Raw genomic sequence first — 130,935 nt, forward strand, 5'->3', positions numbered from 1 at the left:
CCGCGCGCAGTAGCGACATTCTGCCTCTAAACAGGGGCGGCGTGACAGTGCGTCCGCGTTGCTATGCAACCGTCCTGCGCGGTGTTGAATGGTAAATTGAAACTCTTGGAGCGCAGTAATCCAACGAGCTACCTGTCCCTCTGGCTCCTTAAACTGCATCAGCCAGGTTAATGAAGCGTGGTCGGTTCGCAGCACGAAAGGGGTGCCATAAAGATAGTGTCTAAAGTGTTTCAGACCCGACACTACGGCAAGCAGCTCTCGGCGGGTTTATCCAAAGCGTCGTCGATGCGAGGTAGTGGGTACGAATCCGCTTTGGTGGCTGCGTTGAGGCGGCGATAGTCGACACAGAACCGCCAGCTGCCGTCTTTCTTTTTTTACTAGCACCACAGGGGCTGCCCATGGGCTGTTAGATGGTTCGATGACTCCGCTCTCAGCCATTTCCTTCAGCTTTTGTTCGGCTGCTTGCTGCTTAGCGATGGGGAGGCGGTGCGCACGGAGCCGAATGGGTGAAGTGGAGCCAGTGTTGATCTGGTGCTGCACGAGACTTGTCCGGGTGCAATCCTCCTCCCGGGCTGCAAACGCATCCATGTTCGCCTCCAGCAGGGCCCACAGCCGCCGACTTTGCTCTTCCGTGAGACCCTCGCTGCTGCGTCGCCAAAGCTCCCTCACCGCCTCTGGTGTGCTCTTGGCAGGGATCTTTTCGGGAAGCGGAGTTACGCTCTCCCTCTCCGGATGTGTTAGTTCTGGCTCGGACAGCCCCTCGTCTCCGTCTTGGCCGCTGGAAGTTGCTGCTACACGGCCTTGATCAGCAGTAGGACGCGCCACCAGCGGAACGCGCATCCTCCCCAGCATTAGTGACGCAGCGGGGATGTCCAGGACTGCACCCAGGGCCTTGAGCAGGTCCAGCCCGAGTATGCACACATCACGGATGGGAGCGATGCAGAACTCATGCTGCAGAGTTCTCTTGGCTAGCCTCACGCACAGTCTTTTCTTCCCTTCCATTTTAATTCTTTCCCCGGTTACTGACCTCAGCACAGTGTTGGTGGGGTCCCATTCCTCAGAGGTCTTGTCTTGGAGCTGGCGCAGAGTGCCGGGCCGGATGATTGACACGGTGGAGCCGGTGTCCACAAGGGCTGTGACTGGAACGCCCTGTATGGTGCACTTGAGCCAGAGTCCGTGTCTTGTGCCCAGCCTTCCTACCACCAGTTCTTGCTCGAGGGTGCTGGATGTCGGGGGCCCCCCACCCCTCACTGGGGAGCCCTGGTCTCGTTTCCCGCCGGCTCTGGGGCGCGACACTGGCTGGCCTTGTGTCCGCGTTTTTTACAGCGCCAGCATCGGATGGGGCTTCCAGCGGCTCTTGCTATAACTTCCGCTGGGCGAACTTGACATGCCGTGGGCTCATCTTCTTCCTCCATCTCGACTTGGTAGCAGGCGGCAGGTCTTGCGTCCTTCAGGATGAGCTCCGCTCTCTCCGCTTCCTCCACCGCTTGGCTGAGGGAGCTGACTTTGCTCAGCCTGACGTGACGCTGCAGGCTACCAGGCGCTAGCGCATTGAAAAATGCGTCTAACGCGAGCTCGTCCCACACGCTGGCCGAGAAGTCTGGGTAGGCTTGTCTCACCAGTGTGCGTAGTTCGACGGCGAGAACACCCAGTCTTTCTCCCTTCCCGCGTCTCCTTTCTCTCAGCTGCTGCCGCAGGACCTGAACTGCAGGGATATTGCCGAAGCGTTGACGAAGAGTCGCTTTGAGGGCCTCCAGGTTCCCGTGCTCCTCCACAGGTAGGTCCACCAGGGCTTGCAGCGCTTTGCCTTCCAGTGCTAAGCATAACCTTGTAGCGATCGTCACTGGGGACCATCCGTAGTGTCTAGCCACCACTCCCAGCTGCGCTTCATACGGCTCCCATGCGGCTTCTCCGTTATAACGAGGCAGGGTGATGCTTGCCGCCGTCGACGCGAGGGGGGCGTGGGTCTGGCAGTGACGGCCGCCGTCATCCAGCCTCGGCTCATCGCCGCCGCTGCTCCGGCACCGGCCGCCATAGTTCCGCTGCCGGCCGCCATCTTCCGGGCCTCGCTCGCCGCCGTCCATTCTCCGACGGCGCCGCTCTTCGCTAGCCAGCCAGGCTCGTGGCTGGCTAGCCCCGTCGGGAAAGGTAGGGCAGGCGTAACGCTCGGCACCCTCCTCCCGAGGAGCACTACTTCCTCGCTGGATCTCTTCGCCACCCAGCTCCGCGATCCTCTTCTCCAGTCTGTCTAACTCGGCCGCCAGATCCCACTTCTGACACCAATGTGACGACCGCCCAGGAGACACAGAGGCAGGAAGCATTTTCTTCAGAAAATGTGCTCTTTATTAGGCTTACTGCTCCCTATTGCATTTAAACTGCAAGGAGAGTGAAACCACAAAAACTGCCCTGGCTGGAAAAACCCTAGCCAGGTGATAAAACTCACTACACTACAACAAGACGGTGAACACAGTGAACAGCCATATCTGCATAGCCCCTCCTACTACAGCAGAGGGGCCCCCCCCCCCGACATAACACTCCCCATGAACCCCGTGCTCGCCACATAACCCCCCCCTAAAGGGTCAGCCGACCCGGCGACCCCACATCAATACAACAACACAGAACCCCCTTTTTTTTTTTTATTATTATTTTTTTTTAAACATTTAGTCCCTAACAAAGTCTCTGAGGTGCGGGGGGGTGCGCCGAGCTCGTGTAGAAGCTCTCCCCTGCGCCCCTCCCTTGTTTTCCCCACCGAAAGTCCCTGGTGGTTCCTCGGCCACAACAGTTCCCTTAGGCCGGTAAGGGGCCAGACGGTCCCGGTGCACGACCACCGTTCGGCGGCCCGTTTGGACCCGGTACACCACCTCCGACAGTCTGTGCAAGACACGACATGGCCCCTCCCAGTCGGACTGGAGCTTAGGGCAGCGTCCCTTCTTACGCCTTGGGTTGAAGAACCAAACGTCAGTCCCAGGTACCAGTGGGGCTCCTTGACAGCGCGTGTCGTACGCCCCTTTTCTGGCGCACACTAGCCCCCCCTTGGTTCTCTCGTGCGGTCTTGTGCACCGCCACCAGGCGCTCTCTGAGGTCGCGGGCGTAAAGTGTCTCGCTCACGGGCTCATCCAGCCCTGCAGGCAGCCCGAAGACCAAGTCTGTGGGCGTGCGCAGCTCCCTTCCCAACATCAGCTGTGCTGGGGTGAAACCCGTGGACTCCTGCACAGCCGCTCGGCACGACCACAGGACCAGAGGCAGATGACGGTCCCAGTTGCGCTGATGTTTGTCCGTAAGGATGGCCAGCTGCGTAGCGAGTGTCTTGTTAAATCGCTCGACCAGCCCATCGCTCTGAGGATGCAGTGGCGTAGTACGGGTCTTCCGAACCCCAAGGCGTTGGCAGACCTCGGCCATGACCTGCGACTCGAAGTTGTGCCCCTGGTCACTGTGGAGCTCTTCCGGCAAGCCAAAACGGCAAAAGAACTCCTCAACAAGCCGTTCCGCTGTGGTGACTGCGCTCTGGTCGGGGACCGCATAAGCCTCTGGCCATTTTGTGAAGAAGTCCATGGCCACTAGCACGTAGCGATTGCCGGCCTCAGTGCGTGGAAATGGTCCCAGCACATCCACCGCGACCCTCTCCATGGGGGTGCCCGACTGCAGTGGTTGAAGGGGGGCACGTGACTTACCCGTGGGCCCCTTCTTGGCTGTGCATGCGTCGCAGCAGTGCACAAACAGCTCCACGTCCGTACGACAGCCCGGCCAGTAGAACCTCTGGCGGAGCTGTCTCAGCGTCTTATTAACCCCAAAGTGTCCCACCCCAGCGGGTCCGTGCACTGCCTGGAGCACGCGCTGTCTCAAGCTGCGCGGGACAAGTAACTGCCACACGATTTTGTCGGGCACAGTGTCCTCCCAGCGTCGATACAACAGTCCCTCGCGCTCGCTTAGACTGTCCCAGGAGGACCGATATGCTTTTAAGTCTGGCCCGTGTGGCGTTACGTCTTTCCACTCTGGCTGGTTGCCCCCCCGTTTCCACTGCAACACCTTACGGAGTACCGGGTCCTCCCCCTGGGCTTTCTGAAACTCCTCGCGCCCGCAGGACTCTATCGGTTCGTTCTCCGACACCTCCACAGCCACTACCCGTTCTTCTGCCTCCTCCTCCCTCTGCTCTAGCCGCGCGCAGTAGCGACATTCTGCCTCTAAACAGGGGCGGCGTGACAGTGCGTCCGCGTTGCTATGCAACCGTCCTGCGCGGTGTTGAATGGTAAATTGAAACTCTTGGAGCGCAGTAATCCAACGAGCTACCTGTCCCTCTGGCTCCTTAAACTGCATCAGCCAGGTTAATGAAGCGTGGTCGGTTCGCAGCACGAAAGGGGTGCCATAAAGATAGTGTCTAAAGTGTTTCAGACCCGACACTACGGCAAGCAGCTCTCGGCGGGTTACGCAGTAATTACGCTCCTGTTTACTGAGAGCACGGCTATAGTAAGCTATAACTCGCTCTTGACCCCCCCTGAACTTGAGATAGCACTGCCCCGATTCCCCAACCACTAGCATCAGTGTCCACAACAAACTGTCCACCCACCTGAGGGAGCGCTAACACGGGAGCTGCACACAACGCTTCGCGGAGATGCCGGAATGCCTTGTCTGCCCCGTCTGTCCACTGAAATGCTGCACCTTTCTCCGTCAGCTGGTGGAGGGGAGCTGCGATGTCTGCGAACCCTTGCACGAATCTCCGGTAGTAGGAGGCTAGCCCCAGGAAGCTCCGAAGCTCACTCGTGTCGCGCGGTGTGGGCCAATGCCGGACGGACTGCACTTTTCCCGGATCGGTGGCCACTCCGTCTCCACTGACCACATGGCCCAGAAACTGAACTTTGCGCTGGAGGAGGAGGCATTTCTTGGGATGCAGCCGGAGGTTAGCAGCTTTGATAGCGCCGATCACTTGCTCCAGGCAGGCTAGGGCCTCGTCGAAGGTCGGTGCGTGTGCCAGCAGATCGTCCAGGTACAGGATGCACCGTTCCTTGGGAATGCCCGCCAGGACTCGCTCCATCAGGCGCTCAAAGGTGGCTGGGGCGTTGCGAAGCCCGAATGCCATCACCCGAAACTGCCATAGCCCCGCCCCCAGGGTGAATGCTGTCTTCTCCCTTGCCTCTGGTGCCAGCTCCACTTGCCAGTACCCACTCCGCAGGTCCAGTGAGCTGAACCATGACGACCCCGCCACTTTATCCAAAGCGTCGTCGATGCGAGGTAGTGGGTACGAATCCGCTTTGGTGGCTGCGTTGAGGCGGCGATAGTCGACACAGAACCGCCAGCTGCCGTCTTTCTTTTTTTACTAGCACCACAGGGGCTGCCCATGGGCTGTTAGATGGTTCGATGACTCCGCTCTCAGCCATTTCCTTCAGCTTTTGTTCGGCTGCTTGCTGCTTAGCGATGGGGAGGCGGTGCGCACGGAGCCGAATGGGTGAAGTGGAGCCAGTGTTGATCTGGTGCTGCACGAGACTTGTCCGGGTGCAATCCTCCTCCCGGGCTGCAAACGCATCCATGTTCGCCTCCAGCAGGGCCCACAGCCGCCGACTTTGCTCTTCCGTGAGACCCTCGCTGCTGCGTCGCCAAAGCTCCCTCACCGCCTCTGGTGTGCTCTTGGCAGGGATCTTTTCGGGAAGCGGAGTTACGCTCTCCCTCTCCGGATGTGTTAGTTCTGGCTCGGACAGCCCCTCGTCTCCGTCTTGGCCGCTGGAAGTTGCTGCTACACGGCCTTGATCAGCAGTAGGACGCGCCACCAGCGGAACGCGCATCCTCCCCAGCATTAGTGACGCAGCGGGGATGTCCAGGACTGCACCCAGGGCCTTGAGCAGGTCCAGCCCGAGTATGCACACATCACGGATGGGAGCGATGCAGAACTCATGCTGCAGAGTTCTCTTGGCTAGCCTCACGCACAGTCTTTTCTTCCCTTCCATTTTAATTCTTTCCCCGGTTACTGACCTCAGCACAGTGTTGGTGGGGTCCCATTCCTCAGAGGTCTTGTCTTGGAGCTGGCGCAGAGTGCCGGGCCGGATGATTGACACGGTGGAGCCGGTGTCCACAAGGGCTGTGACTGGAACGCCCTGTATGGTGCACTTGAGCCAGAGTCCGTGTCTTGTGCCCAGCCTTCCTACCACCAGTTCTTGCTCGAGGGTGCTGGATGTCGGGGGCCCCCCACCCCTCACTGGGGAGCCCTGGTCTCGTTTCCCGCCGGCTCTGGGGCGCGACACTGGCTGGCCTTGTGTCCGCGTTTTTTACAGCGCCAGCATCGGATGGGGCTTCCAGCGGCTCTTGCTATAACTTCCGCTGGGCGAACTTGACATGCCGTGGGCTCATCTTCTTCCTCCATCTCGACTTGGTAGCAGGCGGCAGGTCTTGCGTCCTTCAGGATGAGCTCCGCTCTCTCCGCTTCCTCCACCGCTTGGCTGAGGGAGCTGACTTTGCTCAGCCTGACGTGACGCTGCAGGCTACCAGGCGCTAGCGCATTGAAAAATGCGTCTAACGCGAGCTCGTCCCACACGCTGGCCGAGAAGTCTGGGTAGGCTTGTCTCACCAGTGTGCGTAGTTCGACGGCGAGAACACCCAGTCTTTCTCCCTTCCCGCGTCTCCTTTCTCTCAGCTGCTGCCGCAGGACCTGAACTGCAGGGATATTGCCGAAGCGTTGACGAAGAGTCGCTTTGAGGGCCTCCAGGTTCCCGTGCTCCTCCACAGGTAGGTCCACCAGGGCTTGCAGCGCTTTGCCTTCCAGTGCTAAGCATAACCTTGTAGCGATCGTCACTGGGGACCATCCGTAGTGTCTAGCCACCACTCCCAGCTGCGCTTCATACGGCTCCCATGCGGCTTCTCCGTTATAACGAGGCAGGGTGATGCTTGCCGCCGTCGACGCGAGGGGGGCGTGGCTCTGGCAGTGACGGCCGCCGTCATCCAGCCTCGGCTCATCGCCGCCGCTGCTCCGGCACCGGCCGCCATAGTTCCGCTGCCGGCCGCCATCTTCCGGGCCTCGCTCGCCGCCGTCCATTCTCCGACGGCGCCGCTCTTCGCTAGCCAGCCAGGCTCGTGGCTGGCTAGCCCCGTCGGGAAAGGTAGGGCAGGCGTAACGCTCGGCACCCTCCTCCCGAGGAGCACTACTTCCTCGCTGGATCTCTTCGCCACCCAGCTCCGCGATCCTCTTCTCCAGTCTGTCTAACTCGGCCGCCAGATCCCACTTCTGACACCAATGTGACGACCGCCCAGGAGACACAGAGGCAGGAAGCATTTTCTTCAGAAAATGTGCTCTTTATTAGGCTTACTGCTCCCTATTGCATTTAAACTGCAAGGAGAGTGAAACCACAAAAACTGCCCTGGCTGGAAAAACCCTAGCCAGGTGATAAAACTCACTACACTACAACAAGACGGTGAACACAGTGAACAGCCATATCTGCATAGCCCCTCCTACTACAGCAGAGGGGCCCCCCCCCCGACATAACACTCCCCATGAACCCCGTGCTCGCCACAATATCTTACGTATTCTCTCTCTCTCTCTCTCTCTCTCTCTCTCTCTCTCTCGCTCACTCACTCGCTCACTCACTCGCTCTCTCTATTTTAGTATATCTTACTTATTCTCTCTCTCTCTCTCTCTCTCTCTCTCTCTCTCGCTCACTCACTCGCTCTCTCTATTTTAGTATATCTTACTTATTCTCTCTCTCTCTCTCTCTCTCTCACTCACTCGCTCTCTCTATTTTAGTATATCTTACTTATTCTCTCTCTCTCTCTCTCTCTCTCTCGCTCACTCACTCGCTCTCTCTATTTTAGTATATCTTACTTATTCTCTCTCTCTCTCTCTCTCTCTCTCGCTCACTCACTCGCTCTCTCTATTTTAGTATATCTTACTTATTCTCTCTCTCTCTCTCTCTCTCTCTCGCTCACTCACTCGCTCTCTCTATTTTAGTATATCTTACTTATTCTCTCTCTCTCGCTCACTCACTCACTCTATTTTAGTGTATCTTACTTATTCTCTCTCTCTCTCTCTCTCTCTCTCTCTCTCTCACTCACTCGCTCTCTCTATTTTAGTATATCTTACTTATTCTCTCTCTCTCTCTCTCTCTCTCTCTCTCTCTCTCTCACTCACTCGCTCTCTATTTTAGTATATCTTACTTATTCTCTCTCTCTCTCTCTCTCTCTCGCTCACTCACTCGCTCTCTCTATTTTAGTATATCTTACTTATTCTCTCTGTCTCTCTCTCTCTCTCTCTCTCTCACTCACTCGCTCTCTATTTTAGTATATCTTACTTATTCTCTCTCTCTCTCTCTCTCTCTCTCTCTCTCTTTCACTCACTCGCTCTCTATTTTAGTATATCTTACTTATTCTCTCTCTCTCTCTCTCTCTCTCTCTCTCTCTCTCTCTCTCTCTCTCTCTCTCTCGCTCACTCACTCGCTCTCTCTATTTTAGTATATCTTACTTATTCTCTCTGTCTCTCTCTCTCTCTCTCTCTCTCTCACTCACTCGCTCTCTATTTTAGTATATCTTACTTATTCTCTCTCTCTCTCTCTCTCTCTCTCTCTCTCTCTGGTTTCTGGGTTTAGTGTGACAGTATTAGGTGTCAGTTTTATCTGCAGTGTGAAAATAATGTAGAATTAACTCTAGAATTGTAATTGTAGAATTTATTATTCAGATGTTCTTTCAGTAAAGTGCTGAATCAGTGTAACTTCTCCACACAATCAGTAGAAGTGAATGAACTGGAGCTGTAACAGATTTACTGCATTATCACCTCATTTCACTCACCTTTATAGCAGACAAATGGATTAGGCCAATGGCAGCCTGCATCATTCCATCTGTATCCATATTTACTATTTAACTGCACACAGTTATCACTCCCATTGTTGTTTGGCTCTCCAGTCCTCCAGTCACTGTATGAGAAGTTACTCCCATCTGACCAGATCCAGCTCTAGAGACACATTAACACCTGATCAGTGAACAGTTTAAATCACTGCACTCAGTTCTTATCATCAGTTTCCTTCTAATTTCTAAATGTTCAAAACTGCTTACTCTGGTGGTCTCTCCAGGTTTCTGTCTCAGTCCTATCCAGTAAAGTCCTGTTGTCCCATTGAGAGTAGCATTTACAGCATCCATTTCCTCCTGGTTCTCAATGGTGACCAGATCAGTGAAATTCTCTCTGCAGTATTTCTGAGCTTCAGTCCAGTTCTTTTCTTCTTTCACCACATGAAACTGACGAGTCCCACACAAGGAGAGAGTCCACAGAGCTGTAGGGGTTAAAGCTCTCATCAGCATGGCAGTACAGTAATGAACCAGCAGAGAGTTTTACAGATGATCATGAACTCCACTGACCTGAGAAAAGCAGGAGACCATGCAGTGCTGAACTCATGACTGTGGAGAACTACAGGGAGAGAGAAAGAGAGAGAGAGATCAGACATTCAGCAGCATTAGACCATCAAATTTTAATATCGTCTTCTTATGATACTGTTGTAGAGGTGAGGAAAAGTCATTAGTGTTTATATATAAATATAAATATGTACACCATAAACATATATGTACAATATTATACACCATATCAAAATGTAAAAAGTGATTACACTGCAGAATATTAAAGAAACTGGTAGTCAGATCTTGAGGGGAGTACCAAGGGGGATACCAATGGCTCCCCCTGCTGACCACAACAGAAACTGCACAGAGGTAGACACAGGGGCGCTGCCAGGGATTTTGGGCCCCATAAGAAGCTTCTTCAAAATTCTTCCAAAATACTCAATTAAGACATTTCTAGATCTCCTGTCCACCCCGACTCCAAATAGCACCCTAAGGTAGACCATGTGCTTTGTCTGAGCTCCACCCTTCACCTGGGGCTCAGCTGAGACTCATCCTATTAAACTGCTGAATAAATGCTGGAATTAATCATTTCTCTTACACTGATGTTTCTCAACAAGTCTAGTAACTGAGTCAGCTGTGCTGTGGTGTGGTCCCAACCTTTCCATTGGCTGCTGGAATCACCTATTTACATACTGGGTGTCTGTGTGGGAGTGACATCAGTGTGAAGTGACTCTCCCCAGACTGCCTTGCAATCGGCATGGTGTTGAATCTGCCTGGCCTCGGTGCTGCTGAGTGTGGCTGCATGTTGGCTGAATGCTGCAGTGGCCACTGATGGACTAGTGCAGAATGATGCTGTCAGTGTTTATAAGGATAGTAATTGTTAATATTTCATGCCGTTTACAGTGAGAACAAAATCCAGGACTGAAAACTGGATTGAGTGTAAATGTATTTAATGTATATTTCAGTGCATTTTTGATACATTCAGAGTATAATAGTAATACAGTTGTAATGCATATTAAATTAGTTTTAACTTCACTTTAGTTTGATGTAAAATATGTGTTTAAATACACAGTCAAATGTTTAAAGTCTGCTTAAGTATATCTAATAGTTCCAGTCTAGTACAGTTAAGACAACACTTAACAAAAACGTCCCTTACAAAAACGTATACTTAAAGTTAAATTATTTTTCCCAAATCTGCTTTATGTAGTAAGTATAGTAATATCAATGTACTAGTAGTATATTCATAAGTGTTCCATTACAGTACTTCTTGGGACTGGGACAAAGTTTAAGTTTTTACTATATGAATATATATACTGTTATATACTGTATACTGTGAACTTATAGGTGCTGGTTATACACCTCTAGCCCACTTTTCATTTATTAAAGTATAAATTTCAGTATACTTTACACAAGTGTAGTAAACATACAACTAGTTTATATCTAAGTTTTATTTTGTGATGAAACTGTACTAAAATGTATAGGTGATTTATAGGTGTGATGTTAGCTCAATAGTTATATAATTCTGTCCCAGTTTTTAGTTTGTAAAAGTACACTTTGAACTACGAGTGTCATAGTTTTCATACGATTACTGCTACGATTGATTTCAATTTGAAGTAAACTTCATTTGTACTGGTCAGATATACTTAGACTTGTCAGTAGACTTATAAGCCATATATATATATGCCAATATAAGCCAAGTACACTTACGTAAACTTTCACACAACATGCTTATTTATCTGAGGTTTCAACAATTATTTTTTATTAGTACTCCATTATGTATTTTTTTCTGTATTATATATTTTTTCTTACTTGTCTTCTGTCTTTGTTCTGAGTGATAACCGAGGACTGAACTCTTTTACTGGTTTTGTGCTTCTGCTTTTCCCACTCTTAGAGCCTGCAGCAGCCGCAGACACCAGATATTTTACCTCTGGAAAGTGGAACAACTGGGTATTTTTACTATGTAAATCAGTGGTCACTGTCCATGCTCCTACCCTCCCCAAGTGTGACAGATTTGCATTGCAAATAAACTCTGCAGGACAGTGAATCTCCAGCAGGTGAATGATGACCACTGAGAAAAGACTAAAACCTCGTTCAGACAGGGTTAGTGTAATGTGGTGCTCACTTACAGCGGGGTTTGAACCCAGGCCGCCGTGTTGGAGAGCCGATGCGCTACTGAGTGAGCTACCACGATCACGTGACCAACGGGCCCAAGTGTAGATTCTTTCAATCTTAGAGGAGGTAAAACGGAAATGAAAAATAAAGCCTCTCGGGACTCGAACCCAGGCCGCCGCGTTGCGAGACTTTAATACACAAACGAAGGACGCCAGGGGAGAGCTGGCTACCTCTTTAACTCTAGAGGGAAATACAACTAAGGGCAAAAAGGATCTCCCAAAAGAAACCAGAAAACTGAGAAGTTACAGGGAAGACAGACACTCCTGCCTTCCTCTGGTACACGAGTGTATGAGTGCTACACGCGCACACACACACACACACACACACACACACACACACACACCAGGGAAGACAGACACTCCTGCCTTCCTCTGGTACACGAGTGTATGAGTGCTACGCGCACACACACACAGACACACACACTGCACAGACACCGGGAGACAGACTCGGGAGAGACACACGAAGGGGAGTGACACACACTCAGCCTTCCACTCGAGAACCACAGACTGACACACAGACACAGACCACCAGAGTCAAAAGATCCAGCACTGGAGCAACTGGATCTGTGTGCCTATATAGCCTACTGCCCAGGTGTGGGGAATTGGGCTCGATTACTGGCTGGGGTGACTCGGGGCCTCCCCCTGGTGGCAGGAGGAGGCCTTGCCCTAGAGCTACCCCTTACAGTTAGTGTTACATGGGGAGGTGGGATACCACAATTATTACTAGTTTCTCAATAATTGAATCCTGTCCGAATGCAATCATTGGGGTTAAATATTCTATCATACCCTGTGGAAAAGGAGTTTATGTAGTTGTTCCTCAAGTATGAGACACTAAGTTTTGTTGTGCCTGGCAGCAAACCTCCATGTGCAACTAAACACTGTCTGAAACTTAAGTTAAGTAAATTGAGTATGATTAAAAGATGTACACCATCGGTTTAATTTCAGGAAAAATATGAAGCTGTAGTAATACAGTAGCCCTGCTCATCATGGGTAATCTCATCACCAGAAAATGCCTAAAGTGCACACGTGTTTACATCTGGCCCTACCCAGTCACACCAAGTATGTGAAATAGGGCAGGTAAGTGATCTACACGATTTAAACCATTCATTCTGCCGTTTCTTGTATCGTAATTGTAACATATACATGATAATTAATTTAGCAAAGAAATTGTTTTTGATGACCAATAAGAAAATAATGAATTTAAACAGAACATTTAGAAAAATATTCTTCTTCAATTCTTTCTCTGGTGTTTTGGTTATTTCTCAATTTGAATGAAGTCACAGGAAATAAAAACAAAAACAAAACCTTACAATACCATAACAAAAAGTTATCGTGTTTACAGATCTTAAAGAGGTGCTTCTTACCTGTAACTGCTTGTACAGGTGCTCTGCTAGTCTGTGTGTATTCTGCAGCGTGTGGTACGTGCAACTAAAGAGGGAAGTAAAGCTGGTAAAGGTTTTGTTTATAAATTTTGTTGATTTATGCGAAGACATACGGAACATATGCAAATGAATGCACACACACTCACATACAAATTTACATATTATTATAATGATCCTTATTAATTCAACACATAAAGAAGATCAAAACATTGGACTGATAGAATACCATGGTCTAAATGAAATAGTCACAATTGAAAACAATTTCAGAAAAAAAGACCCCATACCGTGTCCCCCCTACATAAAAACAACAAACACAGAACCCCCTGATCAGATAAAGGCAGAGTAACATTTGCTTCCTGTAGTTTGATCATTGGTGTGGTGTTGTCTGTCTATACGATATAGTAAATAGCAAACACAACATGCTCTTGATGACTTATTTAACAAAGAAAAAATCCAATGATGACCCAGTAATTTACTCTCTCAAGACCCTTTACAATTACTTTACAATAACAGAAACTGATACATTATATTGACTTCTAGATTCCCAAAGTGAATCTTAGGCTTTGAGCATAAATTTTGATAGCTAAATTATGAGTCTTCCAGCATCTTGTCAAGCCAAGAGATTATTGGTCCTTCCTGCAAACTGAAACAGTCTGGTCATTTTATTGAAATGCAGTGCTGGACCTCTTGAGTTAGGGATTCCTTTGCTTCACTGCAAATGTACACTATATGTCCTAACATTTGTGAACACCCTTTGTAATAAAGGCATTTCACTATTTATTATTTGCTCATTAAGAGAAGTATTACCAACAAAATAGAACTTTCTAGGCAACATATTGGGCTAGAGGGGTATAAGTCATCCATCATTGAGCAATGGAGCAGTGGAACCATGTTCTCTGGAATGATGGTGCTCCATCCAATCCTTTAGAATGAGTTGGGGATGCTCTTGATGTCATATCTACATAAAGAGCAATAAATCCAAACACAAGTAAAACAGGAATGACCCAGGTGAGGCAGTCTGCTGTTTATAAGCTCTGTGTCCACATTAAGATGTTCAGAAATGTTGTAACCATGTATAGTTTGAAATGGATGAATAGCTTAGCTGATTACAATGTTTAGTGCATACAGTCTGGTTGGGATCAAAGAAGTTATGAATAGGGAAAAAAACTAGGGGCGCTACAAGTACCTGGTCATGCCATTCGGTTTATGTAATGTTCCCTCTGTTTGGACAGTGATGTACAGGGTGGACCATTTATATGGATACACCTAAATAAAATGGGAATGGTTGGTGATATTAACTTCCTGTTTGTGGAACATTAGTATATGGGAGGGAGAAAACTTTTCAAGATTGGTGGTGACCATAGCGGGCATTTTGAAGTCGGACATTTTAGATCCAACTTTAGTTTTTTCAATGGGAAGAGGGTCATGTGACACATCAAACTTATTGAGAATTTCACAAGAAAAACAATGGTGTGCTTTAACGTAACGTAACATTTTCACAAGTTTCTGACCACTTATAAAATGTGTTCAAAGTGCTGCCCATTGTGTTGGATTGTCAATGCAACCATCTTCTCCCACTCTTCACACACTGATAGCAACACCGCAGAAGAAATGCTAGCACAGGCTTCCAGTATCGGTAGTTTCAGGTGCTGTACATCTCATATCTTCACAGCATAGACAATTGCCTTCAGATGACCCCAAAGATAAAAGTCTAAGGGGGTCTGATCGGGAGACCTTGATGACCATTCAACTGGCCCACGATGACCAATCCACTTTCCAGGAAACTGTTCATCTAGGAATGATCAGACCTGACGCCCATAATGTGGTGGTGCACCATCTTGCTGGAAAAACTCAGGGAACGTGCCAGCTTCAGTGGATAAAGAGGGAAACACATCATCATGTAGCAATTTCAAATATCCAGTGGCCTTGAGGTTTCCATTGATGAAGAATGGCCCCACTATCTTTGTACCCCATATACCACACCATACCATCAATTTTTGTGTTCCAACAGTCTTGGAGGGATCTATCCAATGTGGGTTAGTGTCAGACCAATAGCGGTGGTTTTGTTTGTTAACTTCACCATTCACATAAAAGTTTGCCTCATCACTGAACAAAATGTTCTGTGTAAACTGAGGGTCCTGTTCCAATTTTTGTTTTGCCCATTCTGCAAATTCAGTGCGCCGATCTGGGTCATCCTTGTTGAGATGCTGCAGGGATGTTCGACTGATGCCACTCTCCAGTGACATGCGGCGAGTGCTACGCTGTGGGCTCTTGCTGAATGAAGCTAGGACAGCTTCTTTTTTAGTGGCAGTTTTCATACGTCCACATTTTGGCAAATCCAACATTTAACCAGTTTCACGAAACTTGCCAAGCAGTTTGCTAACTGCAGCATGGGAGATGGGTGGTCTCGTAGGGTGTCTTGCATTGAAATCTGCTGCACTGACCCGGGTACTGCCTTCACCAGACATGAACACAATTTCTATCCGCTCCTCACGTGTTAACCTCTGCGACATGTCAATGGCTGTAAACAAAGAGAAGCTTGTAAAAACCAAGCACACCATTGTTTTCCTTGTGAAATTCTCAATAAGTTTGATGTGTCACATGATCCAAAATGGCCGACTTCAAAATGGCTGCCATGGTCACCACCCATCTTGAAAAGTTTTCCCCCTCCCATATACTAATGTGCCACAAACAGGAAGTTAATATCACCAACCATTCCCATTTTATTTAGGTGTATCCATATAAATGGCGCACCCTGTATTATGAGGTATGTTGGGCCATGTTTGTTATTGCCTATATTGTTAATATTCTGATATTCTCATCTACCAGGCAAATTCTATGCTCACGTTAAACTCTAGGCACCAGTAGTTTGCACATAAAGTTGACTACCCTACTTTGCAGCAGGTTCTGGAGCTATGAAGAGGGTCCCATAGGCCAGCTCTAGGTGGGAGGTCCGGTCAAGTGTGAAGTGACCGGACGCCCATGCCTCACTCACTTTTGCCGCAGCTTGTGGCCAGTCGAATGTGGACTCTGTGGAATGGTGTTGCACTTCTGAGCAGACACTCACTGCTTCAGCCCAGTAGGGAGGCGTTTCTGCGTGGTAGAGCAAGACTCAAAGGCTTTGTTTAGGTGGAGCAACACAGCTCCTATGGATGCTTGAGTCTTCCTTAGGCAGAATGTCAAAATATCATGTACTTGCTTAAAGGATTAATTTTCCGGTCAAAATGTGACAAAATCTCTACAGCACTAATGTGCTAACTAAACAAGACGAGCAAAAGAAAACTAGACGAACTAAAATAAAACAGTACACTTATTGCCCAAGTAAAGTTTCTGTGGCTTAAGGTTATAAATAACTGGTTTCTTTTCTTAGATGAGGCTTCTTCTCCTCTGGAGCTCCAATCTTTAACAAGAAGTAATGTAATGTTTAACAAGATGTAATGAATGTTTATGGGGTAATACAGAGTTTTCTCACTTTTTACTTTGGGGATCTTAGTTGTAACAGTGTTTGGAAGCTGTACTTTACCCTGGCGAGCTCTCACTGTGAAATTTTAATATTCTTCAAAAGTGTTCAATTACAATGGCAGAACTGGTGTTGTTTTCTATAAAATTATTTCCTGGAAGAACTGATTGTAATGATGATGTAACTGCTGTAATGGCTTTTACCAACTTAGTTTGGTAGCTACTGCTAAGCTTACAGCTTCCCTCTTTCTAAATAAAAGTGAATAATAGAGAGTAGTAGAGAATAATAGAGAAGCAGATGGGTTCCTCGGACTGAGTTTGGACTTGGTTTCTCCCAAGGTTTCTTCCTCTTTGAATGAAATTGATTATAGATAAGCCTCTTTATTTTGACTGCTTATATATTGGGGAACATAATGTTTTCCCCACTCCCAGAGCCTGGAGCAGCCACAGACATCAGATAGTTTAATCAAATGTCAAATAATAACCTTTAATAAGTTCCTCAAAGCTTATAATACTACAATAGTCTACAAACAGGACAGTGGAACAACTGTGTATTTTTACTATGTAAATCTGTGGTCACTGTCCGTGCTCCTGCCCTCCCCAAGTGTGACAGATTTGCATTGCAAATAAACTCTGTAGGACAGTAAATCCCCAGCAGTGACCACTGAGAAAAGACTAAAGCCCTGTTCAGACAGGGTTAGTGTTACATGGGGAGGTGGGTACAGTAATTATTACCAGTTTCCCAATCATTTTAGATTCTGGGGCTTCTTACCTTCTGTAAATCAAGCTATAAGAATCACCTCAGGTAATATTAATGCTGTGCAAATCGACAAGTGGGTAAATCAGTCAAATTCAATATTCCATAAAAATTTCAACTGTCCGGTTTTGGTGAGCCACTTCGCACTGCAGCCTCAGCCTTCAGTTCTTGGTGGAACCTGAGGTGGTCTTCTGCTGTTGTAAGAACCAAACTGTGATGGCTAGACTACTGAGTATGCAGTGGTCAGTACCTACCTTAAGTGCTCCAAAAAAGGACAACCGGTGAACCGGTGAAAAGGTCATGGGCACCTAAGGCCCATTGATGCAGCCAACAGAGGTTCCACCTCACAACTTTAAGGCCTTAAAGGATCTGCTGCTAACATCTTGTTGCCATGAGGATACCACAGGATGCTTGAGGTCTTGAGGAGTCCATGTGGAAGGGTCAGCTCTGTTGTGGCAGTGACAGGTAGAACTATCCCTTTAACATATAAAACCACATACCCTGTGAGGTCATTTCAACAAAACTAATATATTTCTTTGGCTGTAGAAAAAATCATAGTGTTAAACAAATGGGCTATTCAGAGCTTACCAAGAACTGACATCATTGTCCTGTAGTCTCGCAGGTTTGCAGAAAACCGGATATTTTTTTATAAAAAAAGAGTGGCTAAAGTGAGTGAGTGCTGAATACCTGACCTTTCTGTGTTCGACACGTGTCTAAAAGCGTGCTCACGGCCTAAGGGGCAAAACAGATCCTCACCACAACACCATCTTTAAGACTAGTCAGAATTCTTTGGCAGAAGCACACGTCCCCTGTCCACTCTGTACACTGTGAAACTGTCAGTTTCTGAAGCGAATCTGGCTTTTTGATCACCTTCTTTTTACTGGGTGTTTGTGTGCTGCATGTGCTCTAAAGTGATATTATCAGTAAATACATCTAAAGATACATCAAACCTACACACTTAAACACATTAAATGTAGACTCATCTGAAATAGACTAAAAAACTAAAAGCATGGCTAAAAAAGCTAGCAGCCTTCTGGAAGAATACATTGGTCAATTCCTATAACAGAACTGGAGAACACTCAAGACCTTCTCGGTTTTCAGAGAAGGCTTACTGATTTCCAGATATGAGAAAATACGTGAAAATGGTTCTTCTATGTCATTGCGTATATAATTATTTGAAGGAAACTATTTTTAATGAGTTACCCAATCTAGAACCGCCATAATATGTGAATTGCTGTTTGTTTAGTAAAAACTACTACAATCTCAAATAGGGGATAACAGAAATGGTCACAGTTATCAACAGTTTTTTGATCAGGTATTGACACTTATTACCCAAACTGAAGGCCTAGCTCTAATAATCACGGTTTCCTCAGTACCATACAGTGTCCGAAGCAAGTCTACTGACGACAACTTATGAGATACGCGTGTGATTTAGAAAGTGGAGACTAAAAACCAGTACTACTGAAACAGTTTGCTTTGGAAAGATGAATTTCGAGTCTGATTCTGATGGTAGATGCTGTAGTTGGACATCAATCATGTAGTAAGATCTACCTGTAAGTCTTGTGATGACATTTTAGGATTGTAGGATTTTAGGACTTCTTTTAGGACTTCTTTACCCATCTCGTGGTCTGCTCTTGGGCTAAACTTGCTCAGGAGGCCTAAACTGGCCATGTTGGTCAGTTGTTTCACTAGTAAATGATTTTTGCAGACAAGTTTGATACAATGTAAAAAATCCATAATTTCTCAAAAAGTGAAAAACAACAAAAATGGAGATTTTTTAATAGTATTGAGTAGTTGACCACAGCAGACCTGACCATCTGAAGCATGGACTTCATAAGATCTCTGAAGTTGTCCTGTGTTATCTGGCACCATGGCATTAGCAGTAGTTTCTTTAATTCCTGTAAGTTGTAAGGTGGGGCCTTCATGGATTGCATCATTGAGTCCTACATGCCCATGACCCTATCACTGGTTCATCCATTCTTTTGGCAGGCACTGACCACTGCATACCAGAAAAAAACCACATGACCTGCCTGATGTTTTGGAGATGTTCTGGCCCAGTAGTCTGGCCATCACAGTTTGGTTCATTTTTCCTGCTTTTAACACCAACATCACCTTCAAGAACTGACTGTTGATCTTGTTTGATGAAGCCCTGTGTATGTATGTGTATGTACAGATATCATAATTGAAATAGACAGTATTCTGTATATTGTGGGACAGTTTAATGATGAATGAATCAATAGAAATTATGATTTTTTTTTTCATTATTTTGTTAATTTGTTCTGGCAGTGACAGTATTCAGGAAACTGGACTTTCTTTAAGAACAATGTGGTGGCTCAGAGGTTAGAGCTTCCACTGAGCAAGGCCCAACAGTATAAAATAGAAAAAATAAATGCTTTGAGTCTGACCAGGTCTTTACATTTTAAAGGGGTTTCTTATTTCTTCAATTGTACATATATATAATTTAAAAGGTAAATAATTAAAAAATAATAACAATTACTGTCCAATTATGTGTCCTGTCAGCTTTGTTCAGATTGGTAACAGAAGAGACTGAACTCAGTACAACTCTACACTTGTTTTGTGCTTCTGTTTTGATGCTGATTTGCATGAAGTTCCAGGATACAATGCAAATGAATGCCTAAACAGGTTTATAATGATATATATATATATTCTTCCATCTTTCTTGCAGCCTGATCTGACCATGTTGGCAGTTGTTTCACTTATATGTTATAAGTGGAGTTAAGAAATTATCTTAATTTTGGAGGAGCACCACAGCCTTAATATCCTTCTCTAGGTTATCTCATTTACATATTTAAATGTATGGCATTTAGCTGACGCTCTTCTCCAGAGCGAGTTACAAGGTTACTCGTATTACAACGTTGGGCCAGTATAATGTTATGAGTCTTGCCCAAGAAGATTATATTCCCACACCTCACACCCCTAACTTAATTTTGGGAGGAGGAGGAGGAGGAGGAGGAGGAGGACCACAGCCTTAACTCGTCCTTCTCAAGGTTATCTACCCCTTTATATTCCCACACCTCACACTTCACACCACACCGTTTAAACTAATTTCTCACCCATCTCCTCCCTTATATTCAGAATGCCAGGCAAGATGTATGATACCTATTATTTGAAATAATGTAAATCTGGCAGTTGTTCTTTACATTTTGTCATTGTGTCAATTTTATAATGAATGGACCAATAGAAATGCTGCCAAATGTGTTCACTATCATTGTGTGTGTGTTTGATCACTAGTGTGTATGTGTGTGTGTTCACTGCATGGATAGGTTAAAGGCAGAGGCCCAATTCTATCTGTATTTATTTACTAATGGTGAATATATCTTGTCTTTTAATATGTGACACATGTCTGCTGAAATGTCTTGGTGCCAGATACCACAGGACACCTCAGAGGTCTTTTAGGGTGAGCTATTTCCGCTGGCACGCGCATGATCAACATCATATTAAGTGGGTGGTCTTAATGTTTTGGGTAAAAGGCGAAGACCTTCTAATATGGCATAACATATGCTGGATATTATGAAATCTGATAATCTGAAATCTGTATATTGCCATTTATCAGATTGTTGTTTGGGTGGGGGTAGAGGTTCGGCCTGCTGTGAAACAGCATGCTTTTTGTGGATTGCATAAGCAGTTGTTTTGGTTAGTGTCTCCTATGAGCTCAGACCTTCACCATTTTTGTAAGAGCTTTGTCTCGTCTGCTTTCTTGTTTACCCTCAATGATTATAGCATATGCACGGCACGTTGCGTGCATTCACCCCACGTGTTGGTGTGTTACAGGTCTCTGGAGGAAACATGTGTGTGATGTTGTGAAGTGTTTAAAACACTGCAAAGTTCCTAGAGGGCTTTTGGGCCCTTTTATGCTGCCCTGGAAGGGCATGAAGACAGTGCCCTTAAACTTAGTGCCCTAAAAAGACCACAGAGGACTGCTGTCCAGCACAGGCTACTGTTTCCACCTGAGTCATCTGCACAATTATCTAATGAGCTTAGTCAGGGGATGAGTCAGGTGTGCTGGAATAGAGAAAACATTATAACGCACAGTGGTGCAGGGTTGAGATTAGCGATCTAGGTTCATTTGTGTCTCACATGTCCAAAGGAATATGATTGTTTTACCAAAGGTGGCTGATCCTGGATCACACAGCTCATTATGAGAAACCTGAGAGGTTCTGGTACAGCTCTTGGGTTCTTGAACCACCTCCATAGCTGGGCTAGCATATCCCACAGGTAAATGGCGATGCGTATCCAGCCAGTGCCATAAAGGAAACCTTCTTCCATTGCTAAAAGGTCCAGTCCAGATGCTTGTGTGCCTTTTGCAGGCACTTTTAATGGTGGACAGGGGTTAGCATGGGCACACAGCAATGAGCCTTGAGCACTCAACAGCCTTGTTACCGTTTCTTGATTTGTCCCCCCTCAGATCACTGACGAGGACTTTTATTTTGCAGATGCTCTGAGGCAGACTATGTCATGTGCTTTTGTTGCAGGATAACCAACATTATTTGCTTCATCTTAATGTTTTGGCTAATCTGTGCACACAGCATGGTCAGCTAGGTCAGTTCTCAGAAGCAGGACTGGGAAATGCTGTCTTGGAGACGCCTGGAGATCCACTACTGTGTGTTTGTGCAGAAAGACGCCTGCGTTTTTCATCAGGTCGTCCAGCTCCAGGTTTCTGAAGAAGCTTATCCTGCTCCCTGTATCCAGCACAGTATGACAAAACAACATCCCTCACCCACCCTGGTCTTACATAACGGGCACCTCTCCCCCCACCCAACACACTTGAGTTCCTGTTAACAGCAGACATGCTCTCATGACAAAAACATGTTTCTCTCCTCACATCTCCACCTTCCAGTCTCACAGCCACAGCTTGAAGCACTTTACAGGACCCTGTCTGTGTACAGTAGAGTACACAGTTAGTTTGATGGGCCTGTGTTTACAGGACAGCGTTCCTAAAGCCCTAATAGTCTATCATTACAAGCTTTAACTGGAATTCCACAACTTTTATGTAGCACTCAACAACCTTCACAGAGGAATGAAGAAGGACAAAAGAAGGACAAAAGACGAACAAAGAAGACAAGATACATATAAAGAGACAAAGTGAGTAAGATAAAGTTTATATACAGATAAATAGACAGATAGACAGGTAGACAGATAGGTAGGTAGGTACACAAGTAGGTAGATAGATAGATATACAGATAGATAGATAGATAGATAGATAGATAGATATACAGATAGATAGATAGATAGATAGGTAGATAGATAGACAGACAGACAGACAGACAGATAGATAGATAGATATACAGATAGATAGATAGATAGATAGATAGATAGGTAGATACACAAGTAGATAGATACACAAGTAGATAGATATGTAGGTAGATAGATAGACACACACAGACAGATAGATAGATAGATAGATAGATAGATAGATAGATAGATAGACAGATAGGTAGGTAGATACACAAGTAGATAGATATGTAGGTAGATAGATAGACACACACATAGATAGATAGATAGATAGATAGATAGATAGATAGATAGATAGATAGATAGACAGATAGGTAGGTAGATACACAAGTAGATAGATATGTAGGTAGATAGATAGACACATAGATAGATAGATAGATAGATAGATAGATAGATAGACAGACAGATAGACAAGTAAGTAGGTAGGTAGGTAGATAGACATAAATAGATAGACAGGTAGACAGATAGGTAGGTAGATACACAGGTACATAGGTAGATAGGTAGGTAGGTAGATACACAAGTAGATAGATACACAAGTAGATAGATATGTAGGTAGATAGATAGACACACACATAGATAGACAGATAGATAGATAGATAGATAGATAGATAGATAGATAGATAGACAGATAGGTAGGTAGATACACAAGTAGATAGATATGTAGGTAGATAGATAGACACACACATAGATAGATAGATAGATAGATAGATAGATAGATAGATAGATAGATAGACAGATAGGTAGGTAGATACACAAGTAGATAGATATGTAGGTAGATAGATAGACACACACATAGATAGACAGATAGATAGATAGATAGATAGATAGATAGATAGATAGACAGATAGGTAGGTAGATACACAAGTAGATAGATATGTAGGTAGATAGATAGACACACACATAGATAGATAGATAGATAGATAGATAGATAGATAGATAGATAGATAGACAGACAGATAGACAAGTAAGTAGGTAGGTAGGTAGATAGACATAAATAGATAGACAGGTAGACAGATAGGTAGGTAGATACACAGGTACATAGGTAGATAGGTAGACAGACAGACAGACAGGTAGATAGAAAGATAGAAAAACAGGTAGCTAGAAAGGAAAATAGACACACACATAGACAGTTTTATATTATTTATATATATATATATATATATATATATATATATTTACTCCAACAAAAGCAGGATCAACTCTTTTTAATACCCTTGATTTCAAAAGAAAGAATGGTTGGGTGTCCGTATACTTTTGTCAGTAGTGTTTCACTATTGGTTAACTAATTCGTCAAGACCTCCATTAGTCAGCAGTGATTGACAGCAATCATGTTTTATAAATCAAACTTCATGTTTCAATCTTTCATAACCATCATCCAACAAATCAACCCTGTCACTTTTTGACATAGTTGTTCTTTACATGGTGTCAGAATTTCATGGTGAACTGACCAACAGAAATGCTCCAAAATTACCTGGAAAACAATCTTTTACACTGACATCCATTAAAGTACAGAAGGTTTTTTCCTTCTCCTCTAAAGTTTCCATTTTCTGCTACTAACTACCTCTAGCAACCTTAAAGTCTCTTTAGTTTTGCCCCTTGAATGGCTCGATTCTCTTTCTGAGCTCCTGTATGGAGCTGTTAGGGAAACTCTCAATCGCTCACAGACGTCTGCTTTTCGGTTCAAAGAGCGACCCATCTGTTTTGATCCTGTGGAAAGTTCCTGAATATCCCACCGTGCAGGAGCTCGGCCCACAGACAAACACAGCACAATAAATCTTCACTGATGGAGTATCAGTTTCAGTGGCCCAGCGCTGGGTGTGTGAAAGTGCTTAGCTCCTCTCTGAGACGACTGCAGGGAGGTCATGAGCGAACCAACTTTATTCCTATCATTTATTTCCCCAAATCATTGAGCCTGAGCCGGAGCCTGAGCCATATGCCATGGTTACGTCCCCATGCTCTCCTGTTATTAACATAGACATAGGCCTCACAGGTAGTGGTGATCCTCATGAGGTTTCCAGACTGAGGGAGAGTCTCTTCTGGATTAATGTCTTTGAAGTACCTGACAAATGAAGTCGTAGTTTCAAGGACATACACTATTTATACTGTATGTCCTTAAAACATACAAGTTTGTGGACACCCCTTCTAATGATTGTATTCATCTGCTTTACATTGCACCAATTGCTGATACAGATGTGCAAATGCACATACACCCACAGCCTTGTCTAGTCCATGCCCTATTGCTAATAGAATAGGACTCTCTGGAGCAGATAAACAGATAGATAGATAGATAGATAGATAGATAGATAGATAGATAGACAGACAGACAGACAGACAGATAGATATACAGACAGACAGACAGACAGACAGATAGATAGATAGATAGATAGATAGATAGATAGATAGATAGATAGATAGATAGACAGACAAGTAAGTAGGTAGGTAGGTAGATAGACATAAATAGATAGACAGGTAGACAGATAGGTAGGTAGATACTCAAGTAGGTAGATATGTATGTAGATAGATAGATAGATAGATAGATAGACATAAATATACAGACAGGTAGACAGATAGGTAGGTAGATACGCAAGTATGTAGGTAGACAGACAGGTAGATAGAAAGATAGATAGATTGATAGATAGATAGATAGATAGATAGATAGACAGATAGATAGATAGATAGATAGATAGATAGATAGATAGATAGATAGATAGATGGATAGATAGATAGATAGATAGATAGATAGATAGACAGACAGACAGATAGTCTAAGATCTTCCCTGGACAGTAGAGACAGTTACTGAGAATGAGCAGGTGTCCCAATACTTTTGTCTTTATAGTGTATGTACAAAACATTGTGCAATAGAAATGCTTCCTTATGTTTTTAAAGGACTTTCCATTTGTCTTGCTAAGGCTCATTGCTGCTCATGGATGCCCCACCTCACGGCTTACAGGATCTAAAGGATCTGCTGCTAACGTCCGGGTCTTGAGAAGTCCATGCCTGTTTTGGTGCGTGAGGCGGACCTACGTAATAGTAAGCAGGTGGTTTTAATGTTATGGCTTATTGGTACGAGGAAGAAAACAATGAGCGAGGTTGTATATGGAGGTCCTAGGAGGGTTAACAGAGGTAAGATCATTATCTTTACCTGAGGACAGAACATTACACTTTAGTCTCCTAGTGTTTTTCTGCCCCCCCCACCCCTCCCCCCTCTCTGTCTCTCTGAGGACCACCTAGACACTCTTTCTCCTCCCACCATTCAGGAGCTTATAAATCTCCACCTCAGAGCCTTGCAGAGCAGAGGAATCAGCAGAGAGAGGCAGGGATCAGTCCAGATTTGAGACCAGTTCTTTAGTCAGTAAGTCAGTACGTTAGCAGAACCTGCCATTCAGAACCTAAAGCAACCATTGCTTCTTGAACATGTGGGTCCGGTTGGCTTTGTTGTTGTGCTGGCTTGTGCTGGGCAGTCAGGGGCAGGACCGAGCCTCTTTCCGCAAGTCTAATGACCGCAGCGGCCGCTGCCAGTATTCCTTCACCGTGGACAGTCCGGTTGAGTCTAGCTGTCCGAGCTTGACCGGTGGCCCAGAGGCTGAAAACCTAAGTGCCCGCCTCACACTGCTGGAGGCTGTGGTCAGTCGGGTCCTAGGGGTCGAAGTGGTCACTGATGTGGCCAAAGAGGCCACAGACGTCCAGGAGACCAGGCGGCTCATCCAGGATAAGGAGCGGCTGAACAAGCAGGTGCAGGAGTTGCGCAGACTGGTGGAGGAACTGACCATGGAGACGGAGAAGTTGCGGGACAGGCCCTGTCCACTGGTGCAGGGTGACCCGATTGATGGCTTTGGGGTCATTAGGGGAAGCGGTGAGTATTAAAAGAACTGTTTGGTGACGTACTTTGCTTTTCAGGACCTAGAAGCTTTTAAACCATCAGCCACTCGCCTCCAGCTGTGTGGAGGTGTTCAGCACTCTCTAACGGACCTGCTGCACAAACTACAGGAACAAGTCTGTTAGAGGTTGCACCTTGACAGCATATAGCTGAGTGTGCGATGGTTTCGATGGTGGGACACAAGCTAGCACATGCAACAGAGAGTGAGAGAGAGAAGAGGGGAGAGAGAGAGACACGAGAACAAGAAAGAGAGAAGTGCATGGAGAGAGACAGGGAGAGAAGTGGTGAGATAGGGAGGTAGAGAAAGAGAAAGGAAGAACAAGAGAGAAAAGAGAGAGGTAAAAAAGAGAGAGAGAGGTAAAAGAGCGAGCAAGAAAGAGAACGAAGGGAGAAAAGTAGGATGGAGGGATGGTAGAGAGAGAGAGAGGGAGAGAGAGAGAGAAAGAGAGAGAGAGAGAGAGAGAGAGAGAGAGAGAGAGAGAGAGAGAGAATAAGGAGAGAGATAAGGGAGGAGAGAGATGGTAGAGAGAGAGAGAGAAAGAGAGAGAACAAGGAGGGAGAAAAGGAAGGAAAGAGATGCTAGAGAGACAGAGAGAGAGAGAATAAGGAGAGAGAGAGAGAGAGAGAGAGAGAATAAGGAGGGAGATAAGGGAGGAGAGAGATGGTAGAGAGAGAGAGAAAGAGATAGAGAGAGAGATAACAAGACAGAGACAAGGGAGAGAAAGAGGGAGAGAGGACAAAAGAGATCAAGAGAGAGAAAGAGACCCCTAAAAAGTGTCTGGTGGTCTAATGTGCTGCCACTATAGCCCAGGGGTCACAGCCGGATTCAGAGAGAGGCCGTGCTTTCTCCTGGTGGGTAGATGGTGCTTTCTCCCTTTATTACTCTTAAGCGATGTTGGCACCCTAATGCTAAAGCAGGAGTGTTTAATATAGCCCCAAACCACACACACACACACTCACAGAGGGCTTGAGAAGTTCTAGTATCAGGTGAGTCCAAACAGGATGAACACTAACCGGTGCGGGGCCACCAGTATAGACCACCGTAATCCTGACCTGAACCACTTACATAACGACTGTTCCTCCTTCAGGGTCCGTCAGTACTGCCACATTCCAGGAGCTGAAGGCTGAGCTGTCTGAGCTTCCGGCACCAGCCAAAGTTCAGGAGAACATCCAGAACAGCACAGGTTTGGAGATCACACATGATTAATCCTATTTATTGTTTCTCATTGCTTTGTTAAATCCATTCTGTGTCACTGACTGCAACACAAGCCTGAACCTTGATAGATCCACCTCTGTGTTTAACAGTTGGAGACGTGTTCTTCTCAGGAAATTCTGCACCTGTTTTTCTACAAATATAAATTTGCTCATTCATCAGTCCACAGGAGGGATTTACAAAATGCATAGATAATGCTTGTTTAGAAAGACCCTCATTGTGGTGAGGATAATATTACTGCAGGTGTTGCTGTAAGGACTGGCTCCAGGCAAGTTCCACCTACTGCCACCAGAGGGCAACAGCAGGTGGCTGCCAGAGCCAATCAAGCACAACAGCCTACACCTGGGAGGAGGAGTATTTAAGAGCTCAGATAGAAGCTCGTCTTGCTGGAGCTTTGTCTCCACAGGAGCATAGAAAGACAGTCAGTCTTGGTTGAGGGTTGAGGGCTGAGGGCTTCTCCTCACCTTTGTTTGTTGATTATTGGAGTGTTTCGAGCTCAAAGTTTTGCTATAAGTAAAAGTAAGACGGTAATGCCTAATTTAGTCTCTTTTTAGACCTAGTCTTGTTTTAGGGAAGCCACATGGGGTAGCCAGCCTTCTCCTGGCATCCTTTGTTCTGTTTCCCACCCTTTTGTGTTTTATTACTTTTGAGTTTTACCTGCTTGGGGTCTAACAACCACAGGCCAGTGGTAGCTCACCCAGTTGAGCGGGAGCTTAGCGAATCCCCGACCTGAGTTCGAATCCCTCACTGGGTGACACGTTACAGTTGCAGCACAGTAGAACAGCGCACCACCACTCCACAGTCCGCTAAATCTTCCAAACGGGTTGTTGGTTTGCCTTCGCCTCTAGCAATCCTCTGAGCAGTTCTCTCAGAATGTGCTTGGTCTTCCAGACCTCAACTTGATTAGCTTGCTCTTTACTCATTACTGTCATGCCAGTAAAGCGTGACGCATGAGTGAAGTGTGTATGTATGTATGTATGTATGTATGTATTTGTGTGTAGAGAGAGAGAGAGAGAGAGAGAGAGATCAAGGATTCTGGTGGTCTAATGCGCTACCACAATTGGCCATTTTCATTCCATCAGTCCACATGAAAAGTTTCCAAAATGCATCATCAGGCTTGTTTAGACACTGAATTTTGTGGTGAGGCTGCAGGTAAGGTTTTCTTCTGATCAAGGTCTTATTAGAGGCAGCTGTTTAGAGGGACACATGTCTGCTGTTGGGACACTTTCCTTCCAAAATTGTGTAAAAAATACAGTAATCCTCATTTTCAATGTTATGCCTACTAGAGATTCCTTCATCGTCCACTTCTTAAATATTCACAGTTAGACACTTTGACCAGGGGTGCCCAAAGTTTTGAATGCCATTCTTAGGTTGCCTTGCTTCTGATTTCTTAAGAAACTGAATAATCAAATACACAAACAAATGTTCCTCCAGCCTTCAAGATACAAGATATCATCAGAAACGGCCTTTTCTGGTCTTTAACCTGGAAACTCCTGCTCTAGAGACAATACATACATTTACAATAAATGTAGCAATGGTGAAAACTTTCATTTTAGCCAGTGCCTCTTGTGCCTACGCCACTCTCTACTGTAGTGTAGCTGAAATAATCAATCTCTGAGTTATGAGTCTCTCATTAGGTTGAAAGGAATTTTGCCAGCATTCTGTCAGTTTGCCCAATCTAGCAACAGTCACAGGGCTTGTGAACAGAGTATGGTTGGGTATTTCCAGGCAATATATTATGCCATGGGCATCCTTGAAGAGGTAACAGCTACTCTCTCCCTCCCTAGGCTGTGGCGAGCTAATTTCCATAGGAGAACCTAAGACCATTCAGAAGGCAGATGGCATCACTGGAAAATATGGGCTATGGTTCCAGGACCCAGAAGCTACGGGACAGCCCTACGGCCCGGATGCAGTGTGGCGCATCAATGCTGTAGGCGTAGACGTCAAACAGCTGTATGCCTATGAGAACCTGGAGCAGCTGCGCCGCGGCTTACCCATGAAGGTGCTGGTTCTGCCGGAGTCGGTGGAGAGCACGGGGGCTACAGTGTACCGTGGTTCGCTCTATTACCAGCGCAGCCGGAGCCCCACACTGCTGCGCTTTGACCTGGGCTCTGAGAAGATTGTGGCCCGGCGGACTTTGCCCCAGGCAGGTTTCCATGGCAAGCACCCCTACTCCTGGGGGGGTTACACCGATATTGACCTGGCTGTGGACGAGCAGGGCTTGTGGGCCATCTACAGCACAGACAAGGCCAGAGGGGCCATAGTTCTATCCCAGCTAGATCCCAAGACCCTGGAGGTGATCAGGAGCTGGGAGACCAACGTACGGAAGAACAAGGTGGCCAATGCTTTTGTAATCTGCGGCCGGTTGTACACCGTGGCCAGCTACAGCGCCAACACCACTACGGTCAACTACACCTTTGATACTGCCAGTGGGAAGAGCAAGATGCTAGACGTGCCCTTCCGCAACCGCTATCGCTACAACAGCATGATTGACTACAATCATGCCAAAAAGAAGCTGTACGCCTGGGACAACTTCCACATGGTCACCTACGATGTCATGCTTGGGGGCCTTTAAGAGATGATTCAGAGTGATGCTTATCCTGAAAGCCAGTGGTTCCCAACTTTGGTCCTGGAGGCCCAGAACATCTTCAGTATACCTCGGCTCAGACTGGACAGATGGAGCATTGTATATTCCCTCAGTTAAAGGTTTCTTGATGGGGGAGGCGATATCTATCTGTCAAACACATCAGTCCAAAATCTCCTATAGGTGTTCAACTGGCCAGACCCAACAGACCCTTAAGCAGTCAGGCCTGGACCATTCTCTTGGTCTCTCTCGCCCACTTCTAGAGAAAATACAGATCCCTCATTTCTACATTTCATTAGAGCAGTGTCTGTGTTTTTTACACTACTCAGGTCCTGGATGGTCATTTGTCTTTGTAATGCAGGGCTTTTGTTTTGCACAGTTGTGAATGACCACAGTTCCCAGCCCTGTTTATTGATGTCATTGCCATAGAGCTAACTGTAGGGGTCACTCCTGCCATTTGGGCCTCAAAAATAAGCCCTTTTTCTTTCAAGGTCAGAGCTGTTCCTCTTTCCTTCTTGATCCAAAATCAGGTCGGTCAAATGTCAAATTGTGCAAACTCAAAAATGCCCATTCTTATGAAGACCACACCATCCTTTAGTAGAAAAAGGGGAATTCCACCAGAATGTCTGCTGAATCCAGTGGTTGAGATGTAAGCTCAGTCATTCAGAGTTGGGTTTGGTGTGAAATGGTTCACTCTGGAGAAACATACTGATTTCTTTCAGTGGTGGTGATGGAAACCAGGGGTCGCCATGATATATAAAATACAAAAATAATTATCCAAACCCACCAGTGAAGTTTTTTATGAAATGTTGACAATAAAAAAAAAATACCTTTGCCTAAATAAATGGTTAAAAAACTATTTACTATTTACTATTTATATTTGCCGAACCACTAAAACAGTCTCTTGGTCACTAGGCAGTGTATAGGTCACCATTTCATGTAAGAACCTTCTGTAAGTGAGCTTTTAGACTCTCTTTAGGCACTAAACTCTTCAAACCGCCGCTTTTATTCACCACCAGTGTGAAGTCACAATTCTGACTTGATGAGTTTATCCAGGACAGCTCTTAAATACTAAATGATGACATTTGGAAATGTCCCTTTGAATAAGCTGAAACCATATCAGCACCAGTGTTGGGAACCACTACTGTATATACACATTCAGCTCTGTGGGTTTAAACCCTTTTCCCATGATTTTGAACTCTTCTAATTAAACCAGAGAGAGCTTAAGACAATATACCACATTCCCAGTAAATCAGCAGCAACATAACACTGAAGCCACAGTTCTAAATACTAAACGCTTTCAGGTCACAGAGAGACGAGGGAAAGGGCTTCCCGGATTCATCCTAATTCCAGATCGTAAGGTTTGAGAGAGTACTCTACAGACAGAAGGTGTTTCATGTTACAATTAAAGCATTTATTTGATGTATACAGTTTCACAAAATGTATATCCTCTAAATATGAACTTCTTTGTAAATATTTTTTTTCAAAATCTGTATATTGTAAAAAAATATTTTTGTAATATTTTATATAATTCTGTTATTTTGTTTCCTTGAAATAATAATAATAAGAATAATAATGCAGAAATAAATACTTAGTCTTTCAATAAGTGTTATTGTTTTTCTTTTCTCTCACAGTAGAAATAATGGTGGGATAATACGGAACACAATTTTAAGCCCACAGAAGAAATCTACTGCACAGAATTTTAAACTGTTCACTCCCATACCAGCATAATATTAAACATTTATAAAATGTGGAAATTAGAGATACAGAGCAATTTCACTCCTTAAATACTTTGTACAATGTGTCACCTAAACACCCTGCTCTTCTGTAGTTCAATACATTTACACCATGTGTCCAAATATTTATGGACACCCCTTCTAATGAATGCATTCAGTCACTTTAAGCTGCACCCATTGCTGACACAGATGTGCAAATACACACAAACACACACAGCTTGTCTAGTCTCTGTAAAGAAGTACTGCCAATAGAATAGGACTCTCTGGGGCAGACAAACATCATGAACCTATTGGCTCCATGTGCCTAATGCCAGGCGTGGACTAGAGGGGGGTATAAAGCCTCTCAGCATTGAGCTGTGGAGCAGTGGAAGAACTGTGTTCTCTGGAAAGATGGCGCTCCAACAAATACTTTTGGGATGAGTTGGGGATGAGGTGAGGTGGGGTGGTGATCATCCAACATTCTGACCTCACTAACGCTCTTGTTGCTGAATGCCATCAAATCCTCACAGCAATGCTCCTCTAAAAACTAGTAGAATGCCTTCTTTCCTGGACAGTCCAGACTGTTACTCCCAAAAACAAATTTCCTTGATTTCAGAAGAAACAATGAAAAGAGCAGGTGTCCCAATACTTTTGTCCATGTACTATATTAAATACAGCTGTGAAAAGGTGTTTGCCCCCAGACAAGCTGCATATGTGCATTTGCACATCTGTGTCAGCAACGGTTACAACTTAAAGTAGCTGAGTGCATTCAGTAGAAAGTGTGTCCACAAGTATTTGGACATACCGTGTAGCTTGCACATCAAAGAAATGAAAGAAGTGACAATTATATATTATATCAATTATCAAGCCAGGCTCTAAATAATCAATATATCTAATCAAATTAAATAAAATCTAATCAAACTACTATTACAATCAATTATAAAATCAGAATCTGATACAAAAATGTAGTACATGTTCAGAAACCCAGGCGGGGACAAACACTTTTTCACAGCACTGTAAGTTTAGTGCTTTCCAAGATGAGTCCCAGTGTGGTTTCTCATATGACCCAACATCTCAGTCTCTCAGCCCTCCTAAGTGACCTGACTGTTCCCCAGCAGGGTCAGCACAATGTCCTGGAGCCAGTCGATGGGCAGCCAGCAGCTCTCCACCAGGCTATACTGGCAGTAGCCCAGGGCCAGTGCCAGAGCCACCCCGCTGACGTTGTGCTGGCCGAGCAGGACCTGAGAAAGGCCCATCAGAGCCGCCCAGACCAGCAGCAGCGCCCGCACAGGAGCGTCCAGCAGCAGGCGAGCGTGCAGGAAGCGGGCGCACATGGCGGCGCGTGTAGCGTGGGCTGAAGGGAAGGAGTAACGAGGATGAGGAGGGAAGGCGGGAAACATCTCGGAACTGCGATAACGGATGAAAGCCTTTACGACCCCAACGATGATGTGGTCCAGCAATAAAGCTGCATGGAGAGAGAGAGAGAGAGAGGGAGAGAGAGAGAGAGACTCTTATCATGGACACAAGAATATATCATGTTCAGATATACAGAGAGCAGCTACCATTTCCCTAAGGACCCCATGCTTTATTTAATGCTGATGCAGACGTTTCATTTATTTTGTCAAATTTTTCACCCTTTTTCTCTTCATTTGGAACTGCCACTTCGTTCGTAGCTCCCCCTAGCACTAGCAACGCTCCTGACACTAGAAGGGCAAGGGCTTAACACATGTCTCCTTCAACACTTGCAAATCTGGCCACAACCTCTTTTCTAACTGCCACCAATGCGGCATTGCCGGGCAGCCAACATGCTCTGAGGAAAGCCCCAGTCCACAGACCTGGTTAACAGACGCCTGTGCTAGCTAACATCGCTTAGGAGTGACGAGTGGTAGGAGGCCATCTACCCACCTGGAGAGAGCATGGCCAATTGTGCTCTCTCTGACCTTGACTGCTGATGGCAAAGCAGCACTGCTCGGGACTCGAACTTGAGACCCTGGGTCATAGTGGTACTGCATTAGATCGAAGAGCCACTAGGAGTCCCAAGCAGCCCTCAGCAGCCGATATGCTTCTTATAATGGTTTCTGAATAATTTGTTTAATAATTAGGTCAAAACCATGTTATACATCATGAATAAGCAGTTATAATTCATATATAAAAAGGCCAACAGTGACCTGGCCCTCGCCAAACAGCTGAGCCCATATTCAGCTCTACTGTTCAAGCTCAGATGTTGTTGGTTCCTGATCTTCCTTTGTTGTATTATGCGATGGACAAGCATACGAATCTGAGACACTTTGACAAGGGCCGACACAATTGTGACGGCCAGACAAGGACCTATCAAAAGTGCTCCAAAAATGATCAACTAGTGAACTGACAACAGTAACATGGGCATCTAAGGCTCTTTGATGTGATCCATGAAGGTCTTGGTGTCAGATACCAAGAGACACTTTCAGAGGCCTTGTGGAGTCCATGCCTCAACAGGTCCGAGCTGCTTGGTGGAGCCCGCTAGGGGACCTTGCGCCCTCAACGTCAGACACATTCCTGGCTCTTGTTATAGTGTCTCAGACACATCACTGTTCACTCACTGCCTAATATGTAGATCCCACCCTTTGACAGGTGCCATTGGAACCAGATAATCAATGGTATTCAGTGCATCTGTCTGCGGTTTTAATGTTATGGCTGATTGGTGTATATAAATAGGATGGAAAACAGCAGCAAACACCAGACTTCTCAGGGTTAACGCTGGTGACAAAGCTACAGTATCACATTCTAAAAGGTGCCATAATTAAATCTGACAACATTTTTAGGAGCCTGACACTCGACTCCCAGACTAGCTGCTCTTCAGTTCCCAAAGGTGATGCTGTATTTGGAGGATCGGTCAGCAGAGGAGACATTTTTTCCATTGCCGTGTCCTCTGTTCTCCCTGCAGCTGCCTGGACACTGTACATGGATAAAAATGGACCCTGGTCGCAGAGTCCACAGCTGAGGCCATCTGAATATGAAAACATCTTAACAAAGGCACTGTGGGACATCTGGTTCTAGACTAGAAAGAGTTCTGGCTTTGGATTTGGCTTCAGCTTTTTATTTCCATCACATTGTTTTTTAAATTGGAAATCGGCAAAGGAATACTTGTGATTTGGTGTAAAGAGGTGATGTTTAATTATGTAATAGTTCATTGTTATAAGTTATAAGAGTTAATAGTTCATTATTATAGTTAATAAAGTCTTTTTTCCGGGGTTTTTCTGGTATGCAGTTGTCCGTACCTATTAAAAGTGCTCCAAGAATGGACAACCAATGAACCAGCAACAGGCTCATTGACGTGATCCATGGAAGCCCCACCTCACAACTTACAGGACTTAAAGGATCTGCTGCTAACATCTTAGTGCCAGATATCACAGGACACCTTCAACAGCTCAGAGCCATTGTGGTGGCACTAGAGGACCTACTTACTGTAGGACATGTTGTTGTCTCTTGTCAAAGTGTCTCCTTGGTCATTGGTCAAATCTTTGTAAAGTTATTAACCCTTACTTTCATACTTAAAATTTTGGAATTTCCATTGTTTTGCTAAAGCATCATTCCGCAGCAATTTTACCGTAAATTAGCAGCTTCAGAGTCATGCTGATAGTTCAATGACCTTAACTGGGAGAATGGCAAATCAGCCGTCGCCACTCCAGGCCGAAACGCTGCTGCTTGAATGATTCATTTTGCTTATAATATGACTGACAGTCACGTTTTATCTGGTCTATCTCGGCTGTCTATGGAATAAATTCGCCAGCTAAAACCAGCCCAGCTCACTTCGTGACTTTTGAAAAGCTGAACGGGTCATTATATCAGAAAAATTATAATAATATAATATAATGAGAGTATTGTACATCAACGCGATGTCGGTGTGAGATGTTTGGAAGATGTTCAATTTTGGTAGCCTGGCACCAAAATCTGGAACCGTTGACGTTGGCGGCGGACGTTCAGCAGATCGTCAGGCGTCACAACCTACGTTGAACCTTCTTCTATGTTCTGAACCCTTGGAGATTCTGGAGGTACTTTATATGGGTTTGGCTTCCAGTGTTTAGCTGAGTCGGCTACATAGTAACAAATCTTCCAGTCCACCTTAAATGGCACAGTAGTTCATGTAACTGCTGAATTATTTAAGGTGGAATGGGAAAAAAAAAATCCAGCAGTAATGAACCTCAACTCAAAGGCAGTGAAGGTACAGTGAAGGTCCAGTCTTACCATCCCTACTACAATTATATTATTATTATTATTATTATTATATTATGATATTATGGTTATTTCTAGACACCTGACTAACTTACTCAGAACTAACTCTGTCTCTTTACCCTCTCTGAGTAAATGGCCACCCAGTACGACCTGCTGGAAGATTGCCTGCTGAGGTCCCCTCTACCTGCGTCAGACCAGCTGCCACCTACCAGTACAACCACCACCCATACCAGACCAGCTGCACACCCTCCTACCACTGCTACCTGTTTAATGACCATGTTAAAACCTGAATGGACTCTTAACCATCTGCCACTATTAATATCACCACTATTAACTATCCACACCATGATTATTATATTATGAATATGATCAGAGCAGTTCAACAGTTTAGATGGTTTGGTGGTAACTTTTATCAATAATTAATAAATAGTTCTGACCAGAGGAGGATGGGTCGGGTCCCCCTTGTGAGGTTCTCCTTGCCACTGTCGCTGTTGGGGCTCACTGGGGTCTTTGATCCTTTATGTCTTCTTACGTTATTTCTTTTTTTCTGTCTTTTACTAATTACTAATTATGTAAAGCTGCTTTGTGACGACAACAGTTGTAAAAAGCTATACAAATAAATTTGACTTGACAGTAGTATGAGGTGGTTCTGTGACTTTTATTAATAATTTATAAATAGTTCTAAACAGAGGAGGACGGGTCGGGACCCCCTTACAAGTCTAGGTTGTGAATCGGGTAGAAGTCAAAAACCAACGCTGGGTTCACGTTAAGCTCCAGTGTTAGACAGCTCTTGATTTTCTCACGTTGAGTGAACGCTACGACTACGACATCGACCAGATGCTGAGTGTTGGCCACCATACCTCATGACTCAAAGTGAGACATTTGGAAGAACTGAATTTTGGTGACAGGACACCAACTGACCCCAACAAAACATCAACGACTAAAACCAACGTTAGGTTGACATTACGCTCCAGTGTTCGACCGCTGTTGATTTTGTCACATCGAGCGGACGTTAAGATTATGATGCTGACCAGATGTTGGATTCTGGTCACCAAACTTAGAAACATCTAAATGAGAGTATTGTACATCAACACGATGTTGGTGTGAGACGTTTGGAAGATGTTCAACTTTGGTAGCCTGACACCAAAATCTGAAACCGTTGACGTTGGTGATGGACGTTCGCCAGATCGTCAGGCGTCACAACTTACGTTGAACCAGGCCAACTGGGAAAACTCACCCTAACCTTCTTCTATGTTCTGAACCGTTGGAGATTCTGGAGGTACTTGGTACTATGGGTTTGGCTTCCAGTGTTTAGCTGAGTCAGCTACATAGTAACAAATCTTCCAGTCCACCTTAAATGGCACAGTAGTTCATGTAACTGCTAAATTATTTAAGGTGGAATGGGGGAAAAAAAAATCCAGCAGTAATGAACCTCAACTGAAAAGGCAGTGAAGGTCCAGTGAAGGTCCAGTCTTACCCATCAGCAGGTTGATGGTGAGCTCCTGCTCCTCAGCTGACCGGCTGGTTAGTAGCAGGTACACAGCACTGCTGACCCACGGTGTCCGGTGAGCGGAGAGCTCCAACAGCTTCACCAGCGGCCGGATGCCCCCCAGCAGCGAGTCCTCCGCGGCGCAGACCCCCAGGCGGCGCGAAAGCCACAGGTCCACGGCCAGCAAGGAGCGCAGCGCCACGGCCGCGAAGGGCTGACTGAGGCGCCTGGAGCTCAGAGCTCCTCCGGCCGGGCACGAGCAGCTGGATGAGCGCCTGCGGGAGCCGGAGCCTGACTCCGGCCTGCTGCCGTTAACCCAGCTGCTGCGTCTGGCTCCGGGAGACGGCATGAGGGCGCGGTGGAAACACGGCCAGACTGGAGCGAGTAGTTCGGATGGTAGGAGGTAATTCAGGAGCGCTGGAGTGACTTTCTGACTTGTGCCATCTTCTCCACCCCGGCCAGTGCCAGCAGCGCTGCAGGGATCAGGAGAATGAAGGTGATCTGGTTTCGGTCACGTGACCGGGGGGCTTAACTTGCGCACACGAGCTCTCGCAGCCCTGCGCCAGGTGCCCCCTTCTAACACACCTGTCGCAGCCCATCGGCTCTTTAAGACACCTCATGAGAGGAGTTAGAATGGGGTTACATGTCCAGAAGTATTCGGACAGCCCTTCTGATGAATGAATTCTTCTGAATCAGCACTGTAAGCTCCTCAGCAGCTGCACATGAGCCGACTGTCACCATGACCAGCACCTCGCTGTGGAGCAGTGGAGTACTGGGGGGATCATCTGGAGTACTGCTGGATCATCTGGAGAGGCAGAACTGATCATCCCACATCAGAACTTGCCCTCGCTGATGCTCTCATGTGGCAGTGCTCCAGCAGCGAGTGTGAGCTCTTTCAGAAGGGTAGAGGATGTTACTGCAGCACATGAGGATCTATTAATACCACTGATTTCAGAAGAAATGTTGGATGTCATGGTTGACATGGTGATCCTAAGCTCATGTAGAACCTTCACATAATCTTCTATACCAGATATACCTATCTGTCTGTCTGTCTGTCTATCTATCTGTCTGTCTGTCTGTCTGTCTGCCTATCTATCTATCTGTCTGTCTATCTGTCTGTCTGTCTGTCTGCCTATCTATCTATCTGTCTGCCTATCTATCTATCTATCTGCCTATCTATCTATCTATCTATCTATCTATCTATCTATCTGTCTGTCTGTCTGTCTATTTGTCCATCCGTCTATTTACTTGTCTGCCTTTTTACCTGTCTGTATATGTATCTGTCTATCTGTCTGTCTGCCTATCTATCTATCTGTCTGTCTGTCTGTCTATATATCTGTCTATCTATCTATCTGTCTGTCTATCTATCTGTCTGTCTATCTGTCCATCCGTCTATTTACTTGTCTGCCTTTTTACCTGTCTGTATATGTATCTGTCTATCTATCTATCTGTCTATCTATCTGTCTATCTGTCTGTCTGTCTGTCTGTCTATCTATCTATCTATCTATCTATCTATCTATCTATCTATCTATCTGTCTATCTATCTATCTATCTGTCTATCTGTCTGTCTGTCTGTCTATCTATCTAACTGTCTATCTATTTATCTATTTGAATTTAATTCAGGTTGGCTTTATTGGCATGACTTTCTCAACAACATACAAAACACAAAACATACAACTGAACAACATCAAGAATAAAATTAACAATGAAAACAATAATAAACAGCTAAAAACAAACAACTATTAATATTAATAACTAAAATAAACTTTCATTTTTCATTAAAACTGTAAAATAATAGTAGCTAACAATATCTGTCTGTCTGTCTGTCTGTCTGTCTCTCTGTCTATTTGATTGTCTATCTATCGATCCATCTGTCTATACTGTCTGTATAGGACCCCGCCCCCTCCACGTCACTCGCGTGACGCATCAATGAAGAGCAGCAGCGCGCGGCTGTGGCGCGTGCATAAGCTGCAGAATGCCGGGGTTGCTGCTGGGGGACGTGGTGCCGAACTTCGAGGCCGAGACCACCATCGGCAGCATCAGACTGCACGAGTTCCTGGGCGACTCGTGAGTAGTTCGGTGTGTGTGTGTGTGTGTGTGTGTGTGTGTGTGTGTGTGTGTGTGTGTGAGAGAGAGAGAGAGAGAGAGAGAGAGAGAGAGAGCAGCCTGTTTGAGGGGGGTGGTCTGCGGTGGTCTCGCTTGGGTAGACTTATCATTTTCTGAAACATTTAAAAATGATTATATACGTGTGCACGTGGCGCTGTAAGTGCACTGATTGGCAGGTTACAGATCAGGTCATGGGGCATCATTAGCTCAGCTGGATTCAGATGGTCTAAGCTGGTCTTTGATGGTCAGTGGTTGAAGCTCTTAGTTCCTGACCAGGTTTTCATTTCAGTTTGATGGACTACCTAAGTCACCATGACCATCTGGTCCAAGCTCATGGACCAGTTTGGTCAAGCAAGGTGGTTGACCATGTTGGTCAAGCCACCTTGGTCATGGTTGTAGAGCAGCTATTCCATCAATCTCAATGGAGACTGACTCGTTAAAGACCAAGCTGGTCAACCCTTATTACCAGCTTGAGCATCTTGAGCTGACCAGGCAGACAGATGGTGATTATAAGGCTTTATAAACCTTTCTTCTGCTTTCATCAGCTTTCACACACTCTACTGACGTTCTCTGTGGTGCTTTGAAGCTGTTTCTGCTGCGTTGTGATTTCTAACAATCTGGGTCATGGGGTCAGGGAGGAAATCCAAACAGTGCTGTTTTTTTTTCTGGGCTACAAAACCTGCTGACCAGGGAGAATTATGATGAGGAGTGGATTTCAGGTTGGGTTTGATGTAAGCCTGGTTAGAGCTTCTCACAATGACTGGTCCTGTAGGCAGAGATGTGTGATAAGGAAGTAGAAGTACTTCACTGCTGTACTTCAGTGCTAAAATACCGTATCTGTATCTACTGCAGTATAATTCCTTTCTCCTACTTCCACTTTTACTTCACTGCATATTCTGGATGAGTTTACTACTTTTACTCCGGTACATTGTTTGTTTACATGCTGCATCGTTACTCGTTGCAATTATAAAAAATCATACAAATCATTTCAAACCCAGATTATCACCTCCAGAGCACTAGATGGCGCCATCACCGGGTTCGATGAAGCCGCCTCAGCATTGAGCAGATCGATTGATTGAGCTAAAGTGAGGACACTAACGCTAGAGCTCTGTTAGTTTATCTCCAGATGGAAGAAGAAGAACCACCAGAAGAACCTCCTCCATCTTCACCTCCTGCAAATACTCGTATGTGTGGGAACAGCCTGAGATCTTTCAGCTGTAGTTGAGTTTACAGAAAGTGAAGCTCAGGGGTTTGAGCTGCTCCTCACTGGTTTTACAGATGAAACTCTTGTATGTGGCGGGTCGAGTCAGGTCTGCTCAGCTCTCTCTCTCTCTCTTTTGGGCGAGTTAGTTTAGAGAGTGAACTGAAGACTGGTGAAGGTTCATGAACTCTGTCTTCTACAGTCCCGTCCTTCTACTACAGCCAGAGGAACTGAGACAGGCCTTAAATCTGAGCATCTAAACTAATAGAAACACTGATACCCAAACTTTTGACTGCTTTCTGTAAGAACTACAGAACACAGTACTGTACTTTTACTTGCAGTACTTAAGTAGTACATCTTAGATCACTTAACTACTTGCAATACTTAAGTACAAAAATGTAGAATACTTAAGTACTTCCACTTAAGTACGGAGCTTAAAAACACTTCTACTTCTACTCAGGTCACTTTTCTGATAGAGCACCTGTACTTTTACTCAAGTCTGGTTCTCTAGTACTTTATACATGAGGTGGGCAATATGTTATTTATTATCATTGTGAATCAGTATCATGAATCATGAATCAGTAGCTTGTAGAACCTTTTATGTGTGACTTTGAGTCTCTCACATTGTTCTGGAGGAATTTGGGTATTTGTTTATGCATAGATCGCTATGCAAGGTCCCACCACCATTGGGTTGAGGTATGGACTTTGACCCGGCCATTGCATCACCTTGATTCTTCTCTTTTCCACCATTCTCTTGTAGATTTGCTGGTGTGCTTGGGATCATTGTCCTGTTGCATGACCCAATTTTGGCCAAGCTCACATTTGACTCTAGACTCTAGGAGTTCATGGTTGACTCGATGACCGTATCGGAGTATACATAGAAATCATCAGCGCTGAGAGTAGAAGATGCCCTGTTTTAAGGACATCCAGGGAGGCCAGGAGTTAATTAGTCATCTGTACTGTTATGCTGTGATTGGTTAAGTGTTCTTATTGTCATTATACTCATACCCTTGTACAGAACAGTACAGTTCTCTTCAGTTATTTCAGCTTAGAAAGTCAGGGCCTTACTCAAATGCCCAACAGTAGAAGTTAAGTGAACCTGGGATCCTTTTTCTTGTTATCTCAAGATAACAGAAGTTGTACTACATCAAAAGAAGCAGATGTTTGTAGAGTAGTCTAAACCAGTGGCCCCCAGTACACCTGACCCAACCAATCAACTCATGAACAAGTGCTTACTCAGTAGCTGCTTTCCAAAGCCTAGGATGCGGCCTCGGTAGGGTGGGATCTCGGTAGGACTGTCCTACTAAACCTTCTTTTTAGTAGCCTATTAGTCACACCAGTGGAAAGGTCTAACCAGGCAGTGTGGTGACCTCACCGGAAAGGTCCCGCCTCTCGTAACCATGGTGTTGAACTTGTGTAATGATAAAACAAACACTTTAAACGTTCCCCCATGTTGTAGGTGTGCAGAGAACTGGGTTGCCGTTGCGTCCTCCAGATCGCTCCAAATGTAGGCTGCCTTACTGGGCTGTAAGTGAAGGGTCCTTCACTTTGGAATTGGATTGCAGCTGGTGTGTCAGTGTGTCCAATCAGGAGAAACACAGATATGTGCAGTGCAATGGTGCCATAAATGGAAATGTGAAATAGGGAACAGGCTTTATGAGATGAGATAAAGATGGCAGACTGGGCAGATAATCATATCTGTATCTGGATACGTATTTAAATTAGAATATTCAAAAGTGTGCTGAACAGAGAGTCTGTTTATCAGGCTGATTTCTGACATTTTACTAATTCAAGGCCTTAAAAGTATCACATTGTGTGAGATAATGATTATTCTGGAGAGTGTTAAGATGTTAAACATGCCTATAAACTATAAATGTGATCTTTAAACCCAAAGACTCCTCCAGTTAACCCCAGTTAAAAGCTAACAATCTCATTTACTAGCTTTATTAATAGATACACGAAATGGACAAAAGTTTTGGGACATCTGTTCATTCATTGTTTCTTCTGAAATCAAGGGTATTAAATAAGTTTCTCCTGCTTTTGTTGGAGTAACTGCCTCTACTGTCCAGGGAAGAAGGCTTTCTATTACATTTTGGAGGAGCATTGCTGTGAGGATTTGATTGTATTTAGCGACAAAAGTGTTAGTGAGGTCAGGATGTTGGATGATGATGATCACCACCCCACCTTACTTCTAACTCATCTCAGAAGTATAGGATGGAGCACCACCATTATTCCAGAGAACACAGCAGTTCTTTCACTGCTCCACAGCTCAATGCTGGGGAGCCTTATACCCCTCTAGACCATGCCTGGAAATTAGGCTGCATAGTGCTAATAGGTTTACATGTTTATTATCTGCTCCAGAGAGTCCTATTCTATTGGCAGTACAAGCTGAATGTGTCGGCAATGGGTGCAACTTAAAGTAGCTGAATGCATTCATTAGAAGGGGTGTCCACAAACATTTGGACATATAGTGCAGCAGTCAATATAAGACCATTGCTTGAAGGGGAACGTGTGTAGTGGAGGGTACTGTAGTGAGAGTGTTTTTTTTAAATGCAAGAGCTTCTCATTCTGAAGAAAGAAAGTAGTGAGATCTTGTCGGTGAGCTAGTCTGAAGAACAAAGCTCGGTTCCTCCAGGTTTCTCCTGGACGCCCCCCAGTCCAGCCAGCACAGCGTGGAGGATGTGTTCAACTCCATCAGCAGCAGCAGCAGCAGCAGCAGCAGCAGCAGCTCACCTGATTTACCATCATTAAGCCCTGATTTACCACCAAACCAGGTGTTGATCTGAGGAGAACTCTGAATAATACTAGACTCCATGAGGAGAACTTTGGAGATGTTCTAATGATGACACAGTGATGGAGAACCTCCACCACCTTCTGTAGTTTATTCTAATATCAGTGTTTTACTGAGCAGATAAGACCTGATCTTCACTGTAAGCTGAAAGCAAAACAGAATAATCAAAGTTTGACTTTACAGAATATCTTCTGTCCTGATGAAACCGAAAGCCTTCTCAATCTTTCTTCCTTGTAGATGGGGCATCCTGTTCTCACACCCCCGCGACTACACCCCGGTCTGCACCACAGAGCTCGGCAGAGCCGCCACATTAAGCCCGGAGTTCGCTAAGCGTAATGTGAAGATGATCGGCCTGTCCATCGATAGTGTCGAGGAGCACCACGGTTGGAGCAAGGTTAGCCACATATCCCAGTACTGCTGCTCTAATTCACACTGAAAGCAGACTCACATTGGTATTGGCAGATACACTATTTGTCCAAATGTTTACGGACACCCATCCGAAAACACCCATTCAAAACTGAATAAGTTGCACTCATTGCATTACACAGCTTGTTTAGCCCCTGTAGAGAAGCATAGCCAGTAGAACAGAAACCTATTGAAACATGAACCTACTGGCACCATGCCTAATGCCAGGCATGGGCTAGAGGGGGTTGAAGGAGTATAAAGCCTCCCAGCATTGAGCTGTAGACTCTGGAATGATCCAATAGTTTAGAGTTGTCCACAAACATTTGGACATGAAGTGTACGGACAAGACAAGCACATTCACCAATTGTGTTGGACACTGATAGAATTGACCCATGGCCCATTTACCCATCCATGCAGTGAACACACACACACTAATGAGCAAACACACTGTGTGATACAGTGAGCGGTGGGCAGCCATCACTACAGCACCCATTGGGCAGAGAAGGTTATGGGCCTCGCTCAAGAGCCCAACAGTGGCCGCTTGCTGAGCCTGGGTATTGAACAAGCTTGGAGCTCGAATTGCTGAACCACCACTGTCTCCTCCATAGCATGTTGGTGCATCCCTGCTCTGAGACCAGGAGTCAGGTAATCTGAGATCCCTCCTCAAAAGGCCGGTCCTCTAACCTGCTGAGCCACCACTGTCCACTCCATAGCTTATTGGTGCATCCCTACCTACCAGGAGTCAGGTAATCAAGGTCTAAACCTGCTAGGTTCCTGGCTTACAGGAAATAGGGAGCCAGTAGTGGTCACGCACAGGGTCACAGCTGTAGTCCGATTGATTGGGAGGTTGTTTTGGAGAAGAATGAGGGGTTGATAAAGAGAGCGCACTTGCAATTGCGTACAACACTGCCATCTAGCTGTTTAAACACAACTCAAAATGAACCAATGTCTGCCATCAAACTACTAATTAACCATCTATAAATTTTTTTGTATCAACACAGTATTGCAAACCATTAAACTGCAGCATTGTGGCATAACAAAATATTTGTACAAAAGTTTGTGGACACCTCCATCAATCCAATGTTCCTTCCAAAATCAAAAGTATTAAGAACCATCACAACTCATCGTCCAAACTCGTCTGGTAAGGCTTTCCACTACATTTTGGAACCTTGCTGTGAGAATTTGATTGCATTCAGCCACAAGAACTTCAGTAATATTAGATGTTGTTTTCGTTCTGGCACTCAATTCATCTCAAAAGTTATTGGATGGAGCTCCATAATTCTAGGAAACACTCAGCTGTTCTACAGCCCTACAATGCTGGGAGCTGTACACCATACACTGTAGCTGACGCCTCAGTGCCTCTACTGCCTTAGTAGTAACTCTACAGCCAATGCTTTTCTTTGGAGATTACTCCAGCCGTGCATGCATTGGAACGCCTACGTCTGCAATGGGTGCAGCTGAATTCATTGATAAGAAGGACTGTCCACAAACCTTTGGACATAGCGTACGTTGAAGATGCAAGCTTCTCAGTGGTATCCGAGCTAGTGAATCAATCAGGATGTGCAATGAGCTAATTACAGTCGATCACAATCACTAATCAGTCCCATGATTAACACCAGCCCAGGCACTGGTTTAAAGTTCAAACCTGTACCATTGAAACTTTTACAATCGCTGTGACAATCGCTAGCAAGGAGGCTAACTGCTCATGTTTTCAGGACATCCTGGCCTACAATAATGACGAGACTGTCACGCAGTTCCCGTTTCCCATCATAGCAGATGATAAGCGTGAGCTGGCTGTGGAGCTGGGTATGCTGGACCCTGTTGAGAAAGATCAGAGTGGTATGCCTCTCACTGCCCGATGTGTGAGTACTACAACTGATTCCTCTGCTTCCACTAAACTAGCGTAATTACTGATCTTCTAGATTCCTGGGGGTTAACATTCCTCTCCTGTTGTGTATTCAGGTGTTCATAATTGGTCCAGACAAGAAGTTAAAGCTCTCGCTCCTCTACCCTGCCACCACGGGCCGTAACTTCGACGAGATTCTACGAGTGATTGATTCCTTGCAGTTAACGGCACAGAATCGGGTCGCGACGCCTGTAGACTGGAAGGTGAGAGTCAAAACCCTGGTCTTTCAGGGTGGTGTGGTTAACAGGGGCATATCTTTGCTACTATCAGCAGTTACATGATAATGTGGCCAACCACAAATGAAGGCTGGTGGTCAGGGTCACCAACCACATCTGACAACAGTTCGAAGAGCTAGCTGTTGGGGACTTTACTGCCACTGCATCGACGTTTCCAGACACTTGCATGAACCTTTTGTATCTGTCTCAAAACTGCTAACAGGAAATACTACCTAGAGGCTCACCGGTCAGATTAACCCACTGCACCTATTCAGCGTTCAGTAGTGCTGTTAATCTGGGCTGTACTAGCTACAATATATCTATACGTCCAAATATTTGTGGACACTCTTTCTAATGAATGCATTCAGCTACTTAAGCTGCACCTATTGAACACACAGATTGTGTAGTCTGCCAGTAGAATAGGAGCAGGTCTCTGGAGCAGGTCAGCAGGACATTGTTGCCCCCCCCAGCATTGAGCTGTGGGGCAGTGGAAGAACTGTGTTCTCTGGAATGATGGATGGTGGAGCTCCATCCATTACTTATGGGATGAGTTGGGGATGATGAGGTCCCCAACATCCTGACCTCACTAACACTCTTGTCACTGCATGCAATCAAATCCTCACAGCATTGCTCCAAAATCAGTTCAGTACTATACTGATAACTGATAATTGGCCTGTATTGGTAGCCCTCAGCATTGATGTTTGCCCCACATATGGATGGGCCCCATTTCGGTTGTACAACCCATATGGGACTCATGTGAGATTAGGGTGGGCCCTAACAATAGATCCCATTGGGAAGCCCAACTGAGTCCCAGTAGCACCACATGTACAAACCTACTCAGAACCCACAACCAACTGGGATCCACCTAGCCCACGTTCCACCCATGTGAACCCTACATGAGCATGCTAGCTGTTTTTCATGAATTCTTTCTTTACTCAAACAAACCCTCTGTGTTCTCCTAAAGCCTGGGGACCGTGTTATGGTCCCACCTAGTATCCCTGAGGAAGAAGCGAAGTGCCTGTTCCCAGCTGGAGTGTACACTAAAGATCTTCCATCAGGGAGGAAGTACCTGCGCTACACACCTCAGCCATGAACACGAGAAGAACATGTGCTCACCAAAAGCCCTTAGAGAACCAAAGACCTGGAGAAGATGGAGATATCAAAGGAGAACTGTGATAAAACCTGGTGAAGCCCTGAATGAGCCCAGTTTTAAAAACTTTAGCTAGCCCACAGTAGTTTTGGGATTGACCCAGGCCTCAGTAAACTGAAGCAGCTGATTTGCTTGCTAACCTATGAATTGTGACTATCAGGCCATGCAAAGCACCAGTGACCTATAAAAGATCTTCCTGTTGATAGAAACCATGATGTTGTTAGCATCCAGTGGCTTGGGCTGTGTGCCAGTCTCACCAAAACAGGAAATAAACACATATGCCCTGTTATTGTTGCCTCTTTCTGTTGTAACTGTGAAACCACATGATTTTTACTCTTTACTCTGTCCCACACTATGTGTCCAAATGTTTGTGGACGCCTCTTTTAATGAATACACTCAGCTACTGTAAGTTGCACCATTTGCTTAAACAAATGTGTCTAGTCCCTGTGGAGAAGTATTGCTAATAGAACAGGACTCTCTGGAGCAGATAATAAACATGTAAACCTATTAGCACCATGCTGCCTAATGCCAGGTGTGGGCTAGATGGGTATAAAGCCCCCCAGCATCCAGTACATCATGTCAAACGTATTGATTGATCGGAACGTTGGATCAATGGACTCAGATAACAGATAACTGCTTATTGAAAAGGAGTCTTTTTGATTGACTTCAGACAAGGTTGGAAAGTTGGAGACTGTATAGTTGGTAGGACTTCTTGGTGTAAACGAAAAAAGACTCACATCCAGAAGTTCTGATGTGTCCTTGGGTGTTCTCTGGCTTAGTCCATAGTCTTACCCTGATCTACTGTCAGAAAGAGACCAATCACCATTGATTTTCATGGAGATGAGCAAGTAGGAAACCCTTGCTTGCCTCAATGAAAATCAACCGTTAGGTCTCTTTCTGCTGGTAGATGATGAACAACTGTGGCCAGAGCATTCTGTAGATCCAGTGATGACCTTTTAGGATTGTTGGAGTCTTCTTCTCTCATCTTGAGGTTCTGCTCTGCTCTTGGGCTGAACTTGCTTGGACGTCCTTACCCTGGTCATGTTGGTCAGCTGTTCCACTTGTGACTGATTTAGTGGTCAGTGGAACAGTGGCTGATGTCTAACTGTTCTGAGATCTTTTTAAAATCCCTTCCCAGACTCCTCTGCATCTCCACCCTTCTTCCTGAACTCTTTGGATCTGGCCATGGTGATCTTCACCTCACTTCACTTCAACCATCAATCAGGAGCAGACCAGACTAAACGTCTGAGGTTTAAATAAGACTCCAGACTCCTCCAGAATAATCCTCTCCAACCATGTTCTGATCATCTGCTGCAGACATAACAGACCAGTCCAGCACAGACAGCAAAACGACCATCTGTGATTCCACTTTCCAATGTTTAGCCTCACTGCCGGTCATCCAGGGGTAGGAGCGAGGTGCATGCTGGTATGCTGTCGTGTCATTGCTCACTGATTCCACCACTCCGCTCTGGTGCCTGTTTTAACACCATTAGGCAGTGCTAAGAGGCTCCTGTTTGAAGCAGGTTGCTTGTTCAGCTGTTGGGGATTTGGACTGGCTGATCACTAAAACGGAAGAGATTTAGGGACTACTGGAGGCCTGTGATCCTGCCGGTGCACGCAGAAACACACCTGCTTCTTGATTTTTCTATGGCTGCACAATCTAACATCGGCAGAGTTTGGAACATTTACAGAACCACAGAAGAATTAACCCCAAACCCCAAACCAACTACTACTACCAAAGAATAGCCCCATCAGTTCAGTGCAGAGTAATACACCCATGTGTGTAAGAAGCCTTGCTGTGTTAAGGGGTTAAACTAGATGCTAATAATATCTTAAGGAACATTAATTAATTAGAGGCTTATTAAGGTCTTGTGTTTTGTTTAATAAAGCCTGGATTTGATATTTCCACATGATTTATTCACTGTGCATTAAGCTTTATTCATCATTGCCTTTATTAGCACATAGCTGGAGTTTAGTTGGAGCTAATAAATGCACATCAGTTGTAATAATGCACAATAAACACTTTGTTACCCCCCTTTCATGCAAACTATTCAGTGCTGTTTAGTCTCGAATTACTGAGGAGTAGAACCTACAGCAGCTGAAATGTCCAGCACACAACATACAAGCTAGCTTTAGCTTAGCTTAGCCCCTTTTACAGAACCAAACCCTGATCCACTGAACTCCTGTATGAAACTCGTACTAACAGAATTGCCAGAACTGTCAGCTAGAATTATGACTGATGAATGAATGAATGATTATTAAATTATTATTAACCCAATAAACATTATAATAATAATAATATTTTTTTAATTAAATTAATTAAATTAGATCAATGCTAAATAATGGGCATAACAGGGTGGTACCAAAGTGTTTATTGTGCATTATTACAACTAACAATGCAATTATTGATACTTCTCACATAGCAGAGCTCCAATGACCTGCTAATAAAGGTCATGATGGATAAAGCCTAATGCACAACGAATTAATTATTTAGAATTATTAAAATTTAAGTTTTACTAAACAGAGACTAAGACCTTAATAAGCCCCTAATTTGTGCACCCTAATATATATATATATATATATATATATATATATATATATATATTGCATCTGACTGTGCAGCTCTAGCATTTCCATAATAATGAAAATTATAGGTGAATTCTCAGGTTTTTGACGATAATTAATTCAATGTGAGTATGAGTTCGGTATGAAATGGTTCATTGTAAAGAAACTTGCATTTCACAGTTTAGACGAGGACGAGGAATGTGATGTGAAGTGGTGGTGATAGAAACAGGGGTTATGATATCTATAACCCACATATAGCCATTTTATTTATTATTATCCAAAACCACCAGTAAACCTACACACGTGTTTGGAAACGAGTGTCTTTTCTATTAGAAAGCCCCAACCCTCCGAATATTTTGGTAAAATATTACATTTAGATTTATTTAGATGGTTTTTTAGATGGTGTCACAAAGCAGCTTTGCAGAGATCCAGGGCCGAGTCTCTTCTGAAGAAGCCAAAGGTGACAGTGGCAAGGAAAAACTCCCTCACCCTGAGAGGAAGAACCCCAGAGTGGTGTTGAGGATGGTGTAACAGTGGCTCATCTGAGAAAATAATAAAAAGTTTCTGGGGACTATTTCTACTATTGCTACTGTTTTAACTCCTAGCATGTGTTCAAAAGAGGCTAAAACCTTTAGAGTACTATGCTGAAGTCATGTTTTGTCAGTGTATTCATAACCATTTCACTTAACATAACATCCGATAACATCCTGTGAGGGATCTTCATCAAACTATTCACCAGACGTCTAGTTCAGTTCACCACCAGTCTGACCACTTCAGACCAAGCAGATTTCTCTAGAACAGACTGTTTAATTCTGCAGAAATTGAGATACTGGTGTTGATTCACCTTCAGGGTAGCAGCCAGGTTGATCATCTCCAAGACAAGAGGTCAGTCACAGCTTTAAGAAGTTGGTCAATTTTATATGGTTTTCATTCACATTCACATCACTGCAGCTAACAGTTAAGAGCTGTTCTGCTGAACGTTGTCATTACCACCACCACCTCCACCACCAGCACCTCCACCACCAGCAGCAGCAGCAACAGGAAACCATGTCCATCTAAGGCAACACCTTCTCCGAGCTGGTGGCCACAGAGAAAAGGCGCTTTACAGAACCCGCCAGGCCAAACTGAACCCTTTCGCTCTCGAAGTGCCAGCTGTCAATCACACATAAGGGCCGTGTACTCTCTCTGATGGGCGTACAGCCGGAGAAACACTGCGTACTTCTTCCTGTAGAAACTGAGGACAGGAGTGGGATCAGTTCCATGGATTTAGAAGTTAAATCTGACTAAACATTTTATAAAGAACAGCAAAAAAACTGCAGTATTAGTTTCTGTATTTTTCAGCATTTAGCTGATGCTTTTATCCAGAGCGACTTACAAGGTTACTCATATTACAGAGGAGGGTCAGTGTAGTGTTAGGAGTCTTGCCCAAGGACTCTTATTGGTGTAGTGCAGACCAAGAATCGAACCCTGGTCTCCCACATGGTGTGGAAGCTCACTGGCAGGTAGTGGTGTTATCTGTTGCACACCAACCACCACCAACCAATTTCTTTTTTCTATTAGAAAGCCCCAACCCTCTGAATACTTTGGTAAAATATTACATGTAGATTTATTTAGATGTTTTTTTAGATGGTGTCACAAAGCAGCTTTGCAGAGATCCAGGGCCGAGTCTCTTCTGAAGAAGCCAAGGGTGACAGTGGCAAGGGAAAACTCCCTCACCCTGAGAGGAAGAACCCCAGAGTGGTGTTGAGGATGGTGTAAAGGTGGCTCATCTGAGAAAAAAAAAAAAAAGCTTCTGGGGACTATTTCTACTATTTCTACTGTTTTAACTCCTAGCATGTGTTCAAAAGAGGCTAAAACCTTTAGAGTACTACGCTGAAGTCATGTCTCATCAGTGTATTCATAACCATTTGACCTAATAACATCCTGTGAGGGATCTTCATCAAACCATTCAAGTTTCGGGAATCGAACCCTGGTCTCCCACATGGTGTGGAAGCTTACTGACAGGTAGTAGTGTTACCCGCTGCGACACATCAATCATCACTAACCAATTCAGGTCAACTTTTATTTAAAAAAAATTTTTAAATAGTGCTATGATGGCGTGTTGATATGCCAGCACCATTACCATCACCTTAGATTACTTCTCAGCTTATTGGTTCCTTCTGGCACTGCTCCCAGCGGACCACATATGCACACACTTAGCTACACACACATGTTCAGGGAATAGAGATCCCTCAATGTAAAAATACAATGTGCAATACCCACATCCCCCCCACCCCCACCCCCACTCCCCGCCCAGATGACATCCAGCCTTTTTAAAATCATCTCCAATATGGTAATCAGTTTGCAACAAACAAGCTAAAGATGGTACTGTTTCTCAGCCAAGCTTCCTGCTACTTACTTAACCAGTCGGTCACATTACAGACCACAGGGCATCCTGTCTGCAGCACGTTAACAGCCTAAAAACCATGCATTTGCAGTGAGTGATGAATTCATCAGGGGATTATCCCTTTGTCTTTTTCAGAATGCTTGGAATGGGGCTATACTGTAGAAAAACACTGCATTCAGGCTTTCCATTCAGTCTCCTTGCCACAGGTGTATAAAATCAAACCCCTAGCCCTGCAGTCTGCCTCTGTTACACACATCAGTGAAAGTATGGGAGGTTCTGAAGAGCTCATTGAACTCCAGCGTGGTTCTGTAGTAATTGGAGACACCGCTGCACCAACAACAACAAGTCAGCTGGTGAAATTTTATAATTTCCTTCCTCCTAGATCTTCCTCCATCAGCTGTGAGTGGTATTATTAGTGAACAGTGGAAGCGTTTAGGAGGAACAGCTCACAGAGAGCAGCTCAGCCATGTAAAAAAATTACAGAGCGGTGTCAGGGCTGAGTGCTGAGCTCAGAGCAGAGTGCAGGAAAGTCTCAGTAACTGCAGAGCTCCAGACCTGCTGCTGTTAGAGCTTAGAGCAAAGGGGGACCAGCTCCATATTAATAATGCCTATGGGTTTAGAATTTGATGTCCCAATACTTTTGTCCAAATAGTGTAATTCTTTATGGCATCGCTCAATAAACCATTTGAAGCACTTTTATGTTTAAGAGTGTGGGTTACTGCTTCAGCATGCCGCTACTGGCACTGTAGCAATGTGGTGAGATGACCTGCAGGGTTTAATGATCTGGTTAATGATCTTACCTCTCCAGCTCAAGGTTGGGGTGAACGACTTTTCCAATTTTGCCCATTTTCTCCATGGCTTCCTGAAAGCAGCAGGACAAGTGTGATTCAGTGACAATGTGGTTCAAAGCTGAGAAGACCTCATATCAAGAAGGATCCTGCATTTGTGCTGCTGCTTTGTTCCATCAGCAACTTTACTTGACCTGCAGGGTGATTCAGGACCCTGACGGAGTGTGTGGGGCTTTTTGAAGTGGGTTGGAGTGATGTGGTGTCTCAAGCAAGACTCTTTTGCACTTCTCTGCAAAAGAACAACCCCAGACCTACATGTGGCTGCTGAACACACTGCTGTGATGCTCTTGTAGAGGAAACCCTCAGTCTTTGCATATGGTTTGGCACTGAGAATTCAGTCAGTGTGGAGTTTCCCACGCTGAGCATAGCCCAGGTTTAGCATGTACCTCTTACTGACTACAGTGTACACTACACAGGAGTATAAAGAGATGGTTTGGCAAAATAATGATTTACACAATTTTCCCTAACACCAAATGTGGCTGATTATTTAATATATATATTTGGTGTTAAATACTTTGGCTTATGTGGTTTCTGACACTGTATTGCCTAAATAATAATAAATAAAAATAAAAATAAATTAAAAAATAGAAAGAAATGATACTGAATAGCTCAGAAACAGGTGCTGATGAGAAGCATTAGGCACCGAAAATGTGCCAAAGATTGTTTCCCAAGCTTAAAGCTATTAATTGTACCCTTTATTGTTAATATGATACATGAGCAAACACTGTTTCTATACTATTTCATCATTTTTCACCAACACACAGCAAATTTCACATGTCCATATTGACCAACATCACACTTGCATCTAAAATTTCTCCCAATAAATGCAATAAATTATTTTTTTAACCAAATCTTTATTATTTATTATCAAGATATTGTGTTTGTCCCTGCTTTCATGAGATCACTGAATAATATTCATTCAAAATAAACATTATTTTTGGAAGAATGTTATGATTTAGTCACGTGTGTCTATAAACGATGTATTGTTGCTTTAATTGACAGCGCAAAGAGGACGTGTCATTCTTTGACCCTTTAGAGCAGCCAGGAACAAGAAAGGCCAGATCTGACACTCATTTACATTATTATTATTATTATTATTATTATTATTATTCATGCCGGACAGTGCCTGTCGAGCTCAACCCAACCACAGTCACGCAACATAGGTAAAGATTATATAAAGCTATATATAAGCGCCGCAGCCATTTCAGGATGAATTTTACCACCCCGTCACAGACCACCCAGTCATACTGCAAACATAGCTTTCATGTATGAATAAAAAAAGATACTATTAATAAGCATTTTATGCCTGAAGTGGAAATATGTCATTTTTGATAACGGCAACATTTAAAAAGGGCCCCAGGTTTGCATTATCATTCTGTGTTTTGGGAGCCTCTGTTTATAGATAACAGAGTCCAACAGTATCAGAAGCCTTATTTGTCTATAAGAGATTATCAAACACCTCAACACGGTTTAATTGCGAGTGTGTGATGACCACCACAATTAGTGGAGTATAAGCTTGGATTAGCCTTGTAGGCAGTGGTGCTCAGCGGTTAGAGCACCGGGCTATTGATGACAGGGTTGTGGGTTCGATACCCGGGCTCGGCAAGCTGCCACCTTTCTGCTCCTCTGGCTGTCCACTGCTCCAGACATGTGTGCTCACAGCCACTAGTGTGTGTTCACTGCACGGATGGGTTAAAGGCGGAGGCCAAATTCCATCTGTGACCAACACTAATGGTTGTCGGAGCTTCTGTGCTAAACTAAAGGTACACATTTCAAACATGTCTTGGCTGATTTATATGGTCAGTATCGTGCAAAATCCTCCAAATCTCATTTTTTCAGCTGTTCTTTATATAGTATCAGACTTTCATGATAAATGGACAAATAGAAATGCTCCAAAATTACTTGGAATGAAACCTTTTTCCTTCAACTTCCATAAAAACGTAAGAAGGTTTTTTCCTTCTCCTGTAAAGTTGTACAAGATTATACAAGGTTTTTACATGACAGCGACAATATCGGAGTAACCCTACTGCAAACACAGCTGCTTCTGCTTCAATCTACCTGAATGGAGCTGTAGTCGCCTGAGGCACAGGCACCCAGCACAGCAGCACCCACCAACACAGCTTCTCTCTCTGCAGGCAAGACCACCGGCAGCCCTGTACACACACACACACACACACACACACACACACACACACACACACACACAGAGTGTTACACTGATGAGAGGAAAGTTAAAGAGTGTGAAAGAGGAGGATGCGAGATAAATGAGAGAGACATAAAAATGTGAGGTGTGAAGGTCAGTGTGGGTTGTGTGTTAGTGTGTCAGCGCTGACGTTCGACCTGCATCAGCTCTTCTCAAAAGGGACAATCCACTTTGCTGGAACAGTGCAAGAGTTCAGCTTAAAGCTACACCACGTAACAATCTGACCTTAAAACAGCAGCTTCAGGATCATGCCGCGTCTCCGTCATTCCCAACGCTGCTGCTGCACTATGGAGCTTTACTGGTGGTGGAGCTGCAGGAGGAGAACCTCTCTCCAGAACTGCTGTGTAACGTTGCGTAACCCATAGAGTCATATTATGGAGCTCTCAGCTTGTCCAGAAATGCATGTGTGCAGCTATCCAAGAGGGGGTGTGCAAAACAGGATTTGTATTTACAGCAGTGGAGTAGTTTATTTTACTGTTTCTGAAATCAAGGTTATTAATTAAGAGTTTCTCCTGCTTTTGTTGGAGTAACTGTCTCTACTGTCCAGGGAAGAAGGCTTTCTACTAGATTTTGGAGGAGCATTGCTGTGAGGATTTGATTGCATTCAGCAACAGCAGCGTTGGCTGATCACCTCATCCCCAACTCATCTGGGGGACTCATCCAAAGGTATTAGATGGAGCACCACCATCATTCCAGAAAACACTGCTCCACTGCTCTTCTTACAGCAAGGTTGCACACAGGGTTTACACACCACACACTTCTACTACTACTACTGTCTACCTCAGGGGGGCGCTATGTATGATTTGCATGACTGTCTGTCCAATTTAAATGAAAGGAAATCTGGGTTTGCTCTATTCCTTTGGTGGTGTTTACAAGACCCCCCATTATCAGAATAGTAACTAGAGCGCATACGGTCCACACTAATCCATCTGTGCTTACCTGTGGTGTTGGCGTGCACCTGCACAAACAGGGGGTTCTTACTCAACCCCCCACACAGGAACAGGGTGGTGATGTCATGTCCTGCCTCCTTCATCGCATTCAGAATGTGCCTGGTCCCGAGCTAAGACCACCAACCCAGCAGACAAACAAACAAACAAATAAACAAACAAACAAACAGACACTAACAAACAACAAATGCGGTCATAAAAGTGAAGACAGCAGGGAACGGGTTCTCTGGAGCAAAGCCTGGCATTAGAACCGCTTTTGGTACCGAAACCAATCTCACTTTTTAATCTTTGTTTTTTTCAAAGAACCAATGTTATGAATAAGATGGGTGAGTATATAGAACCTTCTTAAATAATGTAAATGATTTATGCATACCTTATTTACCAATTAAAGGTTCCTCTGAGAACCCTACCTCCAAGCCTCGACTCATTTATGAACCCTTGTTCGTGACTGTGTGAATGGGCTGTACTCATTTAGCTTAGGGGCTGATAATGTTCTTGTGTGAGTTTGACGGCAGGCTGGTTGGACTCACCGCGACAGCTTGGACTGTAGCCAGATAAAGAAGTGCCAAATCATCCAGCGTTTGGGACAAGGTGAGCCCGACAATCTGCACAGAGAAACAATGACAGTAGTTACTCCTCTGCCTGACGTAGTCCATCATCCACCATCATCAAGTGCTGGAAGCTTATACAGTATCCCTGTATAATCAGCCCTGTAGGACCTGCATGTCTACATCATCTCAAAACACGTGGATATGTTAACGTATCCCCAATAGACTCAAACCAAAACCAAGCCAACCAAACCAAAGTTCCTATGTTACATCCACTATATGGCCAAAAGTATTTGGACACCTAATTTGCTTTATTGTTTCTTCTAAAATCAAGGGTATTAAAAAATGCTGCTTTTGTTGGAGTAACTGTCTCTACTGTCCAAGGATAAAGGCTTTCTACTAGATTTTGGAGGAGCACTGCTGTGAGGATTTGACTGCATTCAGTGTTAGTAAGATAATCCTATATTAGTCCCACATTGGGGAAATCACAGTGTCACAGCAGCAAAGCAGCAAAACGATACATTACCAATATATACACTACCGCTCAAAAGTTTGGGATCACAGTGAAATTTTCTTGTTTTCAATGGAAGCACACTTAAGATTATGAAATAAAGCAAATAAACAGGACGTTCAGACATTGTCAGAGTAAGAAATATTGATTTTAATGAAAATGATGACTGTGTGCTTCAAATTTTGCCTTCATCAAAGAAGCCACCTTTTGCAGCAATTACAATTCTAGGCATTCTAGCGGTCAACTCTTCGAGGTAATCTGATGTGATTTCACCCCATGCTTCCTGTAGCATCTCCCACAACATGGACTGGCTTGATGCAGTCTTCCTCCGTACCATACGGTCAAGCTGCTCCCACAACAGCTCAAAAGGGTTCAGATCCGGAGACTGTGCTGGCCACTCTATTACAGTCAGAATTCCGTCTGGACGTGTGTTTGGGGTCATTATCCTGTTGTAGGATGAAATTGGCCTCAATCAAGCGCTGTCCACAGGGTCTGGCATGGTGTTGCAAAATCTTGTGGTAGCCTTCTTTCTTTAAGATCCCTTCCACTCTGTATAAATCTCCTATTTTACCACCTCCAAAGCATCCCCAGACAACCATGCTGCCTCCACCATGCTTGATAGATGGCATTAAGCATTGGTCATGCATCTTTTCATTGGTCCTGCGCCTCACAAATGTTCTTCTGTTTGATCCAAAGACCTTAAACTTGGACTCATCTGTCCATTGTCTTTTCTCTTTGGCCCATCGCAGTCTTTTCTTTTTATTGGCCAGTGTGAGATATGGCTTTTTCTTGGCAATTCTGCCATGAAGTCCAGCATCCTGAAGTTGCCTCTTTGAGCTGACACTGGTGTTTGGATGGGTTCTATTTAGTGCAGCTGTCAGTTGACAGCCTGTGAGGCATCTTTCTCTCAAACTGCACACTCTAAGATATTTATCTTCTTGCACAGTTGTGCATCGGGGCCTCCCCCTCCTTTTCCTGTCATTGTTAGAGCCAGTTTGTGAGAATTGCTGACAATAGGATTATATGAAAATAAGCCTCTATACAAAAATAGGCTTTAATACAAACTTTTTACTCATCTGATACACTTAAATTAATTGAGAAATGGACAATATTGTTTGTGAATTGCATGAAAATGTGTTTTTCTTTCAAAAAGAGGGAAATTTGCAAGTGATCCTAAACTTTTGAGCAGTAGTGTAAATAGATATATAGATAGATAGATAATAGAATTAAAAAAAAAACTGAGGAAAAACAATATTATTAACAGATTATTTATCTTATCTTATCGATGAGGCGAATGTGAAGAAAAGAGCAAATGTGCAAATGTGTGGTTGCAATGCTGTGCAATAATCAGGAGGTAGTGGGGAGCTAATAAATGGTAATATTAAAGATTCCTGAACGCAGAATGTGCAATTTTTGCTGTGAAATTATGCGTAATTATAGTTATTGTCCTGGATGAAGACCCAAATAGTGGAGAGACAAGTTTTGCTTACTGTGATCTACAGACAAATAGGCAAAAGTACACTGGAAACAGTAAAGCTTGTTTCTTATTGTTATTTTTATACAGACGTTCTGCTGAAAGCTGGAACCCAGGCCAGAGCCTCGTCTCTCCTCACTGCAGCCCTCACTCACTCACTACAGCATCCTGCCGTACCGGAACTTTACTGTGGTTTCACACTTACCATGCCCTTCAGGCTCTGGTCAGCTAGAGGCGAGCGGTTGCCATGGAAATCTGGCCACACATGAAGGCTGGAGGTCAGCTGGTCCAGGTGCTTTTGGTCTTTGCTCATTTCCTCCAGGTAGCGATTTAAGATAAGATAAACATGCTCCCCTCTGAAAAGAGACAAACAACATGCACTAACTTCAGTAACGTAAAGAGCGGTAGTGACGTCAGGATGCTGGACGATCCCAATCCATCATTCCAGAGAACACAGCATTTCTTCCACTGCTCCACAGCTCAATGCTGGGGGGTTTATTATACCCCTCTAGCCCACGCCTGGCATTAGCCAGCATGTTGCATAAAGAGCTCAGGAAAAAATGAAGAGACCACCCAACATGATCAGTTTCTCTGGTTTTACTATTTATAGGCAGTGTGTTTTAGGGTAATTAACATTAGTGTTGTATTTTATAAACCATGAATAACATTTCCCCTAAATTCCAAATACAAATATTTGCTATTTAGAGCATTTATTTATTTGCAGAAATGACAACTGCTCCAAAACAGCTGCTCAAATAATGTAAATAAATGATGATAATAATTATAATGTAAAGAAGTTATTATTCAGATTTAATCACAGTACTAATATCTGAACTCTGAGAGCATTCAGAAATCACTATGCTCAAATAACCTCGACGGCCAATCACAGCTCTCATGTCTCTCTCTCTCCACTAGTCTTTCACATTGCTGTTGGGACTTTGTGCCGTTCATAGTCTGCAGATTCAGCTAACTCAGCTTTGTTTGATTTGATATGTGTGGAATAAAACGTCTGCCGTACATGTAGAGATGCAGATTTAAGAAAAAAAAACAAAAAAAAAACATGGTCTCTTATTTTTTTAAAGCTGAAAGTTTATGTTGATCTGCTCCAGAGAGTCCTATTCTATTGGCAGTACTTCTCTACAGGCACTAGACAAGCTGTGAGTGAACTCGTCTTGAAGCAGCTAATTGCATTCATTAAAAGGGGTGTCCACAAACTTTTTTTTGTGTAATCTGGATTAGGCACTTCTTGATCATGATCAGAGTAGAGGAGTTCGCATTTTTCCTTCCTCAGTTCACTTTTTAGCCATTTTCAATTCTCACCCACCACCTACACCTCTATACCTACACCTTCCAACCTACACCTTCCAATCACGCAATGTTTAAAGTGCACCGACAGCATGTACAGAACTGGCCACAGTCCTTCCGCCATTTTAGTTGGGGGGGCAGGTTAAGGCCTATAGTTTCACTTCCTGTTCAGAGTGACGCAAATCTTCCCAAAATAACGTCACAAGTCAAAGCATTAGGCAGCACGGTGCAAAAAAGAAGAGACTACACTACATGATCAGTTTCTCTGCTGTTATTATTTATAGTCAGTGTGTTTAAAGAAATTAACATTAGTGTTGTATTTCATAAACCATGGACATTTCCCCTACATTCTAAATAAAATATTAATATTTAGAGCATTTATTTATTTATTTGCAGAAATGACAACTATTTAAAAACAGCTGCTCAAAGAATGCAAAGAAATGATGATAATAATTATAAAGTAAAGAAGTTATTATTCAGATTTAAACACAGTACTAATATCTGAACTCTGAGAGCATTCAGAAATCACTACTAGCATTCAGAAATTATATATATATATATATATATACATATTTTTTTTTCAATTCATTTATTTCTTTATTTTTTATTATACTGCAAAGTAAGAATTTTATTGTACAGTGTAACTGATGTGCATATGACAAACTCTAGAATCTGGAATCTTGAATCTTACTGATAAACATTTTGCATGAAATGCTAAAACAATATTAAATGTAATTAAAAAAAATTAAGTGTTGTGTTTTCAGATTTGCCTCTATTTTACCATCATCAACACTACTCACAAGGGGGACATGACCCATCCTCCTCTGATCAGAACTATTAATAAAGTATCTATTAATAAATGAACAATTAATAAATAACAAAATCTGTGGAATTAATGTAAACTTACTACTGCACGCTAATTCACTGCAAACACCAGTCATATATCTACCCAATTCACTGCCTGGTCATTTTCCTCAGTCACACTGAGCCACACCGGGACTTCTGACTGCCCTCATGTTTATTAATCATGATGATCAGAAACTCTGAACATATCTCAGACCAAACAAAAGAGGCAAAACACACCTTTTCTCTGCCTGTTGTTCTAAATGAGGGAACGCTGCATGCCCCTTCACCACATGATCAATCTGAGGGAAGAAGAAACATCTGTTTTACAGCTGTTTTGGTTCAGGAGAAGCAGCAGTGTTTAAGGCTGAGGTCCTGAACTCTGAGTATTCAACTGTACCAAGATAAACACAGCTTTCTGTCCTAGGGCTCTTTTAACGTTTAAGGATAATAATCTATCGTGCTTTTAGGAACCTCAATACTGTCTAAACCACACTGAGCTGGAGTGAATTAGACTGACCAGTCCTCCAGTAGCGCTCTGTCCACCTTCACTGAGCCAAAGGCCCGGAACCATGGCAGACAGATACGGGCCCCAAACACCTGGAACAAACAGAGGCTTCTGGCTCACCTGTAGCATGCACACACACACACACACAATGAGTACTTTCATGCAGTTCATAAAACTATTATAATGAAAAATGCTCATTTACATAAATATAGTATATGTACACAATAATAAAACAGCATTATAAGTGTGTGTGTGTGTGTGTGTGTGTGTGTGTGTGTGTGTGTATGTGTGGCATGGTCAAGTTGGTGGAAAACTCACTGCCATATGACATGAGGATGTCCCACAGATAAGAGCTGCACGGCATGTGATTGGCTGGTTTTCACAGGGTAGGTGGTGTCCACTCACATCTGCCCCAATGACGCCTAGACAGGAAACAGCAACACAAAATCTGCACCAAAATATACCATTAATTATATAATCAAATTTATTAATTATGGCATTAATTATATAATACAATATAATAAATATACCATTTATTATATAAGCCAATATAATAAATATATCATTAATTATAAAATCAAACATAATATGCCATTAATTATATAAGCCAATATAATAAATGTCATTATGATATAATCCAATATAATAAATATGCAATTAATAATTACATTTAATATAATAAATATGCTAGTCATTATATAACCCAAAATAATAAGTATGCTATTAATTATATAACCCAATTTATTAATGACGGCATTAATTATATAATTCAATTTAATAAATATACCATTAATTATATAATTCAATATAATACCTATGCCATTTATTATATAAGCCAACATAAACATGCCATTAATTATACAATCCAATATAGCCATTAATTATATAACCCCAAAAAATATCATTAATTATATAACTCAATATAATAATTATGCCCTTAATTATATAATCTAATAATTGTCATTCATTATATAATCCAATATAATAATTATGCCCTTAATTATATAATCTGATATAATAATTGTCATTCATTATATAATCCAATATAATAATTATGCCTTTAATTATATAACCCGATATAGCTCCATGAGGAGAACTCTCACCACTCTCAGTAGGAGTGTTATTAGTGTTTATTCTAATACTGTATAACTACTTACACTTATAAATACTTACACTTAACCCCTTCATGTTAACTTACCCCTCAAAAAGGGTTAAGAGCAGCTTGTAGAGCATCAGTGCCGAACACGAAATCAGTGGCCTTTCAATCAGCCTCAAATTCAGCAGTCCAGCAGAGCAGAGCACTGTGTCCCTCTAGTGCCCAATCTGTAGTTCAGAGCTCTGCTGCTCCCTGAAATGACCTCTACCATCAGTTTAACTGGAGACTCACCGAGCCCTCCTGCATGGGCATCAATAAGCGACGCCCCCACAGCTGTTCCTGGATTCAGACCCAAATCTGCAGCTGCCTCCTGTGTGAGGCCTTTTCCAACTGGACTGCCTGGACAGCAAGTCTCCTCTCCTGCAGAGAACAGCGGGACACGGTGATCGCTAACCAAGCAATGCCAAAGTTTGCCTACATTAACAACAACCTGAAGCCTTTTCCACATGTACGCTATATGGACAAAAGTATTGGGACACCTGCTCATTCGTTGTTTCTTCTAAAATCAAGGGTATTAAAAAAAGAGTTGATCCTGCTTTTGTTGGAGTAACTGTCTCTACTGTCCAGTGAAGAAGACTTTCTAGTAGATTTTGGAGGAGCATTGCTGTAAGGATTTGATTGCATTAAGCAACAAAAGCGTTAATGAGGTCAGAATGCCAACTCCCCAACTCACCCCAAAAGTACTGGATGGAGCTCCACCATCCATCATTCCAGAGAACACAGTTCTTCCACTGCTCCACAGCTCAATACGGGGGGGCTTTATACCCCTCTAGCCCACGCCTGGCATTAGGCAGCATGGAAATGATCCAACTTATAGTAGCTGTATGCATTCATTAAAAAAAGGAGTCAATGGACCCTGGGAGGTCCAGCGGAATAAGGCATTGTCACTATGACCAGAGGATCGCTGGTTCGAATCCCAGTCATCCCTAGCCAGCTGCTAGCCATCGGCAGCCGGAACCCAGAGAGAGCACAACTGGCCTTGTCTGGCTGGCACTGGCGTCTGCTGACTGATGCATGGATGCCGTTGGTTGCCCAGTGACGTTGAATCAGCAGCAGTTCAGAAAAAGAGCCGCTGGCTGAGTGCATATGTCGAAGGAGGCATGTGCAGGTCTTTGCCCTCCAGTTTTGGGAGCTCAAGCGAGAGTTTTAGGGCCGTGTCTGTATTCTCGGGCTGTTTTTGCAGTGAAGCTGATTATTTTTAAGGTCATTTTCCATAAAGCTTACATGCATCAGGTGAAATGTGACAGAACTCACCAATTCTGGCATGACTGTTCTCCAGCAGGTCCTCAAGACCAATAGCGGTCCAGAAACTGTCATCCCACCCATCTGGAGAAGCGTAGGTCCACTTACAAACCAGCGTGCACAAAGACCTGAGGAGCAGACCAGCAGCATTAACACACAGATACCCCAGGGTGGCATGATCCAGAACTTCCTTTTTAAACGTCCTCATTAAGAAGAAGGTAGTGAGTGACCTGATCAAGCAGCAGCAGCCTGACATCACTGAATCTGATTGGTTCAAATTAGGATCCAATTATGAAAGAAAATCATAAACCAACACTGCCCCCCAGTGGATATCACTGAGAGGTGCAAGTTCAAGCTGTTAGATCTTAACATTTAGGCGTCTCCTGTGCTAAACCGTGTGTAAAGCAGTACACTGTCATTAGCAGCACAGTCATAATTCATGTTTATGTGTTTTCTGAACACTTCCCAAGTCTTCCAATACTGTGAGAATTGGCTGAATTCCTGAAAATAATTGTAATTGCAAGATGGTACATTTTCAGACAAACTTAAAGCAGCATTATGTAGAATTTAATATTAAATCAGCAGCTTCAGGATCATGCTAATGCTCCACTGACTGTAACAGCGAGAACGCCGTCTCCGTCATTCCCGCTCCGGGCCGGAAGAATGCTGCTACTGCACTACGGAGCTTTGGTGGAGCTGCAGGCGGAGAACCTCTCTCCAGAACTGCTAAGTAACCAGAGTCATATTAGTGTAATATCCTGTAGTATTACTCTACCGCCTCAGTCCACATGCTTCTCTACCTTCAGATCAAGCTTCTCGATTGATCTCTCAGCTTGTCCAGAAATGTGTGTGTACAGCGTGTCATTTACCAGGGACTAGACGTGTGAATTACACTTCCCGACTGCAGGGGGAGCCCACGAGCAAGGCATGCCAATTGTTCCGCATTGCTCCTTTAAAATCAGGTTCCCACAGGACACAAACTAGGACTGCTGGTTTAGCATTTTTACAAAACTGCAAATCAGCCTCTAATCACTGAGTGGCATGAGCATCCTGACCAATCACAGTAGCAGATCACATTCTGTGGGTGTTAATGCAGGCTGGTCTTCATGGCCTCTCACATCACAGGTCCCCTAATGTTTTCATGCCTTTTACGTGATACTGCAATCTCATTCTATAGAAACATCATAATTAGTGAGGTCATTGTACCAGAAATTTGGTGGTTTGGTACCAATGCCACTGAAATTTTATACCAATTTGATACCATGATAAAATAAATAAATAAATAAACATTATTTGTTTATTATTAATATTATTATTAATTATTATAATTCGTTATTATTTATTATTATTATTATTATTATTAAACCAATTATTATTGTTATTTTATCATTATTTTTTTTACCACCCACAAGAGTGGGTGGAGCCATTGGTTAATAAAGAGCTTTCTTCTCCTCAAATAATAATTTAAAAAATAAGCATAACTGTTATTTAAAATAAAATTGCGCCCAAATCCCATAGAGTTAATATGGCAGAGCCCAGCTGTTTGAAATATGGACAAAATAATGCAAATAGCCCAGAAGTAATAAATAACAAGCCAAAATTAGTACAGTTATTAGTACAGTATTAGTCTTCAGGTATTTAAAACAAGCCCTACTGTGTTATGGAGCTATGCCGCAGCATGTCAACAGTGGTGCCCACCTGGGCATTATACACAACCTGGTGACTAGAACATGAAGGGCACTGACCTGGCATCCTAGTATCAATTCCAGCACTGGCATACAACCATAAAGTGCCATCTAGAGAAGCCGTTACAGTGTCAGGAACAGCCTCCTTGTATAAAGACTCAGATCGAACTGCCGAACCGAAGCTCAGTGGAGCTCAATGTCATCAAGGGAAGCTCACCTTGCTAGAGAGCCGGTAGATTTCCAAGAGAGGAAGTCAGGAAGGTCGAAGAAGTGTGCGGCGTCCTTCCAGCAGCTCTGCCTCAGATTCTGATTAAGCAGGGTTAGGATGGTTACCGAATGCAGGGATTACTATATTAATGTAAAACAGCATGGCCAGCTCAAGCTGGTTGACCGGTGTAGCTCTTGACAAGTATGATCAGCCTGACTAAGCTGGACAACCACTATGAACAGGCTTGACCACACTGGTCGACCAGCATCACCAAGCTGCTTGATCAGCATGACCGGCAAGACTAAATATCTAATTAAGCATACAGTACGTTGGTCAAGAGCTGGTTAACCAGCTAGCCTACCAGCATAGGGCATGTTTAAGCCTGCATGAGCAGCTTTTCAACCACACTGACCATCAAAGACCAGCTTAGACCATCCGAAACCAGTGAGCAGCAAAAGCTGGTCTGGTCTTGAGCTGGATTTTTTAGCAGGGTTTTACTTATTTGTCTGTTAAAGTGCTTATAAAAACAAAGACCAGAAGGAAAACTATTGACTGGAGCACTTTAGCTTAGCAGAACACAAACAGAAACCCTAGAAAACCTGTCAAAATTTCACAAACAGGAGCGAATGTCAATAATCTCTGTCACTAATGTCTTTCCTGTAACTGTAACTGACCATGTAACGTCAATACATGTATTCCGTAGCTTTTTGGAAGTCTGTTATTAAATAAAATATAATAAATATATCAAACTGAACAGAAGTAAAAAGATACTGATGTGGGTGGATATGGCTGAGGTGAACAAGCTGACCTCTTTCAGCCACAGCAATTTGGGTGGCTGCATTTCGGGAGACATCACTCCACCCACGCTGTTCAGGACACTGTGTCCGGTGGCTGTGATGCGAGAGGCCTGTTCCAGTGCTCTGTGATCCATCCACATCACCACGTTCCTCTCTTTAACACCTGAGAAACAGAAGCACCAACAATAACACACATTTCAACCTCATTTAAGACGGTCTGTTCATTTACTGATCATTCATAATTGCCTTGGGTTTCAGTTTTAAGCCCAATCCTTTTACCGATGTATTTGAGCAGAGCGCCCTCTGGTGTCCTCTAGGTGCCAATAATGAACATTATCCCCGGCCAGCCGGCTGCAGCAGCAGTGCGGACGTTCTCAGAAGGTAAATAAAGGAGTTGAGGTTCTGCGGCTTGGAGCTATTTTACAGTGGAACCTGAAAACAGACCATAATATCTGACCCTTTATAAAACCATCACTGAAACGCTCTGTTTTACCAGCGGGAGAACCGCAGAACTGCTCGCTGGCCTTTCTCTGTTTATAAACCAGCACTGAAGAACCCTAAGAACCCTGTTAGCTAATGCTAACACACACACATGCTATAGAAACCCCAATCACACACACAGCACATTCACACACTATAAACCAGTTATTACACACCAGTAGACCAACAACCACAGATACCAGTCCAGAGTGTGTACCACTACACACACACACACACACACACAGGAAGTGATTAGACTGCAGTGTTGTAAAGGAGCTGGGAGCTGATTGGTCAGGGAGGAGAGTCAGACTGGATTAGAAGATATTAAACACTATAAAACAGTCAGTCAATCAGTCCAGAAAGTCTGATTATAGAAACTGATACTAAGATAAAGGGATTTTACTAAAAAAAACTTGAGGACAGCAGAGGGCGCTCTGAACACCATGGTTGATATAAAGACTCGGAACTGGATTGGGATTAAAATAGCCAGTACCTGATCCATTAAAATATGCCTGGATTGGCCTCGATCAGGACATTCCTGCGGCCAAAGTTTTGGACGTATAGAAATAAGTTTGATGAAATATATTTTTAAAAATAGACATTAATTAAATGTGAGCTGAGCTACTCACCATCTTTATTGACGGCTACAGGCTGGAAGTTCTGGTCCAGAACCACCAATGAGCACGTAGCATCAAAACCAATCCCTCGCACATGATCCTTCTCAACACCGCCGGTCACTTTCTGCAACAAACACATCACAATTATGCATGCCTGTATAACCATGTACACAATATGTCCTAATGTTTGTGGACACCGCTTCTAATGAATGCATTCAGCTGAAGCTTTAAGTTGCACCCAAGATGCACACAGACACACAGCTTGTATAGTCCCAGTAGAGACATACTGCCAATAGCATGGCGCTGGAGCAAATACATGAACCTATTGGCACCATGCTGCCTAATGCCAGGCCAGGCGTGGGCTAGAGGGGTATAAAGCCCCCCAGCATTGAGCTGTGGAGCAGTGGACGAACTGTGCTCTCCATTTAATACTTTTGGGATGAGTTGGGGATGATGGTCTGGTGTGGTGATCATCCAGCATCCTGACCTCACTTATGCTGCTCTTGTCACTGAATAAACAGGTGTCCCAATACTTTTGTCATACACCAGATACATGTATTAAACAGTTATACATATGATTACATTAAATTCTGCACTCAGACTACACTCCTAAAATTAAAGGTAGTGTGTTAGTACCTTCACTGTGTTGCAGCATTTGCTCCAGATGTCTTCTGACGACTGTTCGTAATAGTCAGGCTGAGGCGTCCACACGCTGATGGACTCCTCTGCCGTGGCTTTAACGCAGCCATCGCGGGTCACCAGGGCCGCCCGGACGCTGCCACTTCCCACATCCACTCCCACATAGTACCAGTCTGGAGATGGAGGGCCTGGCATTTAACTACCTGGGCATTAAGAAACCCACATTAGTCTACAACAATCAGCCACAACATTAGGACCACTGAATTGAATAACATTCTATCTAGACCAGGCAGCAAGTGAGCAGTCAGTTCTTAAAGGTGCTCCAAGGACAGGCAACCAGTGAACCGACCCAAGGCTTATTGATGCACATGGGAAGTAAAGGAACCCTTGCTGCCTGACACGGTGCATCATCATGCTGGACGCAGCTGTTAGAAGAAGGTTCAACGGTAGCCGTGAAGAGATGCACATGGTCAGCAAGAATACCCAAACAGGCTGTGGTATTCCAGCGCTGACTGATCCCACTCCATTGCACCACCTGCACTGGCCTGGACTGTTAACACAAGGCAGGTTTGGTCCATGGAGTCATGCTGTTGGCACCAAACTCTGACAGGCTGTGTTTGTCCAGTGTTGGAGAGCATGAGTGGAATCCGATGAGGTCTTCTGCTGTTGAAGCCCATCAGGGTTCAATACCCTGGTCCAGTAAGCTGCCACTGTTGGGCCCTTTCGCACTGCTCCTGGGGCATCGAAGGCACCCCCAGCATTGAGCTGTGGAGCAGTGGAAGAACTGTGTTCTCTGAAATGGTAGCTGGTGCTCCATTCAATACTTTTGGGATGAGTGAGGTTGGGGAGTTGGGGATGGATGAGCAATTCTCCTCCAAATCTTGTCTAGAAGACAGTTACTCCAACAAAAGCAGGACAGACTCAGGATAGAGAGCAGGTGTCCTAATACTTTTGTCAATATAGAGATACATTTATGAAATGCTTATATATGATTCCAGGTTTACGATGATACTGAGAGGTTGCAGCTCATCAGGGTTCAATACCCTGGTCTAGTAAGCTGCCACTGTTGGGCCCTTTCGCATGGCTCACAGCGCTCTCTCCTCCTGGGGCATCGAAGGCACCCCCAGCATTGAGCTGTGGAGCAGTGGAAGAACTGTGTTCTCTGAAATGGTAGCCGGTGCTCCATCCAATACTTTTGGGATGAGTGAGGTTGGGGAGTTGGGGATGGATGAGGTTGGTGGAGTTGGTGATCATCCAACATCCTGACCTCACAGCAATTCTCCTCCAAACCTAGTCTAGGAGACTAGTTACTGGAGTTACTCCGACAAAAGCAGGACAGACTCAGGATAGAGAGCAGGTGTCCCAATACTTTTGTCAATACAGAGATACATTTATGAAATGCTTATATATGATTCCAGGTTTACGATGATACTGAGAGGTTGCAGCCCATCAGGGTTCAATAGCCTGGTCCAGTAAGCTGCCACTGTTGGGCCCAATAGCAAGGCTTTTAACCCCTTTCTGCTCCTGGGGCTTCAAAGCATGATGTAAAATATATAAATAAATATGTATACGGTATTTATATATTTTAATATTCATAATATACATATTAATGCTTAAATAATATAAATATATAATATAAAAGTGATCATGTGACCAGTTGCTGCCTCTAAAACAGCTGACTGAGCTCTTCAGCTCTCCACTACGTTAGAAAGCGTGTAGAGCCGGGAGATACCATTAGCCCAGCAGCGGAGGGGTGTCCAGCAGCACGACTGGTACATAATCACCTCCTATCTCAAGCTAACAAGTTATTAATCTCTGTGAACTCTCTTAAATTACCAGTTTTATCACAGTATTACAGCACAAGTATTAACCCTGACAAAATGTGCACCTTTAAACAACGCACACAGTCCCCCGCCCCCCCTTCCGGCGTTATTCAGTGTTCCTCCCTCTGTCTGTGTGCGTGTGCGCGCGCGCAAGATTTCCAAGCATCGCTAAGCGGGCGGTAAAGTCAGCCCTCCGCCTTCCGCTGGAGTCTTAATTAAAGGAGCAGCGCGGATCATTCAGACAGACATATTTACCACAAACGAGGGATTCGCCTTCAATTCTGCCGAGCAGCGTCCAAACAGTGAGCTGCGAGTGTGTGGACTCTGAGCTACGGCGAGCGCGAAGGACGGCGAATCCAGCTCGAAGAAACGGCTCCGTCTCGAATGGCTCTCAGCTCCCTACATAGTGCGATATGCAAATTAGGAGACGTGCCCTATAAAGCCGAATAGTGCGCTAGACAGGCCGTCCTGCGCACGTAAACTAATATTTCGACCTATTTTGCGTTATTTAATTGCATTTAAAGTGGTGAGTTGTTTAATGTTAAGGCCTACGTCGTGCACTACGTAGGGAGCACAGAGGCAATTGAGACGCACCCCAGACTACCGCGCCACACTTGCAGATACTTTTATTTTTACTGTTTTTTTTTATTAAATAATAATAAATGTGCAGTACGGATTAATAATGCAGGGATTATAAGACATATTTGTCGATACATTTTTTTAAAAATGATATAAATTGGCTCCAGTTTCAGCTTTACAGAGAAATATAACATTTATTTCTCAAAGGTTATTCAAATAATGAAGAAAAATTCAGTATGTTACCTTAACAAAACAGGTCTTTAACAAAGCTGGTATTTTGGAAGGCAATAAATATATAATTAATATACCCCCCCCCCCCCCCCCCCAAAAAAAATGTCAATAACACTGGCAACAATTTTGTACATCCCTCACATAGATTTATTAATATTAATAAATTACATATAATTTTAACTAATATAATTTTTTTATATAATTATTTGTTTATAATGTTAATATAATTTTCATTAATAATTGTAAATAATTGAAATTAACACAAAATAAAAGTGAGGGTTGTCTATGATCTTTATTGATACAGAAGCGTTAAAATAACCAATAAAAATAATTTCTAGCTTATTAAAATAAGTAATGTTAAACATTAGCTTTTAAATATCAGTATTTCTAGTAACAGATCAGTAGATTATTTTTGTGGAGTATTTTACTGTTCTATTAATACTCAAATAGCTTTCAGCGAGCATCCCATCAGTGACTGCGTGTGCATCCTGGATTCTTCTTCCTTGATGTCCCAATGTTTTTTAATATAACATCAGTATTTTACCCCAACATAACCGATATTACACATACTAGTCTCCCAGAAGGCAATAATATCTAATATATAAAAATAATCTCACCCCCCTTACATAGACACCAATTATTTCAAAAAATAAATAAATAATAATAATAAAACATGGGGGTTGTCTATAATCTTTATTAAAACTGAAAGGTATAAATATCAGGTAATAATAAAGCTTTGCCTTATTGTGATAAGTAATGATAGCTCTGTGATTATAGATGGACCTGGCTTCGCTCATGTTTAACAGGCTGCTACACGAGCGGGATCCCTTAATGCTCAAATAGCTTTCAGTGAGCATCCCATCAGTGACTCTGTGTGTGCGTCCTTGATTCTTCTTAAAATGTTAAATTTTAATAGTTTTTCCTTTAAAAAGTATAATGTGCAGTAATTATCAATCTGTAAAGAATGCAGGAAAAAAACCTACAAACTAAATTTGCCACTTTGATTTTTCAGCTGATTTTTATTTACTCGAGGAAACAAAATAACCTCTTACACAAATATTTACAAAAGTGCAAAGATTATCTACACAGACCAAAATACAGCAGGACGTTCTGCCATCAGACCTTATGGCTATAGATCCTCTTCTGTGGGCTGAAACCATCAGAGGGGAGGCAGCTCCACATGGTCTATCAGCTATGTAAAACCATAACTGCTCCATGCACAGACACCCAAAACACACGGCTGCTATCAGCTGAGAACTGATAGATCTGAATAACCTAATGAACTTAAATGGTTTACAGAAAAGCAGATTTCACCGATTCATTTCGAGTAGACCTGATATTTAGGTCTGTGAACCAGAACAAGATACTCAAATTCTTTAGAACTTGAAAACTAGAATTCCCATAAACCATAAACTTCAGACACTACCTAGCTTTAACTATCTCAAAATAATCCAAACAAAACAGCACTTTTCCTATATAAGCTTAACTAGATTCATCAAAGCTACACTATATGTCCAAATGTTTGTGGACACCCCTGCTAATGAATGCATTCAACAACTTTAATGCTGACCAGATGTGCAGCCAATAGAATAGGACTCTCTGGAGCAGATGAACATGAGCCTATTGGCACCATGCTGCCTAATGCCAGGCGTGGACTAGAGGGGGGTATAAAGCCCCCCAGCATTGAGGAGCTGTGGAGCAGTGGACCTAACTGTTTTCTGGAATGATGGATGGTGCTCCAACCAAACCTTGGGGATGAGTTAAGGGCTCGGGGGTTGAGGTGGGGTGGTGATCATCATCCAACATCCTGACCTCACTAACGCTCTCTTCACTGAACGCAATCAAATCCTCACAGCAATGCTCCAGCTCCAAAATCTATTAGAAAGCATTCATCCCTGGACAGTAGAGACAGTTACTCCAACAAAAGCAAGATCAACTCTTTTTAATACCTTTGATTTCAGAAGAAACAATGAACGAGCAGGTGTCCCAATACTTTTGTCAATATAGTGTAGTCCTTAACTAAATTCCAAAGAAATTCCTTTAAAGCTAAAGGACTATAGCGAATGTACACATCCTGAAGAACACACAAGCCTATAAAGCATACAGTCCAGTCTTTATCACAGTACTGACCACAGTGGAAAGTGCCACTGGGTCATGCCTCGCAAACCAGCATGAAGAAGGAGGCCTAGGTCTGATATCCAGCACCTGGTAAACCAAATAGGGGCAGATTGTGTTTACAGTGCTTTTGGTCCTCAGAGACTATCAACCAGCCTTAAAAACTGTAGACGCAGCCTCCCTCAGCTGATGAGCAGACCCTCCTTGGCGGCCAGCCTCTGTCTGTGGATGTGGTCCTGCTCCAGCTCCTCGTGGCTGGGGTGCCAGAGCCTGGAGAGGATGCGCTCGATGTTCAGAGCGTAAACAGTGTGAGAGGGCATCACCTTGCGCTGCACCTGCAAATAAAGAGTCAACACAGAGGCTGATTAAAAGGCAGAGGGGTGCTGCTAAGGAGAACTGCTGTGCAGGTGCAGATACAGTCTCAGAGGTCAGTGGTCTCAGTGGTAGGGTCGCTCTCGCCCTGAAGATGGGTTCACAGAACACAGCCGTTTTCACATTTGGACCATTTATAGTTTCTGAAGGTCTGAGGCTACAGAGTTGTGGCTCCTTTTTAAGACAAGACAACCATATTGAGCATTAGTGTTGGACACAGATGGCAGCGAATATACACACACACATACTAGTGATCAAACACACAGGGGCAACGGCAACCAGGGAGCAGAGGCCTTGCCCAGGGGCTGAGAGGCCCAACAATGGCAGCTTGCAGAGTCCAGCTATCAAACCCACAACCCAGTAATCAATAGCTCGGAGCTCCGCTGAGCCTCCACTGCCCCAGATATTGTATATGTGAACATATTAAAGAGCTTCAGACCCTTTTAAATCAGACCTATAAATGGACCAACCTTCCACAGACACACACAGTTGCAGCACTTGGCACTAAAGCTAAGTTCACCCTACACAATTTCAGCCCTGATTTTCCACTCAGCGACAGGTTTTGGAAGTCGCAGAGAAAAACATCAGCAGGGAGGCAAATCAGTGTTCGCTCGGGACTCAAATATCGTCTCCAGATCGCCATGTGTGAACTGTTCAAAGAGGCGACCCGACCAACTTAAAATAAATATCTAGCATCCTAAATATCTGGACCTGTCGGCGAGTCGAAATCCTGTAGTGTGAAAAGTGTCACGACCAGGTTATGACTGGCAGTGAGTGCAGAGTGGCGATCCAGCCAATGAGAATGCAAGGAAAGAGGAAAGCCGAGGAAGATATGATAGGACTCTCTAAATCCAGCCTTATCATGCATCTACATGGTGTGTGTGTGTGTGTTAGTGTGTGGTGTATAATATAGTTTCAATCAGAACACACTGGCATACAATAAACCACACGGTCGTGTGATATGTGACCTGCTGTTGCTGAACAGTCGTGTAGGGTGAGAACCACGACCCCTTACACATTCACGATTACGAGAGACTGAGTCGTGCGCTTTAAACAGTACAGCGACCTGACGACTCTACAAGCCCTGTAGTGTTTTGAAGCCATAGTGGTGCAGGGTCACAAAAAGTGTGTGTCTAGCAAATGTTCTGCAGGAAAAACAAGCCTTTTGTCCATTTTGGAGGGACGTCCAGTCATGTTAACTGCCCTACTGTTGGCTGTGCTGAAGCCCAATGAAGATTTTTGTGGAAGGTTTGAAAAGCTGCGAGCGCTCTGTCAAACGGTCATGGTGAAAATACCCCATAACCACCATGTCAACCACTGAAAACACATATATACCACTATAAAGGACACACAAGCATCAGAACCGAACCCTGAAGTGATGGAGGATCACGATAAAGTGATGTTGGCTTCATCTCGCAACTTCTAGGACTACAGAAGTATCTGCCACGTCTTGCTGCCAGACACCAAAGTTGCCAAATATACCCAAAAGCATTTCAGGCAGGTTGTCACATAATGAGTCAAGACTAACCCATCATACGTTCAGATCTCTCATTGAGTGAAATACTAGATACAGTTCCTTGCTTCACTATTTAGCAATGCAGTAATACCTTCCCTCTGTGTTTAGTAGATGTTGCAGAGAACAAACAGGGCTATCCCAGTTCAGGGCTCGTATTTATTACAAGTATTATCTCAGAATAAGGACACTAACCCAAGATAAGTGGCCCATAAATCATGGACCAATACACTGACCATAACTGTCACTGTCGGATCCCGCATCAGCAGCCGTACTCTGATAAATATGCGCCGAGGTCTCACCTGAAAGGCTTCCAGCAGATCGTACATGTTAATGGGAGGTAAAGGGGCGGGCACTGTGTCACCAGAACAGGCCAACAGGAGGGCAGCCTGCTGTTCTGCATCGTCTGGAGATACCTGGGAAGGTGGGCCAGCTGGCAGTGAGGCACTGGGAGGAGGGCTGGAAGCACAGGGGTGCAGAATTGTAATTAGTAATTCAGAAAGCCAAGAAAGCCTACAAAGCCAAGAACGGACCAGCCCCTCCGTACTTGATGGCAATGGTCAAAAGCCGATCCGCACAAAGAGCCCTTCCAGCTTCAAGTACGGCTCGGCTCGACCCGCCATCCCTCAAAATCCGCAAAAGACGAGCGTCCAGACTTTTTTCTGTCCTGCACCGAAGCGGTGGAACGAGCTGCCCCTGGGTGTCCGAACAGCAGAGTCCAACACTCACTGTCTTCAAACCCAGGCTGAAGACCCTCCTCTTCTGAGAGGACTTGGGTGAATAGCAGAGTACTATGGTCTCCTTATTGACTTGTGTTTAGTAGAGTCTAAGATTAGAGGATCTTTGAGTTTTTAGCCTATTCAAACTAGCTGAGGATTTTCTTGGGTAAATAGCAAAGCACAATAGCAAGCGTCTGCTAAATGCCTTAAATGTAAATGTAAAGTGGAGCAGATGCTGCAGAAGGTAAAGTAACTCACCACTCTGTGACAGTATGGTAAGCGGCCAGGCTGTTTTTGAGGTAGGGCTGAGGAGTAACGTCGTTGCCAAAGGCGTACTGGAAGTGTCCGTCTCTCAGGCGGTAGGCTTTTCTCCTCGACACCACGGCAGTGATGACATCTTTTAAGTGGACCTACGCAGGAAAAGCATGAATGGTTGAACTGAACTGAAGACGGCATCATATCTACGTAGTCCACTATTTCTTTCCTTCCTTGTGTTGCAAACTTGGATGGAGCAAAACTGTGGATCATCTGGACCCTGAGATACCGCAAGCTCTACACCACACAGCCACAGAGACCAGCACACTTCTACACAAAGCCGGGTACCAAAGTTTGGTTTCTAAGATATGCTGCTTGTCACCATGTCAATCAGTGTCACTGCAGTGCTGAGAATGACTGACCCACCACCCACATACTACAGCCTGCTCTATGGTGGTCAGTCCTGTGGGGTCCTGAGCATTGAAGAATAAACAGGGTGGACTACACAGTGCTACCATGTGGTCAGTGAAGCTGATATTATGGACAGTGAGTGTAGAAAAACAAGGAGAGGGAGCTGGTGTAAAATGCAAAAGCATTTATATGATGAGGAATGGGGTCTTTTAAATTTGGCATGCTTGGGGTAGACAAGTGAGCAGGAGGTCACCTAGCTGTGTGGCACCATGGTGGGCACCATGGTGAGAGATGAACAATAGACCTACCAAACACAGCTGACCAGATTAAAGGAGCTGTGGCAAACTGGTGATTTATCACTTTGCTGAAGATGAACCAGGTCAAATTATTTAATTTAAGTGGTCATGAGTCATGTTTTTGAATGGTCATCCTTTAGATAAAGGTTATCAGTCAACTTTTGGATGTTTTACTGTTTAGCCTGTTGATGAAGCATAGAGCAATTTATGTAGTGTCCAAGTTATTCATGCTATTATAATATTTAGGAATTAATAAGATAAGATAATTCTTTGTAAGTCCCAAAGTGGGGAGATTCAGAGTGTCACAGCAGTAAAGGGATAGCTTTAGATAATGTAGATAATGATAATAATAGGTTGAAATTAAAACATGGTTCAAATAGTAGAATACAATTATTAAAGTTCTGCCCTTTGTGTATTGGAAGTATGTTGTGGGTCAAAGTGTGTGTGATCAGTTGAGAGCCCATCTATAAATCAGCAGGGATGCTACCTCCTGCATTTTATGCCATCTCACATGGCAAATACACCCATGTGATCAGCGTGAAAGGCACTCATGGCATGGTTTACCGCGTGCGGTGTGAAATGGACTTGGACCCACACACCTTGAGAGCAGAGAAGACAGAATGACAGACTGACGCACCTCTAAAGCGCAGACCACGGTGCTCACAGCATCCTCCGTCACGTTGTCCAGGCCCATCTCAAAGGCGGTCACCATCATGCGGGCCTCTAGCTGGCCCCGTGTGGGCAGCAACAGCGTGTGGGCACTGAGCTTCATCTCCTCCTCCTCTGGTCCAGGCTCACGAGGGCTAAACGGCTGGGCGCCGCTCAGCGGGTTCTGCGGCTGGAAGCGATGCTGAAGGGAAAGGGAAGGTGATCTTGGAGGTGTGTTTATACAGTAAGCGTCAGTGTTGTTCACTGAAGGTGCTGCAGAGCTTCTGCACTGTGCAGGTTTGGGTTTCCCAGAACTGATCCCAGCTGAATGAACGAAAAGCTCAACATAAAGTCAAGCCAAAAGTTACTTACGTCAAATTTTTGACGAACGGAGGAAAATTTCTTTTTGCCTTTGTTCGGCTTGCCAGGCTTTGAGGCAGAGCTGCCTGACCACTGCAGCGAGCCGGGACCCTCTGGAGGTGAAAAGAAACAGAAAATCAAACATTTTTATATTATTTTAATAATTACAGAAAAATAATAATAATAAAAAAGCCATTAAAGCAGGTTAGTTAAAAAACTAGACTGTGTCCAAATGAATGCACAAAATCAAGAAGTATTTAAGCTGTACACTGTGATTCATACCTGGAGTGGATACAATGATCTGACAGCGTGTAAGGATGGCCAACAGGAAGTCATTGTGAACGTGAACTGCAAAAAACACAAACAAACACATTAAAGCAACATTATGTAGCATTTTGACCTTAAAATAGCAGCTTCATCATTATATTGCACCAATGACTATAAAAGGGAGCATAGTGTCTATATAAAGGTAAAGGTAAAAAAAAGGTGAAGGTGCATGTATTTGTCACTGTACAGCGAAATGTGTCCTCTGCATTTAACTCATCTGTGGTAGTGAACACACACACACACTAGTGAACTAGGGGCAGTGAATACACACACACCCAGAGCGGTGGGCAGCCAACTCCAGCGCCCGGGGAGCAGAGAGGGTAAAGGGCCTTGCTCAAGGGCCCAACAGTGGCAGCTTGTCGAGCCCGGGAATCGAACCCACAACCCTGTTATCAATAGATCTATATGGTTGTCTGAAAGCTGCTACAGCACTAAGTAACTTTCCAGTCCACAGGCTTCTTTCTGTATCTCCCAGCTTGTCCAAAAATGTGCTGAAGCCTGTGTCCTTCTCAAGAAGTGACTGAAACTGAAAGCTCAAATTTCACTTCCTGACTGTAGGGGGAGCTCAGGGGCACGAAATACCCATTCTCGCATACTGCTCCTTTAAACTATTTGATGCCTGGAAAGTCCTGGAATGATCTGCTGAAAAACTACATGTAAAAGACATGAAGCAGAACATCTGAACTGTATCAGACTTTACAACCCTGAATCTTAGCAAATACTCTGGGATTAACCCATTAATGGGCATATATTACCATATGACCAGCGGACCACACACACACACACACACACACACACACACACACACACACACACACACTCAGGGAACAGAGGTCCCTCAATGTAACAATACAATGTGCAATATCTTTAAGGGTCAATTTGCAATTATCTGTAAATAATATTGTTTAATAATAATCATATTTTTATTAATAATTAATCATAATAATATGGGTTTTTGACTTCTATTATTTATATTGTGTACATAGTGGTAATTTATCAAAGTTTCCATGTAACACGACCAGAACCCGCCTAATTTCACGGCTCATATATCTTGCATATCTTCAGTGCTTCCAAGTTAAACCATGTTCATCTCCTCTGCTGCGTTCTCTCTCTTCACTGGCTTCCTGTAGCTGCTGCCCAGGTCATCAGATTCAGAACCCTGACTCTGGCCTACAAAGCCAAGACTGGACCAGCCAGCCCCTCCGTACTTGATGGCGATGGTCAAAAGCCGATCTGCACCAAGAGCCCTTCCAGCTTCAAGTACGGCTCGGCTCGACACGCCATCCTTTAAGATCCACGGAAGACGAGCGTCCAGACTTTTTACTGTCCTGCACCGAAGTGGAGGAACGAACTTCCCCTGGATGTCCGAACAGCAGAGTCCAACGCTCACTGTCTTCAAACCCAGACTGAAGACCCTCCTCTTCTGGGAGTACTTGGGTGAAGAGTGTAGAGTGTGTGGAGGACTGTGTCTCCAGACTGACTTCTGTATTTAGTAGAGTCTAAGATTAGAGGATCTTCTGGATTCTAGTCTTTATAAACAAGCTAAGTGTACTTTCTGAATGAAGAGTCGCTCTGTACTGTACTTAAACGAATTAAACGGGACTAATTATGATGAATTTGTAATGAACCACAGTTTATAATTAATGTACCGGTGGCATGCAAGATATACAAAAACAACACTGTGAGGATTTTTCATAATAATTCATAAACAATAAATAAATAAATAAATAAATACTGCCCGACCCCCACGAGGAAGCAAGGAATGTAAATCGCGGTCAGATCAAGTGAGAGAGCATTAGAGAGAATGCAGAGTATAAGAGCTCACTGTTGTCTTGTCCCAAAAGGCGTCGGGCTTCAACGTCGAACTCCTCCTTGCTGATTTTCTGCTTAAACCACAGTTTCAGATTCGCCCAGTAGCTGAAAGGGACAAATAACAAGAAGCATTCGCTTTTAAAACATTTAAAAAAGAGCTGGGAGATCAATGGTCAGGATGGTCAGTCAGATATTTAGCAGTAATGATATGTAAAGGTTTTTATTATACATATAATCACAGACTATAAACATCAGTAGCAGCAGATTCTTATAAACTACAGTTCAGATCCTCTCTGTACTGAATACAGTGATTTCTACTCAACACCTGCTGCTCTTCATCTAATTAACCCTTCAGTCTAATTACACTGTTAGTAATAAAACCTGCAGCTGATCAGTGTTTATTAAGCATGGACAGTCTCCTCTATATGATTAGAGAAGCTTATTGTTATCATAATAACTAAATTTACCACAATATGATCAAATATCAATATCATCATATTGCCCAGCTCCAGTCAGACTGGATTATAAAATGCTTATTTAATTTATATATATATATATATATACACACACACACACACACGATTGGCTCGGTATCTGATAACACTCATCCTTACTTGAATCAGATCAGGTGGCAAAACCAGGTTCACTCATATCAACTCATACACTAAATGGACAAAAGTATTTGGACACCTGCTCATTTACTGTTATATATAAACATGCTGACCCTGCTTTTGTTGGAGTATCTGTCTCTACTGTGCAGGGAAGAAGCTAGCTAGCTTTCTACCAGATTCTGGAGCTGGAGCATTGCTGTGAGGATTTGATTGCATTCAGCAACAAGAGCGGCGTTAGTGAGGTCCAGATGTTGAATGACTGTTGATGATGACCACCTCACCTCATCATCATCATCATCATCATCATACTGCATGGAGCTCTCCCACCATCCATCACTCCAGAGAGCAGAGAGCACAGCTCCTCAATGCTGGGGGGCTTCATTATACCCCTCTAGGCCACGCCTGGCATTGGGCAGCATGTCTACTCGAGCTATTGGCAGTGCTTTTCTACAGGCACTAGCTAGACAAGCTGCATGCATTAGCTGAATGCATTTATTAGAAGGGGTGTCCACAAATATTTGGACACCTGCTCATTTACTGTTATATATAAACATGCTGACCCTGCTTTTGTTGGAGTATCTGTCTCTACTGTGCAGGGAAGAAGCTAGCTAGCTTTCTACCAGATTCTGGAGCTGGAGCATTGCTGTGAGGATTTGATTGCATTCAGCAACAAGAGCGGCGTTAGTGAGGTCCAGATGTTGAATGACTGTTGATGATGACCACCTCACCACCTCACCTCACCTCATCATCATCATCATCATCATCATCCCCAACTCATCCACCCATCACTCCAGAGAGCAGAGAGCACAGCTCCTCAATGCTGGGGGGCTTCATTATACCCCTCTAGCCCACGCCTGGCATTGGGCAGCATGTCTACTCGAGCTATTGGCAGTGCTTTTCTACAGGGACTAGCTAGACAAGCTGCATGCTGCATTAGCTGAATGCATTTATTAGAAGGGGTGTCCACAAATATTTGGACACAGCTTCCATATCTAGGTCTGTGGACAATTACACGGCTATTTCACCGAGTTTACGCGTTTTAAGGAGTCCCACTCGCCTCAAGCCACACTCTGAAGTCTACCTAATGTCCATATTCCCCATTATGATCAGTATTTCTCCATAAATCCCTCTTAATCACGCACTGTTTGATATTATCGCCGATGGCGTCGGTCAGGTTCTTCTTGGCCACCTCCAGTTCGCTCGCGTGAGCTGCCATCGCGCCGTCGGCCCCAACCATCCGAGCTCCCGGCGGGGGTGTTCACGGAGGACCTGCGAGGATCCGCCGGGCTTTGGAAATTAAAACACGGCGAGTTTTGCTCAATACAGACCCCAAAACCAGGGGCTGCTCCGCGTTTCTGCTTCTTCGGCCCTGTCTGCTGAAAACACACAACACTGCCACCTGCTGTGCGGGAGTGGTAGCTACGCGCCCCTGGAGGTAAACACAGCAGAGGTGAAACGAGGGGGAGAGAATCGCCACGTTTGCTCAGAAAAGTCCATGAAATCACTCGCACTGAGCTAAAGGCATGGTTTTATAGCTTGAGACAGGGCTTATCTTTATTTTCATGCTGATATATGTGGATATTTGTTTTTACTCTCTGTGTTGGATGAGCCTAAAGAGGGCCAGGCCCTCATGGAGGCCCTCATGGAGGCCCTCATGGACAGCCTGGAGTGCATCAGAAACCCCCATGTTTACATTACAGTTTATCCAGGAGATCCAGCTCTTCACAATGGTGTAAAACTCAGTGTAGATATTAGATTGTTGCAATAGTAGCAAGTATTTAACGCCCTGAGAGAGAGAGCATATGGTCTGTCTATGATAAAATAATAAAGGTGCACGTATTTGTCACTGTACAGCGAAATGTGTCCTCTGCATTTAACCCATCTGGTAGTGAACACACACATGTGTTAGGGGCAGTGAGTACACACACACACCCAGAGCAGTGGGCAGCCAACTCCAGCGCCCGGGGAGCAGAGAGGGTAAAGGGCCTTGCTCAAGGGCCCAACAGTGGCAGCTTGCCGAGCCCGGGTATCGAACCCACAACCCTGTTATCGATATCCCGGCGCTCTAACCGCTGAGCCACCACTGCCCCTAATTTTGTCCAAGCAGCCTGCCCCAGGATTCAAACCCACAACCTTCAGATCACAGCAACAGTGCTTTAACCCACTGGACCACAATGGGCTCACTATGGTCCGCCGGCAGGCCGGAAGTGTTGTAAATGTCTAAAGAAGGGCCCCAGGAGTCCCTGTAGATGCTTAGTGTGTTACAACCACTCGATTATAACATGATTGTATATATTATCACTATTATTATTATTATTATTATTATATACAAGTGACACAACTTGTGTGGTTGATGTGCTTCACAGTCCTTGGGCAAGACTCCCAACACTTACACCACCCGCTGCATCCGCAAAGCGACCAGCATTGTGGATGACTCCACCCACCCTTCACACAGACTGTTCTCCCTCCTGCCATCAGGAAGAAGGTACCGCAGCATCCGGTCCAACACGACCAGACTCTGCAATAGCTTCTTCCCCCAAGCCATCAGACTCCTCAACACAACTCAACTTCTGAACTGATGTCTTTTCTGCTACATGTACACTCTCTCTCTCTCTCTCTCTCGCTCTCTCTCGCTCTCTCGCTCTCTCTCTCTAATAACTTTACTACCTCACTGGATTCAGTATTTATTACACACTGCATAATTTGCATACTACCGGCAATTATTTATTACTCTCTGTCTGTACTGTGTTGTGTTGTCTGTCCGCACTTGTTTGTGTTGCACTTGTGTTTTGTATGCACTGTGTCTATGCTGCACCATGGTCCTGGAGGAACGTTGTTTCGTTTCACTGTGTACTCTGTATGTAGCTGAAATGACAATAAAACCCACTTGACTTGACTTGACTTGACTTGACTACATTGGCCTGCCTCTGTAATATGAGGGACCTTGTAAATCGCTCTGGATTAGAACGGCAGCTAAATCCCATGAATGAATGAGTGTGTAGAGTGTGTAGTAATTTACACACCACCATAACCCCTTAACACGCCGAGGCTCATTACACACTAAGGGGTATTGCTCAGTACTTACAGGGACTTCTGTACAGACTGATGGGGCTGTTCTCTGGTAGCAGAAGTTTGTAATAAGACTTTTTGTAATAAGACCTGGTGGGTTGTAGGGTATTTATTGGGTTAATGGATTTGAAATGGGGCAACCTGAAGTGCAGATTTTATTTAGGAATTACAGACAGATTTTTGCAGCTGTTTAATGATGAGGTTCAGCTTAAGTTTGTACTTTTTATAACAGAAATATGGCAAATATATATGTAGAGATGCACCGATCCGATATTAGGATCGGATATCATTCCTGATATGAACAAAATTTGCTGGATCGGGTGTCAGATAATTAGGCCGATCCATGACACCGATCTTTTCACTTTAATTGGTTGGTGTTGGAGAGACTGCACTAAATGTTTAGATGTTTGCAGTGTTTGATTGCTGCTTGTAAGTTTGACCAAGTTACTGATTTATTCTCAGGTCCAGCTGCTAGACTTTATTTTAAATTATGCTAAATTATCAAGGCGTGCTAGGCCAGACCAAGATGGGACAAACACTTGCAGAGATGGAGTCAAAGAAAGCAGATTTATTAACACAATAAGACAAGCAAAAGGGGGCAAGTGAGGCAAACCATGAACAACAGTGATCAGCAAAACCTGAACGTGGCCAAAAACGAACCTGGGACTGGGGGTTGAACTGGGGGGCCAAGATTCAAGATTCAAGATTCAAGAGTTTTATTTTCATATGCACAGCAGAAACAGACAGTTACGCTGTACAATGAAATTCTTACTTTGCTGTCCCTCCATTCACCAATAGATAAAGATAACAAAAAAGAAATTAACAAATAATAATAAAAAATATATACAAAATAAATAAAGTATAATAATATAAGTTGAAGTAAATAAAATTAAAGTAAACTTTTTCCCTTTTACAATTAAAAAAATTAAAATAAAAGTTACATGTGCTTTTATGTGCAAATATGAGCAAGTATGAAGAGCAGCAGCTATAAAGTGCAGGTTGCAGGTAAGAAATGTAAACAGTAGTGTGCAAGTACCGAATGTAAACAGTGTTCTGACTGCAGCAGTACAGTGAGTGTAAGGTGCAGTTAAAATCAGATTAGAGTTTAAAACCAGTTCAGATAGGAAGGGTTGGAGAGGTAGTGCGTGAGGTGTTCACAAGCCTGATGGCCTGTGAGTAGAAACTGTTTGTGAGTCTTGTGGTCCTGGACTTCACGCTCCTGTAGCGTCGGCCTGAAGGTAAAAGTGTGAAGAGTGTGTGCTGGGGGTGTGTACTGTCCCTGATTATGTTGTGGGCTCTCCTGGTGACTCTGTTATGGTAGATGTTCTGCAGTGAGGGGAAGGCTGCTCCTGAGATGGACTGTGCGGTTTTGATCACACGCTGGAGAGCCTTTCTGTCCTGGGCAGTAGAGTTTCCATACCAGACGATGATGGAGCTGGTAAGAACACTCTCAATCATACTCCTGTAGAAGGTGCTGAGAATTTTGGCTGGCATGCCAAATTTTCTCAGCCTTCTCAGAAAGTACAGTCTCTGCTGGGACTTCCTGATGATGATCTGACCAGCTACTGAGCAAGAACGGTTAGGCCGGCCAAACCTGGAACCGCAGCGAGCTGCCGTGCCAGAGAATCCAGACCGTGAGCGAGCCTTGCAGAAAATGTGGATAGCAGGGTGCTCCTGAATGAGAACATTGAGCAGAAGCTGGCCTCAACACACCTCTAACAGTACAGGGAACCTCTTGGGCGACCTCAAGGTTCCAAACGATACAATTTTCGGGACCGAATGGCGGTGTCGAGGCTTCTTAAATACCCCCAATCCCAGGTGTAACTCATGAACCAAATGAACATAAACGAGACATTGAATCAAACATTTGAACACAAATGAACATAAACCGATACGATGAACCAAACACATGAACGAAAATGAGACGGAAGTCCTTATTTGGGCCTGTGGGCGGCGGATCGGAATCACCCCGGGGGAGAGCTCGATACCGAGGGGCTGACATAAATATAAAAAAATAAGATTGATTACTGTTTATGTGTTTGCCAAAGTGAAGATACTTATTTTCAGTTTTGGCTGATACATTTGACTCCTTTTTATTTTGAATTTGAATGCTGTGTCGAGGTCCTGCACCATTGTTTATTTCAGTGATGAAGAAATAGCAATTTAGTACATTTATATCTCTGTGTTCATGTGTTATAGTTTGTTTTAAGTAAGTAAAGTAATGTTTAGGTCAATCCTGATGCCTTAAGTCTGCCCCACATGGTGAGGTATACAGTTTATTAATTTAACAATGGTATCAGATCGGTATCGGGTATCAACCAATATGCAAAGTTTATGTATCTGTGTCAGAACCCGGCTACTCTCAGGGTTGTGGGTTCACGCCCCACGTTGGGCATAGTTTCTGGTGGTTGGTGTGGCGCAACAGATAACACCACTACCTTCCACTGAGCTACCACACCATGTTGGAAACTGGAGCTAAATGCCATGAATGTAAATGTAACTGAAAAAGCCGGATCGGTGCATCCCTATATATGTGAGTCACGCTCTTCAAAGCACAAGCTGAGTGTGATAGTGGATTTTCTAAGAGCATAAAGCAGTGAGAGTCAGAGAGTCAGACAGTGTCTCAGTGAGAGTCAGACAGTGTCAGAAACCACAAAAACAGAGATTACTGAGGAGTGTGTGGAGGTTTATCTGCTCACTTGTTGGCACTATTATCCTTAGAGCAGAACTAAAGAACCTCAAACACCCAACCTGACCTGGCTGATCAACTGCAGATGAAAAGTGTGTACATTTGATCTGATTAGTCAGACTCAGACTGACTGTCGGTGCACAGGCCCATGTTTTCCAGCAGAGGGTGCACTGAGCCTGTGGAATATTGAAGTGGTTTTCCACCAGTTTTAATGCCTATGAGCACTTTACTGAACAACAACAATAATAATAATAATAATCAAAGTAGTATTATATATATTTCATTTAACACAACAGTGTGTTTCGTGTGTGTGTACATGAGATACCCCCTTTTAATCTGTTAGGAGAATACAGCTATTTTTTTTGCAGACCTTTTTACTAACTACTGACAAACCAGAGAGAAGAGAGCATGCTGTATGGTTGATGGTTACAGACAGTTTATGAGCTTAGACAAGTCTGTAAAGCTACTTATTAAAGCTTCATACACAGAGACTGGATGTACCTGAATGTTGCCAAACTGCTGCTAAAGTCAGGGGGCGCTGGCAGGGATTTTGGGCCTGTACGAAGTCCAAAACTTGCCATTTAAATCATCCATAATATTGAAGAGCCCAGACTGTCCTCATTTTTTATCTAGAAAGCTTTGTTTAGTGTGTAAACAGACCTACGCTTACATTTACCGACCAGACATACAGACAATAATTCATCATGAAATTGTTATATAATTTAAAGAACAAATTCATAATGTCAAAAAAAAGTGAAAACATGGCAAATGCAGCACTGATATATCCAGCTTTTCGTCCCATAGCTGATGTGTCCTGCCTATTTCTATATTATTATATTGCATGTTTCAGTCCAGATTGCTTTCTGAATGATGCAGAATTCAGGGCAGCCAATCCGAACGAAGCTAATTTAGATGTATCAGCCCTTAAAGTCTAAGAAATAATAAAAAAAGGCTTAGAAAACTAATTTTAACTTTTTAGGGCACAAACCCTTGTAAATATTATAAACAGACATCACAGGAAAATATAAAATGTAGGTAAATGTAGGGTATGGGCCCTTTAAAGCCTGAAATCGCTTCACCTTCTTCAATAATCCAGGCTTGCGTTACGTGAACACATGAACGAAGACAAAGGAAAACATTCCTAATGCAGGCTAACGCACAAACAGACGGCAATGCACAGCAGTTTCTGCGGTGTCTCAAACAGTCCGAAGAGCCTGAGGAGGTTTCAGAGAGGACACCGGATTTTGGCAGGGGCTTGTTTTCAGCGGCTTGTCCGTTCCTCTTTACTGGGTGAAGAAGAGGCCGTAAAACTGCAAACGAAAGGCAGATGCTAGTCTGGAAAACCTGGGTTGCGAAAATGATTAATATGACAACAAAGGCTCTGATTTATCGCCGGGCGAGGACATTTTGTTTAACAAATAACACCCTGCTGCTGAGTTTAACCATATAACTACAGTGGAGGGTTTTGGGGATTATCATAGAAGGATTTGCCTTGGGGATTTATGGTAATACGTTATGCAGACTTTCAGGTTCACCACACAGAATGAATGGACTACACTGGAGAAAGAGGGAGACGCTGGGCCTAACATCAGTCAAAGCTGCCGTAGCTTCAGCCTGGGTTTGTATTCTGTCCAGGTCTTTACCCGCAACCCATGAGAACAGTATGAGAGTAGGAACCCAGGCTGGATTACTGGTAGAAGCACAACAACAAACTGCCAAACCTCCAACACTGACGTTCCTCCTTCAAAAGAACATCTAGCAGAACTGAAACAGCCAGGAAGCAGGCCGATTCCAAAACCCCCAAACTGTTACATCACAGTCTTGGCTCGTTTTATTTACATTTACGGCATTTAGCTGATGCTTTTATCCAGAGCGACTTACACAGTTACTGGTATTACAGAGGTGGACCAATATAGTGTTAGTAGTCTACTGGTGTAGCACAGCACAGTCACCTAGACTGGGAATCGAACCCCAGTCTCCCACATGGTGTGGCAGCTTAGTGGCAGGTACTGGTGTTATTTGTTGCGCCACACCAACCACGCCATTTGCACCACCGAAATGTACATAAACCCCACCCACTCGAAAAAGCTCTACTCAAATCTGGTGAACCGGTTAAAACGTGACGTCGAATTCAAGAATATGGTGTTGTTGATACTGGAGAGCAGCTCGTCACCAGACTCCAGGCTAGTTATGAAAATACAGATTGCTACAGGAAGCAGGCCTCGTTACGGCGACGTTTCCTGTGCCAGTGTCCGCAGCAGAAGAGGAGCTTAAACTCTGCAAGCGAATAAGTCTTCATGCTAGGCTAAGATAGCCAATGTTAGCTTATTACCATCCCGTCTCTTCGCCGTCCAATCCCTCGAAAACAAACAGGACTCCCTTAGCTGAACCAAACCGAAGTGAAGGGAAAGCGCCGGCTTATTTTTTTTTAAGTCAAACCCAGGAAAGCGAGTGTAGGCAAGGCTAAAAGCTAACAATCTCTTCAGCTTGCTTACGACACATTGCACTGAGAGGACACAGCTAGAGGACAGCAGCACTATCTGGTAAGACTCTGGGATAATAATAGTGTTTTAGTTATGTTAACACTATGCTATGATAAGTGGCCGCAGTGAGCCATGTTTTGTTTTTTGTCCATAAAAAAAGCATTATTGTGCTTCAGTCTGAGATAAAATAACAGGGTTGTAAATCGTATATTCTTGTATGTTCATTTCTTACCCCAACCAAAGTCACATACCTCCTGTTTATGTGCCTGAAAATGCTGAAGACGACTGCAACAATCTGTACAAACCAGACAGAACATAACAGCACATTTTGTATGGTTGATGGTTGGTGGTTGATGGTTAAACTTTTATGAGCTTAAACAAGAATGTAACTCATTAAAGCTACTTATTTTCTTCCTGCAAGTCCAGGGCCTTGAACTGGCAACCTTCCTGGGCCAAGCCTGCTTCTCCAACCTTTAGGTCACAGCTGCCTCTTATTATGCCTTGTTTACACCTATATCTGGGACTTATTATGTGTTAATGATAAGTGAGGCATGCCAGCAAACAGAAGGTTGTGGGTTCAAATCTTAAGACTGGTTGTGCACTTGGCTAGGACACTGAGCCTTCTACTGCCTTGCTCTGTCCGTGGCACTGTGCTCCTCTCAGACTTAATGCAAAATGACCAATGTTTCTATTATGATCAGATCAATACTGTATTAATACTTTTTTTTATCAATGAATATAATAAATAATATCTAAATAAAACATTACCTAACTCTCCAAGCAAACAGATATAACTCCCTAAATAGCATGATGGTACATTACCCAGCTCTTACTGTCATACAGCCACTGACAGTCCACTTTCAGCTCAAATGGCTCACAGCTTGCTTGTTTGTCAGCTCTGGTTGTCTTCCTCGTTTCCAAATCCAGCTATAAAGCCAAGCTTTGCCTGCTCCATGACCACAGGGACAAACATCACACACACACACTCTGTGAATGCTAATATAAAAAAAAAGAAACCCACACAGAGTTCAGCCATGACTCACTCAAACCCTCAACAAAGAACAAACACCAGTGAAATCCTTCAGAGTGAACAACAAGCACTGTGTTGGAACTCCAGATGAATTCAACACACAGCTCCCTCCTGATTCACCGACCTGCTTGGTTCAGCTGTAACCAGTGTAGTGAATGACTTCACACTGCAAATATGAGATAACTATCAGAGATTTGCTCATTTTCTATTGGTCTGGGGTTGTTCTGGGGTTCATACTGTGGGATCAGATGGTCTCAAGGTCGTTCGCACCAGCAGCAATGCGGCGTGGCAAATTTGGCTGGTGCTGATTCAATTTTAGCGAAACCCGGCGATCTCTAGAAGCACTAGAAGCACTAAAACCTATAAGCACCGCAAACCTTGGCGATGTGAAGTGGGCGGAATCAGTGACGTGACAAAGACTGTGTCTGAAATCTGGTCTGAGCCTCGTTTGAACAAGCCAATCACAAACACAATGACCAAGACATTCAGGTTTAGCGTAACCTGGTTATTTCTAAAAGCACTAAAAACTAGTGGGCGGAGTCAGTGAGGTGACAAAGGCTGTGTCTGAAACATAAATGCTGGCTACTTAGACAGTATTTAAAGGCAGGAAGGTACAGAGTCATGTCTGAATCCAATTTTTGTATTAAATGCTGCCTGCTCCGGGGGTCATGGGTTTGAATTCCGAGTCATTCTGCTTCGCCATCAGCAGCCGGAGTCTCAGAGAGCACAATTGACCATGCTTTCTCCCATTGGGTAGATGGGGCCTCTCTCTATTCTCTCTATTCCCCGTTATCTATTATGTTGCCAGGTGTCTGTTAGCTGCTGTGGTGGAGCTGGGGAGCTGTGTCGGCTGCCTGGCGATGCCGCATCAGCAGCAGTTCAAAAGAGGCGGTGGCTGGCCTTATCCTCTTGGAGTCGGAAGCATTGCTAGTGCTAGGGGAGCCATGAACAGATGTTTATTTAAATATATACATGTAATTTTATCTAGATAATAAATTATTTTGTAAGTGGTGTTTCCAAAACAGTGGTCCTACTGTATATGGATCCCTCAAAGAAAGAAAGACCAACTCTGAGAAATGCATGACTCATGAAATCTGTTTTTTATTTCTGATGCTGACAGCTTCATGGGTCACCAAAAGTCTGAGTCAGTGGTGTTACTCATAAGCACTGATAAATGTCTGCATAAAATGTGTCTATAAAGTGAATTCAGTTCAGTTCTCATTTTTTTGTCATTTTTTACTGTTTGTCATAATGTGAATCTGAAGGTTACACATAATGAATGGACAGTAGAAATGCTCCAAATGTCTCGGAATAAAACACTTTAACATTGACTTTAATTCAAATGATTTTTTTCTTCTCCTGTAAAGTTGATATTCTGGAGATTTACAAGCATGCAGTATGAACAAATGCATCCTGTTGTGAAGAGCAGAGAGCCAGAGAGCCCTAAAACACTGAAAAGAGAAACTAGAAACTGATCCAGAGGGCAGGCAAGCAGCAGAACCCAGTCTCAAACAAGTAATAATATAAAGGCCTTGCGTTACCACTTTACTGTGTTTGATCCGTATACCACAGTTACCATATTTGTCACTCACACTGCTCTGAAGTCCATATCACAATGAAAAGTCATGTGACTGTCCCGATTCATTACATCACACTGTGTTTTCCTACATTTTGGTACACAACTAAAGAAGTACGAGCTGCTGAGAATATCATGTTTTGACCCGAAATGATTCTAAACTAGAGTTGGAAATCAGATCTCTGATCCTGGAACTGTGCTTCTTGTCCGAATGACACATGACAATATTGCCACACCCTCATAAACTTAAGAGATCACCGTCATTGTCATTTTCTATGGAAATTAAGTCATTCATTTCTTGATTGTTATTCACTTTTTATTAAGCAAATTAAAGCATTTTCCAAATCACTACAATAAAAACACACACACTTCAGTTGTCTAGAAGACAGTGGTTGATGTTTTGACTGCTGATTGTCCACTAGATGTCACTGTGGTGCGATAATTTAAAAGTTTCACAAGAACCTACAGCGTCCTCCTCCCGTCCTCTGGAGTTTGTATTTGTGAGTCGAACTTGCCAAGTCTGTCCTACTAAGGTTTAAATACAGGTGCTGTGAGTTTAAACTCAGGTGACACTGATCTGGCCACCGAGGGCTGATTAGCTAACTTAGCTAACTAGTCATATGACTGGCTGCTGCATTCTGGGAAATCGACACAGAGTCCATGGGACGATTGGGAAGTATGACTACTAAAGCAGTGGCTCAAAAACCAGATCCCGCTCTTACGTCATATATAATCAATCAGCCAGGTCGTGTTTATTGTTAGAAATTTGATGGCTTGGTTTTGCTAAAGAGCCTGGGAAGCTTATACTTCGCCAATTTGCATTGTGTAAACGATGTGCCACCCATGTCAGGTTGAATACAGATTGCTGCTTGATGGAAGCATTCCCTTCTCCTGTGGTTTTATTCATGACGCCATCAGTGATTAGTCACAGTCACACTCGACTTTCATCACATAACTCTTGGCTTTAAGTCACAACCCCTAGTGTCCACTAATCAAACGGCATCAAATGTGCCGAAAAATATGTACTGCCTCAGAGTTTAGGACTTGGACCTCAGAGACTTCAAAAATCTCCAAAATCTACTGACTTCTACTGTAGCTCGTTCAAAAAGTGGTCCAAGCTGAAAGAATGAATGAAACTGCCATAGGACAAAAGTATTGGGACATCTGCTTATTCATTGTCTCTTCTTAAATCAAAGGTATTAAAAAGAGCTTATCCTTTTTTTGTTGGAGTAACTGTCTCTACTGTCCAGAGAAGGACTAGATTTTGACTAGATTTTGGAGGAACATTGCTGTGAGTATTTGATTGCATTCAGCAACAAGAGCTGCGTTAACAAGGTCAGGATGTTGGATGATCACCACCCCACCTCATCCTCCCCAACTCCCCAACTCATCCCAAAAGTACTAGATGGAGCTCCACCATCCATAATTCCAGAGAACACAGTTCTTCCACTTCTCCACAGCTCAATGCTGGGGGGCTTTTTACCCCTCTACTAGCCCACACCTGGCATTAGGCAGCATGGTGCCAATTGGGTCATGTCTATCTGCTCATGCAGAGAGTCCTATTCTATTGGCAGTATTTCTCTACAGGGACTGGACAAGCTGTGTGGGTGCATTTGTACCTCTGTGTCGGCAATGGGTACAACTTAAATGTGAGTTTGGTAATGAGTGAATGGTAAGCTTTGGGACATGGTAAATTAATATCTGACACCCTCATGGTCCAGTGGTTTTAGTGGACGGATCTCAGTGGACACCCCAGAGGAATCTCAATTTGGCATCTCTGAAGTCAGGCTGTGGTGAGCAGTATTAAATGGCAGATGTTTGGTGGAGTCGTGTTCTGCTTTACACAGCGGAGAGCCTTTATAAGACGGTAGGCACACACACACACACACACACATACACACACACCCTGGAAAACCCCAGAGCCTTCAGGCCGGCCGTGGCTGGGTCCAGCATCATGGAGGTGTCTGAATGCACACACACGAGCGGCACACACCCATACAGAGCCATAAAAAGCGGAGGAGCTCCTCACCAGCAGTGTTAAGCAGACAGAGCAGTGCTGGATGTGTGAAGCTGAGCTCAAGCCCAACTGCAGCGCTACACTCCTCTACAAGAGCTCACTGAGGTAAGATCCACCTTCTACATCTGTGTTTTCTGAGAATCTAAATGAGATGATTTTAACTTAAACTGAAGTTGATCGGACTTATTGGATGTTTTAGCTTGTTTGGGGGCGTTTAAACCAACAGAACCCGTCAGATCTGGGAAATATCCGTAACTGTGGGGTTTAAACAAGTTTATGTGGGGAATTTAGGAACACACTGCTTGTGGCTGATACACTAAGTGTGTTAAAACAAACACACAGAGTTTTTTCAGCACATCTGGATTGTGGGACAGATGTTGAGACATATTAGTCTGCTTAGACTGCTGCCTGCCTAAAGACTATGCTAAAATCTACATGGACTCTTCGTTATCTGCCACTTTATTATTATTATTATTATTATTATTATTATTATTATCACCATTAACCATCATTAACCAGGTTCTTATATTATGATATTATGATTTTTTTGCACACCTGAGCAGTAGATCAGACTTATTTGGTGCTTTTGTGACGTTTATCAATAATTTAATAATAGTTCTAATCAGAGGAGGATGGGTCTTGGTTCCTCCCAAGGTTTCTTCCTCCAGCTCTGGGGGAGGTTTTTCTTGCCACTGTGGTCTTTGGCTGCTCACCGGGGGTCTTATGTCTTTATGTTGTTGATCTCTCGTCCTCTTACTGATTCTGTTAAGCTGCTTTATGACAACGGCAGTTGAAAACAGTGCCATACTAATAAATTTAATTTAATTAGCTATTAATATTTTAATATTGTTCAGCACCTCAAATGTTTAATTAAAAATTAAGCATTTTTTGTTTCTTATTTCACCATATAGCATTATTATAAATCTAAACCGGTCTCAAACTCATTGTTAGGTCTGAATGGACAGTGTGTTATTTATGAAATTATGGCTTAAAAAGATTTTGAAAATGAGATTTTTCACAAATGTGAACAAGTGAAACCGATTCAGTTCTGTTTAGGTCAGTTCAGTTAAATTCAACTCAAATTATTATGATTATTATGATTATTATTTAATTCCATTCTATTCAGTTTGATTGAATCCAGTTCAGTTCAATATAATTCAGTTCAGTTCAAATCATTTTAGTTGAACTGATTCAATTTAACACACTTCAGTTCAATTCTACTGTGTTTAGTTCAGTTCAATCTGTATAATTCAGTTGGACTGAATCCAGTTCAGTTCAGTTAAACTCCATTTAGTTCGGCAGTTTGGCAAATTTAGTGCAGTTCAGATTAGTTCAGATCATTTTACTTGATGATTCCATTCAGGACAGTTCAGTCAAATTCTTTTTTTAGTTCAGTTCAGTTTAGTTAAATTCAGTTCAGTTCCAATTAGTTCAGTTCAGATCATTTTAGTTCAGTTCAGTCTATTTAATTCAGTTTGATTCAATGCAGTTCAGTTGACTTCTATTTAGTTCAGTTCAGTTTAATATTTGTAATTCAGTTCATTTTAATCCAGTTTAGTTTAGTTAAATTTCACTCAGTTCATTTTAATTTAGTTGAATTCAGTTAAATTCCACTTAGTTCAGATCATTTTAGTTCAGTTGATCAATTCAAGTTCAGTTCAGTTCACAATTCACTTCTGGTCAGGTCATTGCAGTTCATTTGGATTTGATTGTATTCGGTTCAGAATGCTGGTTATTTTACAGTGTGAGTTTGGTGTCAGGGCGTTTCTGTCTACTGACAGAAGTAACGTTGCCCAGTGTTCGTGGTCGGTCTAACTGTTGCTTGAAGAACACATGAGTAAGTTGTGTAGTCTGGCGATGGAGACGGAGATGGATCTGGTTAGGAACGGATCCGTGTCTGTGACTCAGGTTTCAGACCAACGCTGAACAGCCCCAGGCCGGCGCTCATGGTTCTAATTGAGAAAATCTTTGCATGTGACATATTTTGTTTAACCAAGTGACTTTTCAGGCGGCTGGAAATGAAAAGCAGAGGAACCCACTGCCCTTTACTAACCAGCCACTGCTCATGTGTCATACTAACATACTGTCTGAAAAAACGGAGCTTCCAGAACTAAATTATGCAGTGTGCAATAATATTGAGTCCAGTGAGGTAGTAAAGTTATTAGTGCAAATGCTTCCCATATTGTCTGGGGTAAATGGTTGGAGAGAGAGAGAGAGGGAGAGAGGGAGTGTGTGTGTCTGTGTGTGTGTGTAAGTGTGTATGGAACAGGTAAACCATCAGTTCAGTCTCTGGAGTTGAGAAGTCTGATGGCTTGAGGGAAGAAGCTATTGCAGAGTCTGGTCGTGTTGGACCGGATGCTGCGGTACCTTCTTCCTGATGGCAGGAGGGAGAACAGACTGTGTGAAGGGTGGGTGGAGTCATCCACAATGCTGGTTGCTTTGGGCTATTGCTGGATGGGTGACACTGACTGACAGGATGGTAGCGAATGTGTGTGTTAGTAGTGTAAGTGTTGGGCTGGTGGTTTGAGTGGATCAGACGCAGCAGTGCTGCTGGAGTGTGTAAACACTGTGTCTGTCCACTCTCTATCCACTCTTTACTAGACATTCCTACCTAGTTGGTCCAGCTTGTAGATGAAGGTAAAGCCAGTGTGTGTTGGTCATCCTCTATTCCGACATCAGTGCTCACAGGATGCTGTTGGCCGGATATTTCTGGTTGGTGGATGGTTCTCAGTCCAGCAGTGACTCTGAGGGGTTTACACTCCACTCCAGCAGCACTGCTGTGTCTGATCCACCAGAACAACACTTACACTATTAACACACTCACCACCACCATGCAGTCAGGGTCACTGCAGTGCTGAGAATGACTGACCCACCACCCAGATACTACAGTCTGCTCTGTGGTGGTCAGTCCTGTGGAGGTCCTGAGCACTGAAGAATAAACAGGGTGAAAGGAGGCTGATGGAGACAGTCTGGAACTATAGACCTCCACAGTGCTCCTATAGGGTCAATGGAGCTGATATTATGGAGTGAGTGTAGAAAAGGAGGTGACAAGGAGGTGGTGTTAATAAAGTAGCCGTGAAATTTTCATTTCTTCTAATGTGGCCTTCAACTTTTGGACCCCAGACTGGGTTGTTTGAGTGATGCCATAGAACTACCATTTTTGTGAAAGAGATATTTGTGTAAAGAACCTTGTAAAGGTTTAAATAAGTGGATGGAAAGGTTCTTGGCACCCCCTTCCCCCATATTTGGCATCACTTAAAGAACCGTTAATATTTAAGATTGAGGTGCTGGACAATTGATCAGCCCCCTGTTTATCACCCCTTTTTAACGGCGGAAAGAGCCCACCATACTACTGGCCAATTGTTATTTGGATGGTAGACCATTTGCAGCCTCTTGTTAGTCTCTGTGTGTGTATGTGTGTGTGTGTGTGCTGGTATGAGAGTATCAGGCTCAGTGCTGTTGCTGGGACTCATAGGACAGCCTTAGAGTTCTAGAGGAGCTATGAAGGATCAGGGAATGATGGAGAGTCCTGGTTCCTTGGCCAGGAACAGCCAGTCTTTGAGTGTTCTTCCACAGGGATTAGGTTTGCAAATTCTGGGTGGTGATTTTACACACATACCCCCTCCCACACACACACACACTCACACACACATAGACACAGCACATCTCCTGAGAGGAAAGCCCTGCGAACTCTGCGATTAATGCTGGAACGCCACCGGCAGACGACAGAGTGTTTATGAAGACTGAGTTACGCCCCATTTCCAATCGCCTACCCTCCCTCACTCTTTCCCCCTTCAGACTAATAGAGTAATACGACTCTTATATTAAGCGCTTGGAGACGGAATAATAGCTGCCTCTTCATTTCCCAACTCCCAACTCCCAGCACATTACACCATCCTTCCTCCTGCTGCTTCAGCAACGCTAGAGAAAGAAATCCTGACCGTGTTTTAGGACACTGTGAATGATGTACTGTTGATTGATTTGACCAGGCCACAATTTACAGCTGTAATTACTTAAAAAACACCCCAATACAGTTTTAGTACCTGCTGCATGACTGCTCCTATTCTGTCTGGTTTCACTCACCAATAACCATTTCCACCAGCAGGAAACTTTAAATCAGTCAATTCAGTCCTTGTAAATCCCTCAAACCAACAGCAAAATCAGACGCTCTGACATTTTAAAGATAAGCCGAAGTCAGAGCGGTGGAATCAGTGTTTTTAAGTTCTTAGGAAAGCTGTGGATCATCAATAATGAAGAAATAATGAATTAATATCCAGAAAGCATCATACACTATATGGACAAAAGTATAGGGACATCTGCTCATTCATGGTTTCTTCCAAAATCATGGGTACTAAAAAAAAAATCTGATCCTGCTTTGGTCGGAGTAACTGTCTCTACTGTCCAGGGAAGAAGACTTTCTACTAGATTTTGGAGGAGCACTGCTGTGAGGATTTGATTGCATTCATCGACAAGAGCGTTAGTGAGGTCAGGATTTTGGATGATGATCACCACCCCACCTCATCATCCCCAACTCATCCTAAAAGTACTGCATGGAGCTCCACCAGCCATCATTCCAGAAAACACAGTTCTTCCACTGCTTCACAGCTCAATGCCACTGGGGGGCTTTATACCCCTCTAGCCTACGCCTGGCATTAGGCAGCGTGGTGCCAATAGGTTCATATATGTCATATCTGCTCCAGAGAGTCCTATTCTACTGGCAGTACTTCTCTACAGATATTAGACAAGTGCATTTGCAGTGGGTGCAACATAGCAAAGTAGCTGAATGCGTTCATCAGAAGGGGTGTCCACAAACTTTTGGACATATAATGTAGGTCAACGTAGGAGTGTTTTCTGATTAACAACATCACCGCTAGAAACAGAGCCGTGGCTGTTTCTGGGACAGGGTTGTCGAGCTTGTTCTTCCAAAGGCAATTGACTTTGCTTTTCCAGGAAATTGAATAATCAGAGAGGCTTGATGAGGCAGGATGTCTTCTTCCTTGGCCCTTGAGCAACCAGTCCGGGTCATTTTCTCCACAATTTCACAGTGAACCTGTAGAGAATTATGATGGACTGCCCCAAGGTCTTCCTTCAGGTTTCCTTCAGGTTGTATTACTAGAAATAACATTCTGCAGTTTCCTCCACCAACAGAACTGAGTCAGAGAATACGTACAGGTACAGTTCTGGTTCCTCAAGGTAAAAACAGAGGAAATATACCCTCTAAGATAGAACATGGTCCTTAAAGTCCAGTTCTGCACCTTAATGCTACACTGGACTCACTTTGGCTCTACATGGCTCTACATAGAACTGTACAAAGGGTTCCTTAACTCCTTACAACAGTGGAACCTTTTTAGTGCTACAGAGATGTGTATAAATGTATGTTTCATGCATATAAGCAAACATTTAATCAGGTAACCATTCAAATGTATGTTTACGTATTCAGAGTTCTAAATATGACTACTTTATAAAAGAACCTTTACTAAAGAACCTGTGAAGAACCCTTAAAAAAGTAACGACGGTGTAGCGTGGGCTAGAGGAGCAGTGGAAGAACTGTGTTCTCTGGAATGATGGATGGTGCTTTATCCAGTACTTTTGGGATGAGCTAGGGAGTTGGGGATAAAGTGGGGCGATCATGGGGACCCAATGGGCCCCAGAAATGCATTGTGGGGCCCAGAAACATCTTTTCGTGGGTTTCATAAAATCCCTGACAAATGGTGTTCATGCAACATCCTGACCTCACTAATGCTCTCACCACTGAATGCAATCAAATCCTCACAGCAATGCTCTTCCAAAAAAATCTAGTAGAAAGTTAGCTTCTTCTCTGGACAGTAGAGACAGTTACTCCAACAAAAGCAGCATCAGCTTTTTATTACCCTTGATTTCAGAAGAAACAATGAATAAGCAGTACTTTTGTCCGTTTTTAAAGATTTGATTGGTGCAAAAGCTGAAATACACCAACTACATTAAAGCAGCAATATGCAAGAACTAGTGTTTTCTGCTCCTGCGCTCTTCCTACTGTTGAGGAGTGTAATTCACTTTTACTCCACTGCTGTAAATACAAATCGTGCTTTGATCGCCCCCCTCATGGACAGCTGTACACGTGCATTTGTGGACAAGCTGAGAGCTCCAGAAGCTTGATCTGAAGGTGGAACCATGTGGGCTGAGGCGGTAGAGTAATACTACAGGATTTTACACTAGTATGACTCTATGGGTTATGCAGCGTTACACAGCAGTTCTGGAGAGGGGTTCTCCTCCTGCAGCTCCACCACCAAAGCTCCACAGTGCAGTAGCAGTAGCAGTAACATTCCGGCCTGGAGCGGGAGCAGTCAGTGGAGCATCAGCATGATCCTGATGCTGCTCCTTTAAGGTAAAAATGCTGCATAATGATGCTTTAAGACACAAGAAAACATCTGACCTTATTTATTTTCCTCGACTTCTAATGGTAACAGAACCAGCCTGTTTTCCCTCCCGTCTTTTTTCCTGAAAAATGATGAAGTGGGGAGTTTCGCCACAGCAGTGATTTTAGGCTGGGAAATGAACCAAAGTCTTTCCCATTATATCTTTTCAGACAGCTCAACAGCCTGGATATTTTCACAAAACCACTTAAATAGAGACTACTCGTGTTTTTTTTCTTTCTGTCGGGTTGTTTATAAGCGCAGGGCTTTCGCTTAATTCTGCAGATGATTTAGTCGTGCCAGGTCAGTGTCTGTTACGAAAGTGGAGCTGGGCCTCTGTGGAGCCATTTTTTTTTCTCTCGCGCAGTCGGCCAAACTCACGTCCGTCGAGTGCGTGCAATTACTCCAATTTTCCCAACAAGCTACGCAGACACCCTCGGATTCGGATTCGGACAGTTATGCTAGCCTCATTCCCTTTTTTTTTTAAAGTGGAGGGCTGTCAACGGCACAGCCAGACTTACTCATGGAAAATAGAGTGGCAGGAGGCGTCTCTTGGCAAGCCTGTTTCTCACATGGTCCAGGTGCCTTTCGTTGCGCCTTCAGAACCACTTACTCAATGCAAAGCCCACAGAAATACATTACAGAGCCCAGCAGATGCATTATTCACACACACATAATACAACTCTCTGCTACTCCTTTGGTTTTATTTGGAGCGATTAAACAGTTTCCAAATGCCCCCATTTATTAGAACCAGCGAGGAACAGCAGTTTAGTTCTATTCTTCAGCAGAAGAATAGAAACTGTTTAGTCTGGTGTGATGAAACATGTAAGCATGGGGGTCAAAAAGTTCATCCTCAAACAAAAGCCTACGATCGTACTTCTCACCTGGACTGAACTGTTGAGGGTAAGCACTGACCTCACATTCTCACTGGGACACTTTCTGCAGGGTTTATTAGGGAAAACGGCCAAACCGGGACTGACACAATCGATTATCTGCTCAAGATGAAGGCAGCTGGACTCAACAGCGATCCAGCCACATTACTAAAGAACTAATAGTCCAGGGACAGTGACGTGTAGCCAGTAATGTCCAGCTAACTGAGGCTCAGATCACACCTATTTAGAGGATAAGGTCTCATATCTGAGGGAATGCTCCGAGGGAGTGTTTTCCACTGTTTTCTGGCTCATCCAGGTTTGCTTGCTTTTTCTTTTACTTGACATACGTTTCAGAGCCTGGATTCCTGCTGTTTCTGTGAACTGCAGCAAATCCATTAGTTTCTCTGCTCTTCTGTAAAAGGAAGCTCTGAATTCCTGCTGAATTTGTTTGTACAGTCGCTCGAACAGCAGCTCTTTATCGTTCTTATGTTTTAGCAGAGATCACACTGAACGCTAATGCTGCCACTCGCGCAGTCTTTTGCCAATCAGTGAATCCGTCACCTGTTGACGTCACGTGGATACCTTCTATTACCTCAGGTGAAGTCTATCAGTGAAGGCATGCATGGTGTCCAGATTTTGCCTCTTTGGTTTCAAACTGGAGCTACGATACTGATGGCAAGCACAAAGCAAAGCTCAATAGTCACCAAATTGTCTCCGTAAATTCGAGCTAACACCCTTTTCTCCACTTGCTTAAACCACTTCCAGGTCTTCAGAAACGTTGCACAGACTTATTGATGAGGTTTAGGACACAGTGTGCCATATTGTGAACTATAACAACACAACAGGTCTCCACATAGCCGCTATTTAGACAGTAGGAACTTTTTTAAAAAGCTATACGTCTGCATGATGAACATGAAGTTGTGGCATTTTGAGTCATGTAACATTGCTGACGAGTAAAAGTGTGTCTAGAAGAGAAGCCAACCATCTAATTTCATATACAAAAGTCATGTCTCCTGGGCTCCCCCTACAGTCAGAGAGTGTAATTCAGGCGTTGAGCCGCCACTAAAGAACACGTTTTTCTGGACGAGCTGAGAGATACAGAACCGTCAGTGAAAGTGAAAGTAGCATGTGGACTGAGGTGGTAGACTAATTGCACAAATATTACTCGGGTTACGCAGCATTACGCTGTACCCAATAGCCGGGCTATTGATAACAGGGTTGTGGGTTCGATTCCCGGGCTCGGCAAGCTGCCACTGTTGGGTCCTTGGGCAAAGCCTTTTACCCTCTCTGCTCCCCGGGCGCTGGAGTTGGCTACCCACTGCTCAGGGTGTGTGTGCACTCACTGCCCCTAGTTCACTAGTGTGTGTGTGTGTTCACTACCACAGATGGGTTAAATGTGGAGGACACATTTCGTTGTACAGTGACAAATACATGCGCCTTTACCTTTACCTCATGAGCTTTGTCCTCCCTCTAGCATTACATAGGGCAGCTAGCAGTGCGCTAAGCCCGAAGTCGCAACAACAGCGATCCTATTCTTTCTATTACAGTCAGTGAAGCATCACACTGTTCTGAAGGTAACAGTGCTACACAATGTTGCTTTATGGTTTAAATAGGCAGATTAAATTGGTTGAAGATTAGCATTTGTTTAGTTAAGCATAACATTTAGAAAAGTTATTTTTTATAGCTCAATGTAACCTTAAGGACGTCCTGGATGCAGTAGTAGCAGCCTGAGAGAAGTATGTGAGCATGTATTCACAGATAATGATTTGCTACATCAGCATGTTAGCTATATTAGCGTCATAGCTCTGGAAAGATGTACACTCCTAAAAGTAAAGGTGCTACAAAGGGGTCTTGAGTGATAGGTGATGCCATATAAGAGATGTGTTCATAAGGTTTAACAAAGAGGATGCAAGAGCCTGTTTACACCTGGTCAGTTTATCCATCTTAAAAACAGATCTAAATCCGATCACTCAAACGACTTCAGGAGGAGGTCTGAGACGCATTCCCCAACCAAAACTCCTCCAAATACAGCCCAAAACACCAGTAATAACTGCAGCACAACAAGTGGATTAGCATAGTCAGTGTGGCAAATCGTATTTTGTGGACTATAAAAATTGAACAACTAAGGAAAGAAAGATGTCCTGGCTGATTTTAGGTGAAGGAAGAATTATGTAAATTAGATTTTTCACCCAACCAATGCCCCTCCAAGGTTGGATCCAGATCAGATCCCCACACCTTGCGTGAGAGGGTGCTGGGTAGCATTTGAAAGCCCTTATACCGCAGAGGAGGGGGACTAAACCACACTCGTTCTGGCCTGAGATGTGATACCCTGTTGTGGGGGTTTTCCATCTGGGAGGGGGTAACTCCAGGATGTGATTGCAGATTCTTGGTATGCTGCAACTGACCACAGTTTGTCTCCATACAGATGTTTCTTGGTACAGAAAACTCTTGAATCCTGTGGAAAAAACACACTGCATGAAAATGTGAGGACAGACAATCTGTCATGACTCATGAGTCTCATTTGTCTTTGGAAGGTGACAGTTCCAGTGCATTTCGCCAGCAGCAACTGGACAAGTCGCCATGGGTGCCAGCACCTGGAGCCTGTGTGCTTTGTTCCTCACCTGGACGTGGTGTCAGGGCATGGGCTTGAGCCGGAGACGGAGGGCCTTGGAGGATACCGGAAGTGATGGGCTTCCTAAAAAGTGCTCATACACCTTCCTGGTCCCCGAGCAGAAGATCACCGGACCCATCTGCGCAAGCCGCGGACCTGCACTTCCAGATAAGGACCGCGTCACAAGGTTGGACATAGCGGACGTGCGCGAGCTGCTGTCCAAGCAGAGGCGCGAGATGGACACCCTGCGGATGGTGGTGGACGTGGATGGCAACATGGTGAGCGAGATGAAGCTTCTGCGGAAGGAGTCACGCAACATGAACTCAAGGGTCACGCAGCTCTACATGCAGCTGCTGCACGAAATCATTCGCAAGCGGGACAATTCGCTGGAGCTTGCGCAACTGGAGGGCCGCATCCTCAACGCCACAGCTGAGGCCCTGCGCCTCTCGGCCCGCTACAGGGAGCTTGAGGTGCGCTTCTCTGCCCTCGCTTCCGTGGTCAACAATCAGTCCGTGTTGATTGGGGCTCTGGAAGAGAGGTGCCTGCAGGTGTACGGGAGCCGCAGGCAGGAACCCATCGCCCCGCCGTTGGTCCAGGTTGTTCCTGAGAACATCCCGGTGCATGTACCTCGCTTTTTCAATGAGATCCAGAGGGATCACAGCCGGTCTTTCTCCAGAGAAAGAGGTTCCAGAGCAGGCCCAGAACCTACCGGGAGTACCCTGGAAGCAAATCGGCCACCGGACGGCAACTTCAGCTCAGAAGGTAACTCAGAAATAACACTAGAATGATGAATTAAACATCTGTGGGTCTTTATGGCTTAATTACCATTCCAGCAGCTTAATATGGGACGAGAGATTGCTCACACCAAACAGAGTGTTCTCATACTGGTTGCAGCAATGCGCTGGCTCAGGTACCTTGAGACAACTTAGCTGTTAGTACCATCAACATGCCAATAATTCTTCATAATTCATTAGGATTTTAGAAGATGTAAGAACTATAGTTTCTGAGTAATAAGACTGAGTGTTGACAGCGCGGTGTTGGGGGCGCTGTTCATAAAATCGGAACGGTTTCTGATAATGATTCATCTTAGTGATTTACAAACAACCTACATTTACATTTACATTTAAGGCATTTAGCAGACGCTCTTCTCCAGAGCGACTTACAAAAGTGCGTTGCTATTTACTCAAGAAAAAAATCTTCTAGTTTGAATAGAATAATAATGCTCCCATCATCTTGTCGTTTGGTGGAAGTGGTCAGATTAGCCATATTACTCCTATGCTGCGTTCTCTTCACTGGCTTCCTGTAGCTGCTGCCCATATCAGATTTAAACCCCTGACCCTGACCTACAAAGCCAAGACTGGACCAGCCAGCCCCTCCGTACTTGATGGTGATGGTCAAAAGCTGATCTGCACAGAGAGCCCTTCCAGCTTCAAGTACGGCTCGGCTCGACCCGCCATCCTTTAAGATCCACGGAAGACGAGCGTCCAGGCTTTTTTCTGTCCTGCACCGAAGTGGTGGAACGAACTTCCTCTGGGTGTCCAAACAGCAGAGTCCAACGCTCGCTGTCTTCAAACCCAGACTGAAGACCTTCCTCTTCTGAGAGGACTTGGGTGAAGAGTAGAGTATTATGGTCTTCTTACTGACTTGTGTTCAGTAGAGTCTAAGATTAGAGGATCTTTAATCTTAAATCGCTCTGGAGAAGAGCGTCTGCTAAATGCCTTAAATGTAAATATAAACAGCCATTAATATTATTCCATGTTTTAGTATTGGCTCATGCAAATCCTCACATGGACATTGTGAATTAACAACAGGTGAGCTCTCTCCAGCACCAATCAGGAAGCAGCAAGGGTTGTGTCCAAAATTTTTTTATATATCTGGATTATATCTGGATGTAAACACACTAAAGTCTCGTTTAAAAGAGACTTCAGCAGGTGGTCTGAGCATATGAGCTACGTTCAGTCTGACTAACCAGAGACACATTTGACCACCAAGAGTAAATGCATGTGGCTAAAATCTTATCAGGATACAATCTAAATACTGGACACAGGAAGTGACCTTTCCTAAATGCTTCTCTGTGACCAGAGAAACTTTACGAGTACGGACAGATTGTCCTTAGATGTGAATGTCGGAGTGTCGGACTTTAGTCTTTTTAAACTTTACCTACTCACGAGACTGAGGTCCTTTGGAGTGCAGGGAGCACTCCTGAGGACTTACTTCGACACAGTGGTGGCATCTGCCATCTTTTATGGAGTGGTCTGCTGGGGCAGTAGCATCTCGACGGCAGATAAGAAGAGACTGGACAAACTCATAAAGAGGGCCGGCTCTGTCCTGGGGTGCTTCTTAGACCCAGTGCAGGTGGTGGGAGACAGGAGGATGACAGCCAAGCTGGCATCCATGCTGGAGAACAGCTCCCACCCCATGCATGAGACTCTTCATGAGCCTGCTTCACCCCAAGTGTGTGAAGGAGCGGTATCGAAGGTCCTTCCTTCCTGCTGCCGTCAGACTCCACAACCAGCACTGCTCCCATCGGACCACATACACACACACTTAACTACACACACATGTTCAGGAAACAGAGGTCCCTCAATGCAAATATACTATGTGCAATACCCCCCCCACACACACACACACGTGCAATTAAGAGTCATTTGCTGTAAATAATATTGTTATTGCTTTTTAAATTCTTATTTATATTGTGTTTATAGTGCAAATTATTTATCTACATTTTTGTAACTGAGTGTCTTGCTATCCCTTTCTGCTGTGACACTGAGAATTTCCCCACTGCGGGACTAATAAAGGATTATCTTATCTTATCTTATCTTATCTTAAAGTCTTCTAGCGAACGGTTAGTGTCAGTCTCCAAAATTACAGCCACGTTTTGAGTAGTTGACTCCGCCTCTGCATTGGAAAGCATTACCACTCATGAAGCAATGGCCTAGAATATCTATTTTCTGTGGAATTTTAATTTCACTAATTAAAACATACTTACACACATACTGTGTCACAGCTGTCTAAAAACATCCTCATCTGCAAACAGGTCTAATAATAATAATAATAATAATAATAAACCATTCTTATGTCACTTCCTCTGGCAGGAAACATGTGGAAGGCAGTGAGATATGTCAAATTTCTCTCATAATTGTGTATAAAATGTTGAGGATAAATCAACAGTATGTTAACTAGTGGTCAGATCTGTTATTGTGATATTGGGTAAATCTCCAATTCAGTTTTTAATTACTGTAAAAGGTGCATTTTTGCTTTGTACTCAAAGGAGGTGGTAATATTGATTGTTATGGCTGTTTAATATATAATCATTTACTCATTTGCCAACAATAATAATGTTCATTAATATAGTCACACGTTGCAATGGTCCTACAACATGGTCCTACAGCTTGCCTGCTCGAAGCCCTTTAGACATAAAATCCTATACACAGCCTTTTCTCCAAACCAAAATATGGTCACCCCATGCAGTGATGCTTAGTTATGAATCCCAAACAGGTCATTGCAAATCAGGGCAAACCGGGCCATTTTGGAATGGGACGTTTGCTCCTAACATCACAGTAAATCTGTCCCATTATTTCAGACAAGATTCACAGACTGGCCGAAAATTCTTCCCCTTTGCAGGTCCGCTTATGAAACTGGAGCCCATTCGCATTTCAACACGTCAGACTGCAGGAAAGTAGAGCTTGCACATTTTTGAAAGGTCTTGCCTTTCTTGGTCCGACCGACCACAAAGAATCTGATATCCGTGCTACTTCACCTTCACACAACCAGCCAGTGCTGCTCTTAAAACACTGAAACCACAAGAGCCGACGCTCCCGTGTTTGTTTTTACAGCCCGGCCGCCTGCTGTTCCTCCCTTCATGCCAGATGAAGGATTTAACTTTAACACACTTAATGACCTACATGCATGTACAGGCTGATGGGAAACACTGTAATTACATTTCCCCTGTAAATAAGCTGCCCTTTCCAAAGCCTTTCAACTTTTAAATGCGTATTGTCGTTCATCTGTTGCTCTCTTTTTGGGTTCGCAGGACCTTTCCGTGACTGCCTCCACGTGATACAGGCTGGCCATGCCACCAGCGGAATGTACCTTCTGAAACCAGATGGGAGCGAGAGGCCGTTCCAGGCATGGTGTGAGCATGACCTGGACAACGGAGGTTGGACCATTATCCAGAGGAGGAAGGACGGATCTGTCAACTTCTTCCGGAACTGGGAAAGCTATAAGGTGAAGCTTGGCTCTAAGAATTGCCTTCCAGTAATTGAACACTAGAGCTGACCTGTGGGGTGAAATTCGGCCTGCTCAAATCGGTCAGTTCTGAGATTTTGGGCTATTTTGCTTCTCTACTGTTATCTTCTTTTACAGGATTACAGATGACTTTATTGTCATGTCAAGGCCTTACCCTCCTACAGTCGGGTGCGTTGCTAGCTATAGGGGGAGCTACGAACGGGTGGGCTAACTGGCAGTACCCAACTGGTAAAAAAGGGAAAAAATATATAACTTTTTAAATAAAAATAAGATATAAATAATTACATTTTAAAGTTTGTACTGATGGAATAAGTCATTTATGCCTGAAAACATGACGAAGATTATTTTACTGTCCCGTACAATACCATCCACAGTGGTGGTGACGTGGAAGACGTTACGGCAGAGAGATACATGGAGGGCGTTTTGTGGCTAAATAGACTTTTATTACCCTTTTATTTTAGATTTGCCTCTATTTTACCATCATCAGTCTTACATATATTAGAAACATGCACTGTAGGTTCACTGGGTCTGCATAGGAAATGCATGGCTACGGTATATTGAGTTACAGACATCATCGTCTGGTTCCTATCACCGCCACTGTAAAGAAATCTGAGTTGGGAAGGTAATTTTGGAAAATCGGTGGGGTTCTTTTTTGGGTAATCATATAAATCTGATTTGATGGTCTATTTGCTCAGAGATTTAGGACTGGTTCTTGACTGTTGATTATTGGAGTGGCTCATTTTGTCACTGGAGAGTTCACCAAGTTTTCACCACAGATTAATCAACAGCGAAACTGGAGCTCATTTCACAAGTTTTACCAGCAGTGCTGAAGAATGCACCCATAAAGAATATGCTGATGTAATGACCCATTGTTTTTACTGCCATAAATTTCTCCATCCCTACATCCTAAAGTTGCATAGCCGAGATTCACTGCCACAACCAAAGCCAAGAAAGGATGTAGCTACGCTAGTCTGTGCTTAAATATCAGTTCTGAACCCAGCAGATGGGTTCACTGCACTGGCTACATCAAACTGTGGGGAAAAGATGGGCGCTATCTGAGCTTCCACGGCTGATTGAGTGTTTCTTCGGACTCTGCCAGAAAACCGGCACCCCATTATTCTACCAAACCCTGACTCTCAGCACACTCTTAGCTCCCCCACAGATGGCCCACCAAGTGAAAGAGGCCCCTAGAAACCTCAGGTCATTAGTCAAAATAGCAGTTGTTAATGGAAAAGCTCATTCTGAATCAATAGATTTAGGTTACTCCTGTGTTTTCGGGGAAGCAAGTCGGCCACAAATTGAGCTCACTTACGCAGAACTGGACGTAAAGCAGAATGGCCGAGATGCGGAATTCGTTTGCGGTTGAAAGACAGCTCTGCGTAGACTGAGACTTCAGCATTTCTGCTTCAAAGAAGAACCTTTCTGAACCAGCTATTGAGCAGTTAATCAAAGTGCCCCCGCTGCTTGATTATGCGTGTGTTTTCTGAGTAATTCAAGCTTTCACCAATCCCATTGTTCACATGCCAGTCGAACAGTTCGACTTCAGCAGGCATCAAAAGGAGGTTAATAAATAGTCAGTGAAGCCCTAGTAAACAGTAATGAGCCTCCGCTTCCGCCTCAGCTTCAGCCAGCGTAACACAGCCCCACTCAAAACAAACTCTCCTTCCTTTTCATCCTGTTCCAGAAAGGTTTTGGCAACATAGACGGTGAGCACTGGTTGGGGCTGGAGAACATTTACAATCTGGGCAAGCAGCAAGACTACAAGCTTCTGGTGGAGATGCAGGACTGGATGGAGAAGAAGGTCTACGCGGCCTACAGCAGCTTCCATCTGGAGCCCGAGAGCGAATCGTACCGTCTGCGCTTGGGCACCTACCAGGGCAATGCTGGGGACTCCTTAACCAGCCACAACGGCAAGCAGTTCACCACCCTGGACCGGGACAAGGACACCTTTTCAGGTTAGCATCTACCTACACTACACAGGAATCAACATAACTACTGGTTGTGGAGATCTGACACTCTGTAGGGTTAAGATCCAACACACTTGGCTTCAAGATTCAGAAGCTGTTTAAGGTTTCCAGGTGTGAGGGCCCCGAGTGTTCCACTGTCACTATGATCTGAGGATCACTCGGGTTGAATTGTGAGCCATCGGCAGCCGCAGCCTTGTTCTCAACAGGGTGGGTAGATGGAACTCTTCCCACATCGATTCGGTGCGGTGCTGGCCGTCACTGGTGTCTGCTAGCCGATGCTATGGAGCCGGGTATACAGCGCCTCCCTCCAGGCGCGTTGGTTGCCTGGTGAGGTTGCATCTGCGGCAGTTCAAGAAAGAGGCGTGTGTGGCTGCATACGTGGCGAAGGGGGCGTGTGCTGGTCTTCAACCTCACCTTGTGTAATGGGGGGAAATACAATTTAAAAAATTAATAAATTAAAAATTTAGAAAAATGTTAGATTAGAATTGGTGCTAAACTGGTAATGCAAGATATAAGTTTTGCATCATGTGTTGCTTTGGTGATGGAGTACTGCATGTTGTAGAGTTGGCCTTGATGTTTACATTATCTGAAGGATTCATGATAAATGAACCATTAGTCATGATTCAAACTCTACTGGGATGAAATATTGAGGACCTGCCTCCAATGGAATCAGTCAGTTCTTGAAGGTGATGTTGGTGTTAAAAGCAGGAGAAATGGGCAAGCCTAAGAATCTGTGATGTTCTAGACATCTGGGTCAGAACATCTCCAAAACATCATGCGGGTCTTGTGGGGTGCACCCAGAATGCAGTGGTCAGTACTTACCAAACGTCCTCCAAGGAAGCACAACCGGTGAACCAGCAGAAGGGTCATGGGTGCCCAAGGCTCATTGGTGAGATCCATGGAGGCCCATCTCCCAACCCAAAACTTGCTAATGTCTTGGTGCCAGATACCACAGGACACCTTCAGAGGTCTTATGGAGTCCATGCCTCGATGGGTCAAAGCTGGAGGGGGACATTAATGTAATTTGTAATGGTTCTGAATGATGAAATTACCCCAGGACTCTTACATCTACAGTTTTACCAGTGAAGATGCTGCAAAGGGTTCTTCGGATGATTCCACAGAAGAACCACTTGGGTTCTTTATGGAACCAAAGGTCGTTCTATTAAGGAACCACTCAAAGAACCTTTGTCAAGTGTCATCCTGTCCAAATAAGGCTACAGACACTCTCAGTTGTCTTTTGCTTGATGTATATCTCTCTCTCTCTCTCTACACCCATGTCTCCTCTAACCTCTCTCAGGTAACTGTGCTCACTTCCATAAAGGCGGCTGGTGGTACAACGCGTGCGGACAGACCAATCTCAACGGCGTTTGGTATTCCGGAGGAGTTTATCGCAGCAAGTTCCAGGACGGGATCTTCTGGGCTGACTATGGTGGAGGCTTCTACTCCATGAAGGGTGTGCGCATGATGATCAGGCCCATTGACTGAATTCAGACCACAGCTGAGGACTGAACGCAGCTACACTCCTCCATGCATGTACAGTGGCTAGGTTGTCACGTTGGAACGTCCAGCTCTCAGTTCTATGTTTTAAATGTACCTAATAGCTCAAATGGCAGACCTTGAGAGCAGGAGACGTTTTGGTTGTTTAGAAGATGGAGCTGCTGGTGTAGCTTTGGTTGCCTGCTGCCTGATGGTTTCGACAGTCACATTTCTTTGCCTCTTTATGCTCCTCTTCAGGCCTGTGCACAGACATTATTGGGAGGCAGGAGCTCAAGAGAAACAAGACTAACTGGGCAAGCCTGGTTTTGCTGGGCCGCCATCGTCTGCATGGTATTGGTGTCACAGAAAGTCTATGGTAGAGGCTGCACCTCAACTCAACTCCAAAGCAGCTCAAGCTGAGTTACAGGCAACCAAGCAGTGTGCAAAAGTGCTCATGAAGGTTGATCTTCTGATTGAAACTCTTTGTTCTCCTTTTACTTCTCAAAAATCAAACCACCCAATGTCCTTAGGTGCCCTTTGTGAGGAGCCAGGACTAACAGCCTGTCTCAAATCACTCCCTGCTCCCTATATAGTGCACTGTATAGTCTTAAAAATATGCCATCTGCACCTAAATGTCATATATATATATATAGCTCAGACAAAAATGAAGAGACCACCCTACATGGTCAGTTTCTCTAATTTTGCTATTTATAGGCAGTGAGTTTTTAAGGAAATTAACATTAGCATTGTATTTCATAAACCATGGACAACATTTCCCCTAAATTCCAAATAAAATATTTACTATTTAGAGAATTTATTTATTTGTAGAAATGACAACTGCTTAAAAACAGCTGCTCAAATAATGTAAATAAATTATCATAATAATTATAATGTAAAGAAGTACTAATATCTGAACTTTGAGAGCATTCAGAAATTACTATGCTCACATGTCCCACATTGCTGTTGGGACTTTAGGCCATTCATAGTCTGCAGATTCAGACAACTCAGCTCTGTTTAATGAAATGCCTGGAATAAAACCACTGCCGTACACGTAGAGATGCAGATTTAAGAAAATAAATTAAGTGGTTTCTTAATTTTTCCTGAGCTATATATATATATATATATATATATATATATATATATATATATATATATATATATATATATATATATATATACCTTCAGGTCCCAAAGACATGTGGTTAATATTATTCATTCAAAAAATCCCTCAAATGTGACTCATTTTATGTAATACATGAATTTATTTTAATATCTTTAGCATGTGACACTAAATCTAATTCATTTGAAATGAATTAATGAATTAACATTAAAAACATGTAAAACTTTATTTGCTGACAGTTATCAGCATCATGGCATGTCCCCATTGATTAACACCTTATTTGAGTAAATTATTAAAATATTAAACTTTTTTTGTTTATTTACATTATTATTAAACTCTTCTTGTCACAAACATGCTTTTTAAATTATGTATATATTTCTAAATATTGCATTATATATTTTCCTTTTTATATCAGTCCCATTCCACCCCGTAACACCCTGTAAAAATGGTGGTTGGTTCTTTTGCTTGGTTTAAGCATTTCTGCTTTCAGATCAAGCTCTGAGTTTCAATCCTGTTTATACTTAAAAATTCAATTTTTTCAAATTTTCTCATGTGATGTAAAAACACCAATTGGTTCAATACCGTTTGCTAGCATTGAATGGCATTAGCTATTTTAGCAAACGTCACGTTCAACCCTGTGCCGTTTTTAATTGTGATGGTTGTCACTTTTTTGTCTTCACAAAGGGCACCGGTTCCTGAGAATCGCTCATTTACTCAACCCAGAATGCACTACTTGGATGCAGTAGCTGCTATATTTTATGACCTCCACCATACAACACACATGGAGAAGGGAGGACATTGAAGACATTTAAGACATTCTACCTGTACTTCAGCTTTAGTTGCTTTGAGGAAAATGTTGCAAAATTCCAGTCAAAAGCGGCAAAAACCACTCCAGCTGCTAGCATATAGGCTAATGCTAACAGTAGCATTACTGTCTCAGGTGCCAGTGCATTTCACATTTTCAATTCAATATAACACACAATCTGGAGGACACAATCAGACAGTCCAATCCTGTTTCAGAGGAAAGTAAACATCAGTTTTCCCCTCAGTACTAACAGTATATTTGCCTGAGCCTGGAGTTAAACCCCTTCACCTTCTTCAGTGTTGACCACTACACTATCTAATCTCCTACCTCTATGGTCAGGAGATCTTCGGCTTGATCCCTGGTGATGCCACAGCCATTTGTGGCTGGGAGTCCGAGAAAGTACTACTGGCCCTCCCTCTCCCCCCATCACTTAGCGTGATGTAGCTTAGCTGATGTAATGCTAGAATGGTTAGTGTTACAGTTAGTGTTCTTCAGTCCAATGGTGTTGGGTTTGAAAGGATGGCTGGCCTCATGTGACTAGTCTGCACCCTCTTTCCAGCACTGGTTGCACTGTATGATATGGGGTGCCATAGATAGCGACTAAAATTAGGCAAGATTTGCTCAGTGAAAAAGCATAGACTTGCTTAAAAAACCTTCTAGCCATTGAACACCCACTTGTGGCAGTTGGGGGTTAGGTCTCTTGCTCAAGGGCACCTCTGTCATGAACATTGAGAAAGGAGCTAAGCATTGTCCCTATACTAGCCTATACGGCCTTCCAGTCCCAAGTCCACTTCTCTTACGCCTAGGCCATGGCTACCTCTGGATCACACATATAGAGCAATGCAACTGAATTGGGTAGCCTCTAAGACAGTTGGTTGAGTAATGTATACTGTTACAGGTAACAGTTATCAGTTTAAGATCTTCAACACTTAGTTTGGTTGTAGGATTTAGAGACACTGCAGCTGGGAACACCAGAGCAATGACAATAATTAAGATGTTATTATTATTAGAGGAAGAAGATTCTCACATGTGTAGGTAGATTAGGGGAAATATGCGATTGTGGGAAGCCTAGGTGAACACCTTCAGTGGAAACTCTATTTATGGTCGGATATCTAAAGCAATATATGCAATTTACTATCTACTGAAATGTCCACCTCAGGGATGTAGGTACAGAAGAGCTTCCAAGATTTCAGCCTGTTTTAAAAGCTGATGAAATGTATGGTTCTGCAAAGTTCTCGTATCCTTGTGCCTTTGTCCACCCAAAATAAAAGACAGTGCTAAAGTTCTTCCTAGAACGTCATCGGTTTTTGGCTGAAGGCTTTCACCATGACATGACCTAGCTAAAATGAAGTAGGCAGTTGCCAGCAAGCGCCTCTTTTTCCAAACTGGCGCCAATGCAATTGCCTTCATTGTACTGGAGTGAAATGGGGAAAAAAAGCCATCTACCCACCCTGGAGAGAGCAAGGCCAATGGTGGTCTCTCAAGGCCTCAGCTGCTTATGGCTAGCAGTATGACCAGGATTTGAACTAGCGATCCTCTGGTCATACATAACTCAGTATTCAGCTGGACCACTCAGGGCCCCTCAAATGATTATGTTAATAAATATATTTACATAAACTTCCATTACATGTAAACCTCCATGCCTCTTTTCTTTAGCTTCTCCTGTGAATGTACTAGTCAGGAGATATAAGTAACTGGTCCACCCCAGCCCCAAACCAGCATACACCAGTTTAGACCCAGGAAGACCATGGAATTCATGCTGCCCCCCCAAACCTTTTCAATACTGGTTTTAATAAGTCCTTGTTCCCATGGCCTCATCATGTCTTCTTGTGGGGAGGTTCCTGGAGGGGTTGATGGGGGTTGATGGGGTTTGATGTGGGGTGGGCGGGGCTTACGGGCATGCCCTTAATCAAATTGTTGTTTTTTTATTTGACTAAAACTTGAATATATTTTCTAATAATTTAATAAATTTGGTTAATTTGATTATACGTAGTCCTGAAATCAGTGTCCTGTGAGTGCATTCCTCTGCTTGGCTGTCGAACAGAGAGCCAATATATGAGCATGCCACACCCCATCTGCTTTGCTTGACGGCTAATACAGCCTTACAACACTACAAGCTAGCTAGTTAGCAAGCTAAAGGCTACACAGCTACCGACAACCACCAATAAAGGCAATACATGATGGTTTTAAGCCAAATCAGCCAGAATAAACAATTATTTACTGAATGTGTGACCCTAATATTACAGACTTCTCAAAAAAGTGTAGCTGATTAGCACTCAACAGAGCTGAGGGTGCATTCTGGCCTGCTTGTTTTTCCTCCTCCCCTGTGCTATTATTGGCCAGCAGGTGTGATCCACGTCCAAGCGGTGAGTTGAAGTTGGCAACGGCCTGCTTAAAAAAATGCATTGAAACAAGGCTTATATCTCCGGGACATACTGGTTTTTAGCCCCCCTCCCCCCAAAAAAAAACCCAAATTCTCGCTACACTGCTGGTCCATCTACTTTTACTGTACTGATGGGGGCTATTAAACTATAATGTGTTTGCTCTCTGCTTGTTTGTCAGATGCTGAGACCAGAAATGAACATTTGCATCTGGTTGTAGAACTGAGTGAATGGAAAGACAGCTGCACATTCTGGCAAAATGTGGCACCGAAAGCCGAAGGGACGTCATAAAACCGACTCCACCGTTCCCTAAACAGCAGGAAAAGTGCAAAGTTGAGCGTCGGAGGCAGCAGGTAACGACATAAGTAATACGTTTGACACTCGGACAAGCTCTGGATTGGAGCGTAGCTTCAGTTCGCAGACGATTTCCCTCACAAAACTCCTTCTGCTGCTCACTGTCAACTTTCTAGCAGCAGTAGCAGCAGAGCGACGGCCCGGCACTTCAGAGAAACACACAGGAGCCGTTACTCAACTTGTGCCTGTCACTTTGGACATGGAAACAGAAGACGTTTCACAGATCCTGTCTGGACCACGTCTGCGCTCGAATATGCAGAAGGAAAGGCGTCCTCTGTTCAGCCTTAACCATGCAGACCCCTGCTTTATTGCCGGGGTGTGTAATTATTTACTCACTATTTTGAAATGGTGCCTCGCACCCTTTACACCTCCACCAGGGCTGGCCTGCCTGCCCTCTGAGCCTGCCTGCCTCTCGCTCTGATGAAGTTCGACCACTGTGAGCAAAAACAACACCTTTTAATGCAATTAGTGCAAATCAAGCTGCAGGAGATTACTGGATGTTTCCATCCACTGAACCGAGATGGATCTCCTCTGTCTGAGCCCCTGAAAAACACTGGCAGACAGACATGGAAGATTTACGGCCTGTTTTCGGTGGTTTCTAGTGATTTGAAGGAGAAACTGCCAACTAAGCAAAGAGGAGGGAGGGAGAGAGAGAGGGTAGGAGACTGAGAGACCAGAAGCGTTAGAGCGAGAGACAATAAGAGCAAGAGAGAGAGAGAGAGAGAGAGAGAGAGGGTAGGAGACTGAGAGACCAGGAGCGTTAGAGAGAGAGACAATAAGAGCAAGAGAGAGAGAGAGAGAGAGAGAGAGAGAGAGGGTAGGAGACTGAGAGACCAGGAGCGTTAGAGCGAGAGACAATAAGAGCAAGAGAGAGAGAGAGAGAGAGAGAGAGAGGGTAGGAGACTGAGAGACCAGGAGCGTTAGAGAGAGAGACAATAAGAGCGAGAGAGAGAGAGAGAGAGAGAGAGAGAGGGTAGGAGACTGAGAGACCAGGAGCATTAGAGAGAGAGACAATAAGAGCGAGAGAGAGAGAGAGAGAGAGGGTAGGAGACTGAGAGACCAGGAGCGTTAGAGAGAGAGACAATAAGAGCGAGAGAGAGAGAGAGAGAGAGAGAGAGAGAGAGAGAGAGAGAGGGTAGGAGACTGAGAGACCAGGAGCATTAGAGAGAGAGACAATAAGAGCGAGAGAGAGAGAGAGAGAGAGAGAGAGAGAGAGAGAGAGAGAGGGTAGGAGACTGAGAGACCAGGAGCGTTAGAGAGAGAGACAATAAGAGCGAGAGAGAGAGAGAGAGAGAGAGAGAGAGAGAGAGAGAGAGAGAGAGGGTAGGAGACTGAGAGACCAGGAGCGTTAGAGAGAGAGACAATAAGAGAGAGAGAGAGAGAGAGAGAGAGAGAGAGAGAGAGGGTAGGAGAGAGAGCTGGAGAGAATGACAGAATTAGAGAGAGAGAAAAGTGAGAAAAAGTGAGAGAAAGACAGAGAGAGTGAGAGAGAAAGAGAGAGTGAGAAAGAGAGAGAGAGAGAGAGAGAGAGAGAGAAGAAGAAGAAGAAATGAAATGAATGAAATTAAGTGGAAAGGGAGGTGGGGTTGGTGGAGTTGATGTGGGAGGAGGAGTTAGTGGGGGAGGTCGAGTTGGTGGGAGATGGGGAGATACGGGAGAAGAGGTTGATGGGGTTGGTGTAAAAGACAGTGAAGGTGGAGTTAATATGGGAGGTGGAGTTGGTAGGTTGGTGAGAGATAGGGAGACATGGGAGGAGGGGTTGATGGGGTTGGTGGGGAAGGAAGGGGAGGTGGAGTTGGTGGGGTTAATATGGGAGTTGGAGTTGGCGGGGGTGCAGGGGCTGCTGGGGCAAATGGGGAAGAGGGGGAGTTGAAATTGATGGAATTGGTAGGAGATGGGGAGACAGGGGAGGAGGGTTTGTTGTGGAAACGGGGAGGAGGGGGATTTGAATTTGGTGGAGTTGGTAGGAGGTGCAGGAAACAGGAGGAGGTGTTGATGGGGTTGGTGGGAGATGGGGGTTGGAGTGGTTGATGGGTAGGTGGGGTTGGTGGAGTTGATGTGGAGGTGCGGTTGGTGGGGAGATGGTGAGGAGAGCGAGGTGGAGTTGGTGGGGTTGGTGTGAAAGACAGTGAAGCTGGAGTTGGTGGGAGGTGCAGGCGATGAGAGGAGGTGTTGGAGGGAAATGGGGGGGTTGGTGGGGTTGATGGGAGTGTTGGTGGGGTTGATAGAAGTTGGTGGGGTTGGTGAGAGGTGCAGGTGACGAGAGGAGGTGTTGGAAGGAAATAAGGGGGTTGGTGGGGTTGATGGGATTGTTGGTGGGGTTGATAGAAGTTGGTGGGGTTGGTGAGAGGTGCAGGTGACGAGAGGAGGTGTTGGAAGGAAATAAGGGGGTTGGTGGGGTTGATGGGATTGTTGGTGGGGTTGATAGAAGTTGGTGGGGTTGGTGAGAGGTGCAGGCGATGAGAGGAGGTGTTGGAGGGAAATGGGGGGTTGGTGGGGTTGGAGGGAAATGGGGGGTTGGTGGGGTTGATGGGAGTGTTGGTGGGGTTGATAGAAGTTGGTGGGGTTGGTGGGAGGTGCAGGCGATAAGAGGAGGTGTTGGAGGGAAATGGAGGAGACAGGGAGGAGAGGTTGATGGGGTTTGTTGTGGGAGGTGGAGATAGTAGGATGTGGAGCTGGTGGGGGGCACTAGGTTCGGTGGGGTTGATGGGAAAGATGGAGTTTTTGTGGGGTTGTTGGAGTTGGGTGGAGGTGGGGGTTCACTGAGAAAGGAACTGGAATGGATCTGCTCCAGATTTCGGTCCGCTTCCCTCCCTCCCTCCTTCAGCCGAGCCTCTACATCCACATCCATTTACATTCTTTCCGAGTGAAAGTGCTGCGAGCGCTGGATTTGGTTGGAGCGGTCCCGTCTCGCTGTGGTCAGCCACCTCAAGCCAGGCTTTCTGAAGCGATGAGCCCGAATCATGGACCACAGGGACGCCAGGGAGCCCCGCTGAAGCTCTGAGGGGAGGAAGATGGAGGAGATTTGGAGCGTTCCCTGGTGGCAAAACACTATCCATGTCCAGCCTCAGCGACGCTGCTGGTGGGATCCTGTTCCCTGAAACTCTGATAAAGAAAATAAAGTTGTGCTGGAGCAGCGTGGCGGATCGCTAAGTCAATACGCTCAGGTTATTCATACACGCCCTGAGACCCCGACGCGTATCCATCCACCATTCATCTCCACAGGACTAACCAGCGTCTGCACTCTTAGAAATAAAGGTGCTACTAAAGGTTCTTTGAGCTATTCCATTGAAGAACCAAGCTTTGCTCCATAAAGAACCATGTTTATAATAGAGATACAGTGTGTGTGTGTGTGTGTGTTCTTGAAACCTTCTTCACACTCACGCATCTCTTTTACAATCATGGTTCTTTACGGAACCCAAATTGGTTCCCCTACAGCCCTGCTCAGAGAACCCTCTCTATAGCACCTTTTATAAGTGCAAGCAAGTCTTACATACATTCAATTTCTCATTTTTATATTGCTGTAAACATACTACACCTTTATTTAATGTGCACTAAAAGGACAAAAGTATTTGGACACCTGCTCCGACTCTTCATACGATTCCTTCATTTCCTCATTAGCAGAAAGTGACCCAAGATCTTTATCCTCCTCTATTATCAAAGAGTTGATCCTGCTTCTGTTGGAGTAACTGTCTCTACTGTCCAGAGAAGAAGGCTTGTTACTAGATTTTGAAGGAGAATTGCTGTGACGATTTGATTGTAGTCAGCAACAAGAGCGTTAATGAGGTCAAGATGTTGGATGATCACACATTCTCTGTTCCATATTTCATCCCGAAAGTACTGGAGGGAGCACCACCACCATCATTGTGTGTGTGTGTGTGTATCTGCATGAAGTGAAGGTTCTTGAAACCTTCTTCACACTCACGCATCTCTTTTACAATCATGGTTCTTTACGGAACCCAAATGGATTCCCCTAAAGCCCTGCTCAGAGAACCCTCTCTATAGCACCTTTTATAAGTGCAAGCAAGTCTTACATACGTTCAATTTCTCATTTTTATATTGCTGTCAACATACTACACTTTTATTTGATGTGCACTAAAAGGACAAAAGTATTTGGACACCTGCTCCGACTCTTCATATGATTCCTTCAAGCGACCCAAGATCTTTATATCCTCCCTCGGATCTGTAAAAATCAGCTTCCCACGCTGCCACTCTCTCAACTCCTCAAGCTGGTTGTAATCCAGAACCAGATGGAACCCTATTAAACCGTTAGCGGTTTATGGAACTGTTTATTACCACGTTATTGAGATGTAGAACGGGTTCTTCAGCAGTTTTAAGGAAAAGCTTTTACACGAAAAGTTTCACAATTAATAGACAACGTTTAATGGAGTCGCTGCCTGACAGAGGATACAAACAGAGTCGAATGCGTCACAGATGTTCGTGAATGACACAGAACAGGATGGGCCTTCAGAGCGAGGGGCATAAATGGGTCAACATGTTTTTTTAATACACTGAGAACTCTTCCCCCCGCTGAGCACGACTGTTCTGGTTGTTCTTGCTGTCGCTGCAGCTTCAAAACACTTGACTTGGTTGGAAAGTTTGATGTGTTTTCACAAAACCGGCCAACAAGACAAACCGCCGGGAACGCTCCTGCTGTAGCTTAAGTTTATTTTAGCATTAGCATTAGCATTAGCATTTCCTCATATTTAAATTCAGAAGCTTCAATCAGAAGTTCAGGTTACCTGTTGTTTTTAACTCTGAGTGTTGAATGAATTTTCCAAGTAGTCCTAAATGAAATAAACCATATGGACAAAAGTATTGGGACACTTCCTATATATATATCTTCCTATATTACACACTTCCTATATTATAAATCGAAGGTATTAAAAAGAGCTGATCCAGTTTTTGTTGGAGTATCTGTCTCCACTGTCCAGAGAAGAAGATAGCTTTCTACTAGATTTTGGAGGAGGATTGCTGTGAGGATTAGATGGCAGTCATCAACAAAAGCATTAGTGAGGCCAGGATGTTGGATGATCACCCATTCCCCGTTCCTTATTTCACCCCTAAAAGTATTGGATGGAGCACCACCATCATCATTCAGGAGAACACAGCTGGTTTCACTGCTCCACAGCTCATTGCAAGGGGGCTTTCTACCCCTCTAGCCCATGCCTGGCATTAGACATGGTGCATATATCTCCAAATGTACACGAGATGTTCAAAAGTATCGGGACACCCGCTCATTCATAAGGGTATTATCAAAGAGTTGATCCTGCTTCTGTTGGAGTATCTGTCTCTACTGTTCAGGGAAGAAGATAGCTTTCTACTAGATTTTGGAGGAGGATTGCTGTGAGGATTTGATTGTAGTCAGCAACAAGAGCGTTTATGAGGTCAGGATGTTGGATGATCACCCATTCCCTGTTCCATATTTCATCCCAAAAGTACTGGATGGAGCACCATCACCATCATTTAATAGAACACCGTTCTTTCACTGCTCCACAGCTCAATGCTGGGGGGCTTTCTACCCCATTAGGCAGCATGGTGCCAATAGATTCATGTTGATCTGCTTCAGGGAGTCCTATTCTATTGGCAGTACTTCTCTACAGGGACTAGAGAAGCTAGGTTTTCCTGTAATGGCTGCACATGACCTTGGCAAAACTGAGGGGCTACGTTACACACATTAAGGTAGGCAGTCCTAATTTCATCGGTTGAGTCTGAGTCTCAGACTCGAGTCCCGGATCTCTGTCAGGATCACTGCTCTGCTCTAAAGATCTGGGCCACATCTCCAACAGATGTTTCGTTGTTTGTGTTGGACGGAACAGCAGTTGGTCTTGAAGGTGTGGGTGAGTGGAGAATGTGCAGAAAGAGGAAGATTAGTGCGGTAATCAGACCTGCCTTCACTTCATCGATTCCAGATTTTTGGCTGGCCTTTAACTACTGCACCAACTGCCTTCTTTCACAGCAGGTGGTTTAACTACAGAAGCCGTTTCCAACCTAAAAACACAGTAATTGGTCGTTTCCGGCCTCCTACGCAAACTGTTACTGTTAAAGAAATATTATGAAGCATTTTTCTCCCTTTAGTTTGCTTGTTGAATTTTCCCCCAATTTGGTGCTGCCAATGAACCCAGCAGTTTGTGGCGCCCCCTAGCACTAGTAATGCTCCCAACACTAGGAGGGTAGGGACTTAGCACATGTCCTCTGATACATGTAAAGCCAGCCACCACCTCGTTTCTACCTACCGCCGATGCTCAGAGGAAAGCGTTGGGTCCCCAGCTCCACCACACCAGCTTTTACAGACGCCTTTAAGAGTGAAAAAGGGAGAGAGCGCCATCTACCTTCCTGGAGAGAACATGGCCAATTGACTCTGGCCACTGATTCAAACGCAGCATGCTTGGGACCCATGCAAAGGTTCTTCACGCTCACATTTCTATGACAAACATGGTTCTTTAGGGAACCAAAAGAAGTGGTTCTTCTATGGCATCACTCAAAGAACCATTTGAAGCACCTTTATTTTTTAAAGGTGCATAATAGCAGCGCATTAGTCCGCTGAGCCACTTGGAGCCCTGTGTATGTAGCAATTTCCCATAAAATAGCAGCCAAAGGATCATGCTAATGCTCCACTGACTGGAACAGGGAGAATGGCACCCGGTCATTCCCAATCTGGGCCGAAATGCTGATCCTGGACTATGCAACTTGGGTAGAGCTGCATGACGAGACCTTCCTCCAGAACGCTGCTGTGTACAGCTGCGTAACCCCTTAGAGTCATATTAGTGTAAAATCCTGTAGTATTACACTACCGCCTCAGCCCACATGCTTCTATGCCTTCAGATGCTGCTTCTGGATCTCTCAGCTTGTCCAGAAATACATATGTACAGCTGTCCAAGAGGGGGGCAGTTTCGACAGTTTCACTGCCCCCCTCTTGGACAGCTGTACACATGCATTTCTGGACAAGCTGAGAGCTTGTTTGTATTTACAGCAGTGGAGTAAAAGTGGCGACACTCTGCACCTGTAGGGGGAGCCCAGGAGCGAAAATACCAATTCTCACATAATGCTACTTTGAGAGGGTTGTTTTTCGGCCCAGTGTGGAGTGGTTAACAAGCACCTTGATGGTTGAAAATGATTGTTTTTATGAACCTGGCACATTAATATTGCACTGAACTGAGCTGTGCATGTGTTACAACAGCTTCGAATGTGGCTCAGCCAATCAGATTTTAGAACAGAATAAATACCTTATATTTATTGGAGATGTAGACCAAATGTTCAAGTGTGAGTGTGTGTAAGTGTGTGTGTGTGCACATTTGAGATTCTCCCTTGCCAGTTTTTCCTTGGCTGTTTTGGCCTGTTTAAGTTAATTTATGAGTTGAACCAGTTGGAAGAGTCTTTGATGCAGCTGGACGCTGCTGCCGGTCCAGCGAGAAAAAAGCCTGGAGTATTGAAATGCAGGGCAGCACATATTCCACTGCTGCCTCTCGGAGGTTTTGTGGCACAGTTTGTTTACTGAAGTTCTTTCTCAGCTGAGAGGAATGTATATTAATGCAGCTTTATGACTCATTTCATAGCTCTGTGTGCTTGACCATCCTCTCCATAATGAACTAATGAGTCCAAGTGTTCAGTCCTACTCAAATAAAATGATCCAGTCTCACATTTTATTGCTGATCAAGCAGTAAAAAACACCACTCAAGACTTTCCATGCTGAGACAGGTGCATTGTTGACTGCCTGGAAGAAACTCTTCAATCTAGTGGCCAACAACAGCTGCAAGGGAGGTGGGAAGGTGTCTTGAGTTTGGGGTAGAAGCACATCTGACACACTCTGACAAGAACCATACTGGGATCTAGACGACTGGGTCAGAACATCTCCAAAAAAAGCATCAGTGGTGTTCCTGGTATGCAGTGGTCAGCACCTACTAAGTGAAGACCTAGTACCGACCAAGAAAGGACAACAGGGTCAGGGTCAGGGGCGCCCAAGACTCATTGACGCAATCCATGGAGGCCCCACCTCACAACTTGCAGGACTTACAGGTCTAGGTGCCAGATACCACAGGAGATCTTCAGAGGTCTTGTGGAGTCCAAGCCTTGAATGGGCAGATCTGTTGTGGCAGCACAAGGGGAGGCCTACTTATTATTAGGCAGGTGGTGTTAATGTTATGGTAGGTTTGTGTACATTAGCGTGCAAAAGTTTGTGTACCCCCGGGCAAAATATTTGTTGCTGTGAATAGCTAAGTGACTCAAATAGGACCTGATTTCCAAAAAGCCAAGGTATTCCTCTCATATTTTAAGCATCATTACTTTTGTATTTCTATCCTATACAGTTTGAGCCTTAGTCTTTCAGTTCCTGTCGAAGGGATTTTCATCCTTCCCCCCCACAAAAGGCTTTGGGTCGTCAGATGTTTGATGATGTTTAGGTGGGAGGACTGAGAGGGCCATGGCAAAACCTTCCGCTTGCGCCTCTTGAGGAAGTCCATTGTGGATTTGAAGGCGGGTTTAGGGTCATTATCCTGTTATCCTGTTCTGTGATGTTCAGCCTGCTAGCTTAGATAGCCGGCTACGAGTCCAAATCCAGCAGAACCAGCCTCTCATTTTGGCCTCTGTTCCTCCCAAACCCAGTCACTACATGTCTGTAATTTCTGTAATTCATCATGCTAGATGAATTTGTTTAACATAAAAAATAATAATAATTATATCAATGAGAAAGCGAGAGAGAGAGAGAGAGATAGTATTTACAGTTAAACAATCCTGAAATCTGTGCTGTGTGAGACTGGCAGATGTGGCATATTGGATATGAGGGCCTGTGACCTGATATATCATTCAGCTGTTCGGAAGTGCATAGCTTCTAATCTAATGGTTCCCAACCCTGGTCCTTCACATTTCAATGTTCACCCTGCTCCCGACACACCTGATCCAGCTACTCAGCTAATTACCAAGCCCCTCTTCAGGAGAAAGTAATGTGTTAGAGCAGGAAACCACTGAAATGTGCAGAGCAGGAGGTCCTCCAGGACCAGGGTTGGGAACCACTGTTCAACATCACGTCCTAGAAGCTCCACACAGCCGGTGGCGTATTCTAGGATAATATTCTTTACTGAGAATTATTTTTATTCTAGGACTAGTCATTCTGAATCCAGGAAAGTGAGGGAGAGCATCCAGACCTATAAATGCAAGAAACCCCAAAATTAGCATAACTACATTTAACCCCGTTAGCACGTCCCTGAAAAAGCAACCGTCACACTGACCGACCCTGTGCAGTCTCTGCCTTCCCAGAAACCCCTCTTTCGCCCCTTCTCCGCCACGGAAAAAACACCTTTCACCACTTGGCAGAGTTTCGGCGACCATCCCGATGAAGTGACCAGGCTCAAACACTGCCTGGTACTAATATCCCTCGGAATCAGACCACTTGGGCAAACAGGCCTCTGCGGTGGGGTCCAGCAGCTTTGAGTGATGTCTCTTAGTAGGACCTAGAGGAGTGAAGGTGTCGTCTTTGGCCCACAGGGGTGACCTCGCTCGCCTCTCGTCTGACCAATGTGAAGGGGGCCATTTTGTGGCCTCTGAATGGGAGCGAATGGGCTCTTTTGACAGAGCCTCTGCTGAGTGGAAAAAGAGCTCAGACATGAGGCACTGCGATACGACCTGAACACACAGAGCTGAGACTGTGGGAAATGCTGCTGGGAAGTCTTGGCCAAACTCAACCAGGCCTGTCCCAGAGCCCCTAAATAATAACAGTGTTGAGACCCCCCTTAAAGAGTAACACCAGTGATGTTTTGCGACACATCTACCTTTTTCTTCACTCTCCTTCTGAGTCAAAGGGATGATGTTATTGTGAGTTGTGGATGTGATCAATAGTTCTGCAGGAAATCAAATCAACATGATTGATCAATAGGGCTTAAAGGCTGCATTTTACTCTCGACTGGCATGCTCCACAAGCTGCTTGTGCTATTTTTATTATTTATTTATTTATTTATTTATTTTGCCTCAAATCAATAATCAGGTCAATCTAAACCTGATGTTTTTATATTACATTAAATTGATATTAAAAAATATAGTAAAAGGAGCAAGAGCTTCTCATTCTGAAGAGAGAAAGTAGTGAGATCTTGTCGGTGAGCTAGTCTGAAGAACAGAGCTCGGTTCCTCCAGGTTCCTCCTGGACGCCCCCCAGTCCAGCCAGCACAGTGTGGAGGATGTGTTCACCTCCATCAGCAGCAGCAGCAGCAGCTCACCTGATTTACCATCATTAAGCCCTGATTTACCACCAAACCAGGTGTTGATCTGAGGAGAACTCTAAATAACACTAGACTCCATGAGGAGAACTTTGGAGATGTTCTAATGATGAAGGAGCGCCCGAGAAGATACAGGGCGCTAAAACTTTTGCAGATCGCAATTTGCATTTGTCTCATCCTGCACAGGCGCAGGTACTCTTATTCTTCCTTCATGCACATTCATGTCCAGATTAATATGCACCCATCATCCGGTCTGTTTCAGATGATCTCCCTGATCTGCCTTTGAGGCCACATAGCTTTATTTTTCTAAGGCCCAGAAAGCCATCGTAAGCTCAAATATGGCGGGACACTGAATATCAGAAACAGGAAATGGAACACGTTCCTTTTAAAGGCCATGAGGATTTATTTTCTTTGATTACAGAGCAGACAAGTCTGAGAGTGGGAACCAGTCCAGTCATAACTAATACAAGAGCTCCAGACTGACTGGCAGCTTTTAATAAGCAATAAAGAATTCCAGAGACTTCCGTGGATGGAGCGTTCATAGATCAAGAAGATCTAAGACGTCTAGTTGAACGGCAAGTCGTTGAATGTATCAACAGGACAATTTATTAGAAATAGAAGATAGAGATTATGTAGCGATTGTGCGAATAAGGTTGGTTGAAGGTCCAGCTAGATTTAGAGCACGGATCAGATCAGTTCAGCAGATTTTCTCGCAGATGTTTTCTCATGGTCCTCATGGTTTTCTTGAACAGCAAATGTTTATTTTATAAAAAATATGAATGTGAAACAGATATGAAGCCCAATACAAGCATTAAAAATGTTTGTTTTGACTGCAAGCTTATTTTATTTGTGTATGAGACAAGATATGAATTGTCAATGATTTATGATGAGTGTGCTTCTCTATTTCTTTCCCAAGTTTTCAGCACTGGCGCCACTTTGTGGTAAAAGTAGGTAATTACAGCAATACTCAAAACCTTGACCCAAAGTAGATGTCCAGCTTTTTTTCACCCCCACACATCACATGTCACTCAAAAATGTAAATTGTCAAAATGATAACTTTACAGAAGAAGGAAAAAAGTCAATGTAATAAGATTTTATTACAACTCCATTTTGGAGCATTTCTATTGGTCCATTCGTCATTTACATTTATGGCATTTAGCTGACGCTCTTACCCAGAGCGATAAGGTTACTCATATTACAGAGGTAGGTCAGTGTAGTGTTAGGAGTCTTGCCCAAGGACTCTTATTGGTGTAGCGCAGCACCCAGTCACCCAGACCAGGAATCGAACCCCAGTCTCCCACATGGTGTGGTAGCTCTCTGGCAGGTAGTGGTGTTATCTATTGCGCCACACCAACCATAGACATCATAGAAATCGTCATGAAATTGACAAATTGAAATGGACATGATATGAAGAACAACTGCCAGATTCGAACAAGGTCAAAAAGTCAAAAACAGCAAAAATAGAGTATTTACATGACAGTTATGACATGACAAACGATTGGGGGGAATATAGTGTGATGCTATGCCTGGAGTTTGAAGGAGAACTTAAGGTCTTGTTTGTAGAGAAAACCAGTGTTTGAATATTAAATGCTGGCCTGAAGAATTTCCTCAGCCAGCAGTTGGGAACATTCTCTAATCCTGACGGAACGCCTTCACACTCAGCACTTTACAAGGAGACGCTGCGTATCACCCACAAGCCTCTGGGACAAAACCCAAGACATGACAGATGAGGTGGTACCTCTCAGTCCTGTCAGTAAGTTCCAGAGCCCAGCTTTCTTCTATTCCCCTCACACTGACTCTCACTTCTGCTGAATAATTAGGCCTGGAGTATGTTCAGAGAAGAAGGAAAAGTTTTGGATCTCCTTAGAAATCAGATGATTCTTTGGTTTGTTGGAGGATGAAAATTGATTTTCCCAAACTTATAAACTGGTTGTGCCATAAGGAATTTGCAGCTGTGTGCTTTTAATGATTGGGACTTAAGCAATTGCTGTGGAGGCATTTTGGACTGCTCTTCTTTCCAGAATTGCTTTTCTACAGCAGCATTAGAGAGCTTTTAAGCATGTCCTGTCACAGCACCTTAATGGGGTTCAAGTCAGGTCTTTGACTAGGCCAATCCAAAACCTTCAACTGGTTTCTTCATACAGTCATTCAGAGGTGGACTAGCTCTTGTGCTCTTGTGCTCTGGATCATTGTCATGCTCCATAACCCAACTGAGCTTGAAGTTCACAGACTAATGTTTGGACATTCTCCTTCAGGATTCTGTGTAGGAGAACAGAATTTACGGTTTTCTTCTTTATATTATTATAGCAATTTGCCCCGGCTCTGAAGCTGTGAAGAATTTCTACACCATGTTCACAAGACAACCATATTCACCATTTACGACCTTTTTGTAACACAGATGGAAATTGGCTTCCGCCTTTAACCCGTGTATGCAGTGAACACACACATTAGACAGTGAGCACACATGCCCAGAGTGGTGGGCAGCCATTGCAGAGGGTAAAGGACCTTGCTCAAGGGCCCAACAGTGGCAGCCTGCTGTTCCCGTGTATCGAACCTACAACCCTGTCATCAATAGCCTGGAGTATGTTCAGAGAAGAAGGAAAAGTTTTGGATCTCCTCAGAACTCAGATGATCCTTTGGTTTGTTGGAGGATGAAAAATGGATTTTCCCAAACTTATAAACTGGTTGTGCCACTTTTAGATAAGGAAATTGCAGCTGTGTGCTTCTAATAATTGGGAATTAAGCAATTGCATTGATGTGGAGGCATTTTGGACTGCTCTTCTTTCCGGAATTGCTTTTCTACAGCAGCATTAGAGAGCTTTTAAGCATGTCCTGTCACAGCACCTTAATGGGGTTCAAGTCAGGTCTTTGACTAGGCCAATCCAAAACCTTCAATCGGAATTATAAACAGCCATAGAAACATTGATATTGAGAGATTGAGAGAGATGATAATATGAATGGGCTTAACTTAGAGAAATACTGACGAAGGAAGGTGCCTACCTGATAAATCTTAAAGTAGTGGAGGATTAGAGTGATTAGGTTGGGCCCTTGGTGTAACCCCAGTTTTTAGGTGCAGGATTTTGTCATTTTCCTGTATTATTTTACTTGACAGTGTATTATTATTTCAAATTGTTTGGTGGTCATCAAGGTGTTTTTACTGCCCTTTCCAGGTCGATATGCTGCATTTCAGTAACCTACTGGTGGTGGGACGAAGCTATTCTGGGTGTCCGAACGACAGAGTCCAACGCTCGCTGTCTTCAAACCCAGACTGAAGACCCTCCTCTTCTTCCGAGAGTACCTAGGCAGAGTGTAGAGTGTGTAGAGTAGTGTGGTCCCCAGATTGATCTCTGTATTTAGTAGAGTCTGAGCTTAGAGGGGTCTTTTGTATTTTAGCCGATAGCAAACTAGCACTTTTGTAAGTCTGCTAAATGCTGTAATGTAAATGTAAGTGACGTATGGATCCAATATGACTGGCAGGAATCAAGCCTGGTTGATAGAAAAGTCACTCTGCATATGGGCGGGTTTGTGCCAGACTGTGTTGCAGTGTTAAGACAGCAGATGGTGCTCTTACACAGAAGTGGCATCGCGGTATGTTTGGACATCACACATTCATTGAGCAACTAGCTGATGCACAGGTGCACAAGCACAGGTCTGTGAGTCTAGCTGTGGGTTGGACTAACATAGAAATTGGCTTCTGGACTTCTGGACAAAGTGGCTTCTGGACTTGGTGAAACACACTTCAAATGTGGACCATCTAGGAACAGACAATTGATTCCTACAGCCTACATCGTTCAAGGGTTCTTTAGCAAAGGCAGTGGTCATCTAGGGGTCAGTATACAGAACCCTGACAACTCAGAGAACCAACTGAATGCCTAAATGGTATTTGCCATGTAACGTGCAAATGCAGACACGCCTGCCTTGTCTAGTTCTAGTAATAAAGCATAGCCAATAGAAAAGGACTCTCTGGAGCAGATAAACGTGAACCTATTGGCACCATGCTAAAGCTCGGTGTGTGCTAGAGGCGTATAAGATGTGGAGATGTGGAGCTGTGGAAGAACTGTGTTCTCTGGAATGAAGGATGGGTTTCCATCTAATACTTTTGGGATGAGTTGGGGATGCAATCAAATACTCACAGCAACGCTCCTCCAAAATCTTGTAGAAAGCCTTCTAGGGAAGAAGTAGAGACAGTTAGTCCAACAAAAGCAGGAGAAAATCTATTTAATAGCCTTGATTTCCAAAGAAACAAGGAATGAATAAGCAGGTGTCCCAATACTTTTGTCCATTGAGTAGTGCTTGTTGTCAAAAGGAGGTTCTGTACTTTTCTGCAGCTCTGAAACTAGTGACTAACCACATCCTGAATTAGGAACATGCACATACAGCAGAATGTGACTTGTGGTTCTGCTGGCCATTACTACGCTGTTTTTTAGAGCTGTTCTCTTCTTCATATAGCCACTGTACGTAATTTCTTAAGTCAACCTGTTCTGTCCAGCAATCCCACTCATTTGAGTGACGTCACTGTCAGACCAGGTCATTTTAGAGAATAATGGGGGAGAGTGTGTTTGAACTAAAGACATTTCAAGGGGCAAAAGCCACTGAGTTTCCTATGTAATCTGGTAAAACATCTAAGATGCTTTGCTACATGCAGAAAACGCAGGAGCTATTTAAGACGTGGTGCTATATTTGCCTCCTCTTGATGTTACTTGTAGATTGGTCAGTGCCTTTGCTGTGGTGTTACTAGTAGAATAACCAGAGCCTGTGCATCAGGAACCCTCTGCATCTTCAGCAGGAATCTCAGGGTCACAAGCATTTCATGCCTTCACCTGCAACAGGGTTCCATGCAGGGGCTCACATCAGCCACAGCCACCTTGAGCTAGCCTCTGCTTAGTGGCTTCACTCCAACCCCAACTTCTGTAGAAAATACTGCACTGATGTCGGGGGAAAACCACAGCAGCCAACTTCAAGAGCCTCATCCATCAGATCCTGGTGCTTGGCTTTTCTCAGTTGGTATGAAAATTCTGGCCAGTCTTGGCAAGACACTGGACATTCTGCTTTTATATAGGAGGACCATTTCTGGTTGAAGTGGGGTTGGTGCTACTTCATCCAGAAAGAAAAGTTTTCATCTTGAGGTTAACAGGATGCTTGGTGTTATTTGGAAAGCAGGATCTTGGTGGCTGTTTTTTTTTTTTTAGTTGGGGAGTTGGGGATGATGAGGTGGGGTGGTGATCATCCTTGCTAATGGCGCTCTTGTCATTGAATGCAATCAAATCCTCACAGTAATGCTCCTCCACAATCTAGTAGAAAGCCTTCTAGGGAAGAAGTAGAGACAGTTAATCCAACAAAAGCAGGAGAACATATCTTTAATAGCCTTGATTTCCAAAGAAACAAGTAATAAATAAGCAGGTGTCCCAATACTTTTATCC

At 44.1% G+C, this 130,935-nt stretch overlaps 7 protein-coding genes across 9 annotated transcripts in view; 3 read left to right on the top strand and 4 right to left on the bottom strand.

Annotated features, from left to right (window-relative positions):
- LOC140562225 (macrophage mannose receptor 1-like) overlaps window positions 1–9,345 on the bottom strand; it is a 25,649-nt gene extending 16,304 nt beyond the window's left edge. Inside the window, exons 1-3 of the mRNA XM_072687691.1 lie at window positions 9,325–9,345; window positions 9,025–9,204; window positions 8,761–8,923 (exon numbers count right to left, since the gene is read on the bottom strand). Coding sequence (XP_072543792.1) covers window positions 8,761–8,923; window positions 9,025–9,204; window positions 9,325–9,345 — 364 coding nt within the window. The remainder of the gene's footprint in view (window positions 1–8,760; window positions 8,924–9,024; window positions 9,205–9,324) is intronic.
- A 16,301-nt stretch (window positions 9,346–25,646) lies between these two features.
- On the top strand, window positions 25,647–31,580 carry LOC140562837 (myocilin-like). Its single transcript, XM_072688698.1, has 3 exons — window positions 25,647–26,175; window positions 27,288–27,383; window positions 29,200–31,580. The coding sequence occupies exons 1-3, from the start codon at window positions 25,737–25,739 to the stop codon at window positions 29,985–29,987; spliced, it is 1,323 nt and encodes a 440-aa protein (XP_072544799.1). The 5' UTR covers window positions 25,647–25,736; the 3' UTR covers window positions 29,988–31,580.
- A 1,222-nt stretch (window positions 31,581–32,802) lies between these two features.
- Window positions 32,803–37,761, bottom strand: LOC140562838 (polyisoprenoid diphosphate/phosphate phosphohydrolase PLPP6-like). The gene is made up of 2 exons (XM_072688699.1): window positions 37,401–37,761; window positions 32,803–33,176 (listed from the first exon to the last, which is right to left on the bottom strand). The coding sequence occupies exons 1-2, from the start codon at window positions 37,759–37,761 to the stop codon at window positions 32,803–32,805; spliced, it is 735 nt and encodes a 244-aa protein (XP_072544800.1).
- Window positions 37,762–39,380: 1,619 nt separating this feature from the next.
- Window positions 39,381–47,464, top strand: LOC140562839 (peroxiredoxin-6-like). The gene is made up of 5 exons (XM_072688700.1): window positions 39,381–39,479; window positions 43,748–43,904; window positions 45,631–45,777; window positions 45,878–46,024; window positions 47,001–47,464. Exons 1-5 carry the CDS (start codon window positions 39,388–39,390, stop codon window positions 47,127–47,129), a joined length of 672 nt encoding a protein of 223 aa, XP_072544801.1. The 5' UTR covers window positions 39,381–39,387; the 3' UTR covers window positions 47,130–47,464.
- A 3,125-nt stretch (window positions 47,465–50,589) lies between these two features.
- Window positions 50,590–70,635, bottom strand: fggy (FGGY carbohydrate kinase domain containing). 3 transcript variants are annotated; one of them, XM_072687236.1, is made up of 16 exons: window positions 70,227–70,635; window positions 68,146–68,347; window positions 67,522–67,633; window positions 66,424–66,575; window positions 65,625–65,713; window positions 63,735–63,850; window positions 62,712–62,840; window positions 61,643–61,746; window positions 61,337–61,444; window positions 61,057–61,118; window positions 58,874–59,024; window positions 56,666–56,740; window positions 56,128–56,248; window positions 55,044–55,138; window positions 52,938–52,999; window positions 50,590–50,985 (listed from the first exon to the last, which is right to left on the bottom strand). In XM_072687236.1, exons 2-16 carry the CDS (start codon window positions 68,341–68,343, stop codon window positions 50,907–50,909), a joined length of 1,653 nt encoding a protein of 550 aa, XP_072543337.1. In that variant the 5' UTR covers window positions 68,344–68,347; window positions 70,227–70,635; the 3' UTR covers window positions 50,590–50,906. The 3 variants fall into 3 exon arrangements, with proteins under 3 accessions (XP_072543337.1, XP_072543336.1, XP_072543338.1); XM_072687235.1 differs by having other exon boundaries at window positions 68,146–68,351; XM_072687237.1 differs by lacking the exon at window positions 50,590–50,985 and adding an exon at window positions 51,005–51,520 and having other exon boundaries at window positions 68,146–68,351.
- An 825-nt stretch (window positions 70,636–71,460) lies between these two features.
- On the bottom strand, window positions 71,461–81,592 carry tada1 (transcriptional adaptor 1). Its single transcript, XM_072688701.1, has 8 exons — window positions 81,363–81,592; window positions 79,623–79,714; window positions 77,753–77,818; window positions 77,483–77,583; window positions 77,100–77,312; window positions 75,759–75,910; window positions 75,084–75,240; window positions 71,461–73,231 (listed from the first exon to the last, which is right to left on the bottom strand). The coding sequence occupies exons 1-8, from the start codon at window positions 81,455–81,457 to the stop codon at window positions 73,079–73,081; spliced, it is 1,029 nt and encodes a 342-aa protein (XP_072544802.1). The 5' UTR covers window positions 81,458–81,592; the 3' UTR covers window positions 71,461–73,078.
- An 11,523-nt stretch (window positions 81,593–93,115) lies between these two features.
- Window positions 93,116–114,403, top strand: angptl1b (angiopoietin-like 1b). Its single transcript, XM_072688702.1, has 5 exons — window positions 93,116–93,189; window positions 102,883–103,721; window positions 106,993–107,186; window positions 108,892–109,162; window positions 110,472–114,403. Exons 2-5 carry the CDS (start codon window positions 102,929–102,931, stop codon window positions 110,657–110,659), a joined length of 1,446 nt encoding a protein of 481 aa, XP_072544803.1. The 5' UTR covers window positions 93,116–93,189; window positions 102,883–102,928; the 3' UTR covers window positions 110,660–114,403.
- The last annotated feature ends 16,532 nt before the right edge of the window (window positions 114,404–130,935 follow it).

This window comes from Salminus brasiliensis, chromosome 9, assembly GCF_030463535.1.
Source record: "Salminus brasiliensis chromosome 9, fSalBra1.hap2, whole genome shotgun sequence".
In the NCBI taxonomy this organism is placed as follows: Eukaryota; Metazoa; Chordata; class Actinopteri; order Characiformes; family Bryconidae; genus Salminus; species Salminus brasiliensis.

Bases quoted from the DNA above. Each gene is read 5' to 3' on its own strand.
- fggy (XM_072687236.1), bottom strand. From the start codon at position 68,343: ATGCCAGGCCCTCCATCTCCAGACTGGTACTATGTGGGAGTGGATGTG. The intron at 61,747-62,711 runs GTGAGTCTCCAG...TTTCCTGTCTAG, and splicing joins TGCCCATGCAGGAGGGCTCG to GCGTCATTGGGGCAGATGTG. The intron at 61,119-61,336 runs GTCAGTCTAATT...TTCTTCCCTCAG, and splicing joins AGAGCGCTACTGGAGGACTG to ATTGATCATGTGGTGAAGGG.
- LOC140562837 (XM_072688698.1), top strand. From the start codon at position 25,737: ATGTGGGTCCGGTTGGCTTTGTTGTTGTGCTGGCTTGTGCTGGGCAGT. The intron at 26,176-27,287 runs GTGAGTATTAAA...TTCCTCCTTCAG, and splicing joins TGGGGTCATTAGGGGAAGCG to GGTCCGTCAGTACTGCCACA. The intron at 27,384-29,199 runs GTTTGGAGATCA...CTCCCTCCCTAG, and splicing joins GAACATCCAGAACAGCACAG to GCTGTGGCGAGCTAATTTCC.
- angptl1b (XM_072688702.1), top strand. From the start codon at position 102,929: ATGGGTGCCAGCACCTGGAGCCTGTGTGCTTTGTTCCTCACCTGGACG. The intron at 103,722-106,992 runs GTAACTCAGAAA...TTGGGTTCGCAG, and splicing joins CGGCAACTTCAGCTCAGAAG to GACCTTTCCGTGACTGCCTC. The intron at 107,187-108,891 runs GTGAAGCTTGGC...ATCCTGTTCCAG, and splicing joins GGAACTGGGAAAGCTATAAG to AAAGGTTTTGGCAACATAGA.
- tada1 (XM_072688701.1), bottom strand. From the start codon at position 81,457: ATGGTTGGGGCCGACGGCGCGATGGCAGCTCACGCGAGCGAACTGGAG. The intron at 79,715-81,362 runs GTGCGTGATTAA...TGTCCCTTTCAG, and splicing joins ATCGGCGATAATATCAAACA to CTACTGGGCGAATCTGAAAC. The intron at 77,819-79,622 runs GTGAGCTCTTAT...TGTTTTTTGCAG, and splicing joins CCTTTTGGGACAAGACAACA to TTCACGTTCACAATGACTTC.
- LOC140562838 (XM_072688699.1), bottom strand. From the start codon at position 37,761: ATGCCGTCTCCCGGAGCCAGACGCAGCAGCTGGGTTAACGGCAGCAGG. The intron at 33,177-37,400 runs GTAAGACTGGAC...CTCTCCATGCAG, and splicing joins CACCATCAACCTGCTGATGG to CTTTATTGCTGGACCACATC.
- LOC140562839 (XM_072688700.1), top strand. From the start codon at position 39,388: ATGCCGGGGTTGCTGCTGGGGGACGTGGTGCCGAACTTCGAGGCCGAG. The intron at 39,480-43,747 runs GTGAGTAGTTCG...TCTTCCTTGTAG, and splicing joins CACGAGTTCCTGGGCGACTC to ATGGGGCATCCTGTTCTCAC. The intron at 45,778-45,877 runs GTGAGTACTACA...TTGTGTATTCAG, and splicing joins TGCCTCTCACTGCCCGATGT to GTGTTCATAATTGGTCCAGA.